The sequence below is a fragment of the Leptodactylus fuscus genome, chromosome 4 (genome assembly GCF_031893055.1).
Source record: "Leptodactylus fuscus isolate aLepFus1 chromosome 4, aLepFus1.hap2, whole genome shotgun sequence".
Taxonomy (NCBI): Eukaryota; Metazoa; Chordata; class Amphibia; order Anura; family Leptodactylidae; genus Leptodactylus; species Leptodactylus fuscus.
In genome coordinates, this window is record NC_134268.1 from 92677894 (window position 1) to 92822072 (window position 144179).

The 144179-nt window shown below is 43.1% G+C and overlaps 1 protein-coding gene across 4 annotated transcripts; it reads right to left on the bottom strand.

Moving 5' to 3' along the window:
• Positions 1-9757: 9757 nt before the first annotated feature.
• Positions 9758-80215, bottom strand: MAK (male germ cell associated kinase). Of its 4 annotated transcripts, none has more exons than XM_075270830.1 (15): positions 80113-80215; positions 52864-53123; positions 51307-51361; positions 48656-48777; positions 44935-45017; positions 43827-43959; positions 43074-43245; positions 42361-42528; positions 27691-27981; positions 25108-25289; positions 23454-23581; positions 22495-22623; positions 20484-20600; positions 18921-19013; positions 9758-10220 (listed from the first exon to the last, which is right to left on the bottom strand). In XM_075270830.1, the coding sequence occupies exons 2-15, from the start codon at positions 52962-52964 to the stop codon at positions 10063-10065; spliced, it is 1932 nt and encodes a 643-aa protein (XP_075126931.1). In that variant the 5' UTR covers positions 52965-53123; positions 80113-80215; the 3' UTR covers positions 9758-10062. The 4 variants fall into 4 exon arrangements, with proteins under 4 accessions (XP_075126931.1, XP_075126932.1, XP_075126933.1 ...); XM_075270831.1 differs by lacking the exon at positions 44935-45017 and adding an exon at positions 47215-47294; XM_075270832.1 differs by lacking the exon at positions 18921-19013.
• Positions 80216-144179: the final 63964 nt, after the last annotated feature.

A 144179-nucleotide genomic window follows, 5' to 3' on the forward strand; every position in this document is an offset into this window, starting at 1 on the left:
AGAATTCTACTGGGCTAGAGAACCCATGTCCCAGTCAATGTAATCTACCACTCTGGTGCCAGGCATACATACTAATAGTCCCAACTGTTGCAATTTAGGGAACAGGGCCACAAAAGGGAGAGGTCTTATACACCACATCAAAATGGGAGTTCTTGGGTGGACTTTAACATTCAGATTTTGGCCTTTGAAATGTTAGCAAGTAGAGATGAGCGAGTACTGTTCGGATCAGCCGATCCGAACAACACGCACCATAGAAATGAATGGATGCACCTGGTACTTCCGCTTTGACGCTGGCCGCTTAATCCCCCGCGTGCCGGCTACGTCCATTCATTTCTATGCGAGCGTGCTGTTCGGATCGGCTGATCCGAACAGTACTCGCTCATCTCTATTAGCAAGTATTGGTGAAATACTTTAGGTGAAGGATAAAAAAAAAAAAATGGGGACAAGGAATTAGAGGGGAACCATGTTGGTACAGTACCAAGGCTGTTTTGTTAGTCCCATTGGCCTGGGTCTGAGTAATATGCTGATGTGATACCTAGTTTTATGTAATTGAGGGGGATTGTCTATGTGGGGCCCACTATAAACAACTGCGAGAAGGGCATGGTAGAGCCTTCTGCAAGCTGCTACAGACTTCGGCACACAGGAATTTACTATTTCAGACTATAAATTGGACTATTTTAAATATTCCTGGTTTGAGTTTAAAGGGAGCATGTCACCAAAACGCAACTTATTAAGACCTAGATAGACAGTTTAGGGTCACCTGAATCAAACAGTGTTTAAACCTTGCATTTATTTAGCTTACTTATAGAGCAGCACAGCTCTTTACAGACATTGTCAGTCACTGTCCCATATAGGGCTCACAATCTACATTCCCTATCAGTATGTCTTTAGAGTATGGGAGGAAAGCCACGCAAACACTGGGAGAAGATACAAAACTAGGACTCCAGTGCTGCAAGACTGCAGTATTAACCTCTGAGCCACCTTGTGAATTAGTGCCTCCATTCCTAAGATATCACTGTTTTTATTAATATGCAAATTAGTTCTTTGGAGGAAATGAGGGTGTGGCCATTTGCATCTTTGGAGCAAAAGCATTGCCCTAATTGCTCCAAAGTGCTCATTTTCATTTTAGAAAAAAAAAAGTGCAATATCTTAGTAATGGAGGTATCAGTTCTCAAAGGGAAAACACAGATTCAGGTGACCCTAACCGATCTAACTGCAGGGCTTGACTGATATGGTACGTTCTGATGACAGACACCCTTTAAAAGTTTGGTTAATCATTGGGATAGCCAGCTTATTTGTCTAGAATGTTAGTGTAGTGGCTCACACTCAAGGGCCCTTAAAGAAGACTTTTCATCACTTGGAGCAAATGCGGTTTTGTACACCGCTAGAAAGATGACAGCGCGATGAATTCAGTACACTGTCGGTTTTCAAGATCTGTGCCCCCAGTAAAGAGCTATCGGTGCCGGTACCGTAGCTCTTCATCGTCAGAAGGGCGTTCCTGACAGTCAGTCAGGAACGCCCTTCCTCACAGCAGCGCCTATAGCGCTGTACTGTGAGAGCGGGGAGGAACGCCTATTGAGGAGTACTGTCAGGAGAGGGAGGAGGTGAACTGTTATTATCGCTGTATACAGTGTTGGCCAAAAGTATTGGCACCCCTGCAATTCTGTCAGATAATACTAGTTTTCTTCCAGAAAATGATTGCAATCACAAACTCTTTGGTAGTAATATCTTCATTTATTTTGCTTGCAATGAAAAAACACAAAAAAGAATGAAAAAAAGTCAAATCATTGATCAATTTACACAAGACTCCAAAAAATGGGCCGGACAAAAGTATTGGAACCCTCAGCCTAATATTTGGTAGCACAACCTTTAGACAAAATAACCATCAATGAGTTTCTTACAATGCTCTGCTGGAATTTTAGACCATTTTTCTTTGGCAAACTGCTCCAGGTCCCTGAGATGTGAAGGATGCCTTCTCCAAACTGCCATTTTGAGATCTCTCCACAGGTGTTCTATGGGATTCAGGTCTGGACTCATTGCTGCCACTTTAGAAGTCTCCAGTGCTTTCTCTCAAACCATTTTCTAGTGCTTTTTGAAGTGTGTTTTGGGTCATTGTCCTGCTGGAAGACCCATGACCTCTGAGGGAGACCCAGCTTTCTCACACTGGGCTCTACATTATGCTGCAAAATTTGTTGGTAGTCTTCAGACTTCATAATGCCATGCACACGGTCAAGCAGTCCAGTGCCAGAGGCAGCAAAGCAACCCCAAAACATCAGGGAACCTCCGCCATGTTTGACTGTAGGGACCGTGTTCTTTTCTTTGAAGGCCTCTTTTTTTTCCTGTAAACGCTATGTTGATGCCTTTTCCCAAAAAGCTCTACTTTTGTCTCATCTGACCAGAGAACATTCTTCTAAAACGTTTTTGGCTTTCTCAGGTACGTTTTGGCAAACTCCAGCCTGACTTTTTTATGTCTCTGGGTAAGAAGTGGGGTCTTCCTGGGTATCCTACCATACAGTCCCTTTTCATTCAGATGCCGACGGATAGTACGGGTTGACATTGTTGAATCCTCGGACTGCAGGGCAGCTTGAACTTGTTTGGATGTTAGTCGAGGTTCTTTATCCACCATCTGCACAATCTTGCGTTGAAATCTCTCGTCAGTTTTTCTTTGCCGTCCACATCTAGGGAGGTTAGCCACAATGCCATGGGCTTTAAACTTCTTGATGACACTGCACACGGTAGACACAGGAACATTCAGGTCTTTGGAGATGGGCTTGTAGCCTTGATATTGTTCATGCTTCCTCACAATTTTGCTTCTCAAGTCCTCAGACAGGTCTTTGGTCGTCTTTCTTTTCTCCATGCTCAATGTGGTACACACAAGCACACAGGACAGAGGTTGAGTCAACTTTAATCCATTTCAACTGGCTGCAAGTGTGATTTAGTTATTGCCACTACCTGTTAGGTGCCTCAGGTAAGTAACAGGTGCTGTTAATTACACAAATTAGAGAAGCATCACGATTTTGTAAACAGTGCCAATACTTTTGTCCACCCCCTTTTTTATGTTTGGTGTGGAATTATATCCAATTTGGCTTTTTGACAATTCTTTTTGTGGTTTTCCATTGAAGACAAATTAAATGAAGATAATAATACCAAAGAATTTGTGATTGCAATCATTTTCTGGAAGAAAATGAGTATTATCTGACAGAATTGCAGGGGTACCAATACTTTTGGCCAACACTGTATGTTATATTTTTCTTTACCTTATAGATCCATACTAAGGGCTCGTTCACATCTGCGCCTGGGTCTCTGTTCTGCAGGCGGAAACCTGCAGGACTCTTTCAATCCCATTCAAATGAATGGGTTTAAAAGATGTCCGGCCGTGAGCGTTTTATGCTCTCCACCGCGAAAGTTTTTTTTTTAAATCGGACACAGTCGGACATGCAGTACTCTGTGTCCGATTTAAAAAAAAAAAAAAAACGGTTTTGCGGCGGAGAGCATAAAACGCTCACGGCCGGACCCGGTCTGACAGCTTTCCGTCTTCTGAATGCAAAAGACAGAAACCACAGAACGGAGTGCCGAACGCTAGTGTGAACCTAGCGTAAGTAATACATGATGGTCGATACAAGTAACAGCCATCTGGGATAATTTGGTTTACGACATAGTTTGGATTTTTAATCTTTTTAGGAAGATAATGTAGATGTATTTGTGTTTTTTCCTCAATTGTATGTACCGTATATACTCGAGTATAAGCCACCCCGAATATAAGCCGAGGCCCCTAATTTTATCACAAAAAACTGGGAAAACTTATTGACTCAAGTATAAGCCTATGGGGAAAATGCAGCAGCTACTGGAAAATTTAAAAAAATAAAATGGTTGGAGTTTTTGGGTGAAGTAGTTGCTGGGGAAGGGGAGGGGGTGTTTTGGTTGTCTGTCTGCCCCTTCCCTGAGGACTGCTTTTTTTTTTTTTTTTTTTTTCCCCCCCACTTGGAATTCAGCCTGGCTGTATATAGGGTATCTGCAGTGCTCCTATTAACCCCTTCCTGATGGAACAGGAGCACTGCAGATCCCCTATATTCAGTAGACCGGGCACTTTCAGACACAGGGATACCTAATGTGTATGTGTTTCACAATCATTTTCTACTTTTATATGTATTCTAGGGAACAGAGGGATTTAGAGCTTTTATTTATTTTATTTTTCTAAAGCTTCTTTTTTTCCCCCCACTATTGTATGGGAGGTTCTATACATTACTATTGCGGCTGGTCATAGACCAACACCCTCCCCCCCCCCCCCAAGGAAAAAAAAAATTTTTTTGCTTCACTCGAATATAAGCAGAAGGGGGCTTTTTCAGCACGAAAACTGTGCTGAAAAATTCGGCTTATACTCGAGTATATACGGTAATTCATTTTAAAATAAAATAGACATTTAAAAAAGAAAAGTTAAAAGAATTAACCAATATTTCAATAAAATAAATGAAATTGTTATTAAAAAGTATATATCAATTTGTCTGCTCCAATTGTTCTTAATGTGCTACTCATCGATCAGACATTATCAAAGTGACAGGTTCTCTTTATAGTATTGAAATTTATGACTAAAACCACATTATCATAGTACAAAACAAATCCTTTATTATTCTGTATACAGTACATTTAGGTTAAATTACATTTTAGTTTACAATGTACTTAAAAGATGGTGAATAAAATAAGCTAATCCTATGTTTAAATACTGTACACTCTGGTAAACATATTACAGTTATCTCTAGATGGGTTTACATGGCCGTATGTGAGGTCTCAATTTGTCCTTGTTACCTGGTCCAAAATATGAACTCGTCCCAACAGGAAGACCATCAATGGCCTGTGCTAATGTTTTGGGGGTTTTTCTTCCTAGAGTCTGTTCTTTGCAACAGGAGAAAAGCACAAAGGAGAACATTGGCCTCAGATACAACCATTACAGTTCTAAACCACAAGAAAACAAAAGAAACATTTAGTTATTGTATTCTCAATACTAGATCATCTAAGTTTTTAGTCCTTGTTTATAAGCAGTATTTATGTGTACTCTTGTGATGGAAAAGGGCACAAGTGATTTCCAAAAACAGACGAGAAGATTGGTTACTCTCTAACTTTTATATAAAATTCCAGAGGAATGGAGACTGAATTAGGCCCTAAAAGGGGACTTAAATGCTTAATAATTGACAATCTATTCTTAGGATAGGTCATCAGTTGCAGTCTGACAGGTGTACAACACCCAGGCCCCCTGTCGATCAGCTGTTTGAGAAGACTGCAGCATTTAAGTGAGCAGTGCCTATTCAGGACTTACCAAGCACAGGGAACCATACATATGTATAGTGGCTGTGCTTGGTATGGAAGTTCAGCCCATTTGTCTGGATGAGACTTAGATGGCAACTACTGCTGATACTTGGTGGAAGGGGTCTAGGGTATCGGACCCTATGGAACTTAAGCTGATGACCTATCCTTTTAGTTTGGATGCAAATTAGGGTATACTAATCAAGACGAAGGTTACCCTTCGTTCAGTATTCTGTTCAGGGAGTCCGGATGGGGACCCCCCGAACGGAATACCGAATGCAACTGCAAGCGGTGTGCCAGTGAAAGCACACGGAACCCAGACTATAATGGGGTCCATGTGCTAGCCACGCGCTGCCTGCACGAATCATGTGGATAGGAAAGTAGATTGTGAACTACTTTCCTGTCTGCATGATCCCTGCGGAGATCTGACGGCAAGCACACAGAACCCATTATAGTCTATGGGGTCCGTGTGCTTTCACTGACACACCGCTTGCAATTGCGTTCGGGGGGTCTCATGTGGACTCCCCCAGACGGACTACCAACACAGATGTGAACGAGGCCTTAGATGGCAACTACTGCAGATTCTTGGTGGAAGGGGTCTTCGGTATCGGACCCCCTTGGAACTTCAATTGATGACCTATCCTTTTAGTTTTGATGGAAATTAGGGAATACTATACAAGACGTAGGTAACACTGCATGACATACAGCACACAGAGAACCTGCCCCCAGAGAAAAATCAGTGTTACTTCCCATATGACTAATACATCCTATCAGATGTCATTGTCTAGGCCAGCCAGAGTAAGAGTCCATTCACATGGAGTAAACGCGTGTGTATTTTGGCAAAATACACGTGTAAGAATAAGACTCCCATTGACTTCAATGACATTTTACACGTGTATTTTGACGTGTTTTTTTTTACACGTGTAAAAAAAAATGTCATTGAAGTCAATGGGAGTCTTAGTTTTACACGTGTATTTTTTACACGTGAATTTTGCCAAAATACACATGCGTTTACTCCATGTGAATGGACCCTAAGGCTATTTGCCCACACTGCACTGTGTCATGTATATTATAACGGGCCAGTGTACAGGTCCTATACATGTTTGTTTTGTGGCTCGGACTCACTGAAAGCATTCAATAGGGCTGTGAAGGCATGGCCATATGCTATCTGTGCTGTTCAATCACGGCTGGCAACATGCTATGCATATGGTCGTGTGCATGTTCCTTAAAGACATAGTTCAATACGTTTGGTTAAAGATGATGAATTGCAACATTTGTAGCATTCAGTCTTTTAACATTTAGGAATGGATGTCCCCAGGTAAAAGGGCTCATTTTAAAAACTGTCTAAAGCATCAATGCTGGTTTGTAATGTAATAGTTTTTATGTCAATGTAAACTATGTATGTCTTTGTATGGACACACCTTACATATTGTGTTAAAGTAGACAGAGCACGAGTAAATAGTTTATTTGCTCATGGCATCCATAGAATAACCTGCTAAGCAAAGGACAAGCCAAATAGGTGTAGTGCATTATCAAAATGTCAATGTAGCCATTTTTTTTTAACTTGTCCAGTCAGGCAGGAGAGACGCCACTGCACACTGGGCAAGATATCCAGCGAGTATCATGGATGGGTCCTATACTAGTTAATGTGACTCATGCATAATATACGTTGGATTATCAACATAAAATATTGGTGGGGGTTTGATTCTCAACCTTCACCCTAGTCATGTGATTGAAGGAACTGCCATGCTTTGGAACAGATACAGCTCTGTGGGGAGAGGGCTGTAGTACTATTCAGTTACACAATGTATGGAGCTGTGTGTACTGAGGTGCAGCAGTCCATTTAAATTGATAAATTCAGAAAATGCAGTTGAGCTTTCTAAGGATATTTCTATAGAATCTCATTTTGTTAGAAAAGTGCCATGAAAATAAACTGGTAATACATCACAGGTTGACCCCCCGCAAATTGCTGTAGTTAGCAGGGGAACATAGCTGTTGTTGTTCCCTATGATGTCACCACTGCAGCAACCAGTTATTGGTCAGCAGTCAGCTGGTGAGGGGACAATGGCGGCAGTCTGACACTGCAGCAATTGCCAATGTATATTGCAAAGATGGTTATTTTGCAGCTTTAGGCTAAACCCACATAGAGAAACGCAGCAAAAACACATTGCATTTTTTTCCGCAGCGGTTTTCAAAGCATTTTTCTTCCTTTATTAGAACTACAGGTAGAACATTAGTGTTTCCGCTGCTAAATTGACATAACGGTACTATGTTTTTAGAAAACTCAGCTTCTCTGTGGCAGTTTATTTCCACTGTGTGGGGATGAGATTAACCAAAATCTCATTCAGTTTGCTGATACTGTAAAACAGCGTTTTTTTACCACTGCATTTCCGCAACGTGGGGCTTTAGCCTTCAGCAACTTTGTAATCCGAGGAAATCCTTTAACTCTAAATGTTCTAACAGAGTATATGAAAATGGCTTTTTTTAATCAAGCAAAGCGGCTTTACACTGGGTGCACACCAGCGTTCAGCACTCCATTCTCAGGTTTCCGTCTTCTGCATGCAGAAGACAGAAACTTGTCATGCCGAGTCTGGCCGTGAGCATTTTGAGCTCAACATGGCTAAACAGTTTTTTTTAAACCGGACACAGAGTACTGGACGTCCGACTCTGTATCCGGTTTTAAAAAACCGGTTTCAGCGCAGTGAGCATAAAACGCTCACCGGTGCTCACGGCCGGACACTTTTCAATCCCATTCAAATGTATGGGATTAAAAAGATGCTGGCAGGTTTCCGACTCCTGCCCAGTTTTGTGCAGGAAACGAAAACCTGCAGAACGGACTCCCAGGTGCAGATGTGAACAAGCCCTGAAACTGCTTTTTTAAACTTGTATTGTACGTTCCACTTTCCAGAGAGTCCAGTAGGGTGCACTATAGGATAGCAATTGCCTATGTGTACCCGGCTCACATGGTAAGCAGATCATTCTCAGGTAACATGATACATTTAAGAATGTACAGATGTTATAAAACAAGTGTAATGGCAGGGAGAAGTGCTTATTCATATACACAAATATACGTTCAGGCAAGTGATACAAGCCTGTGTGCCGCAGCAGATGAGAACAATCATTATGGAGGTCATCCTGATCAGCCTTTATTCCAGCAGTTTGTTCTCTACAGTAATAAAGACGGAGAGACAGACAGGGCAATCCTTCTATAGACCTGATAAACATGTCACACATAGGAGATTTCATTATGCATCATTTAATATATGAGTACAGCAGGACCAAATCTGAATTGTGATGAACGTTTAGATATTATCTTATTACATTCATATCTTTTGTACCATATCAAGTACAGTATTCTGTTGGTTAAGGTGTCATTCACATTCCCTTTCCGGATACTAAAAACAGTAAATGGCAAATCTCCTTGCCCCCAGAGACTGATATTCATGTGCAATTACGGTTGATTCCTTGTTTATTGTATGTCTTATTTATTATGCAAATCATAAAATGAGAACTTGCTTGTCCAAGTCCAGTATAAGTGAAGCGGCGAGCCTCATGTGACTACTTACATGCCGTACTATGGAAGATTTCAGTATTCTAGGAAATAATACCTCCAACATCAATTTTGTGCATCTTTTCCATACCAACAATAACTAAACAAAAGCAGCCTTTTTGTTGTGGCGCACTTACCAGCACAGTCAAAAACTATTCAATGGTGTGTTCACAGTATTTTTGCTATATTTCCAATTCAGTTTTTTTTTTTTTTTTGCAGAAATGCCAATAAAATATTTTCCTACAATTTAAAACGAAAAGTAACTAAAAAGGTATTTTGTGATCCCGATGATCTGTTTAGTGCACACAGTCTAGTATCAGTGAAAAGTAGCATTTTAACCACTGAACACTCCCTTAGCCCAGGGGTGAACCTGCCCTTTTCGCCGCCCATGTGAAGGGGGCGGGGCGAAGCGAAGGGGGCGGGGCTTAGCGGCGTTCGCAGGCAGGGAGAGGACCTACTCTCTGCCTGAGAGTGAGGGGAGGCCGCTGGCGCAGCGCTGCTCCAGCGGCCTCCCCAATCCACCGCTCGGTGCTAAGCCAGTCCAGGACAGCTTTTCCTGGACTGGCTTAGGTAAGCAAAAATGCCGCCCTCCCTGGGGCCCTGACATAGCGCCGCCTGAAGCGGTCTCTTCAGGTCTCCTCATGGGAGGTGCAGCGCTGCCTTAGCCCCCTTACAGACGACCGTATGAATGGTCAATGTGCTATCCGGGTTTTTTGCCAGATTGTACACTAACCCATTCATTTCTATGAGCCCGTACATATGACTGTGAATTACACGGTCCTGTGTGTGGGCCGACAGTCCGGGCCGCATAATATGGAACAGGTCCTATTTCTGTCCGATATTTCTGTCCCGCTTCACGGCTCCTATTCAGTGAATGAAAGGGGCTGCGGAAAAATGCCCTATGCATGACTGATGCGCTGCCAGTGCCATATATTCACAGCAGCCAGTTACTAAACGGATGTGTTCTACTGGCTTTAGACACAAATCCCTAAAACATACATTACTTGTATGGAGAAAAGGAAATTTTCATGTAGATCAAAATCAGAAGATAAGCCAATGCATCATCAGTGTTAAGCATTCCCCTAGAACTCATGTGATGTAGCTGCGCATTAAAGATGCAACGTCTGTAAAGTTTTTGGCAGGTATATTTATATATTAATAGAATTTAAGAAAGTCTCCTGTGCAGAAAATGAAGATGTTCATTGAAGCTACTTCTAACGATGACCACCATACTTGGCCACCCAGTCTGTTCTTCCATGAATTGGTTGGATTGGTTGTTGGCGATTTAACACAGAAATGTTTTTTGCTGCAGGTTTGTAAACTGGAGCAGGAAACTGAGATCGCACAGCTTTTGTTTTCCATGCGTCGTAATCTAAAATGGAAAGGAGATAAAACGCACATTGTAGTGATTGAATTTCATTTTCAGCGCATTGTTAGGGTAAATTCACACGGGGTTCACTCGGAGGCCGCCTCAGGTTCCGGACCAAAAAACAGGTAGCCATGACTGAATGCCGATGCATTGCACCAGCATCCAGTCGCGTACTCTGCTCTGGATTAGGCTAAATGAATGGGCCTAGTCGGGAGTGTCTTCAGGCGGAATCGCGAGGTGAATCGGCCTGAAGAATGAGCATCTTGCTTCTTTTTCCGGGAGCCAGAACAAATGGCTCCTGGAAAAAAGACCTGACCGCTACATTGATTTCAATGGAAGCCGTCTTTTTGGTCAGGATTTTGAGGCGAATACGGAGTCAAAATCATAACCAAAAAACCCTGTGTGAACTTACTCTTAGTGTGGGTGTATTACAATAGGAAAAAAACTGATGCTAGGTTCACACTAGCGTTTGGCTTTCTGTTCCCTGGGTCCGCTTGGGGACCTGAAGAAAACGGAACTCTAACCCACGCAATAAGCAGTTACACACGAAACCCGTGGACCCCTTAGACTACTTAGACTATAATGGGTCCATCGGGTTTCTGCCTCAAAAATGTGGAGAGAAAAGTCCTGCTTGCACAGGGCTGAATCCCCGAACGGGGAGCAGGCGCAGGCTTGCACCTAACATAACTGTATAGGAAGAACCATAGTTTTTTTAAACAAGTACTTCATGCCTGCTGTAAATTGACTAATATTTCTGTCCATAAACACAAAGCAGAGTCTGACTTCTACCCTGCTATTACACTACTATGTGATACAGTGCTGAGGCTGCTATAATCACAAGGTTTTGTTAGCAAGCATGTTTCCTTTACACACACAGACAGCGTGTAATTCCCTGCATACAATATTAAAGCTGTACCAGCTATATCCCTATATGTTCCTGCAGCTAAAATCAGCAAGGGCTGCGGTAATTCAATCAACTCTACTCTGTCAAATGCTGATATTAATGGAGTTCGCAGTCTGCAAGTGAATGCAGGTACCAGCAAGGGATCATTTTCAGAAAATAGAAACTTAGCGGTAGTCTTACTCGTTTTTTTTAATGCTTAACCCTTTAAAGAGGCAGGGAAGTGTGTACATTAATGCTCATTGCCATTTTTATATTTTACTTCCCCGCCTTCCAAAATTCGAAACTTTTTATTTATTTTTTCAACATACCGTATATACTCGAATATAAGCCGACCCGAATATAAGCCGACCCCCCTAATTTTACCACAAAAAACTGGGAAAACTTATTGACTCGAGTATAAGCCTAGGGGGGGAAATGCAGCAGTTACTGGAAAATTTCAAAAATTAAAATGGCCAGAGTTTTTGGGTGCAGTAGTTGCTGGGAAAGGGGAGGGGGTGTTTTGGTTGTCTGTCTGCCCCTTCCCTGAGCTTGAGGACTGGGTTTTTTCTTCCCCCCACTTGGAATTCAGTCTGGCTGAATATAGTGTATCTGCAGTGCTCCTATTAACCCCTTCCCGACAGAACAGGAGCACTGCAGATCCCCTATATTCAGTAGACCGGGCACTTTCAGACACAGGGATACCTAATGTGTATGTGTGTCAGTCATTTTCTACTTTTGTATGTATTCTAGGAAAAGGAGTGTTTTAGAACTTTTATGTTTTTAAAATCTTTTTTTTTTTTTTTTTCCTTTTGCACTATTTTATGGGAGATTCTATACATTAATATTGTGGCTGATCATAGACCCTCCCTCCTAAAAAAAAAATAAAAAATATGTAACCCGAAATGGTGCCAAATGAAAGCTCAACTTGTCATGCAAAGAATAAGCTTTCACTTAGTTACCGTATATACTCGAGTATAAGCCGAGGGGGGCTTTTTCAGCACAAAAACTGGGCTGAAAAATTCGGCTTATACTCGAGTATATACGGTAACTAAGTGAAAGCTTATTCTTTGCATGACAAGTTGAGCTTTCATTTGGCACCATTTCGGGTTACATATTGTGTTTTGAATAGCTTTTATTAATATTTTGGGGAATCTGTGTGAAAAAAAAACACAATTCTATCAATTTTTTGCGGAGTTCATTCTGCATTAAAAATGACAAGACAACTTTGACTGGCGGGTCATTCCAATTATGGCGATACTATATTTCGATTGGCTTTATTAGATTTTATTAGAGATGAGCGAGTACTGTTCGGATCAGCCGATCCGAACAGCACGCTCGCATAGAAATGAATGGACGTAGCCGGCACGCGGGGGGCGTGCCGGCTACGTCCATTCATTTCTATGCGAGCGTGCTGTTCGGATCGGCTGATCCGAACAGTACTCGCTCATCTCTAGATTTTATCACTTTTAGAAATAAAATAAATGAAGGATTTTCTTGGGGTCCCTGTATTCTGATGCCTATAACTTCTTTACAGTTTTGTTGACGGAGATATGTAATGGCTCTTTACTTGTGGGGCAAGTTGTACCTTTTATTGGTACCAGTGTTTGCTATGTATGACTTTTGTTTTTTTTTAATGTTATTTTTTAGGGAAAGCAATCACCTCATTATGTTATTTTACGCATTGTGGTATATATATATATATATATATATATATATATACAGTCCTATGAAAAAGTTTGGGCACCCCTATTAATCTTAATCATTTTTAGTTCTAAATATTTTGGTGTTTGCAGCAGCCATTTCAGTTTCATATATCTAATAACTGATGGACACATTAATATTTCAGGATTGAAATGAGGTTTATTGTACTAACAGAAAATGCGCAATATGCATTAAACCAAAATTTGACCGGTGCAAAAATATGGGCACCTCAACAGAAAAGTGACATTAATATTTAGTACATCCTCCTTTTGGAAAGATAACAGCCTCTAGTCGCTTTCTGTAGCTTTTAATCAGTTCCTGGATCCTGGATGAAGGTATTTTGGACCATTTCTTTCTACAAAACAATTCAAGTTCAGTTAAGTTTGATGGTCGCCGAACATGGACAGCCCGCTCTCAAATGATCTGAAAACAAAGATTGTTCAACATAGTTGTTCAGGGGAAGGATACAAAACGTTGTCTCAGAGATTTAACCTGTCAGTTTCCACTGTGAGGAACATAGTAAGGAAATGGAAGACCACATGGACAGTTCTTGTTAAGCCCAGAAGTGGCAGGCCAAGAAAAATATCAGAAAGGCAGAGAAGAAGAATGGTGAGAACAGTCAAGGACAATCCACAGACCACCTCCAAAGAGCTGCAGCATCATCTTGCTGCAGATGGTGTCACTGTGCATCAGTCAGCAATACAGCGCACTTTGCACAAATAGAAGCTGTATGGGAGAGTGATGAGAAAGAAGCCGTTTCTGCACGTATGCCACAAATAGAGTTGCCTGAGGTATGCAAAAGCACATTTGGAGAAGCCAACTTCATTTTGGAAACAAAGATTGAGTTGTTTGGTTATAAAAAAAGGCGTTATGCATGGCGTCCAAAAAGAAACAGCATTCCAAGAAAAACACTTGCTACACACTGTAAAATTTGGTGGAGGTTCCATCATGCTTTGGGGCTGTGTGGCCAATGCCGGCACCGGGAATCTTGTTAAAGTTGAGGGTCGCATGGATTCCACTCAGTATCAGCGGATTCTTGAGAATAATGTTCAAGAATCAGGGACGAAGTTGAAGTTACGTCGGGGATGGATATTTCAGCAAGACAATGATCCAAAACACTGCTCCAAATCCTCAGGCATTCATGCAGAGGAACAATTACAATGTTCTGGAATGGCCATCCCAGTCCCCAGACCTGAATATCATTGAACATCTGTGGGATGATTTGAAGCGGGCTGTCCATGCTCGGCGACCATCTAACTTAACTGAACTTGAATTGTTTGTCCAAAATACCTTTATCCAGGATCCAGGAACTGATTAAAAGCTACAGGAAGCGACTAGAGGCTGTTATCTTTGCAAAAGGAGGATGTACTAAATATTAATGTCACTTTTCTGTTGAGGTGCCCATACTTTTGCACCGGTCAAATTTTGGTTTAATGCATATTGCACATTTTCTGTTAGTACAATAAACCTCATTTCAATCCTGAAATATTACTGTGTCCATCAGTTATTAGATATATCAAACTGAAATGGCTGTTACAAATACCAAAATATTTAGAACTAAAAATGATTAAGATTAATAGGGGTGCCCAAACTTTTTCATAGGACTGTATATATATATATATATATATATATATATATATATTTATAATTTTTTTTATGGCATTCACTGTATGGAATAAATAACACTAAGTGGGGGCTTACACAACATTTTTTTTATTTTTTGTTTACATTGTGTTTTTTTTTTTTTTAAATATAAAAGGTGGGTTTTTAACTTTTTATTATTTGTTCATTTTTTATGCTTAATTTTAAAGTCTTTTAACTTTTTTTAAATTATCTTTTTACCTATCCCACAAGGGGACTTGAACCTGGGATCTCTACTCCCCAGTATAGTAGGCTCCTTTTGTGTAATGTGCATATGAAGTCAAGAGGCCATTACTCGGCCTTTTGGTTGCCATGGCAACTCCTTGGACCCCGCAATATTATCGCATGGAATCTGAGAGGTGGCGAGGTATCAAGAGGGTTAATCTGCCAGAATTAATCTCATGGGGGCTGGTTATGGGCCTCGGCTGTGTTACACAGCCAAGTACCGGAGGTATTGCCGCAGGCACATGTCTTCTGTCATGTTTGTTTAGTTTTATGACAGAAGAAAAAGTATTGCATGTGTGACTTTTTCCTTTTCTTTTTCTCCCTATCAGTATGTCTTTGGAGTGTGGGAGGAAACCCACGCAAACTCAGGGAGGACATACAAACTCCTTGTAGATGTTGGCCTAGATAGGATTCAAACCCAGGACTCCAGCACTGCAAAGGTACAGTGTTAACCACTGAACCACCAAACCACCATGCTGCCTGTGTGGCTTTTTTTTTCCATCAAAAAAGTAGAAAACATGACGGAGAAAGCTTCCATCATGTTTTTTACAATGGGATGAATCCATCTGTCATTTAATGTCTATTGCTCTCATCCTATTATGGATGAGAGTAACGGATATTAAATAACAGTAGTGTAAACCTACTTTTACTGAACAACTGACATTTGATGTTAAGATTACCTAAGAGTTCTACCTAGTTGAGTACTGCCTGTAAGCCCATAGAGAGTGTGACTGCACTTAGATAAAGGAGTACATTGCATTGGTCTTGCTGTGAATAGCATAATTAATAGTACTGGTAACTACCAATTGAAATTGAATGTTGTAAACTATGCCAAGCCATAGGTATAGTATCTGCAAAAAGTGTAATTGCCACACTAGCATCTATGCCAAGAAGTGCAACCACTAATCTAGTACCTCTACCAAGAAGTGCCCTCTACAAGAAACTGTTGTAACCATTTATGAAAGACTGTTTGGAACCTCCAAGCTTTTTGTCTTAATACTGACTAAAGTTGTGTTCTGGATAATATGCTGGATCTTTGTGGGCCCCCAAGCTGAACACCCCACTCAGGGGTCAAAAATCTGTTAAAGTCGGACACCCTTACCAACCTCTTTAAGATATCAATTAAAATAGTGTTTTTCTCAAAGAACAGGACACTAAGCAAAGAATATAAGTGAAGTAGTTTCACAGGGTATGGGATATAAATTATAACTTTTAATAATATATATTAAAAGAATGGATCCATTATTTGTATACATATTACTAAAAGTCAAATTTTGTATCCCATACCCTGTAAAACGACATAGTTTCTTTTTGTGGGGATAGCACCTTTGGTGAAAGAATATACAGTCCTATGAAAAAGTTTGGGCACCCCTATTAATCTTAATCATTTTTAGTTCTAAATATTTTGGTATTTGCAACAACCATTTCAGTTTGATATATCTAATAACTGATGGACACAGTAATATTTCAGGATTGAAATGAGGTTTATTGTACTAACAGAAAATGCGCAATATGCATTAAACCAAAATTTGACCGGTGCAAAAGTATGGGCACCTCAACAGAAAAGTGACATTAATATTTAGTACATCCTCCTTTTGCAAAGATAACAGCCTCTAGTCGCTTCCTGTAGCTTTTAATCAGTTCCTGGATCCTGGATAAAGGTATTTTGGACAAACAATTCAAGTTCAGTTAAGTTAGATGGTCGCCGAGCATGGACAGCCCGCTTCAAATCATCCCACAGATGTTCAATGATATTCAGGTCTGGGGACTGAGAAGGCCATTCCAGAACATTGTAATTGTTCCTCTGCATGAATGCCTGAGGATTTGGAGCGGTGTTTTGGATCATTGTCTTGCTGAAATATCCATCCCCGGCGTAACTTCAACTTCGTCACTGATTCTTGAACATTATTCTCAAGAATCTGCTGATACTGAGTGGAATCCATGCGACCCTCAACTTTAACAAGATTCCCGATGCCGGCATTGGCCACACAGCCCCAAAGCATGATGGAACCTCCACCAAATTTTACAGTGGGTAGCATGTGTTTTTCTTGGAATGCTGTTTCTTTTTGGATGCCATGCATAACGCCTTTTTTTATAACCAAACAACTCAATTTTTGTTTCCAAAATGAAGCTGCCTTGTCCAAATGTGCTTTTTCATACCTCAGGCAACTCTATTTATGGCGTACGTGCAGAAACGGCTTCTTTCTCATCACTCTCCCATACAGCTTCTATTTGTGCAAAGTGCGCTGTATAGTTGACTGATGCACAGTGACACCATCTGCAGCAAGATGATGCTGCAGCTCTTTGGAGGTGGTCTGTGGATTGTCCTTGACTGTTCTCACCATTCTTCTTCTCTGCCTTTCTGATATTTTTCTTGGCCTGCCACTTCTGGGCTTAACAAGAACTGTCCCTGTGGTCTTCCATTTCCTTACTATGTTCCTCACAGTGGAAACTGACAGGTTAAATCTCTGAGACAGCTTTTTGTATCCTTCCGCTGAACAACTATGTTGAACAATCTTTGTTTTCAGATCATTTGAGAGTTGTTTTGAGTAGCCCATGATGCCACTCTTCAGAGGAGATTCAAATAGGAGAACAACTTTCAATTGGCCACCTTAAATATCTTTTCTCATGATTGGATACACCTGGCTATGAAGTTCAAAGCTCAGTGAGCTTACAAAACCAATTTTGTGCTTCAGTAAGTCAGTAAAAAGTAGTTAGGAGTATTCAAATCAATAAAATGATAAGGGTGCCCATACTTTTGCACCGGTCAAATTTTGGTTTAATGCATATTGCGCATTTTCTGTTGGTACAATAAACCTCATTTCAATCCTGAAATATTACTGTGTCCATCAGTTATTAGATATATCAAACTGAAATGGCTGTTGCAAACACCAAAATATTTAGAACTAAAAATGATTAAGATTAATAGGGGTGCCCAAACTTTTTCATAGGACTGTAAGTGAAGTCAAAATCTGTCACAGAAACATGTGGTCTAGATCATAGGGGGTCTTTGGAAAGGTTTCACTGTATAATAAAATTACTAAACACATAATGCCTGTGCACGAACAATAGTGAATTATGAAGATTTGTGTTTTCAAGGACAGTCCTCATATCTTCTGTTCACACTATACTACTCAGGCAACAGACAAACAAAGAAAACATAATTATTACTTCAATAAATTTTAAGTTTTAAGGCTGACACCTAACATCACTACACTCTCACTCACTGGCATATTCAGGAGTGCACGAAAAGACCCTTTGTGTTATATTAGGGCCCGTTCACACAGGCACAGTGGGGATAGATTATGGCGCGGAATCCACGTCATAATCCGCCTCCTCACAATGGTGGTCTATGGAGACCGCTAGTGTTCTTTTTTCCGCTAGCCGCATGTTGCCGCTAGCGGAAAAAAGAATTGACATGACCTTTCTTTAGGCGGATTCCGCCTCAGGAGGTCAATAGAAGTGAATGGGAGGCGGAAAAAAAAAAAAAGTGCTGCGGTTTTGGCGCGTTTTTTGGCAAAAACGTGACCAAAAACCGTGACACATTTTTTTACAGCCCATTCACTGTCCGGGAGGGGAAAACCGCCTGGCATTTTCTGAAGCGGTTTTTACCAAAAACCGCTCCAGAAAACGCTCCAAAAAAAACGCATCAAGGTCCAAAAACCGCTTCCTAATGAGGAAGTCCAGTAGACTTCTTCTTGGACGCTATACTGGGAAATCCGCCCTTTAGCACAATAATTCAGCTGCATTTTCACCCTTTATCCTTGTACCTGCACTACTTGGGAATATTTCAGGAGTGAGAGTGAGGTGATGTTAGGTGTCATTCTTAGGACTTTACAATTCATTTGGAGGCTTTTACTGAAATTAAACAAAGGTTATGTTGTATTTATTCATCTATACCCTGAGCTGTATGCAATGAAGTGGTTTAGGCCTTTGAGAGGGAAACCGTTAGCTACAGTGAAGTGTGTCTTCATATCTTTTGCAATGGTGGAGAGTGTACCTCATTTATGACAAAGCACATGTCTCCTCATAAATCATCTGCACTAAAATTTACACCAACATTTGTAACTTTTTCTAGAGTATAAGGAAGGCATGATAAACCGCCCTGTTGAATCTATGACAGACAAGTAGATGCCATACACATTCTTTATAATGTATAACGAAAATAGAAGAAAAAGGAATGATACAAAGAAAGTTCAGGCCTAAGGCTGGTAAAGGACACAACAAACACATTCTGTCAGCATAGAGATTACCTGGAATATTCTCAATAACTGCCTTTTGGCAGGTGGGTTTTGGTTTAATAATTTTTGGTTTATTGTTCACAGCATCACTGTTGTTGGGGAAAGCTGATAGGAATAGAGAAAGAAGCAGAAAAGAAATAAAAAGAAGAAAGCAGCAAGAAGACGCAGAATACAAAACAAATATAGTAGCAGGCAGCAATTTTTCTCTTCCTATGTGGTGAATTTCCCATTCATGCTTAACCTGACAGGCCTTTGTTCTTGGGCCTCTTGCCTTCAATGAGGAAAAGTCATTTTATTTACTTCAGGAGTATTAATTCAGCTTACCTGATTGTTAAGAATACATGTATAGATTAAAGACAATGAATAAAGTAAAGAAATAAATAATTAAAAATAGAATACACATACAAGACTACCCAGGGACTCTCCTGATGTTTCTGTTTCACAATTTCACAAATGTGAAATTACAACCTTAGGCCAGGGTCCGACGTAGCGTAAATGCTGCAATTTTTTCCACAGCAAACACCGCAACGTTTTACTGTACTTGCAATGTGGATGGCTAATCCCATCCACACACTGGAGAAAAATATCTGGAGTGGACATGCTGTGATTTAAAAAACTATTGCGTTCTTGTAAATCACAGCATGTGAATTATACCTACGTAAATGCTGGCGTTTTCAGTGTAGTTACAATTGAGGCAGAAAGTCTGCAGAGGAAAACTATGCAGCCTTTCTGTGACGAGCGCTGCGGAAAAGACGGTAGCGGAAACGTGGCTTGCTACGTGGGGCCTTAGCCTTAAAGCTCTGTCCTCAGAACTCTGCATTGTGCTGTTCCTCTGCAATTCCTCTAGGAAATGTACGATAATGAGACATGTCTATATACACTACCCAATCAATGACAGTGCAAGGTCTTAAGCACACGACAGTTATACAACGAATGTCAATCTGTTTTACATCAGTTAAAAACATATCCATTGGATTTATGTGTCTATAAAAATAGCCAAAGATTGAGCAGGTCAGTTTTTTGACAGGCATGAAAAAGAGCCAAACAACCAGATATGTGAATAGACACAATGAAATCAATGTGTTCTAATTTTTTAACTGTCTTATGAATAAGGCCTAAGGCCATTCACATATCAATTTTTAGATCTGCTTACTAAGAGATCATTGACATTGTAAAAATAACAAACCAACAGATCCATTTCAATGATTTTTTCATTTGAGACAAACGTATGGTATACTATTTGTTTGTGTCCTTAAAAAATTCTAAACTGCATAAATGGTTCAATTTTACATTGATCTCTATGTAAATGAATGGCCATTCGTTAGAATTCGGTTTTTGCATCCATTAAACTTAACTAACTTTGTTATACAGATGTAAAAAACAGGATGTGAATGGAGGCTGAGGTTGTATACTAACACACCTGAATGACAAAGAGAATGGTCGCAGAAAAAAATATAAGAACACTTTTAAAAATTATAGATTTCAGAACAGTTACAATGGGCTTTGGAGAAAATTGTGACAATGAATATGTTTATATACACAATAACCACATATTCCTGTATACACTAGTCTTACTTGTTGCAGGCCCGATTGGTGCAAGTTGTATTCTTTGTCCTGCTGATCCAACTTCCTTCTTATGAAATGAAGGGATGTATCCTCCAGTTGTAGTGTATGAAGGGCCACCAACATTTCCTGCAGAAATCAAATGACAGTAACTGATACTAAAAAACTGAAATACTTAAGTACTAACGCATCTTGAGCTGCATCCCTTGACAACTATTTGTTAGATTTTTAATAGCCAGAGTCTCTTTCTGTAGGTATTACTCCCTACTTCTTGTTACAGCAATGTATGAATTCTCACTGAAAAAAAATAAACCAAAAAAATGGATGGAAATGTTGGATTCATGTAAAACTCAGCATGAAGTTGTGCCCCAGGGAAATATATAAATGAATACAGGTGTGTTCGGATTAAGCACTGGGCATTCCCAAAGAGGGCATAAAAGTGCTTTCCCCACTGCTCTATGAAAAGGTGCCTTTCAGGCTACTTTTGGGTAAGGTACCCCTTGATAAGAGATCTTTGACTATTGACACACATTGCACAGGGGCACACAATCGGAATGAGAGAAGCAGGATGATTTGACAAACTGACTCCCTGTTGGGAGTGGTAGCTGCATGGGGGAAGACACATACAATGAACAAGTTCCGGGCTCTGATCAATCAAAAGCAGTTTCCTTGTCCACCTTCCAGACACAGGTGGCATTTTTTTTTTAATGTAGATTGTGAGCCCCACATAGAGCTCACAATGTACATTTTCCCCTATCAGTATGTCTTTGGAATATGGGATGGAAATCCATGCAAACACGGGGAGAACATACAAACTCCTTGCAGATGGTTTTTTGCCCTTGGTGAGATTTGAACACCAGGACTCCAGCGCTGCAAGGCTACAGTGCTAACCACTGAACCACCATGTGGCCCCCACACAGGTGGCATTTTTGTTACATTTCTAGAACATTTCCAGGTCTTAGCAAACAGAAATTTGATGTCACAGTTCCCATTTTCCTGTTCTGCCAGACATTACCTTTGTTTTTAGTAGTGTGAACAAGATACCTAGACTGCTATGGACTGGAAACATATTGTCTTTTGCGACTAATCCAGGATCTGTTGCCTGTTGGATTCAAGTTCGGAAGCCTCATGGTGAGGGTTTCAATCCAGCCTTTGCAGTGGAGGAAAATACCCCTCGTAGTGGTACAAGGGATAGAGCTCAACAATATGTGCAGAACCTCCTGTGGCCACATATGTTGCCTCTCATGGCAGGGCTGACTACTGGCATTTTTCAGCAGGATAATGCACACCCACAAACAATAAAGGTTTTCCAGTGATTTACCCACCAGATGGCAGCGCTTTTTTGGCCTACTCAATTGTCAGACCTCAGCAAGCTACGAGTATGCAGGATCTACAGGTCCAGCTTTGACATTTGTGGGTATATATGCCACAGGATACCATACAGGACCTATACACCTTCATACTCAACCATATCTCATCTTATATCCAGGCTAGGAGTGGCTCAACAAGGTCCTAAGGTCTCCCTTCAATTGTACAGTTTTCCCCAATCCTTTCTCTCTAATATTATAATCATTTTCATATATCTTTAATACATTCACACGTAGAAAGTTTCATTTCATTCCAACAACTCCTTGGTGTTTTTTTTCTCAATGACTGTATATATCTGCTCAGATCCTTTTGTATTATACCTTGCTGCTTGTGGACTCAAAGTAACAGGTTTCCAAAGGCCAAAAATAAGTCATTAAGAGGTTAGAGGTAGATCGTTTTATACTCAGAATACGCTATTCTTGCCATCAAAAATACTAAAATCCTGACAACAACCTGACAAACCCCATGAAAAATGCTAACAGATCCAATAAATAAAAGTCACAATGTTAATCTGAGACACTTTTTTGCAGTTTTCCTGGTGCTCTGGCCAAGGAAATCCACATCAGATACAGTATGCAGAGAACATATAAGCACCATGTTGTGGTTCTATTGTGTTATAAAATCATATATTTTGTCTTCTTATGAGCAAACATACCTGCATTGTTCCTATTAAATGTAATTCCACCTATTGGAGCAAGTGGTTTTGTGGATAGTGCACCTCCCCAGGTAGAATGATTTGCTTCTTTATTAGTAGATATGAGTCCTATATTTTTCGGGTTCATACCTTAACATGATTGAAAAGAAATGTTACTATGTTATTAAGTTGTATCAACCAAGGAAAACTTTATTTGGGAATCTGATATCCCCATGTTCCACCAACTTGTTTTCTAACGTACAAGATCAGTAGGTCGTAGATACACAATATATACAATAATAATACTCTCTGAATAGAACTTAAACCATATCCAGTTGCCTTTGTAGAGCTTCACCTAAACAGACCTATAGAAAGGCCAGGGCCCCACATGGTGTAAACACTGTTGAAAAAAACTAGTGTTTTAAAATCCAATCCACACATTGCGGGAAAAATACCCGTTGCGGCCTAAGTTTGGGGCCCCACGGCAGAAACACTGTGGGAAAAATTGCGTCGTTTTACAGTACAGGGTACAGTGGATGGGATTCACTTGAATCCCATGCCCGCTTTGCAGTAAAAACCGCCATGCGGACAAGCTGTGATTTCCAAAACCAGCACAGTTATGGAAATTGCAGCATGTCAATTATACCTACAGAAATGCTGGCGGATTCCCCATAGGTATAATTGGAACAGAAAGTCCGTGAAGGAAAACTGAAAATTGAAGTACTGTGGGAAGAACCGCAATACGTTCCTGCCGTGGTTTTCCCTGCAGCGCTTTATTGCTGCGGAACGTCCCGTGGGGCCTTAGCCTAAAATGGGTTTTTTTTTACTCCTGTCCATCCTTTTAGGACATGAGCAGTACTGAAGGGGAAACAAGACTCACCACAAATAGATGCCAATCATGGAAGCTCTAAGCATAAAAACTCCCCTACGTTATGAAAATAAGGATCTGCAAACCGTCACCTTGCCATTTAATGAGTTACCTGGTAGATATCTTGATTGTCTAAGATAGTGCTGTTTAGCAGATGTTGTTTGTCCAGAGTCTGTTCTTATAATACCCATATTTGATGAACCTTTATTTAATTCTCCAGTGGAAACTGAATCTGTAAAACTGAAAACAAAATGTGTAATATAACTAACAATGAACAGACTTGCAGTGGCACATGTACCATTTATTTATATGGATGGATACACTTTATCCATGGCGCACCATATAAATACATGGGCTAGGTCATCAGTATCTGAGCAATGGATTTTTGACACCCAGAACCCACATGATCAGCTGATCCACTTGCGTTCCTTAACAGGATTATGCCCGGTTCACACTAGCTTATGTGGTCCGCATGAGGACCCCTTTCCCTGACGGAATACAAGAGCAACTGCAAGCGCTGTGCAGTTAAAACGCACAGACCCCATAGACTATAGTGGGACATTTTAGTCTATGGGGTCCATGCCCTTTAACTGCACAGCGCTTGCAGTTGCGCCTGTCCTCATGCGGACTCCTTGTGGACGGAACACATAAGCTAGTGTGAACCGACCATTCCAGCTCATCCATCACTATAGTTTCCAGCACCCAACAGCAGTCCTGTCAGCTGATCAGTGCAGGGTCCAGGTGACAGACCCTCACCAATCAGATACCAATGAACTATCCTGTGGATAAGTCATAAATAGGAAAACTGCCTGGAGGCCATAAAGGGGTATTCCCACAAACATAACCATATTTAAATAATAGACAATTACAAGTTAAACATTTTTGTGAACATTTTGCTGAGTTTTACAGATTTTCTCTTAGTGGTGACAGACTGCTGTCTTGACTGTCTTGATCATTTGCCACTGGATACCACCATGAACGCGGGAACTTTCAATAGCCTGGAACTACAGCCATGATTTCTACTCCTTCTAAATGGATGCTATACCGGGATGTCAAGCTCTTTCTCAGGTAAACAGAGCTCATCTCATATATAAAGATATATTTAAAAAAAATTAACAGACTTAAAATTTTGGCTTGAAAAATGACATGATGATAAAAGCTGGATACTGAACATATTGAAAATGAAATAAAAGCAATATTCCCCCAGCCTGAATGACCGTGGTGAGAAGAAGTGTATGGAATGGTAACTGAGAATCCCATTGTCACGCGGTACAGTGGGCACTCTCACTAGGCTATTTCTATAAGTAGCAATTGGTGAATAGGTAAGGAAAAAATCTAAGACTGAGGTCACGTGGTTGAAACACAGCCAGCAACAGTTTTCAACCCACCCCCCTGAAAGCAGCATGAGACCTGCCAAAGGCTGCCTCAAAATTCACCCCATTTTTGGGTGGTTTTTGCATTGTGGAAATTTAGCAATGTGTCTACCCAATGTAAAACCAGCCTTATACAGATGTGTAGGCAATAGAGATGAGCGAGTACTGTTCGGATCAGCTGATCCGAACAGCACGCTCCATAGAAATGAATGGATGCACCTGGTACTTCCGCTTTGACGGCGGCCGGCCACTTAACCCCCCGCGTGCCGGCTACGTCCATTCATTTCTATGCAAGCGTGCTGGTCGAATCGGCTGATCCGAACAGTACTCGCTCATCTCTACTAGGCAATCATTTCATTCAGTTCATGGTCAAGACTTTAATATCAATCTCACCTATACAAAGAGTTGTCATTTTTGTTTTCTTTCACAACAGTCATACTGGGCTTCTTAGAAAATGAGATACCAAAGTCTGTATCAAATTCATCCCAGCTGTCTTTCAAGATGGACTGGCCCCAGCGGCGTCTTCCATTTTTAAGGTTAGCAGCACTGTTCTGCGGACCATTGGTTACTTGCTTCTGTGTTACAAAATCAAAAACAGAATCAACCTGGTTACAGAGGAGCAGATAAAGGGGCATCAGCTTTTATACAGAGCAAAGACATTCATGTGGGAAGATTTCTCTGCAATGAGTGAAGCTGAATATCTCTCTGCAAGAATTTTTCCCATGAACAAAACTTAGCATCTATCCACAGGAAAGTGTCTGATCGATAGGGTACAGCTGTTCATGTGAATCCTGAGGCTCCAATGGAATGGAGCACTGAATGGTGGTGTGTATACTTGGTCCCTGTTCACTTCAATAGGATTGCTGTAGATAGCTGAAAGCAGCGCCCTATCGGTTACCCCAGGGCCGGCTCCAGGTTTTTATGGGCCCTTGGGCGACAGAGCCTCAGTGGGCCCCCTTGTAAAGGAGGCGGGGGAGTCGAGACACTGTGCGTTGCAGATGAAGCGAGTGACGTCACACAGGAGTGTGGCTTCACCAACGCCATACCTCCCAACTTTTAAAGAGTAGAAAGAGGGGCAAAATGTGCGGCGTGCTCTGCGCGCCGCGGCAAATTTGGCTCCACCCACTTTTATGTTAACTCCACCCATTCTCATTCATTTTTCATGTGCTCCCACACAGTATAATCCTCCTACAGTCACCTGTAAATTATATGCGCCCCCCTCCATCTCTCCCCCAGTTTCATATACACCCTTCCTCTGCCCCCAGTTTCATGTCCCCCCCTCCATCTCTGTCCCCAGTTCCATCACGTTCTCCCCCTTCATATGCCCACAGTTTCATGTCCCCCGTCTCTGCTCCAGTGTCATGCTGTTCCACCCCCCCATCTGCCCCAGTGTCATGCCATTCCCCCCCCTTCATTTGCCCCCCAGTTTCATTGGGCCCCCTCCATCTCTGTCCCCAGTTTCATGCCGTTCTCTCCCCACCCCCTTCATTTTCCCCAGTGTCATGCCATTCCCTCCCCTTCATTTGCCCCCCAGTTTCATGGGCCCCCTTCATTATGTTCCACCTTAATATAATACAAAACAAACACTCACCTTCCATTGTTCCTCCGATGCTCCTCTCTCCGCTCTCACTCCATTCACATAGGCGATTAAAGCAGGAGCTGTGACAGCTCAGCTTCTGCTTTAAAGCTGCGGTCCGGCTTGCGTGTGTAAGCGCGATGTGATGACGTCACCTCACCTTCCATTGTTCCTCCGATGCTCCTCTCTCCGCTCTCACTCCATTCACATAGGCGATTAAAGCAGGAGCTGTGACAGCTCAGCTTCTGCTTTAAAGCTGCGGTTCGGCTTGCGTGTGTAAGCGCGATGTGATGACGTCATCGCGCCTACACACACAAGCTGGACCGCAGCTTTAAAGCAGGAGCTGAGCTGTCACAGCTCCTGCTTTAATCGTCTATGTATTCAGCTCATCGGCGTCCGTCGGACGCCGATGAGCTGAAATCGGGACAGGCAAGTGCTGGGGCGGGCAAGGGCCGGGGGGCCCCCAGAGACTCTGGGGGCCCCGGCACTTGCCCGACTATGCCGTGCACTGACGCCGGCACTGGGTTACCCCCTATTCTCATGAAAGGTGATAATCCCAGTGGTCAGTCTGCCACCAGTACGACAACTATTCCCTATCCTTTTCATAGGTTTTACATTTTATTTATGGGAAAAGCGCTGTAAGTTGGTCACACAACTGAATCTGTATGTTTGGCATGGTTAAGCTTACATGTTTATTTCAGTAGGGAGAGGGGAGTAAATTGCAGTCAGACTCCTCTAATATCAGTTGATCTCCTACAGTAAAGCTCCATTCACACGGATGAAATTGGCGCTATAATTGGTGCTGAATTTTCCACACTGAAAAAAAAGTCTCCCATTGATTTCTATGGGTTCCGCTAGCTTTTTTTCCCACTAGCGGAATTTTCAGCTAGCGGCACCCATTGAAGTCAAAGGGAGGGTCCATTCACATGGAGGAAAATGGTGAGGAATTTGGTGTGGAATTTACCACGCTGAAAATAGAGCCTCCCATTGACTTCAATGGGTTCTGCTAGCTTTTTTTTCCCCACTATCCGCTGCTGGAAAAAAAAGCTAGCAGAACCCATTGAAATCAATGGGAAGCTTTTTTTCAGTGTGGAAAATTCCACACCAAATTCCTCACCATTTTCCTCAGTGTGAATGGACCCAGATGCTTTTTTTGCAGCGTGGAAAATTCAGCACCAAATAAAGCGCCATTTTCCTCCATGTGAAATCCAACACAATGCATTGTGGGAGAGGCATAAGGCCCTGACAAAATCACAGACAAAACTAAAAAGTTACTGACAGTTACTTCAAGTGTGTTTTACATTAATGGTTTGCTAAAATGAATATGTTTGAGGACTATATATATATTTAGATATATAATCACACCAAGTCAATAGTGATATTATACCAATGTTACTTACTGGAGAGATGGTTTTGAGGTTGGGGAGCGCTCCTTGGGGGGCGATGGCTGGCAGCTGGTTGTTAGCTGTGTTTTGTGGCAGCTGTATTTGCTGCAGTGGTCTGTGCAAGGCAGGCGATTCACTTGGTAATGTCTTTTCTTGTGTGTCCATTGGAGGGGAGGTTTTCTTTTTCATCTCAGATAAAGGCTGTAGTTCATAGGGCTGCACTAGTTTATCTGAGGGCTTTTTCTGCTCCACCTGAGCTGGAGGTCCAAGTGCTTGTCCAACTTGAAAATAAGGGTACCTCAAAGCCTTGATAAGTGAACAAATGCATTAAAAACTTCCCTCTATTTCTGTTCATACTCTATTCCTTTTAATGGATGTCTGTTTTCCATTACCTCTACGCTCAAGTCATAGGATTAAATCTGAGAAATGCATTTCTAAAACAACATCTATTTATTCTTGAAATTCTTAGAAAAATGAAAACAATAACATAACCATACAATAAACCTACTAGATGTCTTAAGGTGATGAGTAGGCTGCATGTTTAATAACAAATGTTGAATTTCATTTTTTCCAGGTTCATGACTAGATACATTTTCCTGGTTTTGGTCCATGCAATTTTGGAGGTGACAAATTTTTTTTTGTTGGTTTATTTAAATTATTTTTGGCTGTTTCGGTGACATACAGGGCTTTATTTTTATATCATTTTTTTGTCTTTCCTTATTTATTTTTCAAATATCCAGATTAATTTTAAAAAGGGGGAGAGGTCTATGCTATGGAAAAAAAAAAACAAAAAAAAAAACATTTTTAAGGGTCATAATTAGAGATGAGCGAACACTAAAATGTTCGAGGTTCGAAATTCGATTCGAACAGCCGCTCAATGTTCGTGTGTTCGAACGGGTTTCGAACCCCATTATAGTCTATGGGGAACAGATACTCGTTAAGGGGGAAACCCAAATCCGTGTCTGGAGGGTCACCAAGTCCACTATGACACCCCAGGAAATGATGCCAACACCTCTGGAATGACACTGGGACAGCAGGGGAAGCATGCCTGGGGGCATCTAACACACCAAAGACCCTCTATTACCCCAACATCACTGCCTAACAACTACACACTTTCCACATTCAAAAAAACCTCTATCAAAGTGGGAAAATACCTGGAAACCTTCTTTACTCCCCAAATGGATGGACACAAACCCCAATTTAAGCTCAACAAACAGTAACAACCACCCCTTTAAATCACGTTCCCCATGACAACCACAAATGGAATAGGCAATGGGAATTCCAAAAGCCCTCACCCTTAACTGTCATTTTGAGTGTGTGTGTGTGTGTGTGTGTGTGTGTGTGTGTGTGATGTGGTAAGACCTTCCAAAATTCACTTTTCTAGCCCTTAACATGAGCCCTTCCAAACAAAGTTACATGACCTTAAGCTGAGCTACCAGCAGAGATTGAGGCCCTTGGCATGAGTAGAGCCTTGCACCAGCAGTGTTTTTGGCACTTAGGGTGAGTTGAGCCTTGTACCAGCGTGTGTCCCTTAACATCAGGCGGGCCCTAAGTTCTGCGCTTTGCACAAAAGTTCCACATTAACTAGGCTGAATGGTACAAAGATTAGTAGGCCCGAGAACCAGGAACAGGTCTTGCAATGGCTGTCGGATAACGCTTAAAGCACATTGTCCACCAGCCAGTCAGCCTCTACCTCCTCTTACCCAACAGTCTTGTCCTCCTTCCACCCAAAATTCCCAATCTTCTCAGAACAATAACCCCAACTGTCCCTGCTCCCCAGAGCTGTTCTCCCTTCCTTTGACTGTACCGCAACCTGCCCCTCCATTTCGCGATTCCACGGACCTAACAGACGAGTATCTGTGTCCAGATGCTCAAACACTAGAGTCTCCTCCATTCCATCTCCGGTCGATTTGGTGGCGGATGACCAGCAACCCACCCTCATCGACGACGATGAGACGCAGTTGCTGTCAGGGCAGCCAGTTGACATGCGCATTGTGCAGGAGGAGGAGGCGAGACAGGAGTTGGAAGAGGAGGTGGTGGACGACGAGGACACCGACCCCACCTGGACAAGGCAGATGTCAAGCTGGGAAAGTAGTGTGGATGTTGAGGCAGGTGCAGCACCAAAAAGGGTAGCTAGAGGCAGAGACATGTCCAGAGGCAGAGGTCAGCTGCTTTGCCGAAGCCAGGCCAGACCCGGAATGTCCGAAGATGTTCCCTTTTGTACCCAGCCCAGAAAAACTCCCCCATCGAGGGCACGTTTCTTGAAGGTGTAGAGTTTTTTCAAGGAATGCGCCGAGGACAGATATAGTGTCGTCTATACAATTTGCCTCTCGAAATCGAGTAGGGGCCCTGAGAAGAGCAACCTGTCCACCACTTCAATGCACCGTCATTTGGAATCCAAGCAATGGAATCAGTGGCAGGCAGCAACGGCAGGACAAACGTCGCCCGCCGTTCATGCCACTGCCTCTGCTCACAGTGCTGGCGATGCACTCCAGAGGACGAGCCAGGACATCACTTCATCTGCCTCCGCCACTTTGTTGACTTCTCCCTCATCCTCCCCTGTTTCTGTCTTATCTCCTTCTCCTGCACCATCAAAGGCACCATCAGGCGCTTCTTTACAACAACCCACCATCTCTCAGACATTGGAGCGCCGGCAGAAATACACCGCTAACCACCCACCCACGCAAGCCTAGAACGCCAACATCGCTAAACTGCTGGCCCAGGAGAGGTTGGCGTTCCGGCTTGTTGAAACTCCCGCCTTCCCGGACCTGATGGCAACTGTGGCACCTCACTATGCCGTCCCTAGCCGTCTCAACTTCTCCCGGTGTGGCGTCCCCGCCTTGCACCAGCACGTGTCACTCAACATCAGGTGGGCCCTTAGTTCCGCGCTTTGCTGCAAGGTCCACTTGACCACCGACACTTGGACAAGCGCCTGTGGTCAGGGATGCTGCAGTGCTTATCTTTAATGACAGGCAGGGTGAATGTGGTGGAGTCTGTTCCCCGGGTGCAAACTGGGGTGGCCTATCTCCTCTCCCAGGCCAAAATTCATGGCAGGAGTAGACTGAAACCCTACGACGCTGCAACCTCCACCACAGCTACTAGCGGCAAACGCTAAAACACTGGTGTGGGGAGACGTCAGCAGGCGGTGCTGAAGCTCATCAGCTTGGGGGACAGACAGCACAGTGCCTCCGAGGTCAGGGATGCCATCCTGGCTGAGATGGCATTTTTTTTTCCCTGCTACACCTGGGGCCTGGCATTTTTACGCCTGTGATAATGGCTGGAACCTGGTAGCGGCTCTGGAGCTTGCCAGCCTCCAACACGTTCCATGTTTGGCCCACGTCTAACCTAGTGGTGCAAAGTTTTTTAAAAACATACCCAAATGTACCGAAGCTACTGTTGAAAATGCGGCGCTTGTGCGCCCACTTTTGCAAGTGCACAGGAGTCGCTGCTAGCCTAAAAACACTCTAGCAAGGCCTACATCTGTCCAAACACAGGCTGTTGTCCGTCATTCACACATGCTGAAACCCTACAATACCATATCTTGAGCAGGGTGTGTGAGCTGCACAGACCTTTGATGGAGTTCCATCTACAAAACCCAAGGGTTCCTCAAAGTCAGCAACCAAAGTTTCTGCACCATGAGTTTCCAGGGGTGGCAGAGTTATGGCTAGGGGAAGAGGCATGGATAGGGATGATGTCTAGGGGCAAAAGCAGTGTGGATGTGGAGGCAAGCTAAGCAGGAAAAACTGGGGGTACAAGCTAAGGCATGGACTGGGGTGATGTCTAGGGGCAAAAGCAGTGTGGATGTGGAGGCAAGCTAAGCAGGAAAAACTGGGGATACAAGCTAAGGCATGGACTGGGGTGATGTCTAGGGGCAAAAGCAGTGTGGATGTGGAGGCAAGCTAAGCAGGAAAAACTGGGGGTACAAGCTAAGGCATGGACTGGGGTGATGTCTAGGGGCAAAAGCAGTGTGGATGTGGAGGCAAGCTAAGCAGGAAAAACTGGGGGTACAAGCTAAGGCATGGACTGGGGTGATGTCTAGGGGCAAAAGCAGTGTGGATGTGGAGGCAAGCTAAGCAGGAAAAACTGGGGGTACAAGCTAAGGCATGGACTGGGGTGATGTCTAGGGGCAAAAGCAGTGTGGATGTGGAGGCAAGCAAAGCAGGGAAAATGGTGGCTAGAGGCAAAGGGATGTCCATAGGCAGCAAGGGCAAAGATGCAAAACTCTCCCGTTTCAAGAATTTTCCTGACTTGTTTCCCCACAAAACATTCCTGGGAGGAGGGCTGAAACACCACCCTCCTCCTCCTCCGCTGTTAGATTTACCCCAGCTACGAGCTGAAAACGCTGCAACACTGGTGTGGGGAGACGTCAGCAGGCTGGGCTGAAGCTCATCAGCTTGGGAGACGGACAGCACACTGCCTCTGAGGTCAGGGATGCCATCCTGGATGAGATGGCAATTTGTTTATCCCCGCTGCCCCTGGGGCCAGGTTTTTTAGCTTGTTGGAGGGCTCTGGAGCTTGCCAGCCTCCAACACGTTCCATGCCTGGCCCACATGTTCAATGTAGTGGTGCAATGATTTTTAAAAACATACCCCAAATTAGCTGAGCTAAGGGTGAAAGTGCGGCACTTGGACACCCACTTTCCCAAGTCTACAGTACCTGGAGCTAGCCGCAATACACTCCAGCAAGGCCTACATCTGCCTGAAGCACCTACTGTTGTGCGAGGTCACCACACGCTCTAACCCTAGATACCGTATGTTCAGCAGGGTGTGTGAGCAGCAGAGACCTTTGATGGAGTACCAGCTACAAAACCCAAGGGTTCCTCAGAGTCAGCTCCCTCACTTTCTGCACCATGAGTTTCCATGGGTGGCAGACTTATGGCTAGAGGCACAGGCATGGATAGGGGTGATGTGTAGGGGCAAAAGCAGTGTGGATGTGGAGGCAAGCTAAGCAGCAAAAACTGGGGGTACAAGCAGCCGGTGACATCATCACTGACAAGCACAGCTGTCTGTCAGCTGACAGGCTGACTTTCACCAAAATGAACAGACAATGGATAGACTCATCATATACATGTCAGTTACATGACAAATTTAGTGCAATTTGCAAGTCCAAGATGGTTTGGAGATCTGCGGAGAGGAATCTCACCACCTCTTGCGGGTGCCATCATTTGGAAGGCAAGCCCTGGGCTCAGTGGGTGAGAGCAAGCGCAGGATAATCGTCGTTTGGCCTGGCGGCCACTGCCTCTTCCACTGTTGACAGGGCTGGCGCTGCAGTCCAGACCAGGAGCCAGGACACCTCCACATCTGCCTCTGACACTTTGGGGAGTTCACCCTTATCCTCACCTTTTCCTGCCATTTCTCCTTTTGCCCGCGCCATCATGCGCCTCTTCCCAGCAACTCCCCATCTCCCAAGCCTTTCATTTCATGCTAAAGTACAGCGCAACCCACCCACATGCCCAAGGCTTCAACGGCCTCATCTCAAGAAATCTGGCCCAGGAGATGTTGGAATCCCGGCTGGGGGACACTCTGCCCTTTTTGGGCAGAGTGTCTACTGTGCCACCGCACTGTGCCGTCCACACCAGCACTTTCCCCCAAACATGAGGCGGTCCCTAAATTCAGCGCTTAGCCCTAAAGTTCCATGTGACCAGTTACGAATGGACAAGTGCATGCGGACAGGGACGCTACCTTTCAATTTGGGCACAGTGGTTGAATGTAGTTGAGGCGTGGACCGGGTCGCAAAATGTGGTGGCCTGACTTGTCTCCCCACACAACATTCCTGGGAGGAGGGCTGAAACACCACCCTCCTCCGCTGTTAAATTGACCCCAGCTACGAGCTGGAAACGCTGCAACACTGGTGTGGGGAGACGTCAGCGGGCCGTGCTGAAGCTCATCAGCTTGGGGGCCAGACAGCACACTGCCTACAAAGTGAGTCATGCCATCCTCGATGAGACGGCAATGTGGTTTTTGCCACTGCACCTGGGCCCAGGCATGTTGTCATGTGTGATAATGGCCGTAACCTGGGATTGGCTCTGTAGCTTGGCAGCCTGCAACATATTCCATGCCTGGGCCACGTTTTTAACTCATTGCTGCTAATCTTTTGAAAAAGGTACCCCAATGTTCCTGAGCTACTGGTGAAAGTGTGGCGCTTGTGCGGATAGTTTTTAAAGTGTATAGTTGCCGCTGCTAGCCTCTATGCACTCCTACAACGCCTGTACCTGCTGGAACAACGGCTGTTGTGCGACGTCTCCACACTGCTGGCACTAAACATATCATGTGTTGAGCAGAGTGTGTGAGCAGCACAGACCTTTGATGTAGTTCCAACTCCAAAACCCTCGGGTTCGTCAAAGTCAACTCCCTCAGTTGCTCAACCATGAGTGGCCATGGGTGGCAGACTTATGTGAAATCCCATCCCATCCATTGCACTGGACACGAAACATTAGCATGCGCTCAGCACAACTTCGGATATGGCAGATGCGTTAAGCAGGGTGCAGGGTACAACACAGACCAGGCCCGAGCACCAGGAACAGGTGTTAGAAATACTGCAGCATCTGCCATTTCCTTCCAATTTTGGGGTTTTGGACCCGCCACCGACTTGTCTGGACCTAAGTGGGGATCATGAGACACAGTTGCCATCAAGGCAAGCTGTGGTCATGTGCGGTTTGCAGTAAGGGGGCAGTGCGCAATTGGAAGAGGAGTTGGTGGATGACGAGGCCACCGACCCCACATGGACAGGGGTGATGTCTAGGGGCTAAAGCAGTGTAGATGTAGAGGGAAGCTAAATCAACAAAAAACCTGGGTAGAAGCAAAGGCATAAACTGGGGTGATGTTTAGGGGTGAAAGCAGAGTAGATGTGGAGGGAAGCTAAGCAGCAAAAACAGTGGGTAGAAGCAAAGGCATGCAAAACTCTACCCTGTTGGAAGACTTATTCCTAGGTCTGGAACACGTTAATGGCCCCCCTGGACAAATTACTGCCACTCAGGGGCCTAGTGTCACCAGGAGGGACAAGTATAGGCGCATGTTGTGGGAATACCTGGCCGACACCAGCTCTGTCCTCTCCGATCCCTCTGTGCTCTACAGCCTAAACTTATTTTCTCATCTTTTTTTCTGAACTGCACATCTCTTGCCTGCTTCCTTTGGGATCTTAGAAATGGTGGTCCACTTCCACAGATGGTAACTTCAATAGACAGTGTAACGGGAGTAGCTGAGGGATCGCTGTCTTAACCACTTTTTGGCACAAAATTAACTTCCAAAGCCAAATATGGTGCAAGTATATGATGCAAGGACACCTACACACCTATCTCTGACACATTGGGGAGTTCACCCTCATGCGCCCTTTTGGCCTGCACCATCATGCGCCTCTTCCCAGCCACTCCACATTTCCCAAGCTTTTCATTGCAGGCAGAAGTACAATACAACCCACCCCCATGCCCAAGCCTGTAACAGCCTCATCGATAAACTGCTGGCCCTGGAGATGTTGGTGTTTGTTTATGCTTCTGGAGACCCAGGCCTTCCGTCAGCAGATGGCAGCTGGGGCACCTCCCTATGCTGGGCCTAGCCGTTACTACTTCTCTTGGTGTGCTGTCTCTGCCTTGCGCCTGCATGTGTCCCATAACATCAGTCGGGCCCAGAGCTCTGCGCTTTGCTGCAAGGTCCACTTGACCACCGACACATGGACAAGCGCCTGTGGTCAGGGATGCTGCAGTGCTTATCTTTAATGACAGGCAGGGTGAATGTGGTGGAGTCTGTTCCCCGGGTGCAAACTGGGGTGGCCTATCTCCTCTCCCAGGCCAAAATTCATGGCAGGAGTAGACTGAAACCCTACGAAGCTGCAACCTCCACCCCAGCTACTAGCGGAAAACACTGTAACACTGGCATGGGGAGATGTCAGTAGGCCGTGCTGAAACTGATCAGCTTGGGGGACAGACAGCACAGTGCCTCCGAGGTCAGGGATGCCATCCTGGCTGAGATGGCATTTTTTTTTCCCTGCTACACCTGGGGCCTGGCATTTTTGCGCCTGTGATAATGGCTGGAACCTGGTAGCAGATCTGGAGCTTGCCAGACTCAAACACGGTCCACGCATGGCCCACGTTTTCCAACTTGTTGGTGCCATGTTTCTTTGAAACCTACACCATTGTGCCTGATATACAGGTCAAAGTGGGGCCATTTTCGTAAGTGAGAACTAGCCTCTGCTAGGCAGAAAACATTCAGAGCACACTCCTCTCATCTTCGCACCGTTGGCTGGCGGAGGAAGACGAGGGGGTTGGAGTGGCATCTGATGTCCCTATCCCACACGAGGCTAGAGGGTGCACTTCAGTGCATCCCATTGCTTCACCACAAATGGTGTGAAGGGGAGTGGAAAATGGAGGAAATGGAGAGTGACCCTTACAGTTGGGGCCAGCAAAGGCATGCCAAGTAACACACTGGCACACATGGCTGACTTCATCTTGGGTTGCTTTTCAACACATATTTCACATCATGAAGAACAAATAATACTGGATTTTTTCAAGCCTCGAACCCCGGTCTAGGTCTAATGTCTGTTCCTTTCTTATATTAGGGGAGAGGGAAAAAAAATTACTTCAGTGATACGTTTAGCGTACATAGACTGACTATTAATGTGTATCCCACTTAGTGTTGTTAGGGTTACACACCGTCACAACCTGGCTAAAGCTTCTATAGCTGTTAATAAAGTCAACATAACTTTACGGTATCCAAAAAGACAGCTGGTACCGACAGAGAGCAAGACAAATGTCACCCAAAGCTGTGAGCTCTGAACACCCACAGTGACTTTGGCGTCATCATCATTATAAGGGAGCGGGTGGTAATAAATAACTTGGCAGTGCCTAAAACCCAAAAAGCTTATACAACTATATTTACATTAAGATACACAAATGAAACTTTTCAGTAGCATGTCATGAGACAAGCTGATAAGCTCTTCCTTTGTGCAGTGCTATTTGAAAGTTAAACGCTGCCTTTATTTTAATTCTGGAGAAGGTGCAGACATTAGATTTAGAACATGTTGTCTTCATTGTCCAAATCCTCTATATAGGTAACGTGTTTTTCGGGCCGAGCTGTCTGGGAACGAGCTGGTGCAGCACTGACAACCTGGGTGAATATGGCAAGAGCCTGAGATGTAGGGTGAATGAATCCCCAAATTATTTGTGGAATTCCCAGTGAGACAATGGCACTGTATACCAGTATTAAAAATTGTGGGTGCACATAACCCCCATATATTCTTTGAATTCCCAGTCAGACAATGGCACTGTATACCAGTATTAAAAATTGTGGGTGCACATAACCCCCATATATTCTTTGAATTCCCAGTGAGACAAAGGAACTGTATAGCAGTATTAAAAATTGTGGGTGCACATAACCCCAATATATTCTTTGAATTCCCAGTCAGACAATGGCACTGTATACCAGTATTAAAAATTGTGGGTGCACATAACCCCCATATATTCTTTGAATTCCCAGTGAGACAAAGGAACTGTATAGCAGTATTAAAAATTGTGGGTGCACGTAACCCCCATATATTCTTTGAATTCCCAGTCAGACAATGGCACTGTATACCAGTAGTAAAAATTGTGGGTGCACATAACCCCAATATATTCTTTGAATTCCCAGTCAGACAATGGCACTGTATACCAGTAGTAAAAATTGTGGGTGCACATAACCCCCATATATTCTTTGAATTCCCAGTGAGACAAAGGAACTGTATAGCAGTATTAAAAATTGTGGGTGCACGTAACCCCCATATATTCTTTGAATTCCCAGTCAGACAATGGCACTGTATACCAGTAGTAAAAATTGTGGGTGCACATAACCCCAATATATTCTTTGAATTCCCAGTCAGACAATGGCACTGTATACCAGTAGTAAAAATTGTGGGTGCACATAACCCCCATATATTCTTTGAATTCCCAGTGAGACAAAGGAACTGTATAGCAGTATTAAAAATTGTGGGTGCACGTAACCCCCATATATTCTTTGAATTCCCAGTCAGACAATGGCACTGTATACCAGTAGTAAAAATTGTGGGTGCACATAACCCCAATATATTCTTTGAATTCCCAGTCAGACAATGGCACTGTATACCAGTAGTAAAAATTGTGGGTGCACATAACCCCCATATATTCTTTGAATTCCCAGTGAGACAATGGCACTATCTACCAGTAGCAAAAATTGTGGGTGCACGTAACCCCAATATATTCTTTGAATTCCCAGTCAGACAATGGCACTGTATACCAGTATTAAAAATTGTGGGTGCACATAACCCCCATATATTCTTTGAATTCCCAGTCAGACAATGGCACTATATACCAGTAGTAAAAATTGTGGGTGCACATAACCCCAATATATTCTTTGAATTCCCAGTCAGACAATGGCACTGTATACCAGTATTAAAAATTGTGGGTGCACATAACCCCCATATATTCTTTGAATTCCCAGTCAGACAATGGCACTGTATACCAGTATTAAAAATTGTGGGTGCACATAACCCCCATATATTCTTTGAATTCCCAGTGAGACAAAGGAACTGTATAGCAGTATTAAAAATTGTGGGTGCACGTAACCCCCATATATTCTTTGAATTCCCAGTCAGACAATGGCACTGTATACCAGTATTAAAAATTGTGGGTGCACATAACCCCCATATATTCTTTGAATTCCCAGTCAGACAATGGCACTGTATACCAGTATTAAAAATTGTGGGTGCACATAACCCCCATATATTCTTTGAATTCCCAGTGAGACAAAGGAACTGTATAGCAGTATTAAAAATTGTGGGTGCACGTAACCCCCATATATTCTTTGAATTCCCAGTCAGACAATGGCACTGTATACCAGTATTAAAAATTGTGGGTGCACATAACCCCCATATATTCTTTGAATTCCCAGTGAGACAAAGGAACTGTATAGCAGTATTAAAAATTGTGGGTGCACGTAACCCCCATATATTCTTTGAATTCCCAGTCAGACAATGGCACTGTATACCAGTATTAAAAATTGTGGGTGCACATAACCCCCATATATTCTTTGAATTCCCAGTCAGACAATGGCACTGTATACCAGTATTAAAAATTGTGGGTGCACATAACCCCCATATATTCTTTGAATTCCCAGTGAGACAAAGGAACTGTATAGCAGTATTAAAAATTGTGGGTGCACGTAACCCCCATATATTCTTTGAATTCCCAGTCAGACAATGGCACTGTATACCAGTATTAAAAATTGTGGGTGCACATAACCCCCATATATTCTTTGAATTCCCAGTGAGACAAAGGAACTGTATAGCAGTATTAAAAATTGTGGGTGCACGTAACCCCCATATATTCTTTGAATTCCCAGTCAGACAATGGCACTGTATACCAGTATTAAAAATTGTGGGTGCACGTCACCCCAATATATTCTTTGAATTCCCAGTCAGACAATGGCACTGTATACCAGTAGTAAAAATTGTGGGTGCACATAACCCCCATATATTCTTTGAATTCCCAGTCAGACAATGGCACTGTATACCAGTATTAAAAATTGTGGGTGCACATAACCCCCATATATTCTTTGAATTCCCAGTCAGACAATGGCACTGTATACCAGTATTAAAAATTGTGGGTGCACATAACCCCCATATATTCTTTGAATTCCCAGTCAGACAATGGCACTGTATACCAGTATTAAAAATTGTGGGTGCACATAACCCCCATATATTCTTTGAATTCCCAGTGAGACAAAGGAACTGTATAGCAGTATTAAAAATTGTGGGTGCACGTAACCCCCATATATTCTTTGAATTCCCAGTCAGACAATGGCACTGTATACCAGTATTAAAAATTGTGGGTGCACATAACCCCCATATATTCTTTGAATTCCCAGTGAGACAATGGAACTGTATAGCAGTATTAAAAATTGTGGGTGCATGTAACCCCCATATATTCTTTGAATTCCCAGTCAGACAATGGCACTGTATACCAGTATTAAAAATTGTGGGTGCACATAACCCCCATATATTCTTTGAATTCCCAGTGAGACAATGGAACTGTATAGCAGTATTAAAAATTGTGGGTGCACGTAACCCCCATATATTCTTTGAATTCCCAGTCAGACAATGGCACTGTATACCAGTAGTAAAAATTGTGGGTGCACGTAACCCCCATATATTCTTTGAATTCCCAGTCAGACAATGGCACTATATACCAGTATTAAAAATTGTGGGTGCACATAACCCCCATATATTCTTTGAATTCCCAGTCAGACAATGGCACTGTATACCAGTAGTAAAAATTGTGGGTGCACATAACCCCCATATATTCTTTGAATTCCCAGTCAGACAATGGCACTGTATACCAGTAGTAAAAATTGTGGGTGCACGTAACCCCCATATATTCTTTGAATTCCCAGTCAGACAATGGCACTATATACCAGTATTAAAAATTGTGGGTGCACATAACCCCCATATATTCTTTGAATTCCCAGTCAGACAATGGCACTGTATACCAGTAGTAAAAATTGTGGGTGCACATAACCCCCATATATTCTTTGAATTCCCAGTCAGACAATGGCACTGTATACCAGTATTAAAAATTGTGGGTGCACATAACCCCCATATATTCTTTGAATTCCCAGTGAGACAAAGGAACTGTATAGCAGTATTAAAAATTGTGGGTGCACGTAACCCCCATATATTCTTTGAATTCCCAGTCAGACAATGGCACTGTATAGCAGTATTAAAAATTGTGGGTGCACGTAACCCCCATATATTCTTTGAATTCCCAGTCAGACAATGGCACTGTATACCAGTATTAAAAATTGTGGGTGCACATAACCCCCATATATTCTTTGAATTCCCAGTGAGACAATGGCACTGTATAGCAGTAGCAAAAATTGTGGGTGCACGTCACCCCAATATATTCTTTGAATTCCCAGTGAGACAATGGCACTATATGGCAGTAGCAAAAATAGTGGGTGTATATAGCCCCAATCCTATTGCTAGGGGACTTGCAGGGTATTTCTGGGGTGAAGGTTGGGGGGCACACCGTTGGAACGGGTATCGGGGGTATATATCGGGTATACGGGAATACACTGACAGTGTATTCCATTCAGGATCCTGGGAAAGCTGGGTTGCGGCGATTGAGCCCGTCAGTGCCACGTTACACTGACAAGCTTCTCCCTGGAATTTAGCTCTTATAAGAGCTGTTGGTTGTCTTCTCCTTCCTATCCTAGCCTGTCCCTGCCTACCCAGAATCTAACCCCTAGCTAACTGGACGGAAACCTCCGTCCTCGGTGAATTGCAAGCTCAGAATGACGCGAAGCTGGGCGGCGCTGTTCTTTTAAATTAGAGGTCACATGTTTTCGGCAGCCAATGGGTTTTGCCTACTTTTTTCAACGTCACCGGTGTCGTAGTTCCTGTCCCACCTACCCTGTGCTGTTATTGGAGCAAAAAAGGCGCCAGGGAAGGTGGGAGGGGAATCGAGTAATGGCGCACTTTACCACGCGGTGTTCGATTCGATTCGAACATGCCGAACAGCCTAATATCCGATCGAACATGAGTTCGATAGAACACTGTTCGCTCATCTCTAGTCATAATAGACCTTTCGGGGTGCCCTTTCAGATAAAAAAGTAAATCTAAAATGAATGATAAAAATAGAAAAAGTTAATTTTATCACACTGTTTTAGAGCCTTCAAAATTTTCTGTAAGGTTGACTTCCTGTCTGATTTCTTTGATTTTCCATAGCCAGTGGTTGAGGGCGGGGCTTATACATGTGGTGGAACACAACATTATTTATTTGTCTCCTATTACAAACAAAGTGGAGCCTAGTTTTGCACCCAGGCCTCTGGAACGGAGCTGGACAGGAATAACCACTCTTCTGGGACTTTATATTTCAGTTTGATTATTATAAATCAGATTAGGATTATGGGAGAGAATTTCATAGTGGAAATTTAGGAGGAATTGCTGGGATTACTTTCTGCTTTTCAAATTTTCTATGTTCAAAAGGGGAGAGGTGACTAAAAAACAACAAATCTGGCATTGTGTATTTTTTGTCACAGCATTTTTGTACATGCAGTGTGGGATTAAAAAAGTAAATGTGACTTATTTCATGAATCTACTTTTCTGTGTGTAAAAACCCCTTTAGTGCAGGGCCCCATGTGGCAGAAATTCAGCAGAAAAAAACGCAGTGTTTTATACAGTCTAGCGAATCCCATCCCCACTTTGCGTTAAAATACGCACTGCAGACACGCGGCCATTTCCAAGACGTTGCAGTTTTGGAACTCACAGAATGTCAATTATACCTATGGAAACACCAGCATTTTCCCTACAGGTATAAATTGATGCAGAAAGTCCACAGACTTGTGTTTTTTGTATAGGAAAAATAGGGGCAGAAAATCTGCAGAGGAAAAAACTTGATACAGTTATGCCGCATTTTTTCCCCACGCAGCAATTTTCGTTGCGTTTCACTACAGTGGGGGCCTTAGCCTTACTCGTCAATACAGAATATAACAAACTATAAAACAGTTGTGGACATTTTCACTGTCACACCAATGAAAAGTGAGCTGTCATACAAGTATGACTGCTATATAATCACTAAGGCAATATTATTATTATTATTCATAATAACATTGCTATTAAAAATAAAGATATACAATTTGTTTAGAATAGAATTTATAAGTGAAATACAAAGTGGAGGCCTCATACCTGACTGGCTGTGGGACGTTTTTTGGGATCCCATTGCAGCATGTCTCTCATTAAAGTTAATGCTTCTTCGCTAGCATTTGGGATGAGAGTTTTCAAATTTATAGGTACACACTGAGGGAAGCGAAAATTCATGGTAGCAGCAAGCTGAAGTCCTTCAGGCCAGTCACTCTAAGGAGTTAAAAATAAAGGCTACATCACAAACATCAAATGAAAGCATTTATATTTTATTAAGTCATATAAGATTGTCTAGTTTAGGCTCTATGTACTACGTCTGTAGTGTTTAGTCAGACTATAAGCCAAAGGTCTGGGCTTGATGCATGCAGCTGTAAATCCTACTGTTGGAAGCATTTCTAACTATTGTAAAGGACTTGATATTGATAACCTATCGAAAGGACAGATCACTAACAGAGAATTCTTAAGCAACCCCTTTAATGCCTTGAAATGCCTTATTTCCCTGTGATGATATTGCTGGAGAATTTAACCCATGCTGCCCAGGTCCCCCACAGAATGCAGGTAATCACTGAGGATCCCAGTAATGGAAACGCGTGATTCCAGCCTTAGTTTCAACAAAAGACAACATCATGTCCCTTGAAATTTGTAAAAGGTAAGTAAAACAGTTACTTTAGCAGATTTTAACTGTGAAAATTGTATTCAAAAGCAGTTTTTTTCATTAATAATGTTTAGTAAACCATTAAACTATAAAGGCCACTTACTTTCTTTGGTGTACCTAGAACCTGGCAAATTTTGAAGATTTCATCAACCTCACTTGTTCCTGGAAAAAGTGGCCTAAGTGTATACAGCTCAGCCATAATGCTGCCAACTGCCCATATGTCTATTGGAGAGCTGTACACCAATGACCTTAGTAACACTTCTGGAGCTCGGTACCTGTAAGAAACAAAATCTATTAAGTTATCCGTACACAAGTTCTATGCAACTACACACCATGTACTTATGGCTCCGCATAATGATATAGCCACATGCATACGCTCCCAGAAATATGCATTCCTTATTCTTCTTATATATTTTCAGTAGAGTCTATGAATAATTTCAATATAAACAGAAATAAATTTCCTGCACTCGAATTAATGCTTCCAAATATTGTGAGCTTTTATTTACATCCGACAAAAACGTTTCGGTCATATACAGACCTTCTTCAGTTTGTCGGTGGAGTATGGTGGAGGGTGGAAGCTTGGAAGGTGTCCAAGTCAGAAGGACTGGACACCTTCCAAGCTTCCACCCTCCACCATACTCCACCGACAAACTGAAGAAGGTCTGTATATGACCGAAACGTTTTTGTCGGATGTAAATAAAAGTTCACAATATTTGGAAGAATTAATTCGAGTGCAGGAAATTTATTTCTGTTTATTATGGCTATGAGAAGCCTTTTCCTGGCACCGAACTTCTTGACCAAGTGACGGTACACTAAGATTACATAATTTCAATATAAGTAAATATGTAGAACATACCATCGGGTAGATACATAATCTGTATAAGGTGGTTGAGATCTCAGCTCCCGAACTAATCCAAAATCAGCTATTTTTACAAGCTCAGGACCCATACATAGAAGATTTTCTGGCTTCATATCTCGATGGAAAAACCCTAGTTTTAGTTTAAAGAAAGATGTCAATAACTCATTGTACTTCTTAAACCAATGGACAATAAAATAGATATACGGCACGGTGACAAAATGTAGTGTAATATGGTACAGCCACTTGTAAGGGAATAAGGGTTTCGGTTCATATGGAAGAATCCATAGGAAAACCAAAAGGTGAGGCTGAAAATATAGAATATTTCACTGAGCACTATAATGCTTTCATAAATGCACTGATCAACCATAACAATTACATCTACTTTATATTGAGTAGGTCACCCCATGTTACCAAAACAGCCATTAAACTCAAGCTAACAGCAATGACCGTGGCAATTCATTCAAAAATAGGCTTTAGGGCTAGTTCACATGGGGATAGGCACCGCGCATTTTGGTCCTGATTCTGATGCGAGAAACCAGGTCAGAATAGGACCAAAATGCGCCTGCCGCGACTTCCGAGACTAGCAGCAATTAGCCACATTCATCTAGGGAGCTGGAGGGCCATATAATGGAGAGGAATCTGAGGTGGAGGTCCATCCTAATTAATATTCATTTTTCTGCCATGTGAACGGACCCTTAGACCTGATTGGCCATTTGAGACCTTAGAAAAGTAGCAGAGATTTCTGAAACTACCTTATAACTCATATACATGTTTGCTTGTATCCATAGAAAGAATGTACATAACATGATTCTGAATGAAATAAAGCAAAGCCATTTTGCATTAGCATTTCTTTCATTTCTGCATTACAGAACTGATTAAGACTTAACCTCAACCAAGTGCCAAAACTGTAAGAAGCAAGTATATTTTAACAGATATTGCAAATAGATGGGTTAGTTGACAACTATATAGTAAAATCAGAGACTAACAGGTTGAGGCAGGCAGTGTACTAAGACTGTTCAGTAGTACAGCTCATAATGGTCCATACTATAAGCTATTATGAGAATATGGCAAATAAATTAAAAGCAGGTTGCAAATAAAAGCTTACCGTGCTTGTGTATAAAGGCTAAACCAGAAAGCACCTGAAACATAATGTTCCTTATTTCATTCTCAGTGAACATCTTATTCTCTCTGGCAGGAAGCAGAAGCAGGAAAGCAGAGAAGACAGAAACGAAAAAAAAAGTAAAGACGAGAGAATCTACTTCAAGGACACTAGATACCATTTTCACATTGTATCACCAGATTATATAAATGTATTTGGTTTATGGGTTTAATACATGGTGATCAATGAGTACATTGCCTAATATACACTCAGTGGACCCTTTATTGCATACACCCATCTAATACTAGCCGTGAGCTGTGGATTACAGTGGTCCAAGTCGACATGAAAGCATTACACAGTTACTGTACATGGATGCTACAAATCATCCCATGGGTCGCTGCCATGTGAATACTGTGAAAGCCATGGGATTACAATTTCTGTCTTTTCGTTCTTTCCCACCTACATATCACTCACTTAGAAGTATGTAGTGAACTGAGACAGTGCGCTCCTCACTAGTACAGTGTAACTTGATTCAGAGGTAGGTGCCCTGTTAGTGTCACACACTCAATTTGCCTAAAACTGGTAAAAATTACAGTAACTGGGTCTCTTTTAGATGCTTTACTTACAGCAAAAAAATGCTAAATAAAAATAAATGATAAAATGTGAATGTTCCATGTGACTGTAGCACCATAAGAAAAAAATATAAATGAAACATTTTTCTCTAGCAAAATGGTAGAAAAAAATAGGGAACATAATTGAATACTTTATTTTAGTGTCAGTTTAAAGAATAAAAAAGGAGAAATTGAAAAAATCTTTTTATTTTTTGGACAAATTTGCACTGATAATATTGACTACGACTGTACTAATAAAACAACACATCTCTAAAAAATAAAAGCTACTAAAAAAATTTTTGGGGAAATTTTCCAGTAGCTGCTGCATTTCCCCCCCCCCCCCCCCTAGGCTTATACTCAAGTCAATAAGTTTTCCCAGTTTTTTGTGGTAAAATTAGGGGGTCGGCTTATACTCGAGTATATACGGTATGTCCAATTATTCCAAAACATTTTGATGGTTGATCGGATTCACATTGCGTTCAATTGGAGAAACTATTTTCTTTCGGTGATGGACACTGTACAGTGGGTTAACACCATAATGCTACATGAAAAAGTAATGCCACTATCTTTGATACTCTCTCTCTCTTTGATAGGGTTTGGATACCACTGGTCAGCAGGTCCAACATCCTGGGTCTGACATACTGTCTTCAACTCTTATTAGGAAATTGGATTGGGAGCATCTGTTACACACACTCTCCTAGGCGGGACTGTTACTATACTCACTCCTCACCCATTTGCACTATAGCACTACTCACCACCCTCCCTGAGGTGGGGGCCCCATGGGTCAGAAACGCTGCGATTTGCCAAAAATCACAGCGTTTTACAGTAACTGCAAAGTGTATGGGATTCTTGCAAATCCCATGCCCAATTTGTGGTAAAAACCACAGCGTGGACACTCCACGATCTCCTAAACTGGACCGGTTTGGGAAATCACAGCAAGTCAATTATATATACGGAAACGCCAGCGGTTTCCCCACAGTTAGAATTGTAACAGAAAAACTGTGAGGAAAACTCTGTTTAAAATATCTAAAGTCGCTTGTTCTAGTCTGGAACGATAACGAAATGTCTGCACTGTTTTGTAGGTATATAGGTGTACTTAATAAAGTAGCCACTGTGTGTATATTCTGCCTTCATCCAAATGGTATCAGTGATCCTCTGAAAGCAGAAGCGTGCAAAAAATACTGTTAAAATGCAAACAGAAAGACAAGTAATAGTTGGAAGTCATACAGTACATTGTGTATTCTGGAATTTAAAGGGGTTTTCTTGGAGGACGTAAACTTAAATGAAACAGATAAGCACCACTCAAGATATATATGTGTTATTGTATTATAATTCAATCACCAGGTTGAGTGGACAACTTGCCACTAGATGTCAGTAGACAAAATTCATCCTCTACCTGAAGAGAACTGCTCTTATAAACAGTGAAGTCGCTACGATAAGAAATAAAAGCTTGATCGGTTCTCAGTTATTTCAGATAATTTTTCAGTCTCAGAAAACCCCTTTAAGCAGATGTTGGTCCTAGTTATAATAAGCTATATGTAACCATTTGCACTGGTCAATGGAACCTGCCACCTACCCATGGTGCCCTGATTTCAGCCACTGCTGTTGTTAATAGACCTTCACCACCTAGAGAGGACATTGCTAAGGTTATGTGTGAGTGTCTGTAAGAACCTACCGTGCTTATGGATAAAGGCTAGCCCCTGTAATATCTGATACATTATGTTTCTGATGACTGATTCAGGAAACAACTTATTTCTGTGAAAAGACAAATTCAACAGTTCAAGTAATGCTTTATAGACATTGTAAATTGGATTCTTACTAATATGTGTGTATAAAATATAGATTGTATCTATTATTATGTATGTTTTGGGAATTCCTTACATATCTAATAGTTCAATTATTCTGAGACATCACTAAGTAAGTATATATGTCAATTGATATACAGTGAAACCTCTGTAAAAGACCACCCCTTTTCTGCTACAGATTTTTCAGTTCTACCATATACTATGCAATCTTACTAACTACGTGAAGAGGAATTTTCAATGCAAATAACAACAGGATCCATACAATCCTCAGAGATCACTTTTCCATTTCAAACCTGCCCTGGAGAAATGACAGCTAGATTCTGGCTGTGTTCATTGAATGTACACTTAGTATGCATGGCAAGAATACGTGTTAAGCATGAATTGTACTGTTTTACTGTATGCCTATTATGCTGGCTTCTGTTGGAGGTATGCATCAGATGAATCTCCTGGCATAGATAACAAATGGAAGCTAGTACAATGGTATGAACAGTCTCCAACTGGCAACTACACTTTTTGTTAGGACAGTTTTTATGCATCAGCCCTGACTTTAATGCTTCCCAAGAGAAAGAAAGTTGAAAGCATTGTTAAGATAACATGGACCATTCCAGTGGTCACATGGATCCTTATAAATTCCTTTCTCATAGGTAAACATCAAAGGCTGTATCACTTTAAAGTCCTAGCCTAAAATATCTTTCAATTTACAATATATTTCATTTTAATCTATTAGAATTAAAATATAAGGCCCCTTGCAGACGACCATGGTGTGGGTCAGTGTGCTATCCATGTATTTCACGGAGAACACACTGACCCATTCTTTTCTGGGCTCATGTACACGACCATGAATTTCACAGTCCCGTGTGCGGGCCAACAGTCCAGGCCGCATCAGATAGGACAGGTCCTATTCCTGTCTCATTTCGCAGCCTGTGCTTCTGTGGCCCCTATCCATTTAATGAAAGGAGCCGTGGAAGCTCAAAGCATGCGCATGCACGGGAGGCACATAGGAACATCTCCATGCCCCCTGTGTGCAGCCCCTGCCTTTAATTCATGGCAGGCTAGTTGCAGCATGGTCACCAACAACAGGCCTAAAAACGAAAATGTAAGGGTAAGTTCACACTGTGGAAAAGCTTTTGTCATGTGACTTTTCCGCGCAGCTTGCCACAATGAGATGCCGATGCAGCGCATTGGCATCCCGTCGCGGCATCCCGCTCATGATTAGGCCCAGATGAATGGGCCTAATCAGGAATGAGTCTCTAGCTGCGGACATCTGAATCTGCTGATCACTATGATATTTTTTATGCCATAAGATCATACCTGTCTTTCATTAGCTGATAAAGATTTTCTTTCATATATTCAAATACAAAATATAGCTGGTCATTTTCTCTGATCACTTCCTTTAGTTTGACCACATTTGCATGATTAAGTTTCTTCAAAGACTAAAAGATACAAAACAGGAAAATATTAGGATGCAGAACAACAATATGAATACAAGACATAATGTAAGTAACAGAACATAATATGTCATTGTCACAAGGAAATCATGAAACTAGGGATTTGATCAAATCCTGGAAGATGTTAAAATAACAACTCTGTCGGGTCATTTCCCTAAAGAAACTCAGTGATTTGATCAAATCCCTGAACTGTTTTAGTGAAATGATGAAATAACACAAGTCAGGACTCGCACAGCTCTGTGTTTTGCTTGTTACCACTCCCACTTTACCTCACCGTTCCCCTCCGGCGTACATGCTAGCCAGCGCACCACGCTTCTGACGTGACGCACATGAAAAAATAGGTTCAGATGTAGAAAAAAGCTCCTCTGAAATAACACAAGTCAGAACTCGAACAGCTCTATGTTTCTCTTGTTACCACTCCCCCTTTACCTCACCGTTCCCCTCCGGCATACGTGCTGGCCAGCGCACCACGCTTCTGACGTGACACACATGAAAAAATGGGTTCAGATGTAGAAAAAAAACTCCGCTGAAATAACATGTCAGGAGTTGCACAGCTCTATGTTTCACTTATTACCACTCCCCCTTTATTTCACCGCTCCCCACCGGGGTTCCGTGCCGGCCAGTGTGCTGCGCTTCTGATGTGACGTACACAAAAAATGGGTTCAGATATAGAAAAGAAAAAAAAAACTCTAACCGGATTTGCATCTGAAGAACAATTTAATAAAACTATCAGGACGTGTTTTGAACAAGCGGCAAGATAAAGAAAACACCTTTGTGGACTCGCGAAAGGATAGAAGAAGCTTCATCATCATTGAACAATTTAAAAATAGCCGCAACTACTTAAACTACAACGGACACATACACAGGACTATTATGGTAAAAAAAATTACGATGTTATGGAAGTAGGTACTAAAAAATACCACCATAAGTACTTATTTCTTTGGTTAATTAGTTTTGAATAAATAATTTGCATTTCAATGACTATTGTTGTATTACCTGCTCTACATTTAATAATGCTGCTTTACTAAATAAATACTTTTCATGTCTTAAACAATATTATTTCATCATTTCACTAAAACAGTTCAGGGATTTGATCAAATCACTGACTTTCTTTAGGGAAATGACCCCACAGAGTTGTTATTTTAACATCTTCCGGGATTTGATCAAATCCCTAGTTTCATCATTTCCCTGCGACATCTACAAGTAACTGCAAGAAATGCACGGCCTATTAGAATGGACATAGGAATATTTCTATTTAGAAATACAAAGAAAAGAAAGTTTTCCTACATAAATGGCCACAATACTATGGTACTTGTAATGGCAGTTATTGCTTGACACCCAGCTTCCCCATAAACATAAAACTCATAATTAAAGAGGTTTTCCCATCTCTCTGGTTCAGTAGCTTTGCCTGCTTTCTCTTCTTCTCACTTCCAGTATTATTGTTGTAAAGGGTAGTTACTTCTGATTCATTGTCTCATTCCCTTCTATGAGACAAGACTGTAATTTAAAGGGATCCTATCATTCACACACTATTTTTTCTAGGTACCACATCAGAATAGCCTTAAGAAAGGCTATTCATCTCCTACCTTTCGTTGTCTTCTCCATGCCGCCGTTCGCCTACAATCCCGGTTCCTGCAAATTAGCTCTCTCGCAGCACTGGGGGTGGGCCAGAGCGATCAAACAGCTGTGGGGGTGTCCCAATGCTGCGAGAGAACTCTCCCTCCATCTTCGTCAGTAGCGTCATCTTCAGCCTCTTTTCTCGTGGTCTGTGGGCATGAGCAGTCTGCTCTGCCTAAGGCCTGAGGCCTAGAAGTTACAAGCCAACGCAGGAAGAAGAGGCTGAAGATGACACTCCTGACGAAGAAGGAGGCGGCACTGGAGAGAGTTCTCTTGCAGCATTTAGGACGCCCTTAGTGCTGTTTGAGCGACGGGGCCCACCTCCAGTGCTGTGAGAGAGCTAATTTGCATACCGACAAGAACCGGGATAGTAGGCGAATAGCGGCACGGAGAAGACAACGAAAGGTAGGAGATGAATAGCCTTTTTTAAGGTTATTCCGACGTGGTACCTAGAAAAAATAGAGTGTGAATGATAGGATCCCTTTAATTGCACAGACGCTATGAATCAGATGGTGTACAATGTAACAGTGAAGAGATCAGCTGGTCAGCAGGGTTTACAGATGTTACTCTTCCACTGATCTTTCAGGAAGAACTGTACAACCTTACCTGGCAGGACACACTCTCTAATGTTAAGAAACTTTACTTTTACCAGATAACTTGATTATAATCAATAGGTTTGAGAGTTGCAGAGCATCAGAATTATTTCAACTCTATTTATTTGTTTTAGAGGACTGTGATTTTCTTATCTTCTATCCTATGGGTGGATGAATACATCCCTGATATTGTGGGAAAAAAAACATATTCAACTTCTTGAAATCTGATTTCTCAGAGTTCCTTGGACTCAAATCTATGACACTCCCTTAGTGCCATAACATTTCCTTCCACAAGTAACAATACCTTTACTTCTCTTAGGTTCATGCACTCCTCCCAAGAATAGAACTTTCGTTTCATCCTACAGAAAAGAAACAACAATAAAAAATGTTATTAAATAAAATCCATAATGTTACAGAGTATAAACACTGGAGGGAACAAATCCCATAGGCAAACAAGTATGGAGAGACCACATGTTAACCTAAGCTCTCTTGACAATACCACACTGCCTTCCATTTTTAGCCTGAGACTCCAGAAAAGCAGCTCTTTTTGTTACAGATTTTGCTGCTTTTTTTTTTTTTAGCCAAACCTAGTGGTGGCTAAGGAGGGAATGGGAAATATATAGGAAGTCCTTAGGCCGGGTTCACACGGAGTTACGTGCCGCGAGATTTGGCACGTAGACGCCGCGTGACCCTTTGCGTGCCGTACACGCTCCCATTCATTTCAATGGGAGCGGGGAGCGTATGCGCCGCGCTAGTTTGCGGCCGTGAATAAATGCACGGCCGCAAACTAGCGCGGCGCATACGCTCCCCGCTCCCATTGAAATGAATGGGAGCGTGTACGGCACGCAAAGGGTCACGCGGCGTCTACGTGCCAAATCTCGCGGCACGTAACTCCGTGTGAACCCGGCCTTATACTTCTACCTTCTCCTGTTTCCACTCCTGGATTTGATTTAAAAAAAAAAAAAAACACAGCAAAATCTGAAACAAAAAAAGTTGCATCTCCTCAACGTTGTGACCTCAGCCTTAAGAAGACAGGAACAAATGTTGTCAGACCTTGATATAATGACTGGATCACTTAGGTTTGTGGTGTTTTTGATAATGCTGATCTTTTGATACATTGATCTTGTCATGAAAAAGATACAAACCCTTCCAGACAGGAAAAAAATACAGTATTTTTGGCCTTTCATGGCCAAAATAGAATATGCTTCACTACTTACAAAGACTTTCACTTGCATGTGGGTTGAGAGCTTTGAGGAAGCATTAAGCAAAGGAAATACTTAAGCTTAGAACCCCACATAACATAAACGCGATTTTACCAAGATGCAAACACTGAGGCGTTTTACAGTCCCTATAAGGTGGATGGGATTCTGGTTAATCCCATCCACACATTGCAGAAAATAATCCGATGCATTTCTACTGCGTTTTTTCCTGTAGTGCTTCTTGGCTGCAGCCAGCTATGTGGGACCTTAGCCTAAAGGAGACAGGCCACCAAGTAAAAAAATACTAAATGCCACATCATTTGGCTGTTACTGTGCCCCTCATCGATTTGCCACTTGTTTTTTTTTTTCTTTAAATCGGTCATATCTTTTAAACTGGTGGACCAAATAAAAAAATAAAAGCCAAAATGTTCAGAGGTACACCGGCAATCAAATGATGTATGTCATTTAGCATTTTGCACATGGTGACAAGTCCTCTGTAAAGGGCCTCATTCATTTTCTTGCTGGCTAGGGGTCAGATCACCACCAGCTAACAGTGATGGTAAGACATCAATTTGCCATCACTTTCTGCAGGTAGAAAACTCATTTAGTCGATTATTTGTGTTGATGTGCACCACAAACTACACATTGAATTGCACACTTACTTTTTAATAGCCACAAGTTCTCCAGACTCATTGCTTTTCCCCATCAGCACACTCCCATATGTGCCATCTCCAAGTTGCTTGAATGTTGTATACCTGTTCATTTTTAGGTTCTGCTTTTTCAAAGGTTGAACAAGGAATTGTGTCTACAGCAGTAACAGCTGAGAATAAGTTATAGATGTATATACATGCAAACAGGTACCGTGGAAAGGTTAAGATGAAAAGTATGAGCAGCCCCCTGATGTCGCCATTCCAAAAGTGATCTAAAATAGAACCAAAAAATGCTGTCAGTATACAAAGAATGCATCACATTTTCTAGCTTCTTCATAGAAAAAAAAAAAAGTATCAATAGAATGCAAGTCATTCCTTTCTACCATTGACAGTAACAATGCATCCAAGGCTACTGATCTATACCAAGATGAAGCCTTGATGTAGCCTATCACGGGTCCTGTCCAAAAGAAGAAGGGGTCCCAGAAAATCCTTAAACTACCAGCAAACTTTCGATTTGGACCCCAGCCACCCCGCCTTATTGCACCCTTTCCTGATTTCCACACAGTATAACACACCATTTACACACATTATATTGTCCCATAGTGACCTCCAAACAGTATAATGTCCCATAGTAGCCCTTCCACACAGTATTATGACCCATATTGGCCTCGCTACACAGTATAATGTCCCATAGCAGCCCCTCCACATAGTATTAGCACCAATAGCGGCCCCACCTCAAAGTATTAGCACCCATAGCGTCCCCACCTCGCAATATTATGGTCCACAGTGACCCCTGCACGCAGTATTATATTGCACAGTGGCCCCTGCACACAGTATAATATCCTGTAGTTGCTCCTCCACACAGTATTATGCCACATAGCAGACCCTCCACACAATATTTTGCCCCATAGTAGACCAGTTGGCCAGGCTGGCATTGCAACGCATAATGACGCTGGACTGGCCCACGTGATGTCTAATACAGCACTGAAGAGGCTCAAAGATTGCAGTGAGTCACATCAGAGAGGTGAGTAACTCTGGTTTTTATGTTCAGTCACCTCCCCTGGGTCTCAGATCATTATACTCTGGGGTATGAAAAGACCCCACAGTATAATAATAGCAGAATTTGTTGTAGTTCACCTAGTATTTGTTAGGCGAACCCCAACAAATACTGCTATTATTATACAAATACTCTTACTGATCCCCGCTCCTGCTCAAAGCCACATCCACTTCTGTAGCAACATGACATGGGACGCAGAAGGGGAGGTGGAGTCGGCAATGAGCAGGAGCAGGGAACGGTAAGTAAATAGGGCCCATTACTTACTGGGGTTACTAAAGCAGGTAATTGCCTATTAAAATCAAACAAACAAAAAAAAAAACATATCAAGGACTCGCAGGGCACCCTAATGTTCCAGACCCTGTGGCAGCTGCTACCCTAGTACTTAAGCCACTGGCTCTACTATCTGCCTGGGTGTCAAACAAGCATCCCATATGACCCTGAAAGCAGGTGAACGCTCTTAGGGGTTTGATGTTTATCCCACACCCGAGACCCCCCCAGATCAACTGTTTGAAGATGCTGCAGCGCTCAAAAGTGCTGTTTTCTGCTATTTCTCTCTGCAGATAAAGCTGCTAGCTTACCTCTGCTAAACACTATGAGCTTACCGACAGCATGCACATCTGTGAGCCTTTCCCAGGCAATCCAAAGCAACCCTATCTAAATCTGGTCTGTCTTCAGCATGGCACCAGAAAAATAAAACTTCTCATCTTAGCTTGTTTCTTGAATATTCATGCCTGTGTTGCTGAGATATTCAATTAATATTGCAATATGTAAATTAGCAGCCTGACCTTTGGCATGGTTCCTGACTCTGTATTTGTCTTCTCATCCTGACATGCCTAATTCCTGTTACCAACCTTGGTTTGCCTTTGACTATTGAGCCTGTACTGCCCGCCCTGCCCGTCAGCCTGTCTAAGACACTGAATGATATCCACCTGCTAATGAACTCTTGTCTGATCCCTTGTGCTAAGCATCGGTGTCTCTCCAGTATTTGGCCAGCCGCCACCTAAACAACTCCAAGAGGTAATGAATGACCTAGTAGTTATTATGAAGTCCAGATCCCCTTATTGGGGTTAAAAGCTGGATACTGTGGAGGCTACTCAGGCAATGCGCTTGGGAATGACCCAAAGTTAAAGTGGTTAGGAGACACTATGAGTCCACAACCCACTATCAGTGACAGGAAACCATTGTAGTTCAACATAATCAAATGAGATCATACAATACAGAGCGTGTCTTCCACTGGGTGCAGCAGGAGACAACATTCAGGGATCCTTCTAAAATGGATGGAACAGTGGGCACCACTATTATAAAGTGGGGATGCGTCTAAGCCATGATAAATGGACAATATGAACAGAGAAAGAAATGGCACATGGCTAAAAAAAAAAAGGTGCTCAACCCAGTTATATAGCAAAAGTATAATAAATCTTTATTGGACAAAAAAAAATGTCCAATATTTTTTTCTTTCTCTGTTCAACATGCAGGAATCCAACTTCCTTGTAATAAAACAGTAACAAGTTCTAGATCCCCACTTCATCAGTTTTCTTGGGATGTACAGTCATGGCCAAAAGTTTTGAGAATGATACAAATATTAATTTTTACAAAGTCTACTGCTTCAGTTTTCCTAATGTCAATTTGCATATACTCCAGAATGTTATAAAGAGTGATCAGCTTAACAGCAATTACTTGCAGAGTCAATATTTGCCTAGAAAATGAACTTTATCCCCCAAAACACATTTCAACATCATTGCAGCCCTGCCTTAAAAGGACCAGCTAACATCGTTTCAGTGATTGCTCCATTAACACAGGTGTGGGTGTTGATGAGGACAGGGCTGTAGATCAATCTGTCATGATTAAGTAAGAATGCCACCACTGGACACTTTAAAAGGAGGCTGGTGCTTGGCATCATTGTTTCTCTTCTGTTAACCATGGTTATCTCTAAAGAAACACGTGCAGTCATCATTGCACTGCACAAAAATGGCCTAACAGGGAAGAGTATCGCAGCTAGAAAGATTGTACCTCAGTCAACAATCTATCACATCATCAAGAACTTCAAGGAGAGAGGTTCCATTGATGGCAAAAAGGCTCCAGGGCGCCCATGAAAGACCAGCAAGTGCCAGGACCGTCTCTTAAAAGTGTTTCAGCTGCGGGATCGGGCTACCAGCAGTGCAGAGCTTGCTCAGGAATGGCAGCAGGCAGGTGTGAGTGCATCTGCACGCACTGTGAGGCGGAGAATCTTGGAGCAAGGCCTGGTCTCAAGGAGGGCAGCGAAGAAGCCACGTCTCTCCAGAAAAAACATCAGGGACAGACTGATATTCTCCAAAAGGTACAGGGAGTGGACTGCTGAGGACTGGGGTAAAGTCATTTTCTCTGATGAATCCCCTTTTCGATTGTTTGGGACATCTGGAAAACAGCTTATTTGGAGAAGACGAGGTGAGCGCTACCACCAGTCTTGTCTCATGCCAACTGTAAAGCGTCCTGAAACCATTCATGTGTGGGGTTGCTTCTCAGCCAAGGGAATCGGCTCTCTCACAGTCTTGCCTAAAAACACAGCCATGAATAAAGAATGGTACTAGAATGTCCTCCAAGATCAACTTCTCCCAACCGTCCAAGAGCAGTTTGGCGATCAACAATGCCTTTTCCAGCATGATGGAGCACCTTGCCATAAAGCAAAGGTGATAACTCCATGAAAAAATAGAGTATGCTCAATTCTTTCACGGATCACAGATCATAGCCAACAAATTTAGTCTTGTGAGGCTCTAATAGCATCTCAAAATAGTATAGAATCAATTCATAACTATGTGGTCGCAAATTGCAGAAAGTGCAGCCCAACCCACAGATGAAGACATACAATGCAAAAGCTGGATTGAGTTGCAATTTGCGACCATGTTAACTTAACTAATTTTATGCTATGTTCAGATGCCTTATAACACTTTAGAGTTGTTATATCATGTGCCAAACTGGTGTACAAGCCATGAAAAAAAAATAAAACATTTTTGCCTAAAGGGTGTCTGTGAGCTCCTTGGGCAGTTCCTTTGACCTGATGACTCTCATTTGCTCTGACATGCACTGTGAGCTGTGAGGTCTTAGGGTGCATTCACACGAGGTAACGTGCAGCGTGATCTGGCACGTATACGGCGTGATTTCAATGGGAGTTAGGATCGTATATGCTGCGTTATTTTGCGGCCGTGATTTTGCAGCTGCAAAATCACAGCCGCAAAATAACACGGCGTATACGATCCTAACTCCCATTGAAATGAATGGGAGCTTTTACGGTGCGCAAACTCTGACACGCCGTATACGTGCCAGATCACGCTGCACGTTACATCGTGTGAATTCACCCTTATATAGACAGGTGTGTGCCTTTCCTAATCAAGTCCAATTCGTTTAATTAAACACAGCTGGACTCCAATGAAGGAGTAGAACCATCTCAAGGAGGATCAGAAGGCAATGGACAGCATGTTAGTTACATATAAGTGTCACAGCAAAGGGTCTGAATACTTCTGACCATGTGATATTTCGTTTTTCTTTTTTTAAAATAAATTTTCAAAAATATCTACATTTCTGCTTTTTTTCTGTCAAAATGGGGTGCTGAGTGTACATTAATGAGAAATAAAATGAACTTTTTTGATTTTAGCAAATGGCTGCAGTGAAATAAAGAGAGAAAAATTTAAAGGGGTCTGAATCCTTTCCGCACCCACTGTAGGTCAGACTTACTTGAATGTAATGCTTTTTCCCCATGAAAACTCATGCCTCTGTTACTGAGATATTTGTTACTATCACAATATGCAAATGAGCAGTTTAGATCACAGAAGGCGGCTCTATTGTTCCAACTCCTACTCTGCACACGTCTGTACTACACCTTTGCTCCCTCCTCCCTTCTCATGCTGAAATCCTGCCAGGCCCTGTGTTCTCACATTCACACCAGACAATTAAAGCAATTTGGGGTCAAAACAGTTGGAAGCAATGCCAGATTGCTCATATTGTGAAAGAAATTAATGCCTTGGCAAAGAAGGCACATATTTACATGGGGAAAAAAAAGCATTAGATTCAGGTGACCCTTACCTATCATACTGTGTTACTGATTTACTATGCTCCACCCTAGTGACAGACTATCTTTAAAGAGGTTTTTCAAAAAAGGTCTGTTAGTGCTATTAATAAGTTAATAAGTGCACCCAAATACCTTTAGCAGTGTTTTGAGTGATTTCTGGGTTTCTCTGTGAGCTCCTGGCATCTGTATTTGTTTACATGGGTATCTTCGTGTTCTGTTTTCTTACAGCTACCAAGATGCCTTGGGTCACTCAGAGCTGACTCCCTTTCTCACTCCCAGCCCTTCCTTTTCCCACTCCATCCCCCTCCCTTTCTTACTCACACCCCCTCTGTGTTTCCCTAGCTAGCCCATGCACTACTAGCCCTTTGTAACTAACTTAATGCCCCACCCCATCATACTTAGCTGTCTTCCAAGCCAGAACTTCTGGGCACTAGACATCATTTCTTCTGAGCTAGTGGGCATACTGGCACTCCGGCTCTATTGCGCAGGCACAGAAAGAAGTGACATCCCATTCTCAGAAAGAAGGTTCTACCCAAAAGACAGGTAGGTATGATGAGGTTGTAGTATAGGTGATGTTCCGTTGCCAGAAACAAGAAGACAGAACATCACTGCAAAATCGGAAAATTTGCCTGGGATGGTCGCTCTAGCGATCTAGTTAAATATAGATTTTTGGTACACTAAGTAATTAAGAAGGAAGGCAGGGTGGGGTGGGATGTTTACCTCGAGTTAGGGTAAGTTCACATGGGGTATTTTGGACCAGAACCTGAATGCCGTTGAACTTCACCGGCATCCAGTTGTGCACTCCGCTCCGGATTAGGCCCTAGTCGGGAGGAGGGAGTGTCTTCAGGTCGAATCGCGAGGCCTGAAGAATGAGCATCTCGCTTCTTTTTCCGCGATGTGGAACAACATGATTTCAATAGGAGCCGTCTTTTTGGTCAGGATTTTGAGGTGGATACGACCTCAAAATCCTGACCAAAAACCCTGTGTAAACTTACCCTTAGAGAGATCAATTTATCCCAGACAACCCATTTAATGAGTTAAGGGATGTGCACCCCAGACTCCTTTTTTGTCTACTGCTATATCAGCAACTGGTAAGGTTGACATTTATTACTTAGTATTTAGTCCTTATTATATTTTTAAAATTATAGTTATAGTGAAAATAATTTTAAACAACAGCCCCAAAGTACATATACTGTAGATATGATATAGCTGTAGTTCTGTAGGATAGTGTTGCACAGGTCTAAACTCAAAGTACAGCTATGACCTAATTGTGTTAACTCATGTTTCAGTTAATGTACTAAGACTGACTGGACAACGTCACATTATATGCCGATATCTCTCCTTTGCTGCTATCATTAGTAACCTGACATGTGGATAATCTTTAATTATCACTACCATTATAGGTCACCTTTCTAGTAAATGCAGCTGGAGAGCTCAATGCTCCTGTAAAGGTTTTTGGTTAACGTAAGTATGGCAGATTTCCAATACTGTTGGAAAGTAAGACTGTACAAACTTATGGAAGAATTTGCTAATAGAGTTACACCAGAAGACTGGATTAAAAGGAGAACATTTTTGGCACAAAGGCCCAATTTCCATCAAAGATGTGCTACTCTGTTTCTTTTCTGCACTGCTCGTCACTTTTTAGGACCGTGGGTGTTGAGGAGTGGGATCATGACAGGCCAGGGGCAACTTGGCTCATCATATTTACTATAACAATACAACTGGTGTGAGTTATAGCTGAAACCTATCTAAATCACTGGCTGGGTAGATGTCAATTTTGGCGCATATGCTGGAGTCTCTTAAGGGGAGTCTATCATTAGACAATGACTTTAAATAGGTTATTTAAAAGGCTATTCTACTTCTATCTCTCATTCTCTTGTGCTCCCCATGGTTGAAATTGTGTAACAGACCACTGCAAAATGCCCGAACCCAAAGTGGGTTTTCAACCGTGTATAGCGCAGCATCAGATGCCTACGCAAGGCTGAAGTTGGGGATAACATGCGCGGGGGGGGGGGGGGGGAGTCAACAGGAGGTACTGAGGCGCAGTGAGTAGTTGATGACACTGGTTTGCCGTTTCCCCCAGTGCTCCCTAACCGTAATTTGCATATCAGAAAAACTACATTTTTACAGAAATGGCAGGGAGTAAGGAAAATGAGAGGTAGGAGTAGAATAGCCTTTTTAACCCCTTCCCACCGCAGGCATTTTTTAATTTTCATTTTTGACTCCCCCCCCTCCACCCTTCCAAACCTCATAACATCTTTATTTTTTCGTTCTCAGAAAAAGTATATTTGAAGAAAAAGTGCATTTGTGCCCAAAACGGCAGAGAGCCCACCCACTAAAACAGCGGTTATCCATGGACACCTCAAACCCCATAGACTATAATGGGGTGCAGATGTGAACGTAGCCCGGGTGTGTAATTTTGGAACACTTTCAGAACGTATTTAGAAACAATGTGACATATTCTACCAAATTCTTTACTTAGTGTTTTTACAAGGTCCGGGCATATTGTGCAGCTATTCTGTTATTTTATTCCTCACTAGGTGTGACTGCTACCTACTCATATGAATTCTCCTAGCTTTATTCAATGCCCAGTTGGTTTCTACAATGGCCAGAGTGCAGGCTAATAGAGATGAGCGAACAGTGTTCTATCGAACTCAAGTTCGATCGGATATTAGGCTGTTCGGCATGTTCGAATCGAATCGAACACCGCGTGGTAAAGTGCGCCATTACTCGATTCCCCTCCCACCTTCCCTGGCGCCTTTTTTGCTCCAATAACAGCGCAGGGTAGGTGGGACAGGAACTACGACACCGGTGACGTTGAAAAAAGTAGGCAAAACCCATTGGCTGCCGAAAACATGTGACCTCTAATTTAAAAGAACAGCGCCGCCCAGCTTCGCGTCATTCTGAGCTTGCAATTCACTGGGGACGGAGGTTTCCGTCCAGTTAGCTAGGGGTTAGATTCTGGGTAGGCAGGGACAGGCTAGGATAGGAAGGAGAAGACAACCACAACAGCTCTTGTAAGAGCTAAATTCCAGGGAGAAGCTTGTCAGTGTAACGTGGCACTGACGGGCTCAATCGCCGCAACCCAGCTTTCCCAGGATCCTGAATGGAATACACTGACAGTGTATTCCCGTATACCCTATATATACCCCCGATCTCCGTTCCAACGGTGTGCCCCCCCACCTTCACCCCAGAAATACACTGCAAGTCCCCTAGCAATAGAATTGGGGCTATATACACCCACTATTTTTGCTACTGCCATATAGAGCCATTGTCTGACTGGGAATTCAAAGAATATATTGGGGTTACATATAACTTCAATTCCAGGGAGAAGCTTGTCAGTGTAACGTGGCACTGACGGGCTGAATCCCCGCAACCCAGCTTTCCCAGCATCCTGAATGGAATACACTGACAGTGTATTCCCGTATACCCTATATATACACCAGATCCCGGTTCCAACGGTGTGCCCCCCCCCCACCTTCACCCCAGAAATACACTGCAAGTCCCCTAGCAATAGAATTGGGGCTATATACACCCACTATTTTTGCTACTGCCATATAGTGCCATTGTCTGACTGGGAATTCAAAGAATATATTGGGGTTACATATAACTTCAATTCCAGGGAGAAGCTTGTCAGTGTAACGTGTCACTAACGGGCTCAATCGCCGCAACCCAGCTTTCCCCGGATCCTGAATGGAATACACTGACAGTGTATTCCTGTATACCCTATATATACACCCCCGATCCCCGTTCCAACGGTGCGCCCCCCCACCTTCACCCCAGAAATACCCTGCAAGTCCCCTAGCAATAGAATTGGGGCTATATACACCCACTATTTTTGCTACTGCCATATAGTGCCATTGTCTGACTGGGAATTCAAAGAATATATTGGGGTTACATATAACTTCAATTCCAGGGAGAAGCTTGTCAGTGTAACGTGGCACTGACGGGCTGAATCGCCGCAACCCAGCTTTCCCAGGATCCTGAATGGAATATACTGACAGTGTATTCCCGTATACCCTATATATACACCCCCGATCCCCGTTCCAACGGTGTGCCCCCCCACCTTCACCCCAGAAATACCCTGCAAGTCCCCTAGCAATAGAATTGGGGCTATATACACCCACTATTTTTGCTACTTCCATATAGTGCCATTGTCTGACTGGGAATTCAAAGAATATATTGGGGTTACATATAACTTCAATTCCAGGGAGAAGCTTGTCAGTGTAACGTGGCACTGACGGGCTCAATCGCCGCAACCCAGCTTTCCCAGGATCCTGAATGGAATACACTGACAGTGTATTCCCGTATACCCTATATATACACCCGATCCCCGTTCCAACGGTGTGCCCCCCTCCCCACCTTCACCCCAGAAATACACTGCAAGTCCCCTAGCAATAGAATTGGGGCTATATACACCCACTATTTTTGCTACTGCCATATAGTGCCATTGTCTGACTGGGAATTCAAAGAATATATTGGGGTTACAAATACCTTCAAGTCCTGCCACTGCCATATAGTGCCATTGTCTGACTGGGAATGCAAAGAATATATTGGGGTTACAAATACCTTCAAGTCCTGCCACTTCCATATAGTGCCATTGTCTGACTGGGAATGCAAAGAATATATTGGGGTTACAAATACCTTCAAGTCCTGCCACTGCCATATAGTGCCATTGTCTGACTGGGAATGCAAAGAATATATTGGGGTTACAAATACCTTCAAGTCCTGCCACTTCCATATAGTGCCATTGTCTGACTGGGAATGCAAAGAATATATTGGGGTTACAAATACCTTCAAGTCCTGCCACTGCCATATAGTGCCAGTTTCTCACTGGGAATTCAAAGAATATATTGGGGTTACAAATACCTTCAAGTCCTGCCACTGCCATATAGTGCCATTGTCTGACTGGGAATGCAAAGAATATATTGGGGTTACAAATACCTTCAAGTCCTGCCACTGCCATATAGTGCCAGTTTCTCACTGGGAATTCAAAGAATATATTGGGGTTACAAATACCTTCAAGTCCTGCCACTGCCATATAGTGCCATTGTCTGACTGGGAATGCAAAGAATATATTGGGGTTACAAATACCTTCAAGTCCTGCCACTGCCATATAGTGCCAGTTTCTCACTGGGATTTCAAAGAATATATTGGGGTTACAAATACCTTCAAGTCCTGCCACTGCCATATAGTGCCAGTGTCTGACTGGGAATGCAAAGAATATATTGGGGTTACAAATACCTTCAAGTCCTGCCACTGCCATATAGTGCCATTGTCTGACTGGGAATGCAAAGAATATATTGGGGTTACAAATACCTTCAAGTCCTGCCACTGCCATATAGTGCCATTGTCAGACTGGGAATGCAAAGAATATATTGGGGTTACAAATACCTTTAAGTCCTGCCACTGCCATATAGTGCCATTGTCTGACTAGGAATGCAAAGAATATATTGGGGTTACAAATACCTTCAAGTCCTGCCACTGCCATATAGTGCCATTGTCTGACTGGGAATACAAAGAATATATTGGGGTTACAAATACCTTCAAGTCCTGCCACTGCCATATAGTGCCATTGTCTGACTGGGAATGCAAAGAATATATTGGGGTTACAAATACCTTCAAGTCCTGCCACTGCCATATAGTGCCAGTTTCTGAGTGGAAATTCCCCAAATAATTTGGGGATTAATTCACCCTACATCTCAGGCTCTTGCCATATTCACCCAGGTTGTCAGTGCTGCACCAGCTCGTTCCCAGACAGCTCGGCCCGAAAAACACATTACCTATATAGAGGATTTGGACAATGAAGACATGTTCTAAATCTAATGTCTGCACCTTCTCCAGAATTAAAATGAAGGCAGCGTTTAACTTTCAAATAGCACTACACAAAGGAAGATCTTATCAGCTTGTCTCATGACATGCTACTAAAAAGTGTCATTTGTGTATCTTAATGTAAATATAGTTGTATAAGCTTTTTGGGTTTTAGGCACTGCCAAGTTATTTATTACCACCCGCACCCTTATAATGATGATGACGCCAAAGTCACTGTGGGTGTTCAGAGCTCACAGCTTTGGTTGACATTTGTCTTGCTCTCTGTCGGTACAGCTGTCTTTTTGGATACCGTAAAGTTATGTTGACTTTATTAACAGCTATGGAAGCTTTAGCCAGGTTGTGACGTTGTGTAACCCTAACAACACTAAGTGGGATACACATTAATAGTCAGTCTATGTACGCTAAACGTATCACTGAAGTAATTTTTTTTCCCTCTCCCCTAATATAAGAAAGGAACAGACATTAGACCTAGACCGGGGTTCGAGGCTTGTAAAAATCCAGTATTATTTGTTCTCCATGATGTGAAATATGTGTTAGACTCTTGAAAAGCAACCCAAGATGAAGTCAGCCATGTGTGCCAGTGTGTTACTTGGCATGCCTTTGCTGGCCCCAACTGTAAGGGTCACTCTCCATTTCCTCCATTTTCCACTCCCCTTCACACCATTTGTGGTGAAGCAATGGGATGCACTGAAGTGCACCCTCTAGCCTCATGTGGGACAGGGACATCAGATGCCACTCCAACCCCCTCGTCTTCCTCCGCCAGCCAACGGTGCGAAGATGAGAGGAGTGTGCTCTGAATGTTTTCTGCCTAGCAGAGGCTAGTTCTCACTTATGAAAATGGCCCCACTTTGACCTGTATATCAGGCACCATGGTGTAGGTTTCAAAGAAACATGGCACCAACAAGTTGAAAACGTGGGCCATGCGTGGACCGTGTTTGAGTCTGGCAAGCTCCAGATCTGCTACCAGGTTCCAGCCATTATCACAGGCGCAAAAATGCCAGGCCCCAGGTGTAGCAGGGAAAAAAAAATGCCATCTCAGCCAGGATGGCATCCCTGACCTCGGAGGCACTGTGCTGTCTGTCCCCCAAGCTGATGAGCTTCAGCACCGCCTGCTGACGTCTCCCCACACCAGTGTTTTAGCGTTTGCCGCTAGTAGCTGGGGTGGAGGTTGCAGCGTCGTAGGCTTTCAGTCTACTCCTGCCATGAATTTTGGCCTGGGAGAGGAGATAGGCCACCCCAGTTTGCACCCGGGGACCAGACTCCACCACATTCACCCTGCCTGTCATTAAAGATAAGCACTGCAGCATCCCTGACCACAGGCGCTTGTCCATGTGTCGGTGGTCAAGTGGACCTTGCAGCAAAGCGCAGAGCTCTGGGCCCGACTGATGTTATGGGACACATGCAGGCGCAAGGCAGGGACAGCACACCAAGAGAAGTAGTAACGGGTGCCCCAGCTGCCATCTGCTGACGGAAGGCCTGGGTATCCAGAAGCATAAACAAACACCAACATCTCCAGGGCCAGCAGTTTATCGATGAGGCTGTTAAAGGCTTGGGCATGGGGGTGGGTTGTGTTGTACTTCTGCCTGCAATGAAAAGCTTGGGAGATGTGGAGTGGCTGGGAAGAGGCGCATGATGGTGCAGGCCAAAAGGGCGCATGAGGGTGAACTCCCCAATGTGTCAGAGATAGGTGTGTAGGTGTCCTTGCATCATATACTTGCACCATACTTGGCTTTGGAAGTTAATTTTGTGCCAAAAAGTGGTTAAGACAGCGATACCTCAGCTACTCCCGTTACACTGTCTATTGACAACTCCAGCACTGAAATTACCACCTTTGGAAGTGGAACACCACTTCTAAGATCCCAAAGGAAGTAGGCAAGAGATGTGCAGTGCAGAAAAAAAGATGAGAAAATAAGTGTAGGCTGTAGAGCACAGAGGGATCGGAGAGGACAGAGCTGGTGTCGGCCAGGTATTCCCACAACATGCGCCTATACTTGTCCCTCCTGGTGACACTAGGCCCCTGAGTGGCAGTAATTTGTCCAGGGGGGCAGGGGTGAACCTGCATCTTTCGCCGCCCGAGGCGGACGACAGAAAGCCGCCCCCCCCCGGAGGAGGGGGCGGGGCGGAGCGAAGGGGATGGGCCTTAGCAGCGTTAGCAGGCAGAGAGCAGGCACGGAGAGAACCTGCTCTCTGCCTGAGGGGAGGCCGCTGGAGCAGCGCTGCTCCAGCGGCCTCCCCAATCCACCGCTCGGTGCTAAGCCAGTCCAGGACAGCTTGTCCTGGACTGGCTTAGGTAAGCAAAAGTGCCGCCCTCCCCGGGGCCCTGGCATAGCGCCGCCTGAAGCGGTCGCTTCAGGTCGCCTCATGGGAGGTGCGGCGCTGCAGGGGGGGCCATTAACGTGTTCCAGACCTAGGAATAAGTCTTCCAACATGGTAGAGTTTTGCATGCCTTTGCTTCTACCCACTGTTTTTGCTGCTTAGCTTCCCTCCACATCTACACTGCTTTAGCCCCTAAACATTACCCCAGTTTATGCCTTTGCTTCTACCCTGTTTTTTTGTTGAATTAGCTTCCCTCCACATCTACACTGCTTTAGCCCCTAGACATCACCCCTGTCCATGTGGGGTCGGTGGCCTCGTCATCCACCAACTCCTCTTCCAATTGCGCACTGCCCCCTTACTGCAAACCGCACATGACCACAGCTTGCCCTGATGGCAACTGTGTCTCATGATCCCCACTGAGGTCCAGACAAGTCGGTGGCGGGTCCAAAACCCCAAAATTGGAAGGGAATGGCGGATGCTGCAGTATTTCTAACACCCGTTCCTGGTGCTCGGGCCTGGTCTGTGTTGTACCCCGCACCCTGCTTAACGCAGCTGCCATATCCGGAATTGTGCTGAGCGCATGCTAATGTTTCGTGTCCAGTGCAATGGATGGGATGGGATTTCACATAAGTCTGCCACCCATGGCCACTCATGGTTGAGCAACTGAGGGAGTTGACTTTGACGAACCCGAGGGTTTTGGAGTTGGAACTACATCAAAGGTCTGTGCTGCTCACACACTCTGCTCAACATATGATATGATTAGTGCCAGCAGTGTGGAGACGTCGCACAACAGCCGTTGTTCCAGCAGGTACAGGCGTTGTAGGAGTGCATAGAGGCTAGCAGCGGCAACTATAGACTTTAAAAACTATCCGCACAAGCGCCACACTTTCACCAGTAGCTCAGGAACATTGGGGTACCTTTTTAAAAAGATTAGCAGCAATGAGTTAAAAACGTGGCCCAGGCATGGAATATGTTGCAGGCTGCCAAGCTACAGAGCCGATCCCAGGTTACGGCCATTATCACACATGACAACATGCCTGGGCCCAGGTGCAGTGGCAAAAACCACATTGCCGTCTCATCGAGGATGGCATGACTCACTTTGTAGGCAGTGTGCTGTCTGGCCCCCAAGCTGATGAGCTTCAGCACGGCCCGCTGACGTCTCCCCACACCAGTGTTGCAGCGTTTCCAGCTCGTAGCTGGGGTCAATCTAACAGCGGAGGAGGAGGAGGGTGGTGTTTCAGCCCTCCTCCCAGGAATGTTTTGTGGGGAGACAAGTCAGGAAAATTCTTGAAACAGGGGAGTTTTGCATCTTTGCCCTTGCTGCCTATGGACATCCCTTTGCCTCTAGCCACCATTTTCCCTGCTTTGATTGCCTCCACATCCACACTGCTTTTGCCCCTAGACATCACCCCAGTCCATGCCTCTGCTTTTACCCCCAGTTTTTTATGCTTAGCTTCCCTCCACATCAACAATGCTTGCGCCCCTAAACATCACCCCAGTTTCTGCCTGTGCTTTTCCCCAGCTTTTTTTGTCGATTTAGCTTCCCTCCACATGCACACTGCTTTTGCCCCTAGACATCACCCCAGTCCATGCCTCTGCTTTTACCCCCAGTTTTTTATGCTTGGCTTGCCTCCACATCCACACTGCTTTTGCCCCTAGACATCACCCCAGTCCATGCCTTAGCTTGTACCCCCAGTTTTTGCTGCTTAGCTTGCCTCCACATCCACACTGCTTTTGCCCCTAGACATCACCCCAGTCCATGCCTTAGCTTGTACCCCCAGTTTTTGCTGCTTAGCTTGCCTCCACATCCACACTGCTTTTGCCCCTAGACATCATCCCTATCCACGCCTGTGCCTCTAGCCATAACTCTGCCACCCATGGAAACTCATGGTGCAGAAAGTGAGGGAGCTGACTCTGAGGAACCCTTGGGTTTTGTAGCTGGTACTCCATCAAAGGTCTCTGCTGCTCACACACCTTGCTCAACATACGGTATCTAGGGTTTGAGCGTGTGGTGACCTCGCACAACAGTAGGTGCTTCAGGCAGATGTAGGCCTTGCTGGAGTGTATTGCGGCTAGCTCCAGGTACTGTAGACTTGGGAAAGTGGGTGTCCAAGTGCCCCACTTTCACCCTTATCTCTGCTAATTTGGGGTATGTTTTAAAAATCGTTGCACCACTACATTGAACACGTGGGCCAGGCATGGAACGTGTTGGAGGCTGGCAAGCTCCAGAGCCCTCCAACAAAACAAAAAAGCCTGTCCCCAGGGGCAGCGGGGATAAACAAATTGCCATCTCATCCAGGATGGCATCCCTGACCTCAGAGGCAGTGTGCTGTCCGTCCCCCAAGCTGATGAGCTTCAGCCCGGCCTGCTGACGTCTCCCCACACCAGTGTTGCAGCGTTTCCAGCTCGTAGCTGGGGTCAATCTAACAGCGGAGGAGGAGGGTGGTGTTTCAGCCCTCCTCCCAGGAATGTTGTGTGGGGAGACAAGTCAGTCTACCACATTTTGCAACCCGGTCCATGCCTCAAGTACATTCAACCACTGTGCCAAGATTAAAAGTTAGTGTCCCTGTCCGCATGCACTTGTCCATTCATAGCTGGTCACGTGGAACTTTTGGGCAAAGCACTGAACTTAGGGACCGCCTCATGTTTGGGGAAAAGTGCTGGTGTGGACGGCACAGTGAGGTGGCGCAGTAGCCAGCAGGCCCAAAAAGGGCAGAGTGTCCACAAGCCGGGACCCCAACATCTCCTGGGCCAGAATTTTTGAGATGAGGCCGTTGAAGCCTTGGGCATGTGGGTGGGTTGTGCTGTACTTTAGCCTGGAATGAAAGGCTTGGGAGATGGGGAGTCGCATTGCAAAGTGTGTAAACCACACTCAGTTTGTCCTCGACCTATACATTTAGAAATTATCTCCCCCAGTGAGGAACGTGGCCTCGATGGGGGAATTTTTCTAAGGAAGCTAGAAAAGAGGGCATCTTGGGCCTTGCTGGCTCAGGTCTAGCTTCTGTCATGCAGCTGTCTTCTGCCTCTGGACATCCCTTTGCCTCTAGCCACCTTTTTCCCTGCTTAGCTTGCCTCCACATCCACACTGTTTTGCCCCTAGACATCACCCCAGTCCATGCCTTAGCTTGTACCCCCAGTTTTTGCTGCTTAGCTTGCCTCCACATCCACACTGCTTTTGCCCCTAATCATCACCCCAGTCCATGCCTTAGCTTGTACCCCCAGTTTTTGCTGCTTAGCTTGCCTCCACATCCACACTGCTTTTGCCCCTAGACATCATCCCTATCCATGCCTCTGCCCCTAGCCATAACTCTGCCACCCCTGGAAACTCATGGTGCAGAAACTTTGGGAGCTGACTTTGAGGAACCCTTGGGTTTTGTAGATGGAACTCCATCAAAGGTCTGTGCAGCTCACACACCCTGCTCAAGATATGGTATTGTAGGGTTTCAGCATGTGTGAATGACGGACAACAGCCTGTGTTTGGACAGATGTAGGCCTTGCTAGATTGTTTTTAGGCTAGCAGCGACTCCTGTACACTTGCAAAAGTGGGCGCACAAGCGCCGCATTTTCAACAGTAGCTTCGGTACATTTGGGTATGTTTTCAAAAAACGTTGCACCACTAAGTTAGACGTGGGCCAAACATGGAACGTGTTGGAGGCTGGCAAGCTCCAGAGCCGCTACCAGGTTCCAGCCATTATCACAGGCGTAAAAATGCCAGGCCCCAGGTGTAGCAGGGAAAAAAAAATGCCATCTCAGCCAGGATGGCATCCCTGACCTCGGAGGCACTGTGCTGTCTGTCCCCCAAGCTGATGAGCTTCAGCACCGCCTGCTGACGTCTCCCCACACCAGTGTTTTAGCGTTTGCCGCTAGTAGCTGGGGTGGAGGTTGCAGCGTCGTAGGGTTTCAGTCTACTCCTGCCATGAATTTTGGCCTGGGAGAGGAGATAGGGTACCTCAGTTTGCACCCCGGGACCAGACTCCACCACATTCACCCTGCCTGTCCTTAAAGATAAGCAGCATCCCTGACCACAGGCGCTTGTCCAAGTGTCGGTGGTCAAGTGGACCTTGCAGCAAAGTGTGGAACTAAGGGCCCACCTGATGTTGAGTGACACGTGCTGGTGCAAGGCGGGGACGCCACACCGGGAGAAGTTGTGATGGCTAGGGACGGCATAGTGAGGTGCCACAGTTGCCATCAGGTCCGGGAAGGCTGGAGTTTCAACAAGCCGGAACGCCAACATCTCCTGGGCCAGCAGTTTAGCGATGTTGGCGTTCTAGGCTTGCGTGGGTGGGTGGTTAGCGGTGTATTTCTGTCGGCGCTCCAATGTCTGAGAGATGGTGGGTTGTTGTAAAGAAGCGCCTGATGGTGCCTTTGATGGTGCAGGAGAAGGAGATAAGACAGAAACAGGGGAGGATGAGGGAGAAGTCAACAAAGTGGCGGAGGCAGATGAAGTGATGTCCTGGCTTGTCCTCTGGAGTGCATCGCCAGCACTGTGAGCAGAGGCAGTGGCATGAACGGCGGGCGACGTTTGTCCTGCCGTTGCTGCCTGCCACTGATTCCAGTGCTTGGATTCCAAATGACGGTGCATTGAAGTGGTGGACAGGTTGCTCTTCTCAGGGCCCCTACTCGATTTCGAGAGGCAAATTGTGTAGACGACACTATATCTGTCCTCGGCGCATTCCTTGAAAAAACTCTACACCTTTGAGAAACGTGCCCTCGATGGGGGAGTTTTTCTGGGCTGGGTACAAAAGGGAACATCTTCGGACATTCCGGGTCTGGCCTGGCTTCGGCAAAGCAGCTGACCTCTGCCTCTGGACATGTCTCTGCCTCTAGCTACCCTTTTTGGTGCTGCACCTGCCTCAACATCCACACTACTTTCCCAGCTTGACATCCGCCTTGTCCAGGTGGGGTCGGTGTCCTCGTCGTCCACCACCTCCTCTTCCAACTCCTGTCTCGCCTCCTCCTCCTGCACAATGCGCATGTCAACTGACTGCCCTGACAGCAACTGCGTCTCATCGTCGTCGATGAGGGTGGGTTGCTGGTCATCCGCCACCAAATTGACCGGAGATGGAGGAGACTCTAGTGTTTGAGCATCTGGACACAGATACTCGTCTGTTAGGTCCGTGGAATCGCGAAATGGAGGGGCAGGTTGCGGTACAGTCAAAGGAAGGGAGAACAGCTCTGGGGAGCAGGGACAGTTGGGGTTATTGTTCTGGGAAGATTGGGAATTTTGGGTGGAAGGAGGACAAGACTGTTGGGTAATAGGAGGTAGAGGCTGACTGGCTGGTGGACAATGTGCTTTAAGCGTTATCCGACAGCCATTGCAAGACCTGTTCCTGGTTCTCGGGCCTACTAAGGTTTGTACCATTCAGCCTAGTTAATGTGGAACTTTTGTGCAAAGCGCAGAACTTAGGGCCTGCCTGATGTTAAGGGACACACGCTGGTACAAGGCTCAACTCACCCTAAGTGCCAAAAGCACTGCTGGTGCAAGGCTCTACTCATGCCAAGGGCCTCAATCTCTGCTGGTAGCTCAGCTTAAGGTCCTGTAACTTTGTTTGGAAGGGCTCATGTTAAGGGCTAGAAAAGTGAATTTTGGAAGGTCTTACCACATCACACACACACACACACACACACTCAAAATGACAGTTAAGGGTGAGGGCTTTTGGATTTCCCATTGTCTATTCCATCCGTGGTTGTCATGGGGAACGTGATTTAAAGGGGTGGTTGTTACTGTTTGTTGAGCTTAAATTGGGGTTTGTGTCCATCCATTTGGGGAGTAAAGAAGGTTTCCAGGTATTTTCCCACTTTGATAGAGGTTTTTTGGTATGTGGAAAGTGTGTAGTTGTTATGCTGTGATAGTGGGGTAATAGAGGGTCTTTGGTGTGTTAGATGCCCCCAGACATGCTTCCCCTGCTGTCCCAGTGTCATTCCAGAGGTGTTGGCATCATTTCCTGGGGTGTCATAGTGGACTTGGTGACCCTCCAGACACGGATTTGGGTTTCCCCCTTAACGAGTATATGTTCCCCATAGACTATAATGGGATTCGAAACCCGTTCGAACACACGAACAGTGAGCCGCTGTTCGAATCGAATTTCGAACCTCGAACATTTTAGTGTTCGCTCATCTCTACAGGCTAACTTTTAGAAAACAGCAACAACTTTCCATTCATTTTGCTCAGGGGTCGTTCACGTCACATTTTGATCATCAGTTTAACTGGTCAGTTTTATGGAACATCTTAAAATGAAACTCTAGGTAAATTTTCATAATGAGTAAAATATATCTTTTCTTTAGGCCCCATGCACACGGCCGTAATTTTATACACAATTGGAGACCCATACAATTTTTGGGGATGTGTTTCCCAGCCATAGAAGGGGTCCACAAATTATAAAGCATGTCCTATATTTGTTCGCATTTGCGGCTCAGACCAGTGTATAAAATCATACAGGATCGGTGATTGTGGATGACGTTACAGATGCAATGAGGACTTGTTTATGTGCAGATTACAGATCAGTAGTTGTGGACCGTAAATTCACAATTGTTGTGTGCATGAGGTCTAAGGGATAAATTGAAATGAAATGTTATCAATCCCATTTTCTCCTGTAGCTTGCAAAAGTATTCACCCCCCTTGAATTTTTTCACATTTTGTCACCTTACAACCACAAACTTAAGTATTTTCTTGAGATTTTAAGTGACAGACCAACATTAAGTAGCAGATAATTGTGAAGTGGAATGAAAAAATGGAACGAGTTTTGAAAGCAATAGATTGTACTGGATTTTTATTTAGGGGTATCAGAGTACAGGGGGATGAATACTTTAGCAAGTCACACTTTTCAGATTTTTAAATGATTAAAATTGTGAAAACCTTGTATCATTTTCTCTCTACTTCACAATTATCTGCTACTTTGTGTTGGTCTATCTATAAAATCTCAATAGAATACATTTAAGTTTGCGGTTGTAAGGTGACAAAATGTGAAAAAGTTCAAGGGAATAGGAATACTTTTGCAAGCCATTGTATACGGTGTGTGTCCCTGCACTGTGTGATACTGACAATGGGAATGGTATGACCCTAGAACATCCATTTTACTTTGACGTGCACCATCCAACTGCAGAGCCCTCAGGTGGGCAGATTGGACACTGTCATCTGAGAGTTGTATTCTCTATTGCTAGCCCAAATATATTAGAAAAATACAAAGCAGTGTATATGCAGGTGCTATGAGTCAGATATGACAAACTCATGTGATACAATTGTATGACAACATGGATGACATGTTACATGGATATATTATAAAAATAATACATACTGCACCTTTCTAAACACTAGAAAATTGGGCTAATAGTAGAAGCCTTGTTAGCAGAAGAAAATCCACTTGAGAACAGACTGTCGTCAGTCTTACAGACATGCTAAACAGTAATCGCTTTACTTAAGATTAGAGAGGAATTATTTGTGCAAAGGACACATAGAGGACAGTGTACCATTTGTTCACTTTTAATGGTACCATTGTGAAATGTATAACACATAGTAGAACCAATTCTTTAGGTGGATGGGGTGAATAGCATTGTCCCACGCCTTTTTTTTTTTTTTTGGGGGGGGGGAGGTGTTTTTACAGTGTTCCCCATGCAGTAGAAAGTAGAAATTACACTATAATTTTATTCTCTTAGTTCATATCATTACAGACATAGAAAATTTATATAGTTTTCTAAAAGAATGTTTTACTGCTCTTACACAATGATTTTATGCCGGCTTATTCCAAGATTTATAACATATAACAGATAGCTCTTAGTTTTAGGGGAATGCATTACTTTTCAGAACACTATATCAAACATATAAAAATAAATAAATATATATATATATATATTATATATATTATATTATATATTTCTCATAATTCTCACTTTACCATTGATGACTTACATATGTAGTACAGTGTTTTATGCTAGTCAGTATATGCTGAAAGGCAAAGTAATAGGCTCTGCCTAAGGCTATGATTCACATTGCTGACCGTCCTGATTCTCCGCTCTGTTTTTTCATGGCGAGTCAGCACCAGTGTGGTATCCTTTTTTTCATGGACAATTCACAGACATGTTGACATTCAATGGGAGAGTTGGATTTGTGAGAATAGAGCCTATTCCTATCTGGCAATAATTTTTCATGGATCACAGGCAACACTTGACCATGATCATCCGTAGTGTGAACAGAGCTTCAGGGCTAGCCTATGTTGTTGCTACCATGGAAATCCCGCAGCATTTGTTGTGGAAGAACTGACAATAAGGGCTGTTTCGTTCAGCTATCTGTCTTGTAAAGTCAACCCTAAGGCACATTACAGATAAAAAAACCTAAGCAAACAGGGCCTTGTACAAACTTCTAAGCAGCCATGACCTTCCAAAATAACCCCAAATGAAATGATAAATAATTGTGACATAGTCAAAGGGCTAGTTCATATGGGCATAGAGGGGGCGGATTATGGCGCGTAATCCACGTCACAATCCGCCCCTCACAATGGTGATCTATGGAGACCGCCAGGCTTCTTTTTTCCGCTAGCGGCATGTCGCCGCTCACGGATAAAAGATCCGGGCTGCCCTTTCTTCAGGCATCCAGCCGCGCACTCCGCTCCAGGTTGGGTCCAATGAATGGGCCAAGTCTGGGGTAGGGAGTGTCTTCAGGCCAAATCGCGAAGCGACTCGGCCTGAAGAATAAGCATTTTGCTTCTTTTTTCTGGGAGTCGGAAGAAACGGCTCCCGGAAAAAAGACCTGAGTGGCTCCCGTTGATTTCAATGGGAGCCGTCTTTTTGGTCAGGATTTTGAGTTGGATACGGCCTCAAAATCCTGATCAAAAATCTCTGTGTGAACTTACCCTAAGATTACACTGAAAATAAAAGTGGACATGGGCAAGTTCTGTATAGATGGAGGGTGCACTCTCTGAAACATTTCCAGAATCCCAGTCCGATAATGAGTGGTGATGAAAATGGCTCCCAAATGCTTCCTCCAGTGTTGTCACCTGGCTTTTTAAAGAATGTCTTGCAAATCGGTTTATATATATACATTAACATGAAAGTTCAGGACGTTTTATAACACAACTAGGCAGGTTAAACACTCAATATGTATGGAAAACTGGGCACTTCATCTGTCAGAACTGTACCCATGGTCATGTAAACTGTAATGCAGTTATGTGTATTGATGTTATGTTTGTAAAAAAAATACATTTTGGTTACCCTTGTTGGACATCCCTCCAAATTATCAGAATCTGGGCATGATGGCGGAGGACATCTGTTGCTCAGCATTACTGAAAAGAGATTGCAGGACGCTGTAAGTAACGCATGATGAGTAAAAAAGACTCCTACCCTATTGCCAGCTGGCAGCTGGTGCTTGTGGAAGGGAGAAGTCTCATGACAGCTGGAGTCAGTGATGCTTCTAGCCATCTATGATCAGCTTAACAAGCTGCTGTCACCAGAGTCTGATCCATATTCGTCTGAAATGAATGGATATTAATATGGAAACGACAACCTTTACTAAACTCTGACAAGTATTGTATGTCTAAAACTGATCCGAAGGAAAAGTGGAGGTGTTGACCATTTTTTATTTTTTTATATTTAAAAAAGAGTTGGAATTTGGCCTAAGGCCTTGAACTATTTTCATGCTAATGTCCCTTCAGCATAACGTCTGGTCACATGGTACAGCTGAAGAACAGAATGGAGATTCACAAATCAAGAATAAATCGTGACTTAAAGAGGACCTTTCACCATCTGAGGCACATACGGTTTAATACACCGCTAGAAAGCCAACACTGCGCTGAATTCAGCGCACTATCGGCTTTCCCGTTTTGTGTCCCCAGTGAAGAGCTATCGGTGACGGTACCGTAGCTTTTCACTGTCAGAAGGGCGTTTTTGACAGTCAGTCAGGGACGCCCTTCTTCACAGCAATGTCTATAGCGCTATAGCGCTGTACTGTGAGAGGGGACGTTGCCCCCCAGTACTCGTCTATGGATGAGTATAGTTAAAAGGGGTGGGAGGCGTTCCTCACCGCTCTCACAGTACAGCGCTATAGACGATGCTGTGAGGAAGGGCGTTCCTGACTGACTGTCAGAAACGCCCTTCTGACAGTGAAGAGCTACGGTATCGGCACCAATAGCTCTTCACCGAGGGCACAGAACAGGAAAGCCGTTGTCAGCTTTCTAGCGGTGTATTAAACCACATGTGCCCCAGATGGTGAAAGATCCACTTTAAAGGTGTTTTCTTGGATTTATTAATTGATAACCTATCTTTAGAATAGGTTGCCAATCTAAAATCTCTACCGATCCAACACCCGGGACACTTGTGGATCAGCTATTTAAAATGACAGAAACACTCCCTGAGGTGGCCCATGGTCTACAGTATTTGCGTTTGTTTTGGAATGATTGAGGGTAGAGAAGATAAGATTTAACTGTGCTGGAATCAATGAAGTGTCAACTATTAATAGCTGCTAATATTGGGTTCACACTACTGCCGCTATCCACCCCGGGGGTTTCTGTCATAAACCCTGGCGAAACTGGACAGGGGATAGCTTGCCGGCAGTCAGCTTTAAAACCCATTCATTTGAATGGGTTCTTAAAGGTGACCGCCAGTGTCCATATGTGGCCTCTCTGCCTGGAAACGTGCATGCAGGACTTTGTGTCGATGCAAAAAAAAACCTGTTTCCAGGCAGAGAGGGGCCAGATACAGACACCGGCGGTCGCTGGCAAGCTGTCCCCTATCCGGTTTCTCTGGGGTTTAAGAAACCCTGGGACAGACAGCGGCGGTAGTGTAAAGGCCCCTAACAACTAGAATTAATGGAGGTGGTGAAAGGTCCTCTTTCATGAATGGAATTACTACTCAATCCTATCGGATCAAAACATAAAAATTGAATCTTTAAACATTTAATACAACATATGGCACTTTTTATACATTTTTTTTTGGAGGGTGGGGGGAAATCCACATACACATGGGGAGAACATACAAACTCCTTGCGGATGTTGTTCTTGTGGGATTTGAGCCCAGGATTCCAGTGCTGCAAGGCTGCAGTGCTAACCACTGAGCCACCATGTTGCCCCACTTTTTATACATATTTTGGCATACTTAGCAACCTATACATTTATGGAGTGAAAACCCAACATTTAGGTTTTTGCTGTCCGCTTGAAAAGTTGGACATCTTTGGGAACGGACACTTAAGGACACCCACGGACAGTAAAATAATGCACCCAATGTCCACTTAAATCAATGCAAAATGTCACGGACACAGCTAGTGTCCGCTGCTAATGTCCACACAAGATTTTGAAAGGATATTAGCAGCGGACACTAGCTGTCGGACACCGACGGTAGCGTGAACGCTCCCGAACTCAAATTTCAAGTAATGCAGTTCCATAGAAAAAAACCTCCAATTACCTGTTACAATCAGGTATAATGCTTTCAAGAGAGAGGGCGATCTACAACAGCCAAACCACTCCTCTTCTTCAAAAGTTCCAAAGTATCAGAAAAAGTAGTAAGGGGTTTAATAAATGTGATAAACTTAGCATTTTTCTTTTCAATGCAAACAACATGTGAAAAATATATGTGTGCTCCATTGTAAGCATACTTCTGAACAGTGGCGTAACAAGCAAAGACTCGGCCTCATAGCAAACTTATGACTTACGAACCCCATCCCCACACAGCATAGCGCCCCCTTATGGTATAACATCCCATTCACACACAGTATAATGTCACACAGTGACCCCCTCCACACAGTATAATGTCCCACGGTGGCACCTTCACATAGTATAATGTCCCATTGTAGCCACTCCACACAGTATAGTATCCTATAATGGCCCCTCCATACTATATAATGTCCTATAGTGGCCTCTATGTTATTTGTTACAAATAATGCAGAAATTTCTGGTTTGGCTAAACCCGATATTTTTGGGGATCACCACTCACAAATTATTATTATACTCTGGGGTCTCTTTAGATCCCAAAGTGTAATGAGCAGAAGCCTAGTGGAGGTGATCAAACATAAAAAACAGTCTTTTGGCCACTTCAATGACGACATTACAAACCACTAAGCATTGTCATTGGGCCTCAGCCTAATTACAAGCCACGGCGGTCAGTGACGTCATTCTACAGGCCCAAAGACCTCCTAAGAGAAGTGAGTAACACTGTTGTATTAACCACCTCCCCTGTTCTGAAGTGACCCCAGAGTATAATAATAGCAGTTTTATTTCAGACATGTTCAGTCCGAATAAAACCACGAAGTGACTCTACGAGGTTTGCACAACAAATACTCTTAAGTGCCATGGCCCTACTTACCGATCTCTGCTCCTGCCCACAGTATTTTCCAGAGGCAACTGTGGGCAGGAGTAGGATCAGTAAGTGAAAACAGGTAACGGCATATTAAACAGAAAAAAAAGGTAGCAGTAGGCCGCATAACAGCCACTATAGCGGTAGTTCCGGCACTGCTTCTCAACTTTCAGAGAACGGAAATAAGAAATTTATGTATGATAAACCATGCCTCTAACCTAGTCCAGTCCTATTAACACCTCCTTGGATACTCAAATATCACTCAGTTCCTCTGTGCCCCCATGAAGCCTCCTGCGTGTCTCCCACAAAGTCTAGTGCCCACACACAATATAAAGGCTCCATTAGTGTACGCCACACAATATTATGCCTCTTTAGTGCTCCCATAAAATGTAATGTTCCCACACAGTAAAATGCAAAAAAAAAAAAAATACTCAGCTTGTCCCCTACCCTCAGAGCTATCTACATGTCCACTCTGGTTTCTGCTCTCGGCGGACAGAAGCACCTGGCGCAATGTAGTAACATGGTGGAGCAGTGAGCAGAAGACTCCAGCTTCACCACTGTATTCCATCAGAGGTATAACCTGAAGCTCCTAGGTCCCAATGTAAAATCTGTGGCAGGGCCCTTTATCGATTGCTACCTCTGCACCCCCTATATTTACGCCTCTGTATCCAACACTATCTGTATCCTAAGGGGTTGAAGTTATTTATGCTGCCCAACAACTGGGATAGCACCAGAAATTGTGGACTGTTTGCTGAATCTGGAACAATTGGGAGATATATATAGAACTATTTATCTACAGGCTCAACTATAATAGAGATATGAAGATAGTTGAGACACATAGGTAGGTGAAGATAGATAGATAGATAGATAGATAGATAGATAGATAGATAGATGACACACAGCAGATAGAAATACACCAGAGATATGATGATAGATAGATAACAAATAGCAAAGAGTTGATATATAGACAGAAGATATATAGCAGAGAGATGATAGATAGATAGATAGATAGATAGATAGATAGATAGATAGATAGCAGAGAGATGATATATAGACAGAAGATATATAGTGGAGAGATAAAAGGTAGCAGAGAGATTATAGATAGACAGATGACAAATAGAGAGATGATATATAGACAGACAATATATAGTGGAGACATAGATAGATAGATAGATAGATAGATAGATAGATAGATAGATAGCATACCGATTATATACAAAAGATATATAGTGGAGAGGAGATAGATAGATAGATAGATAGATAGATAGATAGATAGATAGATAGATAGATAGATGAGAGATGCTATATAGACAGAATATACACAGTGGAGAGAAGATAGATCTCAGAGCGATAGGTAGATAACAGACAAAGTGATAGCAAAATAGATAAACAACAGACAGCAGACAGACAGAAGAGATATGTTATTAGATGATAGACACAGAAGATATATAGCAGAGGGATTGTAGATGTCACACAGCAGGATAGATCGCTATGACATGACAGGTAGCCGATGTGACATTATTTCCTGGCAGTAACAAGTAACAGGTCACACTGAGCCTTGTAGTATAAACGCTGCTACTTCTGTCACATTTGTAACATAAGTAAATAAGTACAAGCGGAATAAATGTGAACGTGAGCTTATATAGATCGCGTTACTGCCCCTAATGATCTCCTTAGCTTGGGCTACACTACAGGACTGTACACACGGGGCTATGGCTGTGCATTTGTTCTTTCTCACCTTTAGTTGAATTTGGGGATTCCTTCTGTCGGGTCACGTGATTTACCCCCGTGCTCCCAGGTTTCTGGAAGTGTGTGAGACTCGTCTCCTTGGTAACAGCAGCCAGCGCTAGGTGGGCGGGGCGCAGAGATTACGCGCACAGTGACATCATTAGTTAGGGCCCAATATGGGTAGAGGTGGGCGGAGCAAGTGTGACTGACATCCGTGTTCATCCACTGGGGAGTGCAATGGGGCGGGGAAAGCGGTGTCTATGACAACAGGAGGTGCGGATGGAAAGTCTCTCACAGGTGCGCCTCAGTTCCTGACACGTGCGGTCAGACGTGAGGAAGAAGCGGGAATGCTGCTCACTGAGAAGGGAATGGCCGTGGCTAAATAGCCTGTACCAGAAGAGAGACGCTTATTAGTCAATGGAAATACCCGCCTCTGTGAGCTAGTTCCCATTACTGGCAATACCTTTGGCCCCCTAGTGGCCAGGTCCTGAATAGTTGTAGTATTCCAGTGAACCCCATCCACTTTGCATGGAAATGGCATTTTTGGAAATCACAGCACGTCAATTATATCTATGGAAAGGATTAGAGATGAGCGAGTAGTATTCGTTCGAATATCGAATCCTATTATAGTGTATGGGAAAAAACGGGAATGTTGTTCCGGTTTCCATGGAAACCAAAGTTCGACACCTTGGATCCTCCAAGTTCCGGAAGTAGCAGGATGAGGAGCACGAGGAGGTTTTTGCATTGAATTCAATGGATTTTTCCTGCGTGGTATTCGCTCGAATACTACTCGCTCATAGAAAGGATATGTTCACATGGTGGAAAATGTAGAGGAATTCCTCTTCATTTTCTACAGCCGGCATTTTCGCCACAGTAAGATGTTGTTGCAGTGATAAAATAATATACGCCTGTAAAAATACGCATGTACAATGTCGTTGAAATCAATGGGAGTCTTATTTTTACACATGTATTTTTACACGTGTATTTTGCAAAAATACACACGTGTTTAATCCATGTGAGAGCTCCCTAGGCTCTATTCAGATTATGTTTTTTACATCAGTTTAGAACATCCATTTAAAGGGATTCTACCACTAAAACACATTTTTTTCTAGTTACCACGTCGGAATAGCCTTTAAAAAGGCTATTCGTCTCTTATCTGTGGAAGTGCTCTCTGCCGCGCCGTTCGTTCAAAATACTGGTTTGTACTGGTATGCTAATGAGTTCTCTCGCAGCGATGAGGGCGTCCCCATTGCAGCTCGAAAACCGACCGCAGCGCCGCCTCTATGGTCTTCTGTATCCTCCCCTTGCCTCTTCAGCGTCTGTCGGACGCCTGCGCAGTATGCTCTCTGTTCAGCGAAGATTGCCGAACGTACTGCGCATGCACGAAAGTGCGGTGCCCGCACTATGGCTGGGACCGCAATTTCGCGCATGCGCAGTACGTTCGGCAATCTTCGTCGAACAGAGCGTACTACGCAGGCGTCCGACAGTACGCTGAAGAAGCAAGGGGAGGATACAGAAGACCATAGAGGCGGCGCTGCGGTCGGTTTTCGAGCTGCAATGGGGACGCCTCCATCACTGCTCCTGCGATGGGGACGCCCCCATCGCTGCGAGAGAACTAATTAGCATACCGGTACTTTGAACGAACGGCGCGGCGGAGAGCACTTCCACAGGTAAGAGACGAATAGCCTTTTTAAAGGCTATTCCGACGTGGTAACTAGAAAAGAAAGTATTTTAGTGGTAGAATCCCTTTAACAGATATAAAAGAAGAGACACAAACTGATGGTCATACATAGACATCAAAAGAAAAGAAGATCTATTTCTGTTTTTCTTTTTTTTTAAACTAGGCAAAAACGTAGCATACCATACTTTTGTATGCCTCCAAAAAAATGGACTGAAACTGATTCATTTTTTTATTTAACATTGATCTCTATGTAAATGAATGGCCATCAGTTTGCATCTGTTGCATCTGGTTTTTTTGCATCCATTTAACAGATCTGCTAAACAGATGTGATGCCAGTGATCGTCAGTTATGTTCTCACTAAAAAGAGCTGGCTCTTTAGTAATACCGGTTTTTACCGGTATGTAAATTAGTTCTCCCGAGAACAGGATCCTGCGCCGCCACTGTCTTCTGCTGGATCCTCCCCTTCTTTCTTCAGCAGCGTCACCTCTGTCGGCTCTTACACTAGTAGAGCCGACTGCGCATGTGCGGCCATAGTTCCGAGTTCTCTACTAGTGTAAGAGCCGACAGAGGTGACGCTGCTGAAGAAAGAAGGGGAGGATCCAGCAGAAGATAGAGGCGGCTCAAGATCCTGTTCTCGGGCAGCGGTGGGGACGCCCTCATCGCATTTTCAGCCCTGGGGCCCGCCTCCATCGCTGCCAGAGAACTAATTTACATACCGGTAAAAACCGGTATTACTAAGGAACGGTGTGGCGGAGATCCCATCTAAATGTAGGAGACGACGTCCGACGTCTTATCCACACAAAAAAAGATTTTTAATGTTAGAAACTAGAAATGAATGTACGTAGCCGGCACGCGGGGGTTTAAGCGGCCGGCCGCCATCAAAGCAGAAGTACCAGGTGCATCCATTCATTTCTATGGAGCGTGCTGTTCGGATCGGCTGATCCGAACAGTACTCGCTCATCTCTAGTAGAATCCCTTTAACCTAATTGTATGACTGTTCTTGACTGTTGTCAGCCACAGGACGTCATACTATTAGGTTATAAGGAAAATGAGTGACCCATTTTAAGGTGGGGTTAGCTGTGTGGGGGTCCAGGTTAGCCACATATGGGTGGTGTTATCTACAAGGGGGGCAAGGTTAAGAGAGCTGTCAGGTCACATCACATCACTAGCTAACGTTCAAGCCGTGAACATCTACTGAAGGAGCACATTGCAGTTCCTGGGGGAAGAGAACCAGCTATTTGCCCAGCAGACCAGCTACATCTCTGAGACAGGGAAGCGGAGCTGTCAGCTCCCATCGAAAGAGAAAGTTAGTCATATTGGAGGAAGTTGAGGTTGTGGACCTTGCAATGTCTTGTGGTGATGTGGCCTCCCCTCTGTGATTCCTAGACTATTTTTCCTGACTTCTCCAGTGAAGGCCTGGTGGGGGGCTCCTCTAAGTGAAGCCTGTTGAGAATGTGTCCATGTCTGTCTAGTCTGTTGCTGCAGGTAAATTTGGTTCAGGTAGCGGCACAGTTGATGGTTTAATGGTCAGAGACGTCAAAAAGAGACAGTGTTTCTAACTGCTAACTGAAATGCCTAATTCATAAGTTATAACACTGACTTTGACCTGGTGATCTTCCAAAATCATGGCCTCCACTTTATGGCACATTTTCTTTGAAGATGTTTCAACAGGTTGCCCTGAATGGGGGTGAACTTCAGTTGACTCCCTGTTTTGCCAAGTCTTATCAACGCAGGTTCTAGATACGCTTTAAAGAAGGCGGGTCAATTAGGATATAAGACAATTTTAGTTAAAATAATATAATGACAAGCCAATTATGGTAAAATGATAGTGTATAAGTGTCATAATACATTGATTATAGTTGATTTCAAGAAATAGTATGATTTTGTGTAAATCGAGAAAGGGACTCGCAAAGTTAGAGAACCCATGGGAAACAACAGCTGTTCACCTCCATGTTGGAGTCTCTGTAGAAGACTCTACTGCAGATTGCATCTAAAATCAGTGGAAAGAAAAGTCCAGCACAGAGGACTTTTCTTGTAGGGGTCCGCAGGTAACCACTTTTTCAGCAGAAGGGCTCTCTGTCTTTCGGGTCCTCGTGTGGACCCCAACAACAGAGAGACGAACGCTTTGTGTGAACCTAGTATAACACTAACAGAACATACTAAGCTAAATAACTTATTGAACACCTTTCATATCTGTGCCCCAAGTTGCAAACTGATTTGGCAGTTTATTAGTTTAATGGCTCATTGGTGTCCAATGCGGATTTAAGATTTATATTGATGCAACTGCGTCCACGGGGTTTGGAGCGCATTATATCAGTGTGCTCTGAACTGTCTCTGGAGTCCTGGGAGAGGGCTGAGTTCTTGAAGGATCTGGCCTTGCTTGAATTACTACCCATAGTTGTGCAGGTGATTTATGGCATGTGCTGTTTTAGAATGAATTGTTGAGTGACTTAAACATACTTGCTGACTTGCTGTCTCTCTTTCAGCTAGACAGTGCTTCAACCCAATAGAAAGTACCAGAGGATGGGCGTAGTAGTGATAATGTTACAGGGTTGGCTGAGTACACTCAACCAAACTCCTCCAGGCCACTTCCCAGGCTGGACACTGATGAGGGTGGCCTGCCTGGTATCGATGGTGGCGGTAGTTGTTCCCCCGGGGCACTTCCAGTTGGAGACGGGTCCTCTCTTATCCTAAGCCATATAGTGGTGTTCAGAAGGGCCCGATGGTAAGCGAGGAATGACTCAAAAGGCAGTGGTGCAGTTGAACCAAATTAAAACTTTATTCTCAGAACTTATAACAAAGAACTCTCCACCTGGTTGGCTACTCCCAGGCCTGGGATGAGGGATGCCCAGACTGTAAGGGTGATGGGGTGCCTTTACTCCACTCCAAATTAAAGTAATATTCTTTGCGGTCCTCTGGAGACTCCACGCCCAACCCAGTGGCCTGTGATTGGCCAGGGCTGTACCAAGCCCTCTAAAACAGAGCGGTAGCCAACAGTGGGGAAATACCATGAGGGATGACACATAAGGGAAGCTGTAAACACACAATAATACAGGGGAAAAACACATAAAAAACGATATGTACAACCCAAAAACGATAAACTACAAACAATATAAGCAGGGTCCATTGGGATGCTGCAACAGGTTACATTTGTTGGTGCTGGTTGCCGAACAACTAGGGATCTGGTGTCCTCAGACTCTGTGGGTGCAGCACTTTATGAGCTTGGGGACCTGAGCAGTTTTCATGTCAGTGTGAAATGAGTGGGATTCTTAGTATTAGTTGACAGGAGCTAATTTTGCAACGGTTTTCAGAAAGACACTGTCTAGTGTAGGTGGAGCAAAATATAGTGGCCACTAGTTCCACATAGAAGTGTATAGAGAGGCAGCCAGGTGGGGGTTGGACACAGATGTAGTGAATAGAAAAAGCAGGTATTCAAGAATATTTCATTTCTTTGCTTTAATATACTACTGGACTGCTTTCGCTTTATGTTTTGGGTCATTGTCCATCGGTATTATGTAACACTGACCACTCCTGACCTCTATATCATGGGTCAGGAGTGTACTGGTTCTCAGTTGATAGGACTATTCCATGGCCATTTAGTTTATTGATGTGGTACTTACAATAATAAGTTTTATCTTTACTAAGCTCACAGTCCAATATAGGTCAGGCGAAGGAGATGTCGATAATGCTTGCTCCAGTAAGAGAATAGAAAACTCTAGAATGATGGATGCTGACACTTGACTCTCTCCAGGTGGAGCTCGATGGGAGTTCATTGTGGAGCTTGTTGTCAAAATCTCCTTCTGTGTTGCTGAGGAAGGGGTGTGAGGCGCTCCTGCACCATCCAGTTATGACTGAAGATGGGGTCAGTGTGGAGGGAGGTAAATAGGCCATCCAGATGTTAGAGGCTATGACTAAGGTACACACGGTACTGAAACGCGACAGTTCCAGCGCTCCTCTACGCTTTATGTGAGTCATACTATGCTATGCGTGTCATGCGTTTTTTGAAGCACTAAAAAAAAAATTTTTTGTACATGTTTTTTTAAAAAAACAATCTGTAAAGAATAAAGCAATGCCGATTTTTTATATAACTGAAGATTGCTGGTTTTCCTTGGATGAAATTCCTTTTAAGTGACATTTGAATTGCTCCTAATCGTGGAGTTTAAACCGTGCAATTTACTCTTAAATGTGGGATTTTATGCATATATGGACATTACATCTTGATTTTGGTTCATGCTTGCATTTGCACTACCTCCTGAAATAGTGGGCTGTGTTTCCTTCTCCCCTTCCTTCATGTGTTTATCCAGATGTCACGTTCGTGTCTATGCCCAGACCCAGAATCCGGACTGCAGACTGCACCGCTAAGGGAACAGGGGTGGGAGACTTTCCCTGACGCTACGGCGGCTAGCTAGGCCCTGCCTGCGGGTGGTGGTCAGCTGTTCCCAAGCTAGCCTTGGCCCCGACAACTCCTGGCTCTATAACACAAAGGCCTAGGCGATAGATAGGGCGAGCGCTACAAGAGAGTTAGGGACTGGGGATGCTAAGGTGGTCACCCCTACAGAAACCAAGGTGCATCTGCAGACAACACAAACAGGATGGGGTGTGCTGCACAACAGACACGCAGCACAACACAATACGTAACAAGAGAATGAGGAGAGGGACAGTGGAGAGGTGAGGAAAGGGTTAACACAGGACTGGGGCAAAACAAACTGGAACCCAAACATCACAAATAACCAGATAGTGTCAGACAAACAGAACTGAAGGACAGGGCAGAGTAGAAGTGTGGAGGGGAAAACCAGACTCACACACAAGGCAACACTCACACCACTTCCTAGTCAGTTGTAATACTACCAAAACTATACTCCTTCCTGAGCCACAAATTCTAGGTGGTAACCACAAAAACCAACAACTAGTGAAACCAGCCCTCCTCCTAATAAAGGCCCCAGAATCGTCCCAAAGGATAATGACAACGACCAACACCTGAGGTTCGCTCCAGAGAACCTCAAGCATATTCTGATGGCCATCACTAAATGCACAAACAGAATGGACTAATGGCAAGGAAACCACCCGAAGACCACACAACACCGGATCAAATCCCCACCAGAAAAATACACAATTTTATTACCAGAATTCAGGTCGTGACACCAGATTTCTGTGATGTCCGAGCACATACACCTCTGAGGTCTTCCTGACTATCAGGTGAATCGGGTGAACCCACCAGTAGGAGCAGCCACAGTCTCTGATTAGTTCGAGCAAATGGTGCAGTGTACATCTGGAATTAGTTGGACCATAGAATCATTCACAGGCACAGAGCCATTATGCCAGATGACTTTTAAGATAGCTTCCATGTCTGTATAATAATGCAGGCCAAAGAGTGAGCCCTGAGGATTGGTTGTTATATTCAGTGATGTGAGAGCTTCATCACGTACCTCCAAGGAGATTGTTTTGCTGGTATTCAATTTTCTATGTTCCATACTTTCTAGATTATGAGACATACCTGATTCTAAAACACACTCCAAAGTTATACAAATATAGGTAAACAGGGAAGAAATAGGAGAATAACCTCAGTGGTATAGGGTAGTGCCTCATTTCTTGGTATTCTAGGGTAGGTGAGAGGGTTAGTTGTTAACAATCAACTCCTGTCCTGACCATGTTCTCATCTTTCAACCCAAACTGGGGTGTTTTTTTTTTGTGATTTCAAATTAGTTTCGTTTTGTGTTTTTTTTTTGTTTTTTTTTCTCTATCACTTTATTTACATATAGTACATTATAAATAGTGCTGTACAGACCAAAAAAGGTGCAAAACAATTGGGCAATTAATGGGTTACAGGCAGCAATTTAAAGCAATAAAAGAGGAGAAATGCATGAATATATTGGGATTTGCACTGTATTTTTTTTTTTTTTATTTAGCAGACTGTGCAGACATAGGCACTAAGATGGTCTGGTCTCTGAAATGGCGCTTTACTTATTGTTCCAGTTTCAACCAAAAAGAAGATGGTGCTGAGGGTCTTTGGTGCAGCTTGAAGTGCACACCTCTAGACACCCAGCATAAAAGGCAATTTAATGACATAGGTATATTTATTGTATTGTACTTTTCTAAACATCCAGAGGAAAAATGTCCAGAGGAAAGTACACACTCATCATGTCACATTACTTATTTTGCAGGTTATGGTGGCTTTTTTTGCTATAAAAGTGCTCTCTTCTGACTCAGAGATGTTTCTTTGTAAACGTTTCACTTAGGGTCAGTTCACACGTGAAAACCGCCTAGCTTATTTGTGCGAGGTAAAAAACCTCGAGGAGTTTTTTTGACGCTGTTTTTTGCATTCCGCGCGGTTTTTGACGAGGTTTTTGACGCGGTTTTCGCTAGCGGTTTTCGCTAGGGTTTTTTTTCCTATATGTGCTATAGAAACTGCAGGCGAAAACCGCGCGGTTTTTTGCAAAAAACCGCGCGGTTTTTGTGTGCAAAAAACCGCGCGGTTTTTTACCGCGCGGTTTTCGCCTCCCATTCACTTCTATGCAATTCTTCAGGCGTTTTCCGCCTGAAGAAAGGTCATGTCGCTTCTTCAGGCGGAAAACGCTAGGAGGAAAAAAAAAGCTAGTGGTCTACATAGACCACCATGTTAAAGGAGAGGTTTTTGAAGCGAATTCCGCTGTCAAAAACCTCCCCTTTGCCCACGTGTGAACTAGCCCTTAAAACTTGCTTTAAAGGCTAGAAATCCTTTTTACCCTTTGTAGTTGAAGAGGATGTCATTTGTTGTATGCTTGAAATTCATTTAGCAGAAGTCACTGTAAGATTGCTTTCATTTTCCATCTTTTCTCTGTGGATTGCGAAGCACAAAGGACAGTCCAAGTACAGTCCACATTTCTTTATATAAAATATCACCATTGTCTCGTGAAAGGGGGAATGAAACTGAAATTCTATTTACCTCCTCACTTAACATACGGTAGTGTAGGTGATTATGCTCCATTTCACCGTGCTCAATCCCACCCATTCCCTTTGTGCCCCCTCAAACGTATAATGTCCATTTAGCGGCCCCATATAGTATAATGCCCTCTTGTATCCAACAAACATTTTAAAGGGGCTCTATCATTGGGAAAAGTAATTTTTAACTACGGTATTCACCTAATTGCATAGCCTTTAGAAAGTCTATTCCACACCTACATTTTGTATGTAAATTGCCTCAGTGGTTTTTGAATGAGCCCGTTTTTAATTCATATGCTAATTAGCTTCCAGCCAGCACAGGAAGTTCCCAGCAGCCTCCTCTCTCCTATCTGTGTGTGCAAGCAGGAAGCTGAGTCATCATCATCATTATCAGCTTGTGCTGTACACATACATAGGAAAGAATAGCACAGCGGGTGCACGATGAGACTTCCGGGGTGCACCAATGATAGAGCCCCTTTAATGCCCTCTTCTAGTGCCCCACACAGTATAATGCCTTCTAGAATAATGGCTTCTATGCATTATAATGCCCCCTCTTTGTGGCAAAAGCAATACTCACCTTTCCCCATTCCCCAATCTGGTCTCTATTTTGATGTCACTACGTTGTGCTTGCCTGTTTCCAAGATGCAAGCAGCAGCTACAGGAAATGTATGGTGAAGTAGGGAGCTGAAGACTCCCTGCTTCATCCTTGTACTCAACTCTATGTCAAGACAATGCAGATAGAGTTGAAGGTGGGACATACTATCTGTCTCCCAGGACAGCAGGACAACTGCTCCTTGTGGCGGGTCCTGATTTCCACTCCTGAGGATGCTGATACAGTTGAATACAGTGTTGGAACTCTGAAATATCCACCAATCATTCCTTTACTAGTCTGAGACTGGGAGGCGCGATGAGTATTGAGCACTAGACAACACTAGATCTGGAGCCCCTAAGAAGCACCATAGAAACGGACTAGATAGTATGGTTATTATTCTTGGTTAATGTGGTATATTATCCAAAGCGGCACTGGTAATGTTTACATTCTGCAGGCTGTGTTGCTCACTCACTGTACAAACTGTAGTGGTGGGTGTCAGTACTGAAGCATCGTTCAATTGAAGTTGGACTCCCGCAGATCTAATATTGATGGCCTATCCTAAGGATAAGTCATCACTCGTAAAAACTTGATAAACCCTTTAATGTGTGATGAACCACTCAGGGTGGGCATCTTAATGTGTGATGGGTGTCAGTGGGACATCTTAATGTTTGATGGGGTACTGAGATGTCATCTTAATGTGTAATGGGTCACTGCAGGAGCATTTGACTGTGTGATGGACCACTGAGGAGCATTATATTTTCTGGTCCCACGGCAGGGGCACTTTACTATTTGATGGGACACTAATGAGGCATTATACTATGTGGGGTAATATATTGTATGTGGCCAATAAGGAGGCATTATACTTTGATCAGGCTGCTTAGAGGACATAATTAAGGAATTAATGCTATTATTATGTTGGGATACAAAGGGACATGATATGAGTGGGCTGGTTCAAAGGAGGCATTAACAGGGTTCAATGTGATAAAATGGCCCTGCTCTCCAAGGAAATGTTGAGGCTGTGATTGGGTGAAGCACTTTACACTATTCCATCCTGATCATTATGGAAGCTGTTTTACTTTGGACAATAAGATGCAGACATTTTTTAGTAATATTCTTTCTTTGACATTACGACAGAACCATTTGTAAAATAATATTGATTTTGATACCATTAACTTATAACGGGATCAAGTTTCCGTTTCTGTACTAAAAGGGGTTTCTCCAATAACCAGAATTTCCCCCTACCTACAGAATAACAGTAAGTACTTGACCACTATGATCCCTAGCAATCTTGAGTACAGAGTCCATGAGTCCTCATTGTGAATAGAGAGGTGATGCGCATATGTGGCTACTAGAGATGAGCGAGTAGTATTCGATCGAATACCTCGCTTCCATAGGAATGTGTGTAAGCGGCCCATCACCAAGGGGTTAAGCGCATCGAATATTCGATGTGCTTAACCCCTTGGTGATCGGCCGCTTACACGCATTTCTACGGCAGCGAGGTATTCGATCGAATACTACTCGCTCATCTCTAGTGGCTACCACTTATATGGGTAAGTGTGCTATGCTCCATCAGTCTCATAGACTATATAAGTCCCCAGTTTTAGTTATCACCTCTCATAGGTATAGATAAGTCTTGTTAGTGAGAATACCTGTCTAAATATAGTATATACCGTAAATCAACCAATATATTTTCTGACGTATTTTTATTTGGAGGACAGTCGATACTTGAACCCTATTGTGTACAGTTAAAGGAAAACAATGTTGAAAGTAACAGAGACCCATTTATAAAGGATGATTCATTTTCTGAGCTTCTGCAGATTTGTGCACCTGGGTTAATCATTAAAAATAATTGGGATTCCAGAGTTGGCTCATCTGTCTCCATTAACATCAATGCAATAAGTGGCATTGTTATAGAAGTGATGTGAAGCAGAGCTTCAGCATCACTAGTTACACATCTTTGTAAAACTCATCTTTGAAGTATATTTTGCTGTCACTATATATTAAACTGGAAAACTATATCGCTACAATGATGCTGAACATGCTGCCGTGATTACAGAGGGTATAGTAGTCCTTCTTTATTTCTAATAACCGTAAAATGAACTTGAAAAATACTTTCCATGTGTAATGTGTATAAAGGAGTCCCACACGTTTAAACATTTTAATCTTAGAGACTGACATTTGAGTCCAAAAAATGTATATATGGATTTAATAGGGGAAGAAAAAATGCAGAGAAGACTGTGAAAGGCTGAGGCTCCACGTGGTGGAAATGCAGCTTTTTGTGTTCCAGATTTTGCTGCGGTTTTTTTAGCCAGGGCAAGAATGTCCACAAAAAGAATTGAAAATATATAGGAAGTACTTAAACTTCTACCTTCTGATAAATCTACTCCTGGCTTTTGCTTTTTGCTACATGTGACCTTAACTTAAAAGCTAATAGGTGGATTCCTTATGCAGTTTCCTGCTAGTTAGAGGGGCTCTTTCATTGGCTTTTGTCAATTTTAGATAATCATATGCCTGCATAGCCTTTAAAAAGGCTAGTCAGGTCCTGCTATTTGTTTTAGAAAAGACCCCCCCCCCCCCATTTTTATGAATTTCTTGTGGAACTGTGAGTTCTCCACAAGAAAATGGCGCTTGGGCATGCTTACTGCGCATGCCCGAGATTTAAATTCTCTACTGCCGAGTATTTGACGCTGGAGGCGGTTACTCACAGGGAGGAGGAGGACTAATTAGAGCACAAGCAACAGAGGTGGGCGTGAGCAAGGTATGACGCTGGGGGGTACACAGAAAACTCAGTGTGCACGGAGGAACTCATTAGCATATCCGTTTTACCAGTAAATCATAAAAAAGAGGGGGGGGGAGGTATTTTCTAAAACGATTAGCAGCACCTGAATAGCCTTTTTAAAGGCTATTCAGGCATATGATTATCTAAAATTGCCAAATCTAATGATAGAGCCCCTTTAAAACACCTTGGCCATATAGGGGGAGTACTGTTACAAATGTGAAGCTAAGGCTGAGGTTCCACATTGCAGAAACACTGTAGAAAAATGCTGTGTTTTACAGTACCAGCAAAGTGAATAAGTTTTTGGTTAATCCCATCCACACATGGCGGAAAAAACTGCTGCGGAATAGCTGAGTTTTCAAAAATGTCTGTCTGTCTATCTCAGACGAGTAAGTAATAACCCAGTACTGCTATAAGAGAAACCAGTTAAGGGGTCACTCTATGGCCCATACAGCAATCCCTTCACTATTTCCCCCCCCCTTACAGTGGCCACTTCCCTGGTACCCTTCCCCCCATACAGTGTCCACTTGTATGTGGATACAGTGGTCACTTCACTGGTACTCTCAAATAGTTGCCCACTTCACTGGTCCCTCATACTGTATGGGGACTATATCATGGGACCATTATATTGTGTGGGGCAGTGATGGGGCAAATATCGTATAGATGGAACATTAAATTGTATGGAGCATTAGGGGGAAATATTAAAGGAGTTGTTCAGGCTTAACTTTATTATGGTGTATCCTCAGGATAGGCCATAAATTCCTGATTGGTAGGGGCCCACCCAGCCACCCTGTACAAAATACAGGGCCAGAAGCAGAAAGTTCTCTCCACTGTATAGCAGCGGGGCACCTTCACTCCATCTTAGCACTTATTGAAGTCAGTGGCAGCCTGCCAAACAGCAGACAGAACTTTTTACTTTCGACCCCATATTGTGTACAGGACAGGAGCAGGGAACAGCTCTGTACAGCTGATGGGCCATGTGTTAGCCCCTACCAATCAAGTATTTATGGCCTATTCTGTAGATAGATCATAGAAAATTTAAGCCCATCAATACCTTTAATATCTCCCCAATGCCCCACATTCTTTAATGTCCCCCCCACAGAAAGTTAGTTCCCATACAATATAATAGCCCCATCAGTGGTCTCCATTACAGTATAGGGGACCAGTGAAGGGGCCACTATATGAAGAGGACCAGTGGGGGGCCATAAAAAAAATTAGGCTGTGATAACCCCTTTAAAAAAGCATACTCACCTGTCCATAGCACCCTGTTGTCCCCTGCCAGAGTCTGTTTGGTCTAATGGTAGTGCCTCATTTCTAGAAATCCTGTACCTCTTGTACCTAACTGGTCTCAACAGTCACATCAAAATCAAAATAAAAAAAAAGCTTTATTGGCACGTCCGAATAGATATTTGGCATTGCCAAAGCTAGTAAAGTGTGTGTGTGTGGGGGGGGGGGTTGGATTCGGGTGGGTGAGTGGTGGGTATGGGGGGGTGGGGTGGGTGGTTTGTGGTATAACAGTCCGTGGAGTCTCATCTTCCTCTTCGTTGGTGACCGCTATATGGGGAGGTGGGGGTTGGGTGTATTGGGATAAATATAACAGTCCGTGTAGTCTCATCTTCCTCTTATTTGGTCACATAAGACGCAGGACTCCCAGCAAGAATACTCCGGTACCAGACTGAATGGACACTGGACAACGGAGCACTGGGGACAAGAGGGTATGCTTTTTTTAATTTTACACCTCTTGTCCGCCACATGGGTAGTTCGAATTCCTGGATAACCTCTTTAAAGGGTTTATCTATCTTTCTAATATGGATGGCCTCTGCTTAGAATAAGCCATCAATATTATATCTGCAGTGGGCCGGCCAGCTGTGGACAAATTCTGTTTCTTTTTCCTGTAGTCTAATGCATTTAAAAACTTTGGTAGCTGTTTCTCTTGGAGACACTAGGTGGTGCATTGCACTTAAGAAAAGAGAATTTCAGCTTCTATTTGTCCTAGAGTTAAATAGAAAACATCTACTTAGACTCTCACCTATTCATCATGTCCAAAGAAGATCCATTAGCTTCAAAATACATTGGCTCAACAAAAAAAAAAAGTTATGGCTTTGTTAATGCAACAACGAAAAAGTTGAAAATAAAACATCACTGTACTCTTTGGCTAATGGGTCACTTTTTATTCAAGAAGCTGGGAGAAGAGAACATGGACATCATAAAGGGTTGAAGAAGACATCAGGGGACTCCCTAATGCCACAGGATGCCCAGGAGGGATGAAGCAAGGTAAGTATAACTGTTTGGCCTCCAATTATTACAATCTGGGGTTTGAGGAGACCCCAGAACATGATAATGGCACTTCCGAAATGAATCAGAGGGCCAAACCTCATGAGTACTCATCAAAACACATCTCATGAGGATCGCCTATCTCTGCTGTGAAAGTCAGCAGAAAGAATAAGACCTCATGCCCACTACAGAGTGTGCACGCCAAGGGAGTTTCAATTTTTAACAAAAGGAACTTGGGAGTACTCGCCATGTTACATTGATTTCAATGGGAGTTCCGTTCCATTTGAATTCATTTTCATGCATCCTCCAAGGACATGGTGCAATCCTTTGAAAGGAACGGAGCATAAAAATCTCTCTCAGACTGCAAACTCGACCATGTGCATGAGGTCTTACTATGCTATGGGTCTAAAATCCACACAAGTCTATTTGTTCTGTGGAAAAAATAACCTCTTATGTGCAAACGTGTTGCATTGTATATTTTATGTGTTCAAATCCGGCCAAAAAAATCTATAGCATTTCCACTACATATAAACATACTATAATGGATATTGAACATAGAAGTATTCTAATACATCGACCTTATCTGTGTTTTCCTCTGAAGCTGTCTTGTTTCCAACAAATCTGCTCATCTAACTATTTTTTGAATATGTAGAAACCACTTGAAGAATGTGCAAATAAGAGAAACTATTTGTTGACAGAATAAATTATTATGTAGGAATCTGAAATAGTGGGCTTTAAAGCCAAAGGTTAAGAACAACTGTCAAAGGCAACAAATACTTTAAGGCTAAGGCCCCCACGGGCCATAATCGCAGCGCTCAAGCGCAATGTAAAGAACCGCTGCGTGAGCGCATTGCAGTTCTTTCGGCAGCGCTTTTAAGAGAAAGTTCACTGAGTTTTCCTCTGCGGACTTTCTCTTAACATTATATCTACAGGAAAGCTCCCGGCGTTTCTGAAAATATAACTGACATGCTGCAATTTGCAAAGCCGCAACAGCTTAGCAAATCGCAGCGTGTCCGTGCTGTGATTTCTTCCGCAAAGTGGGGATGGGATTTCGCATGAATCCGATCCACTTTGCCCTTCTGATGTTCTGGCTTCTCTCTACTCTATTTATATGCAGCTTAACCACCTCAGACCGGGCCAATTTCTGGTTGAGGACCAGACAAATTTTTGAGTTTCTTGTATATTTGGTTTTGAGGGCTATAACATTTTTATCATTTGTGTTGTTCAACTAATTTATGCATCTTTTTTCAGTGACATATAGGGATTAATTTTTATTTTTGCACATTTTTAATTTTTTTTGATATCCAGGAAAATATAAACAAAAGACGGAAATGGGTCTTTTTTCACATTGTTTGTTTGTTTTTTGTTTTTTCTAGCACAAAGTGCTACTAAAAAAATTTTCTAAAATAGTTTTTCCTGTTTAAGGGGGCATTCACACGGAGTAACGCGGCGCTGAAATCAATGGGTTAAAAAGCCTCCCATTGATTTCAATGTATTACGCGCATTAAATGGAACCTATTGAAGTCAATGGGATTCTGTTTTGCAGCCATGATTTTTACGTGAGTTATTGTGCCAGAATCAGCGCCGTGTTACTTTGTGTGAATGCCTCCTAATAGTTCCTGTTACAGTAACTTTTTATTTAGTATTGTGTCGTTGGGTTGAGGCTAGAACCTATAATAGGTGCACGTTATTGGCTTATTATTTTATTTATTTTTTTATTATTTTATTTTACTTTACTTTCATTTTTTTTTACTTTTCTACTTCATCTCTTTATTTATTTTTTTACATTGTGTCGCTATAAGGTCATATTAGACCTTTGGGGACATCTGATCACTCTTTTTTTTTTTTTGGAGTGGGAGACTGATTTCCCCTGTAACTGGGGCTTATACATATAGCCCCAGTTGCAGGAGGAATACAGCCTCCTTTCCATAACTACAGCGTTGATCTAGGTCCTGTAGGACCCAGAGGCTCTACCAGACTCTGATCCCGGGTGATCGCGTGACCACTGGGCCAGAGGGAAGCTGCATCATGGCAACTCCCTTGTATACAGCGCTCATTGAGTGCTGTTAGCACAGCGATCAGAAGGGCAGGGATTGTAATAAATCTTCCTTGCCTTCTCTAGGGGAGCTCCAGCTGTAGTTACAGCCAACTCTCCATTTCTGCAGCAGCACGATTTCAGAGTTCTAGTCACTTGATAATTTCCGTTTTAAATTGTCATTTTATTTCTACTAATTCCATGCACTTAAAGTCTAGAAGTCCAGATGAACAAATTAGCAGCCTAGTAAGTGTAACTATATAACCCTACAATATATATTTTTGTCTATATATTTATTTTATTTTTATAAATCAAAAAGGGCAATGAAAGAGAGGAAAGAAAAAGTATAAGTCTTTTTGCACTGCAAATCCAAAAATGTTAATATGCATTGTAACACAAAATCATAAGCAATACAAACCCCAAGGAATCCAGGTTTCTAGGAATGTATTACGCTAGGTTCACACCTGCATTCTGGTCTCCGTTCTGTGCTTTCCGTCTTCTGCATGCCAGAAGACGGAAAGCACAGACCGGGTCCGGCCATGAGCATCGGTGAGCATTTTATGCTCTCCGCCGCGAAAACGGATTTTTAAATCCGGGCACAGAGTACTGCATGTCCGACTCTGTGTCCAGATTAAAAAACCCGGTTTCGCGGCGGAGAGCGGAGGGCGGTTTCTCACCCATTCAAATGAATGGGTGAGAAATAGTCCTGCAGGTTTCCGTATCCTGCTCTGTTTTATGCAGGAAACGGAAACCTGCAGAAGTGTGGGTTATGCACCTCCATTTGCCCACCAAAAAAATACCCTTATTTCACCCACACATAGTATAACACCCCTTTTACTAGCCTCCACAGTATAACACCACCTTTACTGGCCCCCATAGTGTATTACCTCCTTTCTTTGCCCTTACACAGTATGACACCCCATTTTTGGAGGTGTTTCAACCCATATTTTTCAAAAATTTTGTGCTCAGCTTGTTTGTCACCCAAAAAACATTATTATACTCTGGGATCTCCTCAGATGCTAGAGTATCATAAGGGGAAGCCCGGGGGGGGGGGGGGGTGTTACGATGTTAACAAACCCAACACTTATTCTCACCATGACTCAGCTCATCTGTGCATCTTCACACATTCTTTTATTCACCTCCCGTGGTGCAGCACAAATTCTTCCACTACCTATTCGACTATTCCAACAGGTAGCAGTCAATATTTTACTCCCTGATCGGTCACCTCTGGTCCAGGAAGTACTGCCAGAGGTTGTTGCCACATGGCAAGTGCAGCCCTGTTGATTAGGCTACACTTTTGTAGCAATTCTGGCATATGATCATTATGTATTTTAATTAGATTTTTCATGTAAAAGTTTCTTTTTAATTATTTGCAAAAATCTTAAATTTTTAATTATCTCCAAATCTAAATATGATTACATTCATGGGAAAACCGCTTTAAGCTGAGTCCCCACATTGTAGAAACACAGCTTTTTTTTTTTTTTTTTTGCAGTTTTTTGAGCCAAAGCCAGGAGTGGATTGAGCAGAAGGTAGAAATATAAGAGTTTCCTATATATTTCCCATTCCTTTTGTAGCCATTCTTGGCTTTGCCTCAAAAAACCGCAACAAAAAAGCTGCATTTCCGCAATGTGGAGCCTCAGCCTTAGGCTATTAATTAATTTTTTTTTAAATTTATCTTTATGTTACTATAGCTGTAAATAGATGCCTGAAAATATTAGTTTTTCTTAGAATTGTTTTACCTTATATTATATATTGCGGCACCTTCAAGTCATGTAATAACTTGTATTTTTCAGTATTTAGTTATCTGTCACCACAGCTGCTCTTTAAGTACAAATCTGCATATTCATTCACAAATATGGAAAACTTTTTGTTTCCACTATAGTAGAATATTGATATTAAACTTCAAATATTTTTGCCTTCACATATAAATAAATATATATACCGTATATACTCGAATATAAGCCAAGCCGAATATAAGCCGAGGCCCCTAATTTTACCACAAAAACTGGGAAAACTTATTGACTCGAGTATAAGCCGAGGGGGGAAATGCAGCAGCTACTGGAAAATTTCAAAAATTAAAATGGCCGGAGTTTTTGGGTGCAGTAGTTGCTGGGTACTGGGGAAGGGGAGGGGGTGTTTTGGTTGTCTGTCTGCCTGCCCTTCCCTGAGCTTGAGGACTGGGGTTTTTCCCCCCCACTTGGAATTCAGTCTGGCTGAATATAGGGAATCTGCAGGGCTCGTATTAACCCCTTCCCGACGGAAGAGGAGCACTGCAGATACCCTATATTCAGTAGACCGGGCACTTTCAGACACAGGGATACCTAATGTGTTTGTGTTTAACAGTAATTTTCTACTTTTATATGTATTCTAGGGAGAGGAGTGATTTAGAACTTTTTTTTTTTTTTTTTTTTAAAGCTTCTTTTTTTCCACTATTTTATGGGAGATTTGTGTGTGTATATATATATATATATATATATATATATATATATATATATATATATATATATATATATACACACACACACACACAAAAAGTATATATATATATCTATATATACTTATATAGTCCGTATTTTTCGGACTATAAGACGCACTTTTTTCCCCCCAAAACGGTGAGAAAAACCCAGCGGTTTAGCACTTTTGATTTTGACGTTCACTGTAGATAAAAATATTAGTAGACCGGGCATTTTCAGACACAGGGATACCTAATGTGTATGTTTCACAGTAATGCTATACTTTTATATGTATTCTAGGGAAAGGAGGTGAACTTTTATTTATTTTATTTTTTATTATATTTTTTTTAAGTGGGTTTTTTTGTTTTTTTTTTACTATTTTATTATCCCCCGCCTAGGGGGCTTGAACCTGAAATCATTTGATTGCAAGTCCCATAGACGGCAATACAAGTGTATTGCCGTCTATGGGAGATTCTATACATTACTATCGCAGAGTGTCATAGACCAGCCGCGATAGTAATATATATCTATGACAGGCCTGGGAGCCTTCATTAGGCTCCCAGCTGTCATCGGAACAGATCAGCTCCTGCGGCCTCGCCGTGCAGGAGCCGGCCTGCATCACTAAAGGTATGGGAGCGGTGGGGACCGGCCCCGGGGCTAACTTTAAACTGCCGGGACCTGCGGAGGAGGAGCGGATTTGTAGCATGGCCGCGCTACTGCCACCGCTGGTTTTCTTCAGCGGCAGGAGTGTGGCAATCTGCAGGCCCCGGCAGCTAAGACAGTCCCCGGCATCTGCTGTAATAGACCGGCGGATGCCGGGGAGTGTCTTAGCTGCCGGGGCCTGCAGATTGTCACGCTCCTGCCGCTGAAGAAAACCAGCGGTGGCAGTAGCGCGGCCATGCTGTAAATCCGCTCTTCCCCCCACATTCGGACTATAAGACGCACCCTCATTTTCCTCCGAAATTTGGGGGGAAAAAGTGCGTCTTATAGTCCGAAAAATACGGTATATAAATATATATATATATATATATATATATATATATATATTTAGGTATGTATAAAATGAAAATTATTAAAAAATGGAAACAATATTCAAAACATCTCAGTTTTCTCAGTATTGAGTATGAGTACCATATGCATAAATACACTCCCGCCTTAACATACTATCAATGAGGTTACTAATAGTTATCTGAGGAATATTATGAAATGCTGAATGTACTTGAGCAAATCATCAAACTTGGCTGCTAGCAGCTCTCTTTAGAATTAACAATGAATGATGTCCCAGATGTGCTTTATAAGAGACAAGTCCAGAGAGGCCACAGGCCATGGTAACACCTTTAACCCATGCAAGCTGCTCACAGTAGCAAGTGCAAAATGCACCCTGGCATTTTTCTGTTGAAAAACAACTCTTGCGACACTGAAGAAATTACCACTGGTTCCACGACCAAAGCAATGATACGCAGAGCTGTGAGTGTACCTGAAATGAAGACTGGAGGGGTTTGGCTACTTAAATTTTTGTCACAACACAACATAATCCTAGGAGTAGAATTGGTGTGACTATCCACTGCTGCTATCCAATGTATGACTAAGATCCTGATTGTGGACTGAAACATCACATTATTTACTGGATTGCAATATATATATATTAACAAACAGTGAAGTGGTATTGATATATATTAGATGTGTATTACATTGATATTCCTTATTACGTCAAATTTACTATTAAATGCCTAATATTTTGAATACCTGGGCTTCATATGCTTGCACATTTATTAACACATTACTGGATACCTTGTCAGTTTGCCTATCTAGATGACAAATGATGGTATATGTTGTCTAAAGAAAAAAAATTGTGACCCAACTGGTTTTTTGCATACTTTGGTTTAAGATGAGTTTCTGAGCGGCAGTAGGTTCATTATTATTGTTTGGAAATATTTCAGTCTGGCTTTTCCATAATTGCAATGTAGGGTTGCTAGGAGCTGCAGGAAGTTTTGGACACCTAAAATGATGCATTCTCTTGTCAAACCTTTTAACCTGATGTTATCGCTATGTTTGAAGGCATGTTTGATTTGTTTACCAGTTTTCAGCTCTGAAATAGTAAAACAATGTGATATTTTGTCTGCCTCGCTCTTGTGTCTGAGGCATGTTTGCTATCTGTGTGCATACCTGTAATTTGTACTCCAGTTTAGAGGTTGTCTCATTTTGGGTTAAACGCTTTATAGATATGTATAGACAAACTTTTATCCTTTTTTTGCCTCCTGAATGTAATAGTTGATAAGTAGGCAACTTTTTAATGTTACATTTATAAGGAAAGCAACATTCTACTACCACTATTCATTTTTATTTCTCAATAAGGCTAGGGACACATTTGGACACAATGGCTATTCCGTTGCTCCCTATTGCAGCAGTATTTGGTTTGCAATTTGGTATCAGGTTTACATAAATGTCATACACATGAAGGACCTAAAGCCTGCAGCACAAAGTGACCTGCATTACAGGATTGAAATAAGCACTTTTATCAAAATCAATAGGGCAGACTGGTATGTACAAGTACAAGTATATGGAGAAGAAAGGGAGAGAAATAAACATAAGTAGAGAGATAGAAGCAGAAACAGTCCTGAATGATCCTGGTGTTGTTTCTATGTCAGCATTAAAGGGGCAAAACATGAATTTAAAAAAAAAAGTCTTTAAGTGCTATTAATAAACTTAATATGTGCACCCAAATACCATTTGCAGTGTTTTGAGCAAATTCTGAGTTCTCTGGGAGCTCCTGGTATCCTCTGCATTAGTTTACATCTGCATCTTACTGTTCTATGCCTTTCCTACAAATCCCAAGATTCCTTGGGCTGCACTCATGCTCTCAGCACTGACTCACTCCCCTTCTCTCTCTCACTCAGTCTCCCTCCATGTTTTTCTAGCTAGTCCATCCACCACACCCACAGTGGCCCCCACACTGTTTAATGCTCCACAGTGGCATCTGCACAGTATAATATGTTCCACAGTGACCCTCCCACAGTATAATGCTCAACAGTGGCCCCTGCACAGCATAATATGGAGTGCACATGCACAGTCCATATTGTACTGCATTACATGTCGACAGGATTCTCCACCGCCCATGTGTCGACCGGCACGTCCTCTTTGACACGGCTTCCAGCCCCACTGTACTTACCTTTTCTTCCTGGCAGCTCCAGACTGGGGATGTCATCGCTGGCCGGCACCTCCTCTTTGTGATGTGTGCATGCGTGGGTGGCCAGCGCTTACAATGAAGAGTGATTTCATCCTAGTGATGATGTCCCAAGGTCCGGATATCCACAGGAGAAATGGTGAGTATAATAGAACTGGGTAGCAGGCACTTTCCACTGACTTTGCGGGTGCAGATATTAATTAGACTGAGACCTCGCAACCTCAGAAGAAAGGCAATAAATGTAATATATGTAGGTCATGTGAACTACATATCTTACAGAACAACAAAGCAGTATTGAATAAACATATACATTAGAAAGCTGGAGCAGGGGCATGGGGCCTCTTCATTACAATATGGAGTTATCCTGGACAACCTCTTTAACTTAAGGAGCAGATTTGTCTATAGTTGCAAAGTACTTTGGGAGGCCCACAGAATGCATGTACTCTGTGTGTGCTCACATGTTACCTTTCACAGTCAAATTAATGGCCTGGTTACCACTGTATATGCTCCTGTTTCTTTAGGTAAAAAATATGCAAATCTATTCTTCAGAATGTAATTAGGAGAACAGTGACTCTGTATGCTGCCCTCTAGAGGGCAGCCCCCTTAACATCACGCATGACTCAGTTAATAAGGCTACTAACATGATGCGGAGTTTATTGTCAAACTAGTATTTCTATCCCAAAAGGAACAGATTCCCAGCTATGCACAGCACTGTTTCGGTCTTTTGGACCTCCACAGTATAGCGCAGGGATACTGATTATGCAAATCTATTCTCCAGGATTGTAGCTGGGAATCTGTTCCTTTTGAGATAGAAATACAAATTTGGCAATAAACTCCGCAGCATGTTAGTAGGCTTATTAACTGAGTCATGCATGATGTTAAGGGGGCTGCCCTCTAGAGGTCAGCATAAAGAGGTACTGTTCTCCTAATTACATCCTGGAGAATAGATTTGCATATTTTTTACCCAGAATCCCTAGTGGAGCAGGAATGACTTGTAAGTCTCCGTACACCTATGTAGGCACACACACTATGATTATCCCCTGACCCTGTTTCTTTAAGGATTAATGTCCTCACAAGCAAGCTTGGCATGAGGAAGGAACCTTCCTGGTCCCAAAACGCGTAGCAGTTACATCTATGCACTGATGAATAGACGGTTCCTATATGGAGGCTTTTAATGAATCCAAATAAAAGGTGATTTTATCCTTCGTCCGACTCTGTGCTGGATTTTTCTGTGATTGCGAGTTGACTCAACTGGACAGGTCCACCGGCGTCCGTGCACAGTAAGACTGTCAGGATACGGAGTCTCCGCGGTCTCCTTGCTGCGCGGCGTCTCCCTGGGAGACGTGTTAGGAGTTCTATTGGGTGTGCTTAGGTCATTAAGGGTTAATCTTTTCCTTGCTCTCAGTCTCCATGTCATTAGCCATCAGGTGTGTTCTCTGCTGCTATTTAACCCCTTAACGACCGGCCCATAGTAAAATTACGTCGGCACTGACAGGTCCTTCCTGACTGCCCTATAGTAAAATTACGTCGGGCAGTCAGGGAAGGATTCCCTGTCAGTGCCGACGTAAATGGAGCGGATCTTAGCTGTACCTGACAGCTAAGATCCTGCTCCATTACCCCCCATCGGAGGGGTCTCCGATCGGGGGGTTTTAACCCCTTCAGTTCCGTGATCAAACATGATCACGGAACTGAAGCGGTTCCGTGATGCTGCCGGCTGTATCGGCACCCCCCGTGGCGAGATCGGGGGGTGCCAGTGTCTCCAACATGCAGTCTGGGGTCTGGCCAGTGACCCCAGACTGCTAAAGACCCCCAATACCTGGTTGATCCTGCCCGGGGTAAGAGGAAGTCAGCCGCAGGAAGCCCCTGCGACTGACTTCCTCTAGACGCTGCAAGACACTGACAGCTGTGTCCTGCAGCGTCTAATAGAGAATTAGTGATGCTTTTATCAAAGCATCACTAATCCAAGTGTCCTAAAGGGACACATGAAAAAGTAAGAGAAAAAAAGTGAAAAATAAATAAAGTTTATAATAAAAATGAATAAAGTTATAAAGCCCCAAAAATGCCCTTTTTTATAGAAAATGAATTATATAAAAAAAAACTAAAAATTTATAAAAACAATGCATATTTGGTATCGCCGCGTCCGTAACAATCTGTACAATAAAACTGAAGCAATATTTAATGTACACGGTGCACGTCGGAAAAAAAAAAAGAAAAAACCCGCCGAAAGTAGTGATTTTTCAAATCTTACCTTACAAAATATGCTATAAAAAGTGATCAAGAAGTCATATGCACCCCACAACAGTACCAATAAAAAGCGCAGGTTGTCCCGCAAAAAATAAACCCCCAACCAACACTGTCAACCGAAAAATAAAAATGTTACGCCTCTCAGAAGATGGCGATGCAAAAATCACTGATTTATGTCCCCAAATGTGTTTTTATTCTACAGAATTAGTATCACATAAAAAAATAATACAAATGAGGTATCGCCGTAACCGTACCGACCCGCAGAATAAAGGTCACATGTTACTTATACTGTACGCTGCATGGCACAAAATTAAAAAGGTAAAATCCCCAGAATTGATTTTTTCTTTTTTAAATCCAGCAAAAAAGGGTTAATAAAATGTATTCAATAAGTTGTAGGCACCCAAAAATGGTGTTGTTACAAAATGCATCTCATCCCGCAAACAACAAGCCCTTATATGACCACGTCACCAGAAAAATAAAGAAAATATAGCATCTAGTAATGTGAAGGCAAAAAAGCCCCAAAATCGCCAAATTATTAGAACACAACTGGCTGCGGCAGGTAGGGAATGTATAAGCGGTGCGAGCGGATATCAGGGGACACCCCATATTTACAGCTTATGTGGGAAAAGACACCAGAAGTGACCCCCAGAGTGACTCCCCCAATCATAGGAGCTACTGGGACATAGTAGGCAATTTGGTGTCTGTAATGTCCTCCGCACCGCTTACATATTCCCTCTTCGCCATCCGCTGTGCAGTCACGTCCGGATACTAATACTAACTACACCCCCTGATAAATTCTTTGAGGGGTGCAGTTTTCAAAATGGGGTCACTCCTCTGGGGAATCCACTTTTCTGGTACCTTACAGGCTCTACAAACATAACATGGCTTCCAGATACCAAACATCTAAATCTGTACTCCAAAAGCCGCATCGCGCTCCTTCCCTTCTGCGCCCTGCTGTGCGCCCAAACTGCAGTTTATGCCACATGTATGACACAAGTATGACACTGGTGTACCCAGGATAACGGACATAATGTCATATGTGGGTATAAACTGATATAGGGGCACAGCTGGACACAGAAGGGAAGAAGGGTTATTGGGTTTTTGGAGCGCAGACGGTTTGGTTTTTGGATGCCATGACACTTTTGCAGAGCTGAAACACCAGTAAAGTGGAATCCCCTGATATGAGACCTTATTTTGGAAACTACACCCCTGAAGGATTTATCCAGGGGTACAGAGAGCATTTTTAACCCCAAGTGTTACTATAACTTATTATCCATAAATGAATATGAAGCTGATTGTGAGAGGTGAAAATACCAATTTTTCCAGGAATCCGTCATTTCAGTGCGTAATATGTTGTGCCCGACTTGAAACAGAGATGAACGCTCTAAAAGCTGTTGTGCCCGGGATACCCGCTTAACAGTTTTTGGAGTGTGTATCTCTGCTGACATAAGTTGGGCACAACATATCAGGCACTGAAATGGCGAATCTCTGGAAAAATTTCATTTTTAACTTCTCATTATCACTTGCGATTTCATTTCTGGAAACTAAATAAATGCAACACTCAAGGGTTAAAATGCTCACTACGCCACTTGATAAATCCCATCAGTGGGCTAGTGTCCAAAATGGGGTGACATGTCTGCAGATTCCACTTTATTGGCACATCAGGGGCTTTGCAAAAGTGGCATGACGTCCAAAAACCAAACTGTGCTCCAAAAACCAAAATAGCGCTCCTTCCCTTCTGTGCCCAGCTGTACCCAAATAGCCATTTCTACCCACATATGGCATTAAGTACGTTATCTGGGGTACACCAGTGTCATACATGTGGGCATACACCACCATTTGGGTACACAGCAGGGCGCAGATGTGAAGGAGTGATATGTGCTTTTGGAGTTCAGATTTAGATTCTTTGTTTTTGGACACCATGTCACATTTGGGAAGACCCTAAAATTGCCCCTACAAAATGGGGTCACTTCTTGGGGAATTCCAGTTTACTGTCACCTCCAGGGCTCTGCAAAAATGTCATGGCGTCCAGAGGGTTCCTCTAACTCTGTACCCCAAAATCTAAAAAGTGCAATGCACCTTCCCTTCTGAGCCCTGCTGTGTGCCCAAGCATCAGTTTATACCCAAATATATAATTTTTTGCCCCTCGGGATGGCCCACTTAATAGTTTTAGGAGTGCAGGTCTCTGACAACACAAAGTGGGTGCAACGTATTGGGCACCAAAATGGCAGATTTCTTTAAAAATTTCAATTTTCATTTTGTACATTAATTTTTTGGAAGAATTTTTAGGCTCAAAGTGATAATACGCCTTGATACATTCTTTGAAGGGTGTAGTTTTTAAAATGGGTTCACTTTTGAGGGGTTTCCATTGTATTGATACTTTAGGGGCTCTGCAAATGCGACATGGGACCTGAAAACTATTCCAGCCACATCTGCCCTCCAAAAGCCAAATAGCGCTCTTCCCATTCTGATCCCCCCCATGTACCCATACAGAAGATTATGGCCACATATGAGGTATTGCCGTGTTCAGGAGAAATTGTGTAACAAACTGTGGGGGGCTTTTTCTCTTTTAACCCCTTGTGAAAATGAAAACTTTGGGAATAAAGGGACATTTTAGTAATTTTTAACCTACACATTCCAAGGTTAGTAAAATCTGTGAAACGGCTATAGGGTCAAAATACTCGCTATACCCCTCAATGAATACCTCAAGGGGTCTAGTTTATAAAATGGGGTCATTTATTGCGGTTTTAAATTATTTTGGTAACGCAAATCTTGTTTGAATACGCAATGGGCCTAAAACATTTGGAAGCAAAATTTGTGTTCTGAAATCCAGTTGGTGCTCCCTTCTTTTTGGGCCTACCGTGCGTCCGTACATAGGATTAAGGCTACAAAGTGTACATTTTTTAACATGGGAGAAATGGGGCCATCTATTTTGGGGTGTTTTTCTTCATTTTCATGCGTTGTGTAAAAAAAAACCTGCCTTTAAAATGACTCTTTTGTGTAAAAAATATGAGAATTTTTTGTTTGACACAAATTCTTTTAAAATCTATGGGGTCAAAATACTCACTATACCCCTCAATGAATACCTCAAGGGGTCTAGTTTATAAAATGGGGTCATTTATTGGGGTTTTCAATTGTTTTGGTAACTCAAATCTTGTTTGAATGCGCAATGGGCCTAAAATATCTGCAAACAAAATTTGTGTCTTAAAATCCAGTTGGTGCTCCCTTCTTTTTGGGCCCTACCGTGCGTCCGTACATAGAATTAAGGCCACAAAGTTTACATTTTTGAACACAGGAGAAATGGGGTCATCTATTTTGGGGTGTTTTTCTTCATTTTCATGTGATATGTGCAAAAAAAACTGCCTATAAAATCACACTTTTGTGTAAAAAATATGAAATTTTTTTGTTTGATGCAAATTTTCTCAAAACTTATGGGGCCAAAGTACTCACTATACCCCTCAATGAATACCTTAAGGGGTCTAGTTTATAAAATGGGGTAATTTATGGGGGTTTTCAATTGCTTTGGTAACTCAAATCTTGTTGAAATGTGCAATGGGCCTAAAATATCTGCAAGCAAAATTTGTGTTTTGAAATCCATTTGGCTTTCCCTACCTCTTAGGCCCTACTGTACGTGCGTATATAGGACTAAGGCCACAAAGTGTACATTTTTTAACACGGGAGAAGTGGGGTGATATATTTTGGAGTGTGTTTCTTCTTTTTGATGTGTTGTGTGCAAAAAAACTGGCTTTAAAATGACACACATTTGAAGAAAATGAAAATGTAATTTTTTTCATCATTTGTAATAATTCTTGCAAAACAATATTTGTTTGATCAAAATGCTCACTGTACCCCTCAAAGAATACCTGAAGGGGTCTAGTTTTACAAATTGGGTCATTTAATGGGAGTTTCTGTCATTATGCCACCAATTCCTGTCTGCAAACAGAGCTTGGTACAGGAAAAAAATCACAAACTCAAAATTTCCAAAATTTTCTTATAAACTTGATAAACTTCTAAATTGTCTAAGTTACTCAAATATGTTAAAATTATTTCAAATATGCTTGAAACACAAAAGGAACATTTGGAAGTATATAACTACTAACTTTTTTGCCCTGTATTATTGTGCATATGTGAGATATCGCAGCTGAAAATGGAAAACATTGAAAAATTTTAAAAATTTTCAGCATTTGCAAGTTTTTTAATAAATATACGCAAGTTATATCAGTCTAATTTTACCTTCTCAGTAAAGTACAACATGTCATGAAAAAACAATATCAGAATCGCTTAGATACCTAATACTGTTACAGAATTATTCACTGATAAAGTCACACAGGGCAAATTTCCAAAATGTGGCTTGGTCATTAAGGTCCAAAACAGGCTGGTCACTAAGGGGTTAAACCCCACCCAGGCATGGATCCTTGCCAGCCATTCACTTGGGTTTCCTGGTTCCCCTGCTCAGTCTGTTTCCCTGTCTGTTTGTATTCCATATGTTTCTTGGTTTTTAGACCCGGCTTGTATTTTTGACTATCCCTTGTCTTTTGATTTGGTACCTTTATTATATCTCCTGGCTCGACCTCTTGCTCGTCTGACCTCGCCTTCTCTTCTGTGTCTTGCTGGGACTTGTGGTCCTCCCTGGTTCCATGCTGTTTAGTCTTTTGTTTTGCATTGCATTTACACTGTGCTTTCTGTTTAGGTGTGACCCCCGTGACTCCAGTCCCTAGGACTTTCAGGGCCTCCTCTCCCCTTATCCTAGCCGCCGGATAGAAGGTTAGGAGCCGTGGTAGGCGCACTTCAATTAGGAAGTGCATTGGTCTGCCTCATCTCAGATATTACAGCATAGTTATAGCTGCAGGGCCTACGACCCCTTTTGTCATTAGTTGCACAGTGTTGCTTTCCCATCTGTGTCACTTTGCACTGCCTGACCCTGACTCCAATCCTTACAAAGACGACTCGGAACCCAATATACTTCATGTGAGGGTGAGCTGAAAAAATCTTTTTCCTTTTGTATATACGTGAATTACATACCCCAACGTGCATTTCTCCACGTAGGCTGAATTAGGCTTGGTGGTCGAGGTGATTTCACACTACCGTTCTTAATGTCCATTGCTCACATCTGTCACAGGTTGAGAGGAACGGACATTAAATGACTGATGTAGATGGAGCCCCCACCATCAAGTGTCCATCTGCATTCACCCCAATGAAAATAACCATGACAGAAGTTATCTTCTGCTTTGCTTTGTACTTTTCCGACGAAAGAAAAAGTCATACATGCAGAACTTTTTCTTATTTTACAAAAGTGAACAAACATGATGAAAGACAGAGTCCATCATGTTGCTTGCATGTGCTTAGTGTCAATGGAAACAGACACAGGCAGAGGGAGCAGTAGTGTGATCACACCCTAATTGAGCAACAAGAATTAAACATCATGGTTTCTTCTGTATAATTACAGACTTATAGCCTAACACTGAGCCTTGGTTATTGCCAGAATGCCGACCATTACTAACACAATACTCACAATTAGGGTTGAGCGATTGGGATTGGAAAAGATCAGATTCTGATCGGCGATCGAGTAAATTTCACGATCGCTATCGGAATTCCGATCCCGATCTTTTCCGGCGGGATCGAGGTTGAAGGTTATCTCGAGATCGGCTCAACCCTATTCATGTATATTGAATAGAATAGGGTTGAGCGATCGTGATTGGGAAAGATTGGATCCCAATCGGAGATTGAGCAAATTTCATGATCGCGATCAGGATCGGCTGGAAAATGATCGGAAATTGGATTTTAAAATCGATCCTGAAATCTCAAGATCGGCTCATCCCTACTCACAATACAATAGAATGTAGGTTACCATGTACAGGAGTATGGCTAGAGGGCTAGACTACATGGAACTAATTAGGAGTCCATTTACACTGTTGTGTCTGGCCAGCACTCTGCATTCATTATTGTACTGTCACACTGTTTAACCCTTTCAGACATTTAGCTTAGTGTTCTCTATTGTTAACCGAATAAAGGTGAGCAGTGAGTGGAGCTAAAGTTTTAATGTCTGAAGATTTATCAAGACTACACAAAGATTCTGAGCCATTTTTTTCTTTCACAATAAGAGAGCCTAATTAGAGATGGACAAACTGATTTGTCACAAGCCAGGTTCAACCCATGTATACCAAATTGTTAGTATTTTAAAGAAATTGTATAAATGCTTCATCTCAGACAAACTAAAACGGCCACCCCCACATGTATTGCACAGGAAAAATACATAAGAGACACATGTCTTGTGAGTCACTGTGATTTACTGGGGCCACCTGACATCAGCTGAGAGCCTCTCAGTAGTCAATGATAGGTGGCATTACAGTGCTGATGTCATATAAACTATTTAAGGTGCTGGGGGCTTAAACAATGAGGCATTTCAGTGATGATGGATATAGGAAATTGATGTGTAGAGCAATGATTGCTGCAATAAATTGCAATACAGCTAAACAGTTTTAGGCTTGGTTCACACATCAGCAGGGCCGCCATCAGGAATTTTGGGGCCCCATACAGCCTAAGTGTCTGGGCCCCCCCACACCACACCATTTTAAAACTACCTTATTTAGCGACATACCAATTATGTATTACATTTCCCTTTATTTAGTAGCATTACAAGGCTTAATCAGATTCTATTTGCAGGTACAATCTGCTACGTATGACAGCGCCTATGGAGAGCCAGCACCATTTATAAGAGCCCTCTTAATAAATCCTCAGAGCTTTTTCACATTGCGTTTTTGGCCTCCCTTGCCGGGATACGTTGGTAACCAGTCAGAATCAGCTGTCAACTTATCTCTGCACCAAGAACTGTCCATTAAAAAAAAAGGGGGGCCTGCAGTTCTCCGTGCAGGGATAAGTGGGGAGCTGATTTTGACTGGTTACCAACGTATCCCGGCAAGGGAGGCCAAAAACGCAATGTGAACACTCCTTTAAAGTGAAAGTCCCACCCCCAAACAGGCTGTTATGCTAGTAGCATAGCGGCCTACATCATTATTAATACAAAGCACACATACCTTTGGAGGTGTTGTGTGCTTTGTAGTTCTCCAGCTAAAAACTTATATATTATTGCCCCAGTTCCCTCTCCACAGTGCCGCACACCTGATGTCCCAACAATCCCCCCCCCTTCCCCCCCGTCCACCTTCTAACATCTTTCCATTTCCCCCTGTACTCATACCTCCCAACTTTTGAAGAACCAAAAGAGGAACAAAATGTGAGGCGCACTTTGCGCGCCGCGGCAAATTTAGCCCCACCCACTGTTATGTTGACTGTCATGTGCCCGCACACAGTATAATCCTCCTATAGTCACCCGTACATTATTATTATCTCTCCCCCAGCTTCATATACACCCTTCATCTGCCCCCAGTTTCATGTCTCCCCCTCCATCTCTGCCCCCAGATTCATGTCCGCCCATCCATTTCTGCCCCCAGTTTCATGTCCCCCCTCCATCTCTGCCCCCAGTTTCATGTCCCCTCCATCTCTGTCCCCAGTTTCATGTCCCCCATCTCTACCCCCAGATTCATGCCCCCCCATCTCTGCCCCCAGATTCATGTCCCTCCTTCTCTGCCCCAGATTCATGTCCCTCCATCTCTGCCCCCAGATTCATGTCCCCTCCATCTCTGCCCCCATATTCATGTCCCCTCCATCTCTGCCCCATATTCATGTCCCCTCCATCTCTGCCCCCATATTCATGTCCCCTCCATCTCTGCCCCCATATTCATGTCCCCTCCATCTCTGCCCCCAGATTCATGTCCCTCCATCTCTGCCCCCAGTGTCGTGTCCCTCCATCTCTGCCCCCAGTGTCATGCCGTCTTCTCCATCTCTGCCCCCAGTGTCATGCCGTCCTCTCCATCTCTGCCCCCAGTGTCATGTCGTCCTCTCCATCTCTGCCCCCAGTGTCATGCCATCCTCTCCAGCTCTGCCACCAGTGTCATGCCGTCCTCTCCATCTCTGCCCCCAGTGTCATGCCGTCCTCTCCTTCATCTGCCCCCAGTTTCACGTTCCACCTCAGCGTACACGACATTACACTTACCTTCTCCTTCGTTCCCTCGCAGCTCTCTGCGTGCCACTCTCTCACGTCATCACATCGCGTCTACAATCAATTGGCACCATTCCTCAGTACAAGTACGACGACATATCCCATTTGGCTTGGCAGTATATCATGATTTTCAATATGTCTATTGCACCTGTTTGTGCATACTCTGTTATTGTTTGCTGATCAAATGGTGTTATTATTTAATACCCTAACTAAGCTGCCCAGATCTGCACATGCCTTAATATATCCTATACCATTTGGGCTATATATTTAACACCAATTGATTGTATCGTTGTCTACTATTGTTTATATATCCTGTCTATGTGATGGAACCACTTATATTATGTTAATTGGTTTATATTTCTTTTGTATTTTAAGACAAACTGAAGAAGGTCTGTATATGACCGAAACGTTTTTGTCGGATGTAAATAAAAGTTCACAGTATTTGGAAGCATAAATTTGAGTGCAGGAAATTTATTTCTGTGTATTATGGCTATGAGAAGCCTTTTCCTGGCACCAAACGTCTTGACCGAGTGACGGTACACTAAGATTAGAAAGGACTGCAGCTCCTTGCTTCAGCCACGTATGTCTTCAACTCAGATCTGCGTCCTCTGGATGCAGATCTGAGTTGAAATAGGACATACAATGACTGCTACGGGCGCCAAGGGGCCGGCACACGGTGGTGGGCCAAAACTGGGCCCCCCCCATTTTTCAATTTGGCCGGGCCCCTGACGCCAGTAGCAGTAGTACTGGCCTATCGGCGGCCCTGCACATCAGTATGCCATCCGTCCGTTTGAATTTAGTTTGAGACTTTAAAACGGACTGATGCACATACTGATTGTATACTGACACCTTTTTATGCTGATAGCAAACGCTGTCTGTCCCCTAGAGGACAGATAAGGGGATTAAAAGTACAAAATTGTAAACAGAGTAGAGATATGGACATTTATTATATGAGATATGGACATTTATTATATGAGATAAGGACATTTATTATATGAGATAAGGACATTTATTATATGAGATAAGGACATTTATTATATGAGATATGGACATTTATTATATGAGATAAGGACAATTATTATATGAGATAAGGACATTTATTATATGAGATAAGGACATTTATTATATGAGATAAGGACATTTATTATATGAAATAAGGACATTTATTATATGAGATATGGACATTTATTATATGAGATAAGGACAATTATTATATGAGATAAGGACATTTATTATATGAGATATGGACATTTATTATATGAGATAAGGACATTTATTATATGAGATAAGGACATTTATTATATGTTCTTATCTCTACTGTGTTTACAATTGCTACTTTTAATCCCCTTATCTGTCCTCTTTGCTATCAGAATAAAAAGGTGTCAGTATACAATCAGTACATGCATCAGTCCGATTTTAGTCACAAACTGAATTCAAACGGACGGATGGCATACTGATGTGTGAACCAAGCATTAGGAGTAAGAGAATTACACAAAGCCTAGTCAGATTTAATCAATTACAGGCAGATTAGTGATAGAAATCACAGGTAGGAGTAAGGAACAATATCCATGCTTGTGAGCCTGAGAGCAACAGTAAAACAGACAGACAAATAACAGTTAAAGGGGTTTTCCAGACAAAAAAAATTATTTGTAAAAAAAGGTCAGTTAGTGCTATCACTGGGTTAATAAGTGCACCCAAATACCTTTAGCAGTGTTTTGAGTGACTTCTGGCTTTCTCTAGGAGCTCATGGTGTCCTCTGAATTTGTTTACATGGGTAGCTTCCTGCTGTCTTAGCCTACAACTACCATGATGCTTTACAGTTCTCAGATCCCCCTTCTTACTTCCTCCTTCATACCCCCCCCCATTTTCTTAGGTAGCGCGTGGACTACAAGCCCTATCTACCTACCTAGCTACCTAATTCAGTCCCCCAACCCTTTCCCCACCCTATCATACTTACTAGAGATGAGCGAACACTAAAATGTCTGAGGTTCGAAATCCGATTTGAACAGCCGCTCATTGTTCGACTGTTCAAACGGATTTCAAACCCCATTATAGTCTATGGGGGGAAATACTCGTTTCAGGGGTAGGCAAAATTCGATAAAATTATACTTACCAAGTCCACGAGTGACGGTCGGGCTGGATTCTCCTTGAAGTCTTCTCCCGGCGCAGCGTCCCCGCTTCTTCTTCCGGCTGGAATTCACTCTGCCTAGGCATCGGGGCCTAGGCAGAGCCGACTGCGCATGCGCGGTCATGCGCGGTCATGCGCGGACATGCGCAGTCGGCTCTGCCCGGCCCGATGCCTGAGCAGAGCTGACTGCGCATACGAGGGCATGCCCGCACAGTCGGCTCTGCCTAGGCCGGATGCCTAGGCAGAGTGAATTCCAGCTGGAAGATGCCGCGGGGACGCTGCACGGAGAAGACTTCTAAAGGTAAGAGAAGAACAGCGTTGATTGGCAGAATGTATAGCATTCTGCCAATCAACGCTGGTTCTGCATCGAACCTTAAACTTTGAACAGCTAGTAGTGTTCGATCGAGTACGAGTATTTCAAATACCGTAGTATTCGATCGAACACACCTACTCGATCGAACACTACTCGCTCATCTCTAATACTTACCTGTCTTCTCGTCTTGGAGATCACTTTGCGGTGTCGCTGTTCCCTCTTCTGCTTCTTCAACTGGGATCCTGAACTGGCACCTGCGCAATAGAACTCCGGCAGAAGCCACGCAGAAAAACGCTGTTTCCTTTTGCCTTTTGCCAGCAGAAGACGAAGTCAGCGTTGGTGAGTATGAGGGGGATGGGGGAGGGAGAGAAAAGAATTGGTGGCCTCCTATCAACAGAAATGCCAAAATGGAACGTCACCAGGAAATCAGAAAATGTGCCTGGGGCGGTCATGTGGGTAAATATAATTTTTTTAAAAGAGATTTTATTAGAAGTTAGGTGGGGAGGGGGCTTAGCTTATGGTAACATTTTAATTTATCCCACAAATTTATCAAACAAAAAACCCAACAAGGACATTCACACAGTGTTGCCAATCACTAGTATAATTAAGTACTGTGCAGTAAAATAACTGGAAAAAAACAAGGCAGGGGGAGGCAAGAGCAGGGGGGAGGAAGATGCACTTGTGCAAGTACTAACACTAAGAATGTGGGTGGCAAAAGCAACACTACTTCTGGTTTGTCTGCTTGTTGCACTTCCTGAGAATGAAGATTAAATTTTTGTTGAGTTAGCTCACTCATCTCAGTCACAGGAGGATATTGCAACCGGTCTTGATGTGGCTTGTGGCCTACAAGTCGAACAGTAGTAGCCTGTGGTTTTCTGCTCTACCAGTAGCAGAACTGGGTTGGGGTCACTTCTAACAATCCGTGCTCCTGCCCGCGGCCTCCTGCTATTCCAACTTCATCCTTAAATGGGCCCTGTGCACTGCACATGTTGAGATATGATCCAGTCGGTAACGGCCTATTAAAAAAAAAGAAGTGGGGATCTAGAAGTCCCCCTAAAAGCACGGAGCCCACTAGGGGATTCACCTGTACCCTGGTGCCCCGTCCTAGCCTGTGCAGGTAACTGTGTATATCCCTGAAAAAAGGGACACTATGAGGGACACTGGTATAAAAAAATCAGCATTCAATGTCTTTGAAGTTTTTGCTGTAGTCGATAAATATAAATAACAATATATAAATTAAATAAATATACCATGTAAAGTGCTGTAGCTCTAAACAGGAAGGACTGTTTTAAATATGTTCATGTCTAACTTAAAAATGCAACTATTTCTCAATTTATGATATGCATAACAAGTACATGAATTATTTTGACTAGGGAACAGCATTCATGTAATAGTTACATAGACATTTTGATCATTACTAGAAATAGTGTCAGCAGTAAACTATGCAGATAAGAGGCAGAACCATTCGTAGATACAGAGCACAGCAAGCCAAGCTGAAAGGTGAAAAATCGGCCATATCGGCAATACACCTGTTCAGACATATCAGAGACGCCAGGGTAGAAGCCAGTTTGTAAACATTTTCTCTGCGCATCCTGTAACCTGAAAGTATATTTAAATTGCGTTGACAGATAACTTGATTCCATATTAAGTCAACCATGAAAATATTAGGCCAGGTTGTTTCTTCTCTGGAATTTACAAGACTGGCTCTTCAAAGTGACCTATATTGTGTTTCTTTGAAGAATGTAAAAGTCTTTTTTTGGTGGGCTTTTTCTTCTTCCTTTAACTGACAATTGATAAACGCGTGTTGCCCCAGATAATACCAGGTTTACAGCCAGTGTATAGAGGGACAGTTTTAGTATTATTTTTTTTTATAATGTCTTGGATTTATTATTAATAGGCTAGCTAAAGGAGTTAAATCAGTATATACACTGGTGCCGTAACACTAGGATACGCCATTACTGTCCTGTGTGAACCCAGATAATTATTATTATTATTACTATTATTTATTTTTAGAGCGCTAGGGTGTTGAACATAGCAAAAGGTTTGTACTTGGCAGTAAAAGGCCAAGTAAAATATGAAATAAATTAAGGGGGTTTTCTGTGACTTTAATATTGGTGCTTTAAACAGCTCATTAATGGTGGTGCCGGGTGTCAGACCCCCCATTAACTTGATATTAATCACCTATCCTAAATAGTGACTGAGCTATTATAGTGATATAAGGCAGTTGAGGGTAGGAACTGTTCAAGTGATATTGTAATGGCTGATCTTAAGAGGTGGGTTTTCAGGTTGACTTCACTTTGGGTAGTGAGTTCCAGACTATTGGGGATACACAGTACGTTAACCCCAAATTTTGATATACAATTGCAATTTTTGTCCACTCTTTGGCTATTTAGAGCTTTTGTTTTCTTCCTCTGCATCAAATAGCGTTTATCTTTTTTCAACTAACTAACTGTGTTCTAAGTTCTTATTACATTGACAGATTTTTGAGTCAAGCATCAGGAACAAAAGTTAATGTTGAGAAATGTCAAGCAGTTCTTAAATGAGTTTATATAACCTGTACATCTATTTAACCAAGACTGCTTTTAGAGTAGAATTTGGCTTGAGACTTTACCGTTAAGTGATGAAAATAACATGTACTTGATAGCCCTGTATTTCATTTAGAGATTTGATAAAGGTGATTACTGTCTATAGATAAAGCTCTTGCTAGAAATATTAATTAGGTATCTCAGAATGGGGGGGATTGGAGAAAAACTGTGATTGTGCAACTTTCTTATGGGCTTTGTTTTTATGGTATTTACTGTGCAGCCAAAATGACATTTCATAGTATGATTCTGGGGATATCAAATGTAGGCTGAGGCCCCATGTTGTGGAAATGCAGCTTCTTTTGTTGCAGATTTTATTGTACTTTTTTGAGCCAAAGCCAAAAATGGCTACAGAAGGAATGGAGAGTATATAGGAAGCTCTTATACTTCTCCCTTCTGCTTAATCCACGTCTGGCTTTGGCTCAAAAAAACGCTACAAAATCTGCAACAAAAGAATCTGTGTTTCCGCAACGTGTGGCCTTAGCCTTATATAGTTTTTTTTTCTTTTTACATTTTAACCCCTTAAAAAAATCCAAAACTTTGAAAAAAATTTCTTGCAGTTGCCATTTATATATATTTTTTATAGGTCTGTGTATGGGGATACATAAGTGATCCTTTTTGCAGGGGCAGATGTATAGTGATTGTTATACCTTTTTGGGGAATGTCTGATGTTTTGGTCACTTTTTATTCAAATGCTTTTTCCCCATTTGCTGTCTGTACATGAGACTTTAATCCATTTTTACTTTTTAAGTCAAAACTTGAATTATTATAACATAAGAATCTTGATGTTTCTCCCATGCGACATGCACCAAATTAGTCTACAGACCATATATGTTGTGTTGGATCTTTTTTTTTCAATGTTCTTACACCAGAAAACTACACTAGTATAAATACACTGATAAATCTGTCCCATTATCTGGGTCAGTGTATAAAATAAAATTCAGTTGTTCTTATGAAAAAGATACAAGTATTGTATTTTCCAGTGTTACCAAAACTCTGTCTTTTCAGTTAAAACTTCATGAATTGCGACTCTTGAAAGGATATGAAAATGAGGTGTAGAAATCTCATAATGAACACAATGCAAAAAGCAATACTTAAACTCTCCTTTGAAAGTGTTTGCAGATTGCAGGTGCTCTAATTGTTGTTTCCCATTATATGCCCATCCCGTCTGCTTGGTGTCATCACTTTTCAGCAGGTAAGCCTTGTTCTCTCAGTTACAGGTATTACTTGTACAACTAACAATCCACATACAACCTTCTTTGTGTCACCATTCATGCTTAGATCCTGCCTTACTGGTCAGTTCATTTCAGTTCAATTTTGTAATTATTATACAATTCTTCTGTGATTGGGTCAGTAGAAGAGGACCTGCTATGCCATTTGCATACTTTATTAGTGCTCGTGTTTGTACTGAGATCAAAGTAATGTATGCAGCGCATTTAATCTTCATGAGACCAAAAATGTCAAGTGAAGTACTGAATTACATCCCACAAATGACATTTATATGTTTGAATGCAATAGGGTTGTCCTCATTGGGCAACCCTTTAGAAACATAACACAGATTAAATTCTAGGCATGTTAATTTAGGTGCATAGAGATGCATGCTGAGTTCAATGGAACCAGCAAACCATTGAAAGTCTATAATAGTATCTTGACATTTCCCTACAGCAGATGTTGGAGAAAAGAAGGATTGAACATATTGAATTTTAACATGCTTGATCCTTTGTTTTCAGAGATGTGTGGGTGCAGTTTATTTCCATAACCCCATCAAGAACACATGCATGTTTATAGGAGGTGGGAGGAATATTTGGTGGATATATCCTTTCTACTATCCTGATCTACTTATAGTACCATAATACCCCTAATACTACTTATGATTTATATATTGTACTGGAGACCAATAATGAGAGGGGGAGCCATTCTGATAGCTTGAGACAAGAGGAAAGCCGATTCTGGGGACCTAGAATGATGGGGCTATATAGAACTAGGAAATGTGCGCTTTATCAGGCTAGTAAGAAAGGTTATCTGTGTGGGTTGTAGTGACTTGTGTACACTACCGTGATTATTTTATTACTCCAAGTCTAAGCCTGGTTGTGTGTGATACCTGTGTAATATGCTGAAGCTTAAAATACATGATTTCTGGCTCTTCCATCATTCTCTGGGAACACTGTACATACTTGCCTACTCTTGCTAATACTTACTGCCACTTTGCATTCTAAATACTTCTTTCTTTGAGAGGTCGGCTGCAAGAGGTTTCACTGCATGTGATTATTGGGGTCTGATAACAAGGGACCCCCACAGATAAGATAATCCTTTAATAGTCCCACAGTGGGGAAATTTCAGTATGTTACAGCAGCAAAGTAATACAGATACAGGATAATACACAGTAATATATTACGGAAGTAGACACACATATGCTGAGAAGAGAAGATATACTAGGAGTCCATAGCAGCTAAGGAACAGAAGAAAGAAAGAAGGAAGACTTCATAATCCTACTCATTTAGTTCTCTGCGCAGAGTGATCTTCGTTTGGTCTGATGTAGATTATACAGCCTGGTTGTGGTTGGAAGGAAGGACCTGCGATAGCGCTCCTTCTCACACTTGGGGTGAAGCAGACGGTCACTTACAGTGCTGCCAAGTGCCATCAAGGTCTCATACATGGGATGGGATTTGTTCTCGCGCATGGAGGTCACCACGGACAGTATCAGATCAGCTGGTTGGTGAGGCCACAGAATTTGGCTGAGCACTGTAGCCTCTTCACAGAATAGAAAACATTTATGAAGGTTGACGTATCAAAAATGACCACATAACAGTCCCATTGATTTCATGATTTCATTGTAAAACTGTGATGTTGTGCGAATCTCATGGTTTTTTTTCCAAGCTTAGAAAAAAAAAACATTGCATAAAGAAATGTGGCTTCTTGTCGAGGTTTCAGTGCTGAAAACATGTCATGAGAGGATGGCAAAACCATCAGTCAATCAAAGAGATTATATACTGGCACAATGAGGAATCCAAACACTAAGAACTACTAGTAGAAAGTCAGTGCTCACAGAAATATTAAAAAATATCACAAAAAAACCCACGATATGTAGCCAGAATCTGATTTACTGCATCTATAGGACCAACAAAAGCAATATGCAATTTGTTTGGGCTGTTCCTCATTGACAGATGGAAGTTATCTGCTGCAGATCTCCACAGCAGGATCTGCATGTGTTATGTGAACTATTGATCATAACATTCAGGGTGTTAATCCACCAGAATCTGCGGAAATACCACAAGTACAGCTCCTGTGCCCACAGGATTACAGCTACATAGTATTATGACGTAATAGCATGGCACTGAGTAGGAAGGAGTTAAACGTGAACCCAAGGACAGGAAACTCCCAGGCCAAGGCATTGGAAAGGAAGTAGTCCTCACTGCAAGCAGCGCTTCTCTCTGTATTTCGCCCTTTTCTGGCAAAAACTGAGCGGAAACCACATGAACTCATTATAGTATTTGGAGTCTGTGGGTTTCCTAAGGTAACCGCTTTTTATGCGAATTAAGTTTCCCTTGGGGGGTCAGCATGACCCCCAAATGGAAACCCGAACACAGATGTGAACATATCTTTAGGCTTTTTTTCGTATTTTGCAGTCAGCAAAGTAGTAATTAGTGTTCAGTTTTTGCGAACAGAGTGTCTTCAGTGTGTGTTCCGTGTGTCTTCAGTGTTTCTTCAGCATCAGTGAAGTTTGTCCGCAAAAATGCACAGAGTGTCTTCAATGTGCCATCAGTGTGTGATCCTAGTTTGTGGATCCACCTTAAAAAAACACAGGAAACATCTAATGATATCTCTAGCTTGTCCGCAAAAATGGACGGCACACTGATGACAATCTATGTGTCATCGGTGTGCCGTCCTAGGATTTTAGGTAAAATACGTTCTTTATTCCGCTTTTCTTGTGTTTTTAAGAAAAGCGGAATAAAGAACGTATTTTATCTCAAGAAAGTAGCGCAGTTTATCCTCGCATCCATCGGTCTTTCTTCTTCATTTATCGTTCCCTAAGGGGTATTTGGATGTTATTACTGCTGCTGTAAATCTCCCTTGTGTTTGGTACACAATCTTTTCAAATATATTTAAGTGTATGTTTGGGAATCATCTGGGTTGCTCGGTATATATATTTTTTCTTGTTAGTCCTAGGATTTTAGTCTCCCATAGGCTTCTATGGGTGAGTCTGTTCCGCAAAAACTGAACAGAATAGAATCTGCTCTATCTGATGCGGCATGGAATCACGACTCACAAAACACCAACGTATTAAAAAGTATTAAAGAACGTATTAAAAAGTATATTACGTAAGTATTAATTATGTGTATATAGAAGTAGATATAACTCAGCATTTCATTATATTCCACTTTTTGTATTGTGAAATATACATACCTATGAACCATTTCTACTGAATTCTTAGTAGTGACTCCACTCAGGCTAGTAAGAATTGTCTTACATTTTATCATTTTGCAGTGGTTTTTCTGTCTATCTTCCCCATAATAACAGATCCAGGCTTCTCCATTACTGCCATTTTGCTGCTTGTAGCTGTAACACATACCAGGATTTAGCAGTGTGTAAAAGCTGTTGTTTTGTGTTGTTTGTGTACTTGTTTTGACAAATGTGTTTGTATAGAGGAAGAATCAATGGCCATCTTCTCCTAGTCCTGATTTCTATAGACAAATATACAGCTTCAGAACTTGAGGTGTGTGTATACAGAAACCTTGGCCCAACAGTTCTAGAGGATTCTTTTACATAAAAGGGAGGGGGTGATTTCCTTTAAAGTGCGCACCTAACGTTGTTTATTTCACAGTGTGTCTTTGTCATGTGACCCTAAGAATCCTGAACAAAGACCAGTTGTCAAATGCTGTCAGAACGCCTCATTTGTCTCTCTTTGAGATGTCGCTCCTCGGTATTCCATGTAGAACCATGGCCAGGTAACATAGCTGAATGTTGTTTTATGGCCATATTCTGCTTTACAATGTGTTACTTGTCAGCGGATCACGGGTTATTCTTCAGAAGTAGTTTATTTTAATGTTTGAGATCGATCTTAATTTGTCTGTTCAGTAACAGAGATGGAAGCTTTCCCAGATGTGCTTTTGTATGGTGCACTAACCTGCTGGCATTCTTGGATTCCACAGGTGCCCTTTGTAAATGTATTACTTTAAGACAGTCACATTTTGTTGTCTGAACTATAGCCAAAAATCCCAACCTGATCATGAGTGTAATTACCAAACGAAACAGCATCATTAGAGCTGTCTGAATGAAGCCTTAGTTACCACAAGCATCTGAATACCATTTTACAGCCAATAACTTTTCTTGTGTAGAATATAGTTGTATTGACTGTATTGAGGTTTTGTAACTAATAATGCCTACTGCAAATATACATATCCTAATACAGGTATGTTCTACTGACTTCTTATCCATCCTGGAAGCAGTTAGCTCAGACCTGGGCAATGTGTGGCCCGCGGGCCCCATCCGGCCCTCTGACTGCTTCTATCTGGCCCGCATAGCTAGTGGAAGGTTTTTGAAGGACCTGGGATGATGTCATCACAACCTATCACCAGGATAGGCTATGACTCATTAGTGGGCGGAGCCACACGGGACTGTGTGCTTCCTGCAAGCTGCCGGCAATGGAGGCTGCTGGATGATAAAGAGAGAAGAGATAGCATGTGTGAGCAAGATGGGGAACTAGGGGCAGATGTAGGGGGGAAGTTAAACTTAATGCACATGTAGGAGGGACATTAAACTAGGGGGAAGATGGAGGGTGACATTAAACTGGGGCAGCTCTAGGAGGATATTAAACCATGGGAGGTAGCTGGAGGGGAAATGTCTGCCTCTAGTTGCCCCCAGTTTAATGTCCCCTCTAGTTTCTACTGGTTTATACTGGGGCACCAGGAGAGGGACTTAATACTGTGGGACATTTGGAGGAAAACGTTATAATGTGGGGGTGTATAATGTTAGGGTGACTGTAGGAGGATTTTACTTTGTGGGGCACATGGAAAAAGGATTGAGAATGGGCGGGGTCAGCAGAGAAGTGGGTGGAGCTAAATTTGCCATGATGCGCATAGCCCTCTAGAACCGTTACAATTTTTCATGTGGCCCCATAGGAAAATTACTTGCCCACCCCTGAGTTAGCTCCATACAATTTGCAGTGGCCATGCTGCATTATTCTAGCCCAGTGATCGCGAACCTATGACACACGTGTCACAGGTGACATGCGAAAACATTTTTGGTGACACGCATCCCAGCCTTCTTCAGCATCTGCAACAGTGCACCCTGAAGGCAGCAGCGGAGGGCATTCAGGTCTGGAGTGTGGATAGTTGATTAAAAAGTATTGGCCACTACTAGTGGGGGTAGGGAGACAACAGGAGGTCATATATTGTGAGTGGGCTTTAAAAAAGGGGTCATATACTGTGTGTGGGGGTATAAAAGGTGTCAGAAACTGTGTAGGGGCCATAAATAGGGGGATCGTATGTTGTGGCGGGGTAAAAAAAAAAAGGGGTTGATATACTGAGGGGGGCAGAAAATTGGGTCAAAAATGGGGTCACCGTGTGAGGGTTAAAAAAGGGGGTTATATACCATGTGATGGGCCAGAAAAAGGGGGTCATATACCATTTGATGGGCCATAAAAAGCTGGGTCATATACTATGTGATGGGCCAGGAGAAGAGGGGTAATATACCATTTGATGGGCCATAAAAAGGTGGGTCATATACCATGTGATGGGCCAGAAAAAGGGGATCATATACTGTGTGATGGCCCAGAAATACATATAATACAAATACAGTATATAAAAAATATAAGTTTTTTCACTAGAGCTACAAATATCACAAAATTATAGATATTTCTAGTTGCGATATGCCACCTGAGTTAAGCGAGCTTTTTTTTTTACGAATTTTGACTCACCGAGCTTAAAAAGTTAGCCATCACCGTTCTAGCCCAATTAAGGATAGGCCATCAAACTCTAATCTTGGACAACTCATTTAAACCATGCACTTAGGCTGGGAACAAATGTAGAATATTTTTCTGTGTGACAACTGTGATGGAAAATTGTGTCGCCAGGGTTTCAATAAGATCACAGCAATTTGGTACTGGAGGTCAGTTCTTTGGAACAAAATACTTCAAACTATCATCTAAACTACTATCTAAACAATAAATCATTCTTAGATGTTTTGAACCAGTGCTAAAGTTTTTTAAACCTTGCCATAACATTTATACTGGCAGCAGACATCAAGATGTTACATTTAATTTCTTTACTCTGTTCAAGTTATACATCAGGAGTATAGCATCCTATGAAAGCTGCTGTATACATCAGCTATTGACTTCCATTATAATTTCTTATTTGAATGGGTTTTTAAAGCAGACTGCCAATGTCTGTATGCAGCCGTTCCGCTGTAAGGGGGGAGGAGGAAGGGAAAGACACGGCAGCCGACTGGCTACCGGGGCTCTTGCAGGAACTTTTAGGATACAGCGGTTCCACGGACAGGCACAACCACACCAGACACGAAGTAAGAAATATAAATTTTACTCTATACCCTTTTGGGGTGAACTCCAGGCTAACAGGCCTGATGAAATCAATAATTACAAGACACTCAGCCGAGGGCTGAGACCCATGAGTGACACTGCACCGTGACCTAATATGTCAGAACTAGTGAACTATGCCTTTAACTAGCGGCTACATATATATAGCAGCTGCAATTTACCTATTAATACCAAGCTAACAAAACAATGTAAGTATGCAGAGGAAGATCACCTGCGGTGTCACACTGGGGTTAACAATATCACAGTTTACTATTTAACTTACCCACTCCCCAATATCCACATTTCAACACACTACCCCAACCCTGCAGGGAAGACTTCAGCAACCGGTTTTGTTTTATCAGAAGTTGGTGCTTAGCTGCACAAGTCTTAGTGAAACAAATAACTCCTCTTATGACATACTTCTGGTACTATAATCCAGGATATAGTGTCTCTTTTGAATAGCAGGACAACACGTGCTGTATCTCCGTTTGGATAGAACTCGCTTTAAAGCAAAATGGCCGGAACCAGTCTATGCTAGGTTTTTGGCGCCAAAAAAAAAACTATTTACTGCGTGTATACACTATTCACCCTTATGAAAGGTGAATCGGAGCTCCGCTTACCCGGGTTAGCAAGGGGGCGAACAGTCAGATGGACTTTCCGAAGGAAACAGGAATTTCTTTGCCTCCAGGCAACTGGAACACGGTGTCACAAGGGCTGGTCCTTCTTGTCATCCGCTCCGCGGCGTCTGCACAGCAATCGTCTCCAACTCTCCTGACATGGGAACCAGCAACAGGTTCGGGCTTCTCCAGAGCTGGCCCTGGCCTGAAACAAGCGTTGCAGGGCAGCGGATGGCAATGGATTGTCCCTCAGCTCTCTCACTGCTCACAGCCAGCTTCTTCTCCCCCACTACAGCAGTCCACTTCCTGAACTCGTCACTTCCTGGTTTTTCCTTTACCTAACACAGCGGCATCTTGTGGTCAAAAAGAATTACTACAATAGAATTTTTCATTACAGAAACATCTCCTTTTACCACTGCTATTATCACATCACACACTTGTCAGTGAGAAGTGTTCTGAGACTGTATAGCATTAGTCACCCCGTGACACACCACCCCACTAGAGGTCGGCGTCCTCGACAGACCTCCCCAGACAAACTCATCCTGGGCGTATCGCTGTGGGGGAACCCCAGCATTAGACCTTGGCGTTCTGCGTAAAGTCGGGGCATCAGTCACTTCATTCCCACAGGTCGGCTCAGGTTCCTGTACAGGAGCAGCCATTAGTGTCGTCCCCTCCCGTGGAGGTAAGATCACCACGGCTGGAACCGTTTCAGACATGGGAACTGGTACATCCCACCACTCATCGGGATCAATCTGTGCAGCAGGTGTGAAGGTTGGGGCTGTCGGATTCAACCGATGCACCTCAGTCTCCGTTGTGGGAGTCTCTGAATTACAAGGTCTGAGCATATTACGGTGAAGAGTCCGGGTAACTCCTTCACCCCTTTCAGGCTCTATCTCATACACTGGTCCGTCAGGGATGACCCTTCGTTTTACTCGATATGGCATTGCCTCCCACCGATCATCCAACTTTCCCGAGGGTCTCTTGGCCCTTACTAACACCCTGTCCCCAGGTTGGAAGGGTTCATGTTGAACCGGGGTCTTGTCTGGGTGACTGGACAGTCGGGTTTTGTCAATCACCAATCGGTGTATGGTCTGCAGTTTTCGACGGTGTAGTTCTACCCAGTCATCGGGCGAGCGAGCGCCCTCTCTCTCAGGATTTGTCAAGTTCAATTCTTCAATCTCCCGTCCGGGATGCCCAAACAGCATCAGGTATGGCGTGTAGCCGGTGGTACTATGGACCCGATTATTATAGGCCCAGAGCAACTCAGCTAAGCTCTCTGGCCACCGAGCTTTTTGATCTTTCTCCAACGTTCGCAACATCTGAAGGAGGGTGCGATTGAATCGCTCACAGGCCCCATTCCCCTCTGGGTGATAAGGAGTCGTCCGGGATCTGTGGATACCATACACCCGATACAACTCCGACATGAGCCGCCCCTGAAAACATGCCCCCTGATCTGAGTGAATACGAGTGGGGCACCCATACACTTGGATGAAGTGCTTACACACAGCCCTGGCGGCAGATTCGGCAGTCTGATCTTTCGTAGCTACTGCTACTGCAAACTTGGTAAAGTGATCGGTCATTACCAAACAGTACTGATGTCCGCTGTTGGAGTGTCCTATCAGGACATAATCAATCATCAGCACCTCCAACGGCGCAGTGGTCCTAATCGTCTGAGTGGGGGCCCTTTGTTCTGGGGGTTTAGCGAGCTCACAGGCCCTGCAGGCTTGGCACACGTCCTGCACTGTCTGCTCAAGACCAGGACAATAGACAAATCGCTGGAGCCACTTGAACGTTTTATCAGGACCAAAGTGGGCCCCTCTCACATGAGCCTCACGGGCAACTTCCCTGGCACTGGTACTTGGTATTACTAGTTGCCATCTCACCTCCAACTCAGTCTCTAAATATACTTTACGGTACAGTAACCCATTCTCACACTTCAGTCTATCCCACTGTTGCATTACTCTTGCCCCCATAGGTGGCAAGCGTTTGCGCTCCATCGGGGTAGGCCACTCCTTTGCCATCACCCACTGCTTGATCTTTCTTAGGGTCACGTCATCATTCTGAGCATATACCCAATCTCCATGGGTTTTCCCAAGCAACACTGGTCGGTCTGTCACCACCCCACTTGTCCGTGCCAGTATCACAAACAAGGGTATTCTACCCAAGTGGGGAACCTCTGAGTCTTCCAACTCTCCATCCTTATCTCGTCCGGAGTCATCCGGCGTCACTCGAGACAGGGCATCCGCATTTGCATTTTCTCTACCGGATCGGTACTTGATCTTGTACTTGTACCTGGACAACCTGGTCATCCATCGCTGCTCCAAAGCACCCAACTTTGCATTGTCTAGGTGCGCCAAGGGATTGTTGTCGGTCATAACAGTCACTTCCGCTCCTGTCAAGTATTCTGAGAATTTCTCCGTCATGGCCCACACTAGGGCCAGTAGTTCCAGCTTGAATGAACTATAGTTGTCAAAGTTCCTCTCTGTCTCCCTCAGGGACCGGCTTCCATAGGCTATGACCCTCTCACGGCCATCTTGTTCTTGGGCGAGCACCGCACCTAGGCCATGGAGACTCCCATCTGTGTATAACATGAAGGGCTTGTCAAACTGCGCATAGGCGAGTATTGGTGCACTCGTCAGGGCTTCCTTCAACTCCTCGAACGCCTGTTGTTGTTTCTCTCCCCATGGAATGGGCTGGTTCTTTGGCCCCCGGGAGGTCCCCCTCAGCAATTCGTTCAGCGGTCCTGCCTTCTTTGAAAAATTTCTTATGAAGCGCCGGTAATATCCAGCTAGGCCCAAGAATGCGCGAAGTTCCCTGAGGGTTCTTGGGACAGGCCAGCGTTGTACCGCTTCCACCTTGCTGCTTGCCGGTTGCACCCCCTCAGCAGAGACAATATGCCCCAGGTACTCAATCTGTGTCTGGAACAGCTGGCACTTCTTGGGCTTGACCTTGAGCCCATGCTCCATCAGGCGCTTCAGGACTTGTCTCAGCCTCTGAAGATGTTGTTCGAAGGACGATCCGAAGACCACAATATCGTCCAGATAGATGAGCACTGACTCAAAGTTTAGGTCACCAAGACAATACTCCATGAGTCTTTGGAACGTGCCGGGGGCATTGGACAATCCAAAGGGCATCCTTCTGAACTCATACAAGCCCATCGGCAAGATGAACGCTGTTTTCTGTCTGTCTTCTGCTGCCATTGGCACTTGCCAGTATCCGCTCGCCAGGTCTAGGGATGAGAAGTATTTCGCCTTTCCCAATGCGGATAAGGATTCCTCGATCCGCGGCAAGGGATAAGAGTTTCTCACTGTCTTTGCGTTCAGCTTCCGGTAGTCGACACAGAAGCGTAAGGTGCCGTCTTTTTTTCGGACCAGCACCACCGGGGCAGCCCACGGACTCTGACTTGGTTGTACCACGCCATTATCCAACATTTGATGTAACATCTCCTTCACTTCTTGGTACATGTTTGGTGGGATCTGTCGATACCTTTCACGGATTGGGGCCGTGTTCCCGGTCGGTATTCGGTGCTCGATAGCAGACGTACAGCCAAAGTCTTCGTCATGCCTAGAAAATGCAGCTTGGAACTCCCATAGGGTCTCTTCCACTAGCCGTACTTGGTCTGGACTCAAAGAGGGACGGTTTATTCCCATCATTTCCAGGATCTTCCTCCCATTCCACTCGGGCGTGGGTTTTTCAGGTTGATCCATCTGTACCGCCAAGGTCCAAACGTCCCCTCTCTCTTCCCTAAGAGTAAAGGGTCTTCTCCGGGCTGTCTCACCCTGGTGTAGGAAGACTCTGGCGACCTTGACTCTCCTTGGTAGGGTCACTTCATGATCCTGTAGATTCACGCACCGCACCGGCACTCGCCCGTTTCGGACTGTGGCCACCACTCGCCCAAACATCACACCAGTTATCTCTTCACACCGCTCTACCGGTTCCAGCTCGACATCCAATCCGTCCACATTCAGATTGGTCCCCACAGGCAACATCAATGTCCGTTCCTGCCGGGGAGGTATTTTTACGGGCGCACCATTCGGGGTATACACCGCCCCCAGCCGGTGGTTTTCAGGGAGTCCCTTCTGGATTCGGCAAGTCTGGACAATTTGCCGGAAAACTTGCTGTGTTGGCCTATGTGCCGTAGTCCGCTTCCAGTACTCCGGTCCTTTCTTGGTGAAAAGCACGTGGTTCAGGTCTCGCAACACATTCATGCCTAGAATCACCGGGACCTCCGGCAAGTAGGTAGACTTGACAAGGATAACTCCCTTGACTCCTAATTCTTGGCCACAGGCCCGAAGCCGCATCCAGACTACCCCATGTACAGGGATAGTTCCATTATCTGCCGCTCTCAGTCGGATAACCATTCCGGTGTTTGGTCGCATAAGGTGGCCATGATGCCGTTCAAAATAGTCTAAGGGCATTGTTGTCACTTCAGAACCCGTATCCACTAGGCAGGGGACCTTCTTTCCCTCAAAACTCACTTCCAGCACGGGGCTTTTTGCGATCAAATCATGTGGGCTTTTTGGAGCACTTGGGCCCCCTGATACCCCCGCGGTGCGCCCTCTTATCGCGGAGGTCTCCCGTTTAACGGCGGTGAGTTGCTGGGCCTGGCCCTTCTCGGTCCTGGGCAGTTCCTTGAGATATGCCCGAACTCTTGACATTGCCAACATTGAACATTGCTATAGTCCCACTCCCGAGGTGGTGGCCTTTGTCGCAGTTGGGGGTCAGGAGGAGAGCGATACCACGGCCGTGATGGAGATGGCCTTCCCTGTGGTTCCTCTGTTTGCCACATGGGGGGGTCTTGCTGAGCATTGACATGGGGGCCCGTCTGAGGGAGTTGGTAACGGGTTCCCAGCAGCAGGAGTCTGTACCCTACTCTGCACCTGGCTCAATTGTTGGGTTAGCGCATCTATAGTACGCTGCATTTCTCTCATCTGGGCCTCTGTCTCACCCCCTACAGCATTGGTCATCACCCTTCCAGCTCTCTGCATGGCGACCTGACCCACCTCTGGCTCCTCCATTTGAGTCCTGGCGATGGTCTCCTCCAGAATCTGGACAAAGGTCAGGGTCTTGTCCGCCAGCACGCGGTTCTGTAGTTCCCGCCTCACCGTACTCAAACATAATCCCCGAATAAAATAATCCCTCAACAGCTCGTCATCTTCCTCAGGGGCACGCTGGGCGTGGGATTCGGCCCTCCGGACATCAGCTAACAACCCCTGTAGTTCATTAGCATACTCAGGGACGGTCTCCCCCTCCCTCTGTCTCCGATTAACAAACCGGGCAAGTAAATCAACTGACGGGGCACGGTTCCCGTAAACCTTCTCCAACCTGTTTACTATGTCTGTCACCGTACTCCTCTGGGACTCTGGCAGTAATGTGATTGTCCGTCGGGCATTCCCTTGCAGAGCATTTATCGCTACCTCCGGTTGGAGTTCGGGGGCTAGATTACACAGTTTAATCGCACTCCTCAGTCGTTCAGTCCAATCGGTCAGCAACATGTTATGTCCGTCAAATTTAGTCAGTTGGTTTAAGATGGCACCTGCTGGTAAACACCTGACTAGGGCTGTCGGTGCAAGGGTAGGTGCAACAGGCGGGAGGACAGCACCTACAGCCACCCCGCCATTAGGCACACGGTCCGCGTCCACCAAGGGCGCGTCCCCAGATGCGTTGTCCATGTCCATGGTGGCACCGTATCCTGCCGACTACGCCAAAAATGTAAGGGGGGAGGAGGAAGGGAAAGACACGGCAGCCGACTGGCTACCGGGGCTCTTGCAGGAACTTTTAGGATACAGCGGTTCCACGGACAGGCACAACCACACCAGACACGAAGTAAGAAATATAAATTTTACTCTATACCCTTTTGGGGTGAACTCCAGGCTAACAGGCCTGATGAAATCAATAATTACAAGACACTCAGCCGAGGGCTGAGACCCCTGAGTGACACTGCACCGTGACCTAATATGTCAGAACTAGTGAACTATGCCTTTAACTAGCGGCTACATATATATAGCAGCTGCAATTTACCTATTAATACCAAGCTAACAAAACAATGTAAGTATGCAGAGGAAGATCACCTGCGGTGTCACACTGGGGTTAACAATATCACAGTTTACTATTTAACTTACCCACTCCCCAATATCCACATTTCAACACACTACCCCAACCCTGCAGGGAAGACTTCAGCAACCGGTTTTGTTTTATCAGAAGTTGGTGCTTAGCTGCACAAGTCTTAGTGAAACAAATAACTCCTCTTATGACATACTTCTGGTACTATAATCCAGGATATAGTGTCTCTTTTGAATAGCAGGACAACACGTGCTGTATCTCCGTTTGGATAGAACTCGCTTTAAAGCAAAATGGCCGGAACCAGTCTATGCTAGGTTTTTGGCGCCAAAAAAAAAACTATTTACTGCGTGTATACACTATTCACCCTTATGAAAGGTGAATCGGAGCTCCGCTTACCCGGGTTAGCAAGGGGGCGAACAGTCAGATGGACTTTCCGAAGGAAACAGGAATTTCTTTGCCTCCAGGCAACTGGAACACGGTGTCACAAGGGCTGGTCCTTCTTGTCATCCGCTCCGCGGCGTCTGCACAGCAATCGTCTCCAACTCTCCTGACATGGGAACCAGCAACAGGTTCGGGCTTCTCCAGAGCTGGCCCTGGCCTGAAACAAGCGTTGCAGGGCAGCGGATGGCAATGGATTGTCCCTCAGCTCTCTCACTGCTCACAGCCAGCTTCTTCTCCCCCACTACAGCAGTCCACTTCCTGAACTCGTCACTTCCTGGTTTTTCCTTTACCTAACACAGCGGCATCTTGTGGTCAAAAAGAATTACTACAATAGAATTTTTCATTACAGAAACATCTCCTTTTACCACTGCTATTATCACATCACACACTTGTCAGTGAGAAGTGTTCTGAGACTGTATAGCATTAGTCACCCCGTGACACCGCAGAGAAACCGTTTTGTTTTTTTTGGACAGACACAAGTCCTGCATGTCCTCTAACATGATGATCATTCACAATAGCCAACAGCAGACAGACTACTACTGTCTATTGAAAAAGTGCCCCGTCACATTGGATTTCTTTATGAGGATGGTGACTTAAACTACGCATGTAAGCCATGACTGACTATTTACACTATTAGCGACTTTGAGCAAGAACATAGTGTATTTACTCTTGTAATGGACAGTGAATTTTGGACAAAGCCAGATTGACTTAAAGTCATCTCTAAGGCTTATCAATGTGCTTCTCATTGACATTTGGCAGTTTAATACAGCTTTTATATAGATATGTTTATATTTTTTCCATCATTTCTGCTTATTAAATGTAATGTATAAAATGTTGATCATGTGGACTTCTATTCTGCTGTTTGCAAGCTGAAATAAAATGGAATAAAAACTGTAAGCAGGAAAATATAAGAAAACACTGTGGTACATAAACTTAATAAAATCTTATGATTAATTTAATTAAGAAAAACCTTTGATTTAAATATATCATGGAATAATAATATTATCAGGTAAGTTTACATTATGTTTCCAAATTTGTGGTTGCTATCACTACGATGAAATGACTTCCCTGACATGAGCGTGTGACCTATAAGCAGACATTTCCTCTGTTGAGCTTTTGTGCAGACATATTTCCTTGTTTTACAATGATAGTACGACTGATAGTCTTGCCATAAATATTATCTATATACCATCAATCAAACTGACACATGCCTTGAAGGGCAAAGCTGCAAGTTTAACCAAAGTAAATCGTATGCATAGACATTTGGACTTTTCTGTCTTGATCAAATGTCCCCAGACAAGATTTCTGTCAGTAACTTTACATGAGTATTGGACTCAACAGAAGAGATGAAGAACAGTCTTCTAACTATGTTATAACTATATACACTTAACACATCATCTGTATAGGGTTGGACTGGCCCACAGGGGAGCAGGTGAATCTCCCAGGTGGGGCCCTGAGCCTGAGTGGGCCCTTGAGACAGGGTTGTCCCCTCAGTCCCTCACCCTGTATATAAGCAGTGCACAGCAAAATGCCTTAATTCTATTAGGTATGATAGGCAGCATACTACATGTCAACAAGCCTCAAGACTGATCAGTATCTTTGCTCCCCAGACCCTGCCTTATCAATATTCCCACCTTACCAGTCATTACCTTGAAGCATCTTGCAGGATATTGCTGCTACTTGAGGTCAGCTGCAGTGTAAGTGTATATACTGAGCTCATTGAGCTAAAAGGGTCCTAGTTCAAGGCAACAGTCAGTTGATTTTCCAATCGATGTTTATGGGTTTGGATGTTTGTTTCTCAATCATGCTGAAAATGCCGAACGAATTACAGTCAGATTTGGCACATACCTGGAATGGTGCCCGGAAGGAAACATAGGCGCCTTACCATCCCCGTAGATTGCCGGTTTGCTCAACTGCGAGAACCGAAATCACGCTCGGCAGAGGCTGAAGGACCTGAGATGACGTCATCGCGTTGATCTGATTGGAGCAATCGATGGACGGGGGAGGAGGTGTACGGACTGAAGCCGGCTGCACAGCCTTCACGCTGGCCTCTGAATGGAGCGACCGAGGCAGGGGGTGGGGCTATCGCTTCTCACACTGGCCGCTGAGCGGCACTAGGAAAATGGCGGCGCATATGCGGAGTGCCACACATGCCGGCATTGTTAGAGGCCAGCACTCGGCGTGGATAGGTGAGTCCGCCGAGGCCCTGGGAGTGGGAAAGGGGACGCTGGAGACAACTTCATAAGCCCCCCATCTACCCGTCGAATGCTCTGCCTGCCCGTATCTGCTGAACAGCACTGTCTGCAGCCCCTGGACACGTCAGGACACTAGGCTCAAGGCAGATCCAGGGGGCTGGGGGGAGGAATGCAGCTGCGAGGGGGAAAAAGTGGAGCACACTTCCCCAAACCACTGTCTATCCATCCAGTGCCATGCATCTCCATAGCTGCTGCGCAGCACAGTCTCCACACCCTATACCCCCCAGGACCCTAGCCCGTGGGGGGTACGGGACCGTGGGTGGCGGGGGGGAGGCTGGGGTCACAGGGGGGAAGGGGGTGACGGGTCACGGAGGGGAGGGAGGAGGCCAGAGGTCACGGGAGAAGGGGGTGGGAGGCCGGGGTCACGGAAGGTGGAAGTGGGGACCGGGCTCACGAGGGGGTGGCGTGGAAAGCCGGCCTCACGGTTGGGGGTGGAGGCCGGGGTTGCAGAGTCCCATTTCTTAGGTCTCAGCATCTGTATCTATGTAAACTACATTGTTACTTGCTGGCATGCTTATTATCATACTACTAATTACTGCAATTTCAGGTATTGCTTTTGACTACAAGAGATATGTGAAACTTTGCGCTGTTCATGTAATTTTAGTAAGTGTGGCTCTCAGATGCCACTTTTGGGTAGTGCACGGGTGGCACCTTTATTACACACCTCTCACTGTTTCTGTAATAAGAGTTGTTCCTGCCTCTCACTGAATGTTATTGTGTATGGAGTACAAGCTTGTAGTAGGGACTGTGAAAAAGTAGATAAATGAGGGTGGGGGGGCACTTCAAACACATATCTTGAACAGTATATACTGTAACATACTTTTGGTGTCATATGAAGGAGGATTAATTTCATTTTATTCATATATACTTGCTGACAAAAATAACACACCATGGAGTTGTGGAAATTGAATGCAACTTTATGTGCATATGTTTAATATTTACATACGTATGTGATCACAATATTACAGTAAAAAGATCATTGGGGAAAACTGTACAATTAATAGGAGGCTCTAGTAGCCTGTCGGATCACCTCCTGCCTGCATACAACATAAGATAGCTTGTACTATTTAAAATGTTCAATATGTAACTATTTGAAGTGACCCTCATCTACCCTCATTTTCTCTACATTTTACACAGCCCCGTACTCCCATAAACCATATACAGTAACATTAAGTAAAAGGCAGAAACAGCTCTCAATATAGAAATAAATGAAAGAATAAAGAGATGTGGGATTTCACAGAACATTTCCTAAGGTAGTGAGTAAGTCACAACAGTGTCCACAGCTTAATGTCAGCACAGCACAGCTGAGGTCCCAAGAAGACCATGTCTCCTAGTCCACATGGTCAGAAAAAGAGCCGTAAACTATTCTATCACCCTCAAATCAATACAATGACACACTTTGCAGCTAGAGCTTTTAAGCCATGCATATGTTTAGGGGGAAGTAGGGAGGTGAATGCGTCTGAGGTCATCAGGGTTTGAAACACATCTTTATGTAAGGTGTAGAACTCCCTCCAATGAGGCTATATAAGCAGGCAATCCTAGTATATATGAAACAAGGAGCTGTGAAACATAACAGTTTTTGATGATTTTATTTTTAATTTTCTGTCATTATCTGCAATTGTAATTGAGGCTACAAAGTCTAATGATAAATGGCTACTTCTGTCTATCAGTTCTATCAGCTCTGTAGCAATTTTCATTGCAGCACTCACCTGATTTACATCACAAACAAGATAGACAGGATTATAATAGACAGACACAAGAGGAAAGTTGGTCCGCACTCCTTAATATTTTATAAAACTTCTTCTTTATTTCATTATTTAAAATAAATGATTACAAGTACAAAAAAGTGCCAGTGAATAAACTCCCCAAAAGTGTCTATTAAATAATCATGGCCATGATTATTTAATAGACACTTTTGGGGAGTTTATTCACTGGCACTTTTTTGTACTTGTAATCATTTATTTTAAATAATGAAATAAAGAAGAAGTTTTATAAAATATAAAGGAGTGCGGACCAACTTTCCTCTTGTATCTGTGTACCGAAGCAAGCTTCAGGAGTCCAGAGCTATTTGTCCGTGCACCCAAAGAAAATTGCATAAGACCAACAGGAGTGGTGAGCTGCAATCTTTCCATACTATTTCTATTTACAGGATTATAATAGACTATCACAACTCTACATATAACACGTATAGTGACGTGACCTATCATTGAATCCACTATTGACAATATGTGATGTCACAGCTTATATACTCTTCTTTCCTGCACATGGTATACCCACACTATTTCTTCTAATGGCCAAGACTATGCTAAAGCATTTCACTAAATGGTGTAAGCAGAGCAGAGGAGAAGCTTAGTCAAGTTGGCAGCTCCCATAATCATGCCCAGAAAATAGAATAAAATAATCAGTAGTGATAAAATAAAAACAGGTTGGTAGTATATTTAATTATCTGATTTAACCAGTTCGTGTAACGTCCCTGCCTTTTTATATGCTAAGTACTAAGCCAATTTGACATTAGGATGTAACACTTAACAGTCCTAACTGTCCGTTCCCAAAGATGTCCGACTTTTCAAGCGGACAGAAAAACTCGACATGTAGTTTTTGCTGTCCGCTTGAAAAGTCGAACATCTTTGGGAACGGACAGTTAAGGACTGTAAAAGAACGCACCCGATGTCCATTTAAATCAATGCAAAATGTCACAGACACAGCTAGTGTCTGATGCTAATATCCGCACAAGATTTTTCACGGACATTAACAGCGGACACTAGCTGTCGGACACCGACAGTAGCATGAACGCTCCCATACAGTGCAAGGGGTGTTTCAGCTCTCCCCTACCCATTATGTAAAAAAATAGAAAAAAAATATACCTATGTGTTTTTCATAGTTCGTAACAGCCTATACAATAAAACTAAAACATTATTTAACCTGCTTGATGAACGTCATAAATTTATTTTTTTTTAAAACCCTGCTGGAACAAAAGATTTTTTTGCTCATCTCACCTCACAAAATATGGCATAAATAGTAGACACAGAAGGAAAGCAACACTATTTGTTTTTGTAGGGCACATATTTAGACAGTTTGGTTTTTGGATGCTATTTCCACTTTGCAGAGCCCCTGAAATGCCAGCAGTGAAATCCCCTGACATGTGACCCCATTTTGGAAACTACACCCCTCAAGGAATTTATCCAGTGTTGATGTCACCATTTTTACTCCCCACATGCTACATTATTTAATTTTCAGTAATGAATGCACAACTGATGGTGAAAAGTGAAAATAGCAAATTTTCTAGAAATACGTAATTTCAGTGGAATATGTTATGCACAGTTTGTGTCATAGGAAAACACTCCAAATGCCAGATGTACTGCTGCTCCTCTGTATACCTGGGATTGAGCTCTGGAAGCAAGCTATTGTTGTCCAGACTACTCTACGCTCTAAAAAGTCGCTGATGAACAGCCTATTAGGGTCAAAATGCAATGGACGTGAGAATCAATAGGGTTTGTCTAGGGACAGTTAGGGACTGCCCTTGTTAGGGCGGGAGTGTTGGATCCTGGGTTAGTGGTCACTTAGGGATATATCTCCATTTTCCCTACACATAGGATAGCCTGATCCACTGTGAATATGTAATTTTTTTGACCCCTCTAACTACTGTTTTACTAGCTAACTGGTATTATTCACTACTTAATATTATATTTGCATTGATTTTGTTGACGCTTTCATTAATTTTTAAAGGTATTTATTAAAAGTTACTTGTTAATTATTGGTTAGGACAGGATTCTATTTCATTTTGGTACTTTACCAAGGGGTAAAAATATTTATAATCTTTTTATGAGCTGTTGTTCACTTAAAGAGGACCTTTCATGTCCTTAAGGTTTTATATACTGCTAGAAAGCCGACAGTGCGCTGAATTCAGGTTTTCCCATTATGTGCCCTAGGGCTGGAGATATCCACTCACCGGCCACTTTATTAGGTACACCATGCTAGTAACAGGTTGGACCCCCTTTTGCCTTCAGAACTGCCTCAATTCTTCGTGGCATAGATACAACAAGGTGCTGGAAGCATTCCTCAGAGATTTTGGTCCATATTGACATGATGGCATCACACAGTTGCAGTCGCAGATTTGTCGGCTGCACATCCATGATGCGAATCTCCCGTTCCACCACATCCCAAAGATGCTCCTCTATTGGATTGAGATCTGGTGACTGTGGAGGCCATTGGAGTACAGTGAACTCATTGTCATGTTCAAGAAACCAGTCTGAGATGATTCCAGCTTTATGACATGGCATTGCATTATCCTGCTGAAAGTAGCCATCAGATGTTGGGTACATTGTGGTCAGAAAGGGATGGACATGGTCAGCAACAATACTCAGGTAGGCTTTGGCGTTGCAACGATGCTCAATTGGTACCAAGGGGCCCAAAGAGTGCCAAGAAAATATTCCCCACACCATGACACCACCACCACCAGCCTGAACCGTTACCGATACAAGGCAGGATGGATCCATGCTTTCATGTTGTTGACGCCAAATTCTGACCCTACCATCCGAATGTCGCAGCAGAAATCGAGACTCATCAGATTAGGCAACGTTTTTCCAATCTTCAATTGTCCAATTTCGATGAGCTTGTGCAAATTGTAGCCTCAGTTTCCTGTTCTTAGCTGAAAGGAGTGGCACCCGGTGTGGTCTTCTGCTGCTGTAGCCCATCTGTAGCCTCAAAGTTGGACGTACTGTGCGGCGTTCAGAGATTCTCTTCTGGCTACCTTGGTTGTAACGGGCGGCTATTTGAGTCACTGTTGCCTTTCTATCAGCTGGAACCAGTCTGGCCATTCTCCTCTGACCTCTGGCATCAACAACGCATTTCCGCCCCCCACAGAACTGCCGCTTACTGGATGTTTTTTCTTTTTCGGACCATTCTCTGTAAACCCTAGAGATGGTTGTGCGTGAAAATCCCAGTAGATCAGCAGTTTCTGAAATACTCAGACCAGCCCTTCTGGCACCAACAACCATGCCACGTTCAAAGGCACGCAAATCACCTTTCTTCCCCATACTGATGCTCGGTTTGAACTGCAGGAGATTGTCTTGACCATGTCTACATGCCGAAATGCACTGAGTTGCCGCCATGTGATTGGCTGATTAGAAATTAAGTGTTAGCGAGCAGTTGGACAGGTGTACCTAATAAAGTGGCCGGTGAGTGTCAGTGCGTTACAGATCTCAGCCCACTGTCAGAAGGGCATTCCTGACAGTCTAGATCAGGGGTAGGGAACCTTCGGCTCTCCAGCTGCTGTGAAACTACAACTCCCAGCATGCTCCATTCACTTCCATGGGAGTTCCAAGAACAGCAGAGCAAGTATGCATGCTGGGAGTTGTAGTTTTGCAACAGCTGGAGAGCCATACGTTCCCTACCCCTGGTCTAGATGGACTGTGAGGAACATCCCTCCTGACAGTACTCGTCCATAGCCCTGTATGGTCAGAGGGGACGCTCCTTACCGCCCAACGATGGCACTAAGCTGTGAGGAACATCACCCAGTACTAGTCTATGGATGAGTACAGTTGAGGAGGGGGTGTTATAATGGAACTGACATCAACATAATGGGGAAACACAACAGTGCACTGAATTCAGCGCACTGTTGGCTTTCTAGCGGTATATAACACTGCATGTGCCTGAGGACATGAAAGATCCTCTTTAACAATTCATGGTGACTCTTAGAAATGAAATAAACTCTAATCATTATTTCCAATCTTTAGTTGCTGGAAATTCACTGTTATGACTCTTGTGATTGATTATGTGAACAAACAGGTTCTAGTATGGAATGGAACATGAGTTTGATTGACTTCCGATATTGTACATGGAGCATGTGTATTTTTTATTATTTGCCTTAATTGTTCCCAATTGTACTGGATAATATATTCTTGTCTGCTCTCTATAAGGGAACCTTATGAAAATATCACATTGGCAGTTGACAGTTTGGCAGTCACCATTAGATTCTTAGGGGGCATACACTCCCGTCATTGTCCGACAGGTAGTGTCCGCTGCTAATGTCCGTTCAAAATCTTGCACGGACATTAGCAGTGGACACTAGCTGTGTCCGTGACATTTTTCATTCATTTAAATGGAGATCGGGTGCGTTGTTTTACACTCCGTGCCTGTCCTTAACTGTCCATTCATAAAGATGTCCGACTTTTCAAGCGGACAGAAAAAACCTACATGTCGGGTTTTTCTGTCCGCTTGCTAATGTCCGTGCAAGATTTTGAACGGACATTAGCAGTGGACACTACCTGTCGGACACTGACGGTAGTGTGAACGCTCCCTAAATAATTTGTAAAAGAGTTACATCCTGAATTTGATATTGTGCTACATAAAATGAAAACATTGAGACTAGTAGAAAATATGTGTAAATGGGTAACAATCGGCTCAGACTGGGTCACAATGGAGTACTGCAGAGGTCAGTACTGGATCCCCTTCTTTTTAGGGGTGGGTACAAGCTAATGTTGCTAATTCCCATTACTCTCATCCATCTAGAATGAGAGCAACAGACATTTTTTCTGTTGGAAGAAAAAGTATTGCATGTAGAACTTTTTGTACTGTTACTAAAGTAAACAAATATAACAGAAGATGGCGTCCATCATGTTGTTTACATTAATGTCAATGGGAACAGACTCAGTTGGAGGGGGCTCCGTCTGTACTCTGCTACAGTTAATATCCGTTGCTGTCATCCAGTGATGGATGACAACATTGGACATTAACAATGGTAGTGTGAACCCACCCTAACAGTCTATTAATGACCTTGTAGAGATCTTACAGAATAGGGTTAATATTTGCAGATCATAATAATCTCTGTAAAGTAATTAAAACAGAGTAGGATAATATAATTAGCTATTATTATAATAAAATACATGCTATATTAGCTGCATAAAGTCATGGGGCAGAGACCAAGTGCTAGTCAAGTCCAAGTAACTATGCCTGAGTCTTCCCCTCCGCTGTGAAGGAGCTCACTCATCCTTTCTGATATCAGTTCAACAGTGCTTGAAAATTCCATGTTTGCGAAGTATATAGTAGGTATGGTTTTAATACACCTATGTGGATAAATTCTAATCTATCATTTTTCACTAAAAGAAACACATAAACAAGCCACTCCATTCTTATCTGTTGCTATGACACTGGACAGCTTCCAACAATTAAAGACATGGTGTAACCCATTGACTGAATCAAAATTCTTTCACGTTCCATAGGACAGACTATTGTTTACTAAATATGGGCCTGAAAGTTCTATACAGGAGAAGTAGTCATTTAGCACCTGCCAGACTTCTCATCAACAACACAATATCCTGACACACAGATCTTTATCTGCACCCAGACACCCAGCAGCTTCATGCATTCTCAGAAAGATAGTACATTTTTGCTTTTTTATTTGCTGAACAGATAAGAATTCCTAGGTCAGGCGTCTATCTTAATCTCTAGCTCCCATCGCTCTTAATAGGGCACACAAGGAATGTGCAAAAACATGATTATTTTGCATTCTAGCAGATAACATTTTGTACCACTGGGATATTAAAGGCTTTTTATGCAGCTGTCCTTTTCTACCAGATGAAAGTATAATCGCATGAAGGTGTATAAATATCAACACGTCTGTTTATAATATGACGTAACATGAGATTCATTTCTAAGTAGAACATCCCATATATATTGTGATGGATAGCCAGAAATCACATGTTTACCTATCAACACCCGACTATCAAATCGTAAAAATGATTAACTTGTTTTTAATCCACTTCTGCAATATTCTCACACCAATAACATTTTCTTTATTTTTTCCCATCAGTAGAACAAAGGTTTGTTCTTTTGGGGGCAAATTGTAGTTTTTATTGGTATTTTAGGGCACATCTGATTTTTTTGATCAGCATTTTATTCTACTTTTTTGGCATTGTTTTTTTTTCTGTTTACATGGATTATTTGATTTGTTCTGTGGGTTTTTTTTTTTTTTTTACGTGTAAATAGAAAAAGAGGTGTTTAGAATTTTTACTAGTCATATTCAATGATTGTCCTCTTTCCCTGTATGAGTGTGCATACACAGAGAGCTAACAATTACTGAATCAGACTAAACCCAAAATGAGCAACGGGGTGAATAAAAATGAATATGTTCTAGTGAATCCTTTCCATCCGAAAATATATTAATGTGATCAGCTCATTTCACTTGAGACATGTTGACTACAGATTGCTATACATTTGCAACATGATGAACTAGAGAAACTAATGGTATGGAGTCCCATGACTAGGAGCTTCTGTGATCAGTTTTTATACATTCGTGAATCTTTAATTTAACATCACTTGGTGGACAATAAACTTATAGTCTGCCAGTAATTTCAGTGAAAATAAACTGTATGGAGAACTATTCTTAACAACCCTAAACCAACAATCTGAGGGGTTACCGGTATATGTCTGTGATCAGAGATATATCTCAATGCAGGGATTGCTGCTGCCCGTTCAGTTCCTGAGCAGGCGCCATATTTAAATACTACAGTTTAAGGCTATGATCATACACTGTGCACCAAGACATGAGAAAAGTGCAACTGCCTCTAGAGCAGGGGTCGACAACATCCGGCACACATGCCAAGAGTGGCACGCGAAGCTTATTTCCTTAGTACGGGCAGCCCGACTCCTCGCTGAAATGAAACAGCTATTATAATACTGTGAGGTCTCTTCAGACAACAGAATATTATACGTGGAGTCCCAGGGGAGGTGATGAAACATAAAAAATATTACTCACCTTCCCTGCACTGCGGGGCCGCTATGGGACACAATACCGTGTGCAGGGCCGCTATGGGACACAATACCGTGTGCAGGGGCCGTTATGGGACATAATACCGTGTGCAGGGGCCGTTATGGGACATTATTCAGTATAAAGGTGTGATTTTGCATCCAGATATATAATGTGTTACCACCATAAGAATGCTGCTCACAGGCAAATATATTTACCACTATTTGGGGGCTGCACATGTACTTTCATTGCTTTTAATGGAAAGGAACAGATGCATCCCAGGAAATAGCAGTAAGCACATGCGTCCTGAAGCATCTTGTGGCAGCACTTCTGAGTTATGGCTTGTGGTATATTACTGTAGTATAGGGGTCGTAAGCCTTACAATTATTGACTGGCACTCAGAAGACATCATTTGTGATTTTTTTCATTTAAATCAGCACTCCAAAAAAAAAAAAAAAGTTTGCCTACCCCTGCTGTAGAGACATGCTTTATAACCATGGGTTACATGCATTCACTATGCGAAAAGTGCATGTTCTTCTAGAGACATGGTTTATAACCATGGTTTATGTGCTCTATGGGGCTAGATAATAGAAAGTGGGTGAGAGATGAGGACTGTGTCTAAGGCTAAGGCCCCACGTAGCCAAGTGCAGCAAAAAAAAAAAAAAAAAAACGCAGTTTTTTTTTATGCAGCATGTAACACGATGTAAACGCGAGCTGATTTTGTCAAAATACACGTGTAAAAAAATACGTGTAAAAATCAGACTCCCATTGACTTCAATGCCATTTTTTACACGTGTTAAAAATGTGCAAAAAACGCACGTTTTTTGCGCATTTTTTGCACGGTTTTTACACATGTAAAAAATGGCATTGAAGTCAATGGGAGTCTGATTTTTACAGTTGTATTTTTTTTACACGTGTTTTTTGACAAAATCAGCTCGCGTTTACATCGTGTGAAGGCAGCCTTTTCCTCTGCAGACTTTCTACTTCTATTATACCTGTATGGAAAACGCCAGGGTCTCCACAGGTATAATTGACAATTTTAAAAAGTGGAAGCATTTTTGATAACTTTTCTGCTGTAGATTTTTTTTCACTGTGTGGGTGGGATTAGCCAGAATACAGGTACTGTAAAACGCTGCATTTTCACAATGTGGGTCTTCAGCCTACAAAAGTTTTTTTTTACCCAGCAGA

Bases quoted from the DNA above. Each gene is read 5' to 3' on its own strand.
- MAK (XM_075270830.1), bottom strand. From the start codon at position 52,964: ATGAACAGGTATACAACATTCAAGCAACTTGGAGATGGCACATATGGG. The intron at 19,014-20,483 runs GTAAGACTAGTG...TATTCCTATCAG, and splicing joins ACCAATCGGGCCTGCAACAA to CTTTCCCCAACAACAGTGAT. The intron at 10,221-18,920 runs GTAATCTCTATG...TTTCCATTTTAG, and splicing joins AGTTATTGAGAATATTCCAG to ATTACGACGCATGGAAAACA.